This window comes from Gossypium arboreum, chromosome 5 (assembly GCF_025698485.1).
Source record: "Gossypium arboreum isolate Shixiya-1 chromosome 5, ASM2569848v2, whole genome shotgun sequence".
In the NCBI taxonomy this organism is placed as follows: Eukaryota; Viridiplantae; Streptophyta; class Magnoliopsida; order Malvales; family Malvaceae; genus Gossypium; species Gossypium arboreum.
Window position 1 is genome coordinate 8,082,219 of NC_069074.1, and position 144,179 is coordinate 8,226,397.

The window sequence follows — 144,179 nt, forward strand, 5'->3', positions numbered from 1 at the left end:
ATATTGTTTTAGTTTTAAATATCAAATTTTATTTATATAATAACTTTATATTTAGTGTGTTAAACTTTATAGATAATGCATTTATCTCATTCAATATAATATATCATTTTTGAAAGAACCGATATAATATAAGGCTTAAATTTTAAAACTACACATAAACTTTAGTTTAATGTGTCAACCTATACATGAACTTTTATTTTGTGCAATTATAAACATGAAATGTTAATTTAATTCAATTTTTACAAATTACTAACACAATAACGTTATGGCACCATTTCTAAGCATACATATTACAATATAAATAATTATATATATAACTTATATAAAAATATTTGATGTATTTATTTAAATGTGTACAATTGAATCAAAATTAAAGTTTCGTGTATGCATTTGAACCACAATCAAAGTTCCATGTGTATTAATTGCACCAAATCAAGTGTGACTTGGGTTCGAGTTACACTAGTCACGCTTGTTGTTCAGGTTTTGCCCTGTTATTGTAATTCACCAAAAAGAAAGGAAAGAAAAATGAAATTGATGAACAAGAAGTATAAATTTATGATATGTAATAAAATGGTATTGTATAAATTTTTTATACAATACTTAAAACTATCCATAACTCCTCTAAAACCTTTAAATAGGAAGATAAACACACTTTAACGTGCTTGAACTTACATCCTTTTAAAATATAATTGTACTATAGAAATATTTTAATTAACAATTAGGAGTAATTCTGTTACTATAATATTTAAATTATTAAAATAATTGATTTTTTAATTGTGTTTATTAATTATTTTGTAAATAATAATCTTTTGTATTAACTACTAAACTTAAACACATCAAAATGCGTGCGACACTAAAAGCTGGTTGTAACAAAATAAAATTAGTAGCAGCAAAAGACCTGAGTTGAAATCATAATTCTGATTAGTACCAAATTCATGGTTGAAATTTTGGATAATTACTTTTATTCCTCTCGATTTTATTGCTTACACATGATGGGTTTATTAGGATCCAAAAAGTAAATCTAAGTCCATTTATTATCTATAATCCAATTGGGTTTGGGCTGTTTCAGTTCTGCCTAGGTTTGAAAAGTTTCTTGGCCCTACATGAGAAAGAAGTTTGTTCTTATTTTATCCATCATAAATCACCCATTCCCTATTCAGCCTAAATTTTAGCCTGCGATAGAATAGATTAGATAATTTCATCAAAAAGGCCTTGGTCAAAGATTTCGGCTGCCAAACAGTCTTACATTTATCATAAATAATGGCCTAATGCTTGAGCCTTTTAGATGGAATTGAATGAAAATTCAGTCTAAACAAGGCAATTAATGATATAAAATTACGCGGTTTGCGGCAACATCTAGCATCCCAAGTTCACTTCAGAGTGGGGAGACTTGAAGAATTAGGCGTGAGACAACCATTTTAATTTTGTCCAACTTGAATTTTTTTTTTTTCTGTTTCAAAGTAGTTTGTTCAAATCCTTTTATTCCAAACCCTCTATATAACACAAAATTGACCAATTTGTCTTCCATGTAAATCAACAATAAACTATTTAGCTTTCTTAATTTATATGGAAAACATTTTACGTTTAGCCTCTCTTTCTGTTTTTTTTATTATAATTTATTCTCCCTTATTTTCTAATGCTATCTCCGATTGCAATGGTCCATGTCGAGACTTGAACAATTGCTCTGGTCAGCTCATTTGCATCAACGGCAAATGCAATGATGACCCTGATGTGGGGACTCATATCTGTCGAGGAAGTAGCCCCTCACCTTCGACTAGGAACTGCCAGCTATAACACCCCTCGCCCACATCCGACGCCGGGACGGGGTTCTAGGTGCTACTTGACTTTTACTAACACTTTCATACTAAACAGGGCCATGAAATCTCAAATAATTAAAAACTTTTAATTTCACATACAATCTGTCCCATATACGGGCTTACGAGGCCCAAAACATACATCTGGAGTGGTTCGGGACCCAATCGAGAACTCATGAAAAACTTAGAAAATCTCTTGCATCAAGGCTTCATACGCCTGTGTGGGCATAGAGCACACGCCCGTGTGCTAGGGACACGCCCGTGTCCCAAACCCGTGTCCAAAAACTGGACAAATACAAGGCTATTTTCCAAGCCATTTTGTCACACTCACAATAGGTACACGCATACTTATATAATAACATACAACGTGGCAAAATTAGGTACTTAAACATTCCTAACATGTCATGATTATGGCAATTACACATGTAATAGATATCATAGATTTTACTCACATCTTTACCACATTCATACTATAATCATTATAAACTCATCACATAATACCATAGCACATGCATGCATAATTAAATTAGATTTACAATCCCATAATCAAAATAGGCCAACACATATGGTTAAAGCCATATCACATACTCTAATATTTAAACTCCTATACATGCCATAGGCTCAAAGTACTTGAAATCACTACACCAATAGCGTTAGCTTGACAGTGTGATAATATCTCTGACGGCTTCCAACCCGAGCTAACTTGGAAACTCTAGAAAACATAGGAAAGAAGAGGGGGGTAAGCTTTCGCTTAGTAAGTTCATATGAAAACAATAAGCAACTCATTAACTTGTTTTATCAATGTTTACAACATATTCTCAAGTTCACTACAAGCTGTCTTTCTGAGCAATGGTCACTAAATTATTTATATATGGAGCTACGAACTCCGAATTAAGTTCCGTTAATTTTCCCTGAAACTAGACTTATTTTCCTTTCTTCCATAAAATTTCCAGAATTTTTGGTTAAGCCAAATAGTACAGTTTATTCCTCAAATTTACCCCTGATTCACTGTCTGACAGTTCCGACCCTTCTGTACTAAAGTTCAATTATCTCATAGTACAAGACCCGAATAATGTTCTCGTCTATTTCTCTTGAAACTAGACTCATATGTCTACTTAATAATTTTTTTCTAGAATTTTTGGTTGGGCCAATTAGTACAGTTTATTAGTTAAAGTCTCCCTTATTTCAGGGTATGACCACTCTGACCCCTATGCACTACAAACCGAATTTCTCTCTGTAAAAAATTCCAAAGACCATGCCGTTTATTTCCCCTAAAAATAGACTCAATAAGGAATCCATGTATCTAAGGTATGACTCTTAATAATTTTTGTACAATTTTTTGTGAATTTCTAAAGTCAGAATAGGAGATCTCGAATTCATTCAGACCCTGTTTCACAAGAATTCAAATATCACACAATATGAAATTCTTTTTCTTCCCCTGTTTCTTTCATGTGAAAATAGACTCATTAAGCTTTAATCCCATATTTTATTCTGCCTCTAACTCATTTTCCACTATTTTTAGTGTATTTTCAAAGTTACACTACTACAGTAACTCAGATCTGTCAAGGCTAAATTACTCATTCATGATCATTGTTCACAAAATTAATACAACATCGTTTGTATAATCATCACCGAGACATTCATATCACATTTTCATTTACCATCTTACCATATTGTTGTTATGTCGAGTTTTCAACCCGAGGGTTAAGTACATACCTGTTCAAAGTATCCATTTCACAACATTTACCAATACGTCTGTTTCATCTCGAGTATTCCTCCATTTGAGTAGAATTTTACCCGTTGAACACATCGGAATATAATTCGGATACATGGAAAGTTTGCACATAAGTGCCACATATGTAGCCAAGCTACCTTGTAACCCGCCCATAAGTGAACTCAGACTCAACTCAACGAGCTCGGGCGTTCGCATCCATAAGTGAACTCGGACTAAACTCAACGAGCTCGGATGCCTAGTTACATCTCACGAACTCGGACTCAACTCAGCGAGTTCGAACATTCACATCCATAAGTGAACTCGGATTCAACTCAACGAGTTCGGATGCTCAACCATCCTAGTGACATGTCACTTGTATCCTAATCTATTCCTAAGGTTCAAACGGGATTTTCCTCGAACACATATCCTTGCCATCTTCCGTAAAATACCGAAACCAATACTCGGTAGCACTTTATATTTAACAGATAATACACATAACTTGCATTTTATTCGAAAATAACCACAAAGCATATATTTCATGATAAAAATCAGCATATCATATATTTAACATCAATAACTTAAAAATAACAATTATGCTACATTATTTACACATGAACTTACCTCGATACCACAAAGGTGAAAAAAAGACGTAATTATCCCTTAATCGATTTCTTTCCGTTCTAGGTCCAAATCTCGATTTTCATCATCTAAAATATCACATTCAACTTATTAAAACAATATACTGATCAAATTAGTCCATTGACACACTTGGGCAATTTTTACAATTTTGCCCCTATATTTTGCCAAAATTACCAAATTACCCCTAGGCTCGTAAAATAATTTTTATCACATTTCTTTACTCCTTGAGTCTAGATGAACCATTTTCATAACTATAGCAACTTATAATTTTAACTATTTCACACATTTACAACTCATTTTACAACTTAGCAATCTAGCCCTTTTTAAGGTGTTTTCATGCAATTTCTTTCACAAAAGTTGATTATTAGACAACTAGGACTCATAATCTTCCATAAAAACACAGAAAAAAAACACATTTACTCTCATGGAAAAACCCTAGACTCTTCATCATTTTGCAAAATAGACCCATCATATGAAAGCTCATGCTTTAGGGGTTCAAAAAATGTAAAAATCATCAAGAAAAAGCATTAAAATCACTTACTATAGAGGGAGTTTCTTTGCTGAAAGTTTCCAGCTCCTAAACCCTTTCTTTGCTGCCATTTTTTCGGTGGAGAGAAGATGAAGAAAAGATGATATTTTCTTTTCTTTATTTTATTACTTATTTGTCAAATAAGTCACCCAACACTTACCTAACATGTTTGACCATTTCATTCCTTGTCTCATGGCCGGCCATCACTCTTTAAATGGCCTAATTTCACTTTAAAGACCCCCAATTTAAGATACAAGGAAATTTAACACCTTTAGGTATTAAAACTCAACTTTTACCTTTTACGCGATTTAGTTCTTTTTCGAAATTGGACTAGAAATCGCTAAAATTAACTTACCAAAATTTACATGCACTTATAAAATTATATTATAACACAAAATAATACTAAAATAATTTTCTTTGGCCTCAGAATAGTGGTCCCGAAACTACTGTTCCGACTAGGCCCAAAATCGGGCTGTTACACTAGCCCTCTGGTTCTCTTCAATGCCAAGGCCAAATTTATCCTACTTATAAATGCTCACCTCCGGTCACATCCTCCACCAAAGCTAAATTAACAAACAATGATTTTAGTCAAGGTGGTTTTGGAGGGGGTCCTTCTGTATGTGATGAGCAATACCATAGCAACTCTGAGCGTATAGTGGCGCTTTCCACTGGGTGGTATAATGGTGGGTCAAGGTGCGAGAAGATGATAAGGATCAAAGCGAGCAATGGTAAAAGTGTGACAGCTAAGGTGGTTGGCGTGTAACGCCCCTAACCCGAGTAATAAATTCAAGTAAAACATGTCGAGAAAAATAAGTACATTTAAGGGACAATATGTTTGATTTTAATTGGTTTCAAATATGAACGTTAGATGAAATAAAATATCTAATAAATAAATCGGTAACGCCAGCAATGCTCCATAACTCTATTTACATGACGAATGTGACTCCATGGGTAGTTGTGATAAAGAACGTGCATACCAACCTCCTTGTAAGAATAACATTGTTGATGCGTCTGATGCAGTATGAAGTACTTTGGAGCTCAATAAAGATGTGGGAATTGTAGATATTACATGGTCTATGGCCTAAGGTTTAAAAATATGTTCTTGAAGAATTTCGTAAACTTTGAAATACTACTATTATTACGGTAAAAAACTAAGGGGTTAGATTGAGAAAAATAGGGTGGCATATGGTCCTTGGCCATGGCATACGTACGACATGAATCTTGCTCTTTGATCCGATAAAATATATCAATAGACAATGATGATAAAATTTCCAAATATGCTAATCCAATTTATTTGTAAAACATTAAATTTAAAAAAAAAAACTTCATAATTAATAAAAAGTCACGGTCCTGCCTAACCCTATCATAAATCGTTTAGATCCCCAAAAGATGACACAAAAGCTAACGAGTTGATACAAGAAACAAACACAAAATAGCACCACCCTCCCAATCCTGATCAAGTCTGTATAAACCTAAGATTCCTTAATCTTCGTTAAAACCCTAACCTAGATTAACGTAAACAATGGAACTATGTCAACCCATATTAGACATAGTATGATTCATCATATTTGAGATTTTATTTTTCTAAAATTTTTATATAGAAATTTCTATTCTTTAAATGATTTTGATTTTTAAAACTTTTATATAAAAATATAAAAATTGAGGATTAAATTATTGTTATTATACCAAATAAAAAAACTACTTGTTGGTAAGTAACCTTAGACATGACTAAAGATAACTTTATAGAAACAAGTTGATTTGTGAAATGACATTGAATTACCCGCCTCAAAAAAAAGAAAAAACTTATTTGTGCTTAGCAGAAAAAAAGGACTTCGTTTAGTTTAAAAAAAAGGTCTTCATTTAAATCTCCTATAGCATCTTTCTTCGCAACCCTCTATATATACCAATGGCCAATTTGTTTTCTTCATACCATCTCCAACAAGCAGTTCAATTTGGCTTTGCTAATTTGCATGGAAAACATTTTGTTATCAGTCTCTCTTTCCTTTCTCTTCTCTAAAATCTCCTTTACTTTCTAATGCTCTCTCCGGCTGCAATGGTCCATGTCAAAACCTACATGATTGCTCTGGTCAGCTCATTTGCACCAATAGCAAGTGCAATGATGATCCCAATGTGGGGACTCATATCCGCCGAAGAAGTAGCCCTGCACCTCTACGAGGAAACTGCCAGCCCTCATGCCCTCTTCGGTGCGAAGTTAAAACTTATACCACTTACAAATGCTCACCCCCAGAATCCTCAACGAAAGCTAAATTAACAATCAATGATTTCAGCCAAGGTGGCAATGGAGGAGATCGATCTAAATGTGATGAGCAATCCCATGACAACTCTGAGCGTATAGTGGCACTTTCCACTGGGTGGTATGATGGCGGGTAGGTGTGGAAAGATGATAAGAATAATGGCGAGCAATGGGAATAGTGTTACAGCTAAGGTGGTTGACGAGTGTGACTCCATGCATGGTTGTGATGAAGCACATGCATACCAACGACCTTGTAATAATAAAATTATTGATGGATCTAATGCAGTATGGAGCGCTTTGAAGCTCAATAAAGAGAAAGGGATTGAAGATGTTACCTGATCAATGGCATATGATTTAAGAAAACTTGAGCAACTTAAACTTTTAAAATACTACCATTATTATGATAATAAAGTAGGGGGTTAGATTAAGGTCTAAAAATTTGGTAGGCATATGGTCCTTGTTTGTGGCCTTGATTTGTAAACTGTAGGACATTAATCTTGCGGTTTGATCTGATTAATGAAAAATATATCAAGGAATGACGATGATAAAATTTGCATATATGCTTAATGCATCTCTTTTATGTTAATTCTTCATTCATTAAAACGGAAAATATCAGCGCAATGTTTTATTCCACGTACGAAGGGGGCAATGGCAACCCAAGCCATGAAGCCATAAACGAAGTGTAGTTTACAAGTCAACAGATCAACCATTGAGTGATATAGAATACAAAAAGTCTCCCGTGTAGAAAAAAAGAAAAAGTATATAAAATCAATGTAAAAAATACCTTGAAACAAGATTGATTTGTTCAAAAATTGAAATTATCCAAATCCATTAAAAATTTTATCCTGCATGAACTCCGAGGCATTAAGGGTAAAATTAATCAAAGGGATTAAATTTTAAAAAATGAAAATAATAAATGCTTGGAACATGGTGATATTTATTCAAGTAATTAATGGAAAGCTGTCTTCCTGTCTAACTGTTCTACTAAACGAATTAATGACCAATTTAACATTTTTTTTAAGAAGCATTTTCTGAAAGAAAAAAATATAATTTTAAGGAGAAGTTAAAATTTTATGATTATGTTAAAATCACTTTTGGGTTAATTTTTGAGGTTTGAAAACATTTTTTTAAAAATATATCTTATTTAATAATACTTTTATCTTAAAAATATTTTTATCTCAAAATATTTTTAGAAGCAATGTTAAATTCATCCTTCAACATTTGAAAATAAAACAACAGGCAATTCCAAAGACTAGACAAGTCAACAACCTGGTACAAATAATAGAAAAGGACCACCACAGTTTGCATTAATTTCCTAGCTAAGAGTTGTGTGGCCCAGGTCTGTGCCTTAAAATTCCTTAAAACCCAACCCAAACCAAGGTGATCTAGCCTTGTTACGAACATGACGAAAATGGAGAAATATCTCTTCAAATACAATTGTTGAGATTGAGATCGATTTTCGTCCAGGGCGTTGTGGCAATTTACTCTCTTGGGAACCTTATTAATGGTTATATAGTATATAGCTACGGTAAAATGTACTAAAGAGCATTCTTATCTGCCATCTTATCTTGTAAGAACATTGATGCTGATGGGTCTGATGCAGTGCGGACAGTTCTGGGATTAGATAAAAAATGCAAGGATTGCGAATGTTACTCGGGCAATGGTCTCAGGTTTAATTTTAGCCTGGAAAAAGTGACTTGTTTTATGCCAGTGAAAAGTTTTCTGTAACACTTATTCATGTATCTTGTGTAAGTTTTCTTATAATTAAAAGTACAATACAATTATAAATATATATTTGAACAGTCATAATATAAGATCAAATTAATATAAAGCACAAATAAATAAAAAATCAGACAAAATTCACTCATAATAATTACTTATGGTGAGATTAAATACACAAGACAATTATAAATTATAAAACTTGAGCAATAATTGCTTAACAAATGCTGCAGAATCATATTCTCCAAACTCACTTTACTAGATTAGCATAATACAACATGACATGACTTTATAGAAGGGCAGGGACAGGGCAGAAGATTTGCGTTCTATTTTGTGTCTTGCAAAAAAGGAGGTGTGGGAGAATCTCATATTTGTAGTGTAAATATCAAGTATTATTTTAATGGGATAAGAATAAAATGAAAGGTTTAAAAACTATGGAAGATCACATATTAGATTAGCGTATGAGCAGAAACAGAGATGCGTTACTGTTAGAGCCTGCAATGGGTAGGAAAAGCCCACTTAATTGAAAATTCAGGAAGATTGATAATGATTTGGGTTGTGGCATCGAGAGCCTATCTTTTGCAAAATTGTTTTCCAACATTCCAAGGCGAGAGTTTAGCGTCCCCACTCAAGCAAAGAGCATAAAATTGCAGCTACTGCGTGTCGCATGTAACAAAAAACGCGTTTCTCCATTTATTGACCTCCATTTATGAAAGCACTACACGGGAGTTAACTGTCACACTGAAACAAGTTGCAACCCATCTGTCAAAAGGATCATCGGTGGCTACAGTTTCTTCGCATAAATGAATCTAATGCATCCGCCAAGATGAAACTTTTGGTCAAACTTGTCACTTCTAGGCTTCTAGCTCATGCCTCCTGTCTTGCGCATTCAAACCGATTTAGTGAACTGTAGTCTAGTTGGAGATTCTACCTTTTCAGATTGTGATTAGCGCAACAAAAATTGTAATGATGTAAAGTAAGACACTGGTGATTTTACAAGATAAGGTTGGGTCATAAACCTAACCAAATCATTGTCAAGTTGATTCTAAGGTTCAAATAAACATACTGCCTTAAATTTTTTGTTCAGGAAACCCGTCAAATAATCTTTATGCATTCAAACTTTTGTTCTTAACATCCTTATTCCCATTTCCCTCATTTGGAATATATATATATAAATCAACTTTACTTTCTGACCACAAAGTTCTAAATGCTGAAACTAATCTCCTTCTAAACAATATCAGACTTTATTAATATGGTCTTAAAAAGATATTGAAATAGTAATAGCCATTTTCGAAGCTTTTGAATTCGCTTACTAAAAGCCCCAACTGCATTTTCTAACCAACTCGACATTAAATGAGACGATGATTGCTGGTAAAAATATCATAAAAATTTTTGTACTAGATTTTAGATTGTATTTTGCATTCTCTATTAGAAAATTAAGTAAATTAGTCCCTATACATTAGATCATAGAGTAAACTGGTCTTTTTTAAAAATTAATCCATTTCTACTGCTAAGAACTGACAGGACTGACAAAATAACCAAACAATAACATATGAGATGCCCACGTACCTTATGTTGTAGGGACTAATTTTTATTAGTAAAAATAGATTTTTTTAGCAAAAAGACCAATTTATCTTTTAATCTAATGCATAGAGACTAATTTATTCATTTTTTAATAAAATGAGCATGTGGCAATTTAACTTTTAGTATAAGGGCCTCCATGATACTTTTATTGTAAGATGGCATATTTATTGAAATAGAAAAAAAAAAAGGGGGGATCTTCCTTCGTACGGGGAGTAGAATCCAGAGGTGTTTATAGGTCGAGTTCATGTAATATATTTAGATTAATTTTTTAAGTTTGTTTTCAACTCAATTCAATTTAAGAAAAGTAAATTTGGACTGGACCCAACATGCTCACCCCATATTTGATTTTTAGATTAACTTTTATTTAAAAATAATTATTAAAAATATATAATGCAATAAATAAACACTAAAATAAATATTTTCTAACATATTAAAAAAATTATATTAAAAATACTACCATAAATATAATAAATATTTTATTATATTAAAATGCACAAATAACTATAATAAATATTTTATTGTACTAAATATAATATTTAAAATTTTATATTTTTAGTTAAGTTATTTAGTTAGATAATTCTTTTTAAGTTTTAGCAATAATTCAATTATTATCAAGTTAATAATTTGATATAAATATATAATTATTATTTAATATATATAATTAATTTAATTATTTTATAACATAATATATTTAAACCGAGTCAAGTTTAAACAAAAAATTATTGTCTAAGACTTGATTCATATAAAAAGTCCCTTAAATTTTATTCAAACTTATTTTCGAAACTTAATTTTTTTATCTAATCTCTCTGTTTTTTGAATCAGCTATCGGATCAGGTATTCGAATAGAATCTACAAGCTATCATCCGCTTTTTGCACATGCACAGGTTAGCAGCTGGCCGACCTCATTCACGCCTTTTGGTCTGGCTGATATCACAAATAACCACAGTCCATTCTGCTTGCTTTTGACCAAATTCCCATTTATTATTATCCAAAACGAACCCCTTTTTTGCTTTGTTGAAATTTCAATTTCGTCCTCTTCTCTTTAGAAGCAGAACCAAATATGGGAGCCAACACGTCGGAACCTACCTCATTCCGAACTCCACGAACTCGCTCGAATCAGTCCCCTCGAACTCCAGCGAGTCACCTGAGCCCATCTCCCTCCACTTCTGAATCTAATCCCACCACCGCAGCTTACACTAACACTTCATCTTACACGAAAGATACGTCGTGGGGTACCTCGCTGTCATGTCAATCTTCTCTTTCAAGCCTCCGCCAATCCCTCTCCGAAAATCCTCACATCTACGACATAACCGAAATCCGAACTGCCACCAACAACTTCTTAGCCAAGCGCTACTCCTCCACTTCCTCCTCTGCCTTCTCTGCCGCTGCTTGCTGGCGCTGCAACCTCAGGGGCCGTGATACTGTCGTTTTCCAACGCAAGTTTCGCCGTAAAATCCAGACGTCTCAACTGAAAGAACGACTGTCCATCATTTGTAGAAGCAATCACATGAGTATAATCAAACTCCTCGGCGCTTCCATATCCGGCGATCATATTTACCTTGTTTATGAGTTCATACAAGGATCAAATCTCGTTGAGTGCTTGAGAAACCCTAGAAACCCGAGCTATACTGTTCTCTCGACGTGGATTTCGCGAATGCAAATCGCTACGGACCTCGCTCACGGTCTCGACTATGTTCACAATAACACCGGATTAAATCTCAGCATCGTTCACAATCACATTAAGAGCAGTAGCATTATTGTCACAGAGCCTTCTTTCAATGCCAAGATTTGCCATTTCGGAACGGCACAGCTTCGTGGCGAAACGGACGACATCGAAACGCTGGAAACCGGCTCTTCGAAACGAGAAACAGAAATCGAAGGAGGTAACGCGAGTTTTAGGGAATTGAAGAGATACGATAGTGGAGATAGGCATTTCGAAGGGTTGAGAGATTACATGTCGCCAGAATTCAGATCCAGCGGCAGCGTGACACAGAAATCTGATGTTTTCGCCTTCGGAGTAGTGATTTTGGAGCTACTATCCGGGGAGGAACCGTTGAAATACCGATACGACAAAAAAACCGGTGATTTTCTAAGGACATCTGTGATAGATACTGCTATGGCAGCCACGGCGGAGGGCAGGGAAGGGTTGAGGCAGTGGGTTGATAGGAGGATGAATGATTCGTTTCCAGTTAAGGTGGCGGAGAAGTTGATACAACTAGCGTTGGATTGCGTACACGTGGATCCTGATAACCGGCCTGATATGGGACGCGTGGCAGGGAAGATATCCAAACTTTATCTTGAGTCGAGGATTTGGTTGGAAAATGTAAAAGTTCCAACAGGCATTTCGGTCTCCTTGGCACCCAGATGAGTTGGGTATATGGCGGCTCATATTTTTAGTTCATACTCTTTTTCTAATGGCATAAGGATTTTTTTTCCAAATTAAAATGATTTTTTTTTTAAATTTAGAGTGCGAAAAGATTCATTATGACTTTGTTAATGATTCGCCTTAGATATTGACAGAAGTGGGAGAAAACGAAGATACAGATTTTGATTTGCTTGTTGGGTTGAAAATTGAAATCTCAATATTTTAATATTAGGAAAACAGAATAATTGTCCTGTAGGCAGCACGTAACTGCAAATTAGGTCAATCTTAGAAATTGTTACTGCGAATTTGCTTTGTTAAAGAGAAAAATGGATCTACAAGTATGGGAAGATGTAAAGAAATTGATTCACTTTTTTCTTATTATTTAAGCTGTTTGTTCATTTTCTCTTATTTAATTTCATATTTTCTTTCATGACAAACAAAGGAAAATTGGAAAACAATCTTGTTTACATTGCCAACAGATATTGGAATTCGAAGTCATATGGTATTTTCTCCACAGTGATGGATACCTTGCCACTATTGTGGCTCCTGAAGCAGTCCACCATTGATTTCCTTAGTGAACCAGATGTGGGTAACTGCTGACAAACCCACTGGACCAATGAGGTCATATCAACTGAAAAATCAAACATGTTTCGAAGCAGAAGCTCAGGGAGTGCAATCTTTTTTGTGTTGGTCACCGCAATTGAAGCTTGCAAGTATTCTAATTTTGATTTCTCCAGTTCAGCTGCAACTCCATCAGCCGTGTATATTCTCACCTGCCACGGAAATTTATTCAAGAGTTTCTTTGGATCAGGTACATCTGCCATAGAAAGAGTTCCAAAATTAATACCCAAACTTACTGCAGGAGAAGACCGAGTTCCGCAGCTCAGGGCAAATGTGACATTCGGATCCATCAATTGGAGTCCATAAAGTTTGCGGACAATGGCTTCTTGATTATCCTTATCATCCTTCTGATAAGCCTTAGAGAAATCATGGTTTTAGTATAACTTGGACAAACTCTCAAGCAGAAGCAGAACAGTGTTAAAATGTACCTCTTTCATGTTCGAAGATGCTGGTTTCCTCAGAATATAGTGCTCCATTGCTTGCGCACTTATTGTGTTGCCTCCAACGTTGAGAGTTGCCTGAAACTCATTGTCATGTTGCTATTTTGGCGAAAGATTTGATATACATGCAGAAGTACTTAGGAAGCTAACTAGGAATGTACCTTGTTCATCAGTGTCAAAAACTTTTCTGGGGTATTAGGCACACCATATTGGAGATATCCCTGTCACTAGTAATGTCAATCCACAGATACAAAAGGAGGGGGCTTAAATAAAAGGAAAGCATCACAACATTTAATGTAAGGTTAAGCACAAATCAAGCAAAGACCCCCACTCAAGAGAAATAAACAAAAGGAAATTTAAATTCTTTTCCATACTATACATGCATGATGCAGGCATTGTAAATGTTGATCCAGAATGCTAATTTTTGCTGGTAAGTCAACGATCTCAGGTCCACTTTCTGGAGATTGCTCATCAGCACCCTGAAGATGGAAAACAGAGAAATGGATCAGAAATTGCCTTTCTTCATTCTGTTGCTTCTGAAATTTTTATAGTAATTTCTATAAGAACTCTTGTATCCAGATTATGCGGCAGACCTTAGCTTTTTAAGTAAAGGAATAGAACTTGAAATGCATTTGGGGTCCATAGAGTTTGATGCGAATATGACCAGGTTCTTGTAAGGACCAATGTCCCTTGGAATAGACTCTTCCATGTCGAAGATACCATAGGGGTCTTGTTGCCTCGATTCTTTCTGTGACCCAAGGCTTGACTTTGGATTTAGAGTACTTTCCACCCTAAAGCTTCTTGAGCTTAAGGGTGTGCTCATAAACCTGGTAATAGGGCCTGATTTCTCCAGTTCCATTGCTCTTGATGTTCTAAGTAGCCTGACAAAAATAAAGTTCAAACATTTCATGATATTCTCAGATAGCTTGTTGGGATGCCAATTCTGGCTGCTCTCTTCTGAAAGCAGTGTACTCGATAGAGATTTCGGGGGGAGGTCCCAGTTAGACTCTGGAATACGTTCCCTTAGCTGGAAATTGAACAAAAAAAAATCTCAGTATAAACAAAATATAATTCAAAAACCTTCATATCAGGTTCAGCGGAACCTGTGGGAAACAGAATAACTAGGGCTACACCTTGGGCGATGGATGCCGAGGGTCTCGTAAAGGCGAAGCTGCCTTCAACAAACTGCTTTTCCTAGGAACCCTCTCTTGAAATTTAACCTCTCCCTGGAACTGGTTTTCTTTCTGCTCAGAAAGTAATCTTGAGTCCATTCTCTCGTTCAGACTGAAGTCGCTAAGAGTGTAATCCCCTTTAATAGCTTTGCTAATGAAATGCAAAGCTTTTGTCTCAAAAACCACCTTTTCCTGACCACCTTGCTTAATGGGGTTTGGGTTAGATGTAGTGGATGGATGGTCTTGAAGGTAAGACATTAGACTCCCAGGTTGCCATTGTTTTGCCTGGGTAGCTTCCTTTTCCTGTTTTAGATCAAGTTGAAGTTGGCTTATTTGGCTTTCTAAACGAGCTATCTCACCCTCAACCATAGCCAGCTCTGCTAACAGCTCCTTCGTCTGTAAAATTTTAAACGACATGGATAATGGATTTGATCACTCAGCTGTTTACTAAATGCTTCTTTTGTCAAATGTTTCTTCCTACCATACATTAATGATATGAAGAGAACTTAAGAAGTCAAGTCAAATATGCCCTCAAAGCATGCATGCAAGGAAAGGGAAAGAACAGCCTTGCCTTTGGAGGGAGGAAATTGGGGATGGAGATGGAAGAGCCGGCCTCTTGATGATGTACTCGTGTTAGAATCTCATGCATCTTTTCTTCTTGATTTAGCATTTTCTGAAGCATGGAGACCTATAAATATAAAAGAAACAGCATTTACATTAGCATTTCATTCATATTTTAGATGTGCCAACCGAAAGAAAACTTGACACCAACGGTAAGTATTCTATACATCTTTAAATCATAACATGTCATGATTTGCGTTAACAACCATGCACTTCTAATTACTCAACTAGATATATCGAATCATTTGCAGCGCTGTAAAGTAATTGAAAGTACCATTTCTTGGATAGTTAAATAAAAGTTACCTGCAGCCGAAACTGGTCTAAAACCATATCTTCAAAATTTATAGGCCATACGCAAGGGCATAAAAAAGGGTATAGAATAGTTAATCCTCCCTTACAACTGCCCTTTCTCGACAAGAGACAAAGCCACTCTGATCCGGTGCTTGCTAATTGCAATCCAGATGTTGGCAAATGGGTTTTGCCCGTGCATACTCAAATAATGTTGTGTGACTGGTGTCTCACATTTTCCTTTTTAGTGTATACATTTCATACTTTTAACTACATGAAAATACTTGGTGTTAAATATTTCATATTAATTATATCATGTTTATTTTATTATTTTCTGTATTTATTTTTGGCATCATGTGCAAAATTGGTAAGTGTACTCAATATCCACATTCTGGTGTGTAACCTTGTTAATTAAGTGAATGCCTAATTCTGAAAATAAATCCGTAAGCTAATATTGCTTTTTAGGAGAAAGGAATGATAATGCCTGCAATACCTTTGAGTATTTGAGAAGAAACTCATTATAGGGAGTTCCCAGAGAAAACTGGCTGTTTAAAAGTGAAAAATTAATAAACCATGATTCTCTCTCTATCTCTCATATTCATTAATCAAGTAAAGGAAAATGATGAACGTGTTGTGCTATCAATAATGATGTATTTATTGCACACAGTTGAAGTGAAACATTTATGGAAACGGATGTCTGTCTTTTAAACATGGATGATGATGGATCAGAATCATATCGATTCATTTTTATTGTTGAAAATGCATGGTGATCATAGAATATATATATATAAAAGGAAAATGAGAGATGATTTATTCCCATACCTCTCTTTCAAGCGCCTCTTTCTTTTGCTGTCCACTGAGCTTCTTTTTCCTCTGGAGTTCCAAGGTAAAATCAAATGAAGCAGCGGGCAAAATGAACGAACAAATTAAAAAAAAAAAAAAGGCCAAAAATCAAACCCCGTAACATGAAGGAGATCACGAAAACATGTTATATAAAGTGGTTGAATAAAAGTGTATATTTCCACATTCAAGAATCATAGATATAATAGTATTATACCGAACCAACGAATGAGGCGTTAAATTAAGAAGCCAAACTTACAATCTCCAAGGACATGTTATTAACAGACAAGTCTGCTTGACTGGCCATGAATACCTTCAATTTTCAACCCGACCAACCAATGGGTGGATACGAAACATTAATTACAAACAAGAAAGGGGTGAGCAGGTTTTGATGAAGGCAGGGGGGGTTGGGGGGAAGACCAAAGCTTAAACTCAAAGAAAGAGTGGCTGGTTGGTGTTGAGGTATTATTATTTGAAATATAGAATCAAGAGAAGTATGGAAAGAACTGTGGAGGTGAAGATGAACTGGAGCTTTCAGGAATTGGGCTAACCGTCTCACATGTGAGTGGGACATCGTGCAGATTGTAAAGCACACAATGGCGGTAAGTGGTTTTTTTTTTTCACTTGCTTTGACGTAGCTTGCAATCGTGGTCTGTTCGAGGATAACTTCGTTGTCATACCTTCTATTTGTGATTTTCCTTTTTAGGGTCTATGTAGAATATCGAATATAATTTTTTTATAAAACTAAAATATAATATTACTTAAACTTTAAATTATTAAAATAATTTATCAATTTAATATATTTATTTTCTATCAGTCATATGAAATATCAGATGAGGCAATATAATCAATATGCCAAAATAACATATTTTAACAAAAATATTTACGATTTTAATGATTAAATTAAAAATTTTAAATCAAAATAATTTCTAACCTTTTAAATATAAAAATTAAATCTTAAATTTTATCAAAATACAATCACTAACCATACATTTTAATTTCTTTTAATTTAACTGGGGTTATTCTTCTTGTCATTTTCATTTTCTTTTGGTTTCAACTTTAAATAGGAATTACATCTTTTCAAATTAGTGGAACTGCAGCTATCAAAAGCTTAATTAATTCCGTGCTTTGTTTAAATATAGGATTAAATATTACTAAATTTTATTACATTGGGTTTACGAAAATATTTTATATTTAAAATATATTTATAAAACTATTTTAATATATAATTAATAATAGACTGGTAAGAGATTATTAATATATGAATTTATTACTCGTGTTGAATTTTCAAATGTTTTTTTAGATTATATAAAATATGAAAAGATAAAAAATTTATATAATAATATTAATTATCTTTAAAAGTAAAATTTCATAACTAGATTTATCTCAATTTGATTCATTAAGTCAACTTAGTCAATTATTTATAAGTAATTTAAATGTGGTGTTTTAACTATGTACGAAAATTATTTGATATTAAATTATTGTATATTGATTATGTGAGTGAAAAAATTATATAATAATTATATTTATAAAAATATATTATTAAAAACAAGAGTTAATTGTATTCAACATTCCCAAATTATGACTCTTATTCTAAATGTTCTAATTATATTTCAAACTATCAATTTTATATTAATCATGTCATTCTATTACTGAAATCGTTACTTTATCCGTTAATGATGCATAAAATCTTATATGACATAATTTAAAATGAAAATTTTAAAGAAAAATAAAAGATTATTGCATAACTTTTAAAATTAAAAACTAAAGATAAAGTAAGACCGAAAAAAAGAAAAGAGTGAACAATAGTTTTGTATTCAGTAAAACCTCAAAACCATTATTTTTACAACATCATTTCTATAATATTCATTTATTTTAAAAGAATTCATTTAAATTATGTCACATAAGATTTAACGTTTCATTTAATGGTTAAATTAATTATTTTAGTAATGGAAGAACCTTATTGATATAACATTGACAATTTAATGATGTAATTAGAATGTTTTAAAATTTAAAGACCAATTTAAAATGAGTGTCATAACTTGGGATGTTCAGTGTAATGGCCTAAATTCAAAGTTATCGGAACAGTGGTTTTGTAACCACAAATCCGATTTAAAGATAAATTTATTTCAATATTTTTGCTTGAAAATTGATATGATAGGAAAATCGTATGAAAATATTGATAGGAAAATCTTATCGATTTAGTGATTAGTTAGAAAAAGAAATTATTGAAGAAATTGGGTAAAATAAGGTATCGGGGACTCTATCTAGTAAAACCGAGTCGAAAATAATTTTATAAATATTTATGAAATGTTATTAATATGGTATTAAAATTTCGTTAGGAAATTTTAATGTTTGGGTAGTAAATTAAATGAAAAGGACTAAATTGTAATAGGTGTAAAAGTTGCTAGAGTGATTAAATAGCTTAAGAGTCTAATGGGAAAGGATTTAAAATGAAATTAGACCCAAAAGTTATTTGGGCTGGACGGCAAGGGTATGAAATCAGCAGAAAAATTAATAAATTAAGGGTAAAATTGGAATATTGCAAAATTAACTAAAGTAAGCTAGGAGTAAATAGGAAATATCTAGATTTCTCTTCATTTCTCTTCAATTCCAGCAGCTAAAAACGCCATAGGAGGGTTCTCTAAGCTGGTATTTCATAATTTTTGTACCAAGTGAGTTAATCCTTGCCTTTTTTCTTGTAATTTTTGTGTTTCTAAGACTTTTACAACTAGGTCCTACTATTAAATTCATTAGTTTTTGATTTCATGGATGAAATTGAAAGTCACCATGGTTGAGTGCTGTAAGTTTATGATGAAATAGAATGAAATTAAAGCTTTAATTTGTTTATGATATGATTTTATTAGGAAATTTCAATAGAAATTGATTTTTAGGACCTAATTGTGAAAATACTTGGAATTAAAGTCTATTGCTGAAATTCTGATTCCTAAAGGTTTTAAACTAGTTTAAGGTGATAGAATAAAATTTTAATTGAGAAAAATCATCTCAATTGAGAGGCTAATTGAGTAGGGACGAAATTATCATTTATTAAAAGCTTAGGGGAAAAATGGTAATAAACAGCTTGCACAAAAATAGTTTGGACAGTAGCAGTAGACTAACATTGAAAAAATCACCATAAATTGTATAAATCGAATTAGAAGACGAACAAAATATGGAATTAAAGTTTATTGAGTCTAGTTTCTCATAGAAGAAATATTGTAAGCAATGGATTTGTAAATTTTGAGATATAATAAATTTTGTGAGACAAGGTCAGAATGAATTCGGGTTCCCCTGTTCTGACTTTGAAAAATCATAAAAAATTGAATAAAAACAATTATGGGCTTAAATTTATATGTATAGAATTCTTAATGAGTCTATTTTTAATAGAAATAAACGAGAACATCATTTGAATTCTGTATGATGAGATAACTAATTTTTAGTGAAGAAGGGTCAGAACTGTTAGACAACAGAACAGGGGTGAATTTAAAGAATAAACTGTACTGATTGGCTTAACCAAAAATTGTGAAAATTTTATGGTAAGAATATATGTGAGTCTAGTTTCAGGGAAAATTATCGGATCCTAATTTGGAGTTCCGTAGCTCAAGTTATAAATAATTTAGTGACTATGACTCAAGTAGACAGCTTTGAATAAACTATAAATAATAGTTGAATTATAGAGAATGTTGCATATGAACATTAAATGTATTAAATTGATAATTAAATTTATTTATTTAGATCCAGAAGATTCAAATACGAAGCTAGATCGAGGAAAGGAAAAAAATTCGGGATTAGTAGATTTTTTTTACAAACAAGTATCAAGGTAAGTTCGTGTAACTTGAATTATATTCTTAAATTGCTTGAGATTGTATGTTATTGATGTGAATATGTTTTGAATGTTCATTGTATGAAAATTAATGAAACATTGATATATTTGATAAAATGGGAAGAAATCCCATTTGAATGAAAGGAAAATTCGATGGATCTCTGAAAAGGAATTAACGGTAAAAAGGATCTAGCCCGGACGGGTGATCCTATCCTGATATAGCCCTCTGAAGAATATGTGTAAAATGGATTTAGCCCGGACGGGTAATCCGAATTAGGGTCTGAATTTAGCCTGGATGGTAATTCGATCCAAGCTCATTAGAGTAATTGTCGTTGCAGGATTTAGCCTAGACGGCAATCCCGACAATACTCTATGAGTTTATATTGCGTGATTTAGCTCGATGGTAATCCCGCAAGGTTGAGGTTCATGAGTGTGCTCTCTGAAATGGAAATGTGCACATGAATATGAATTGACAGACGAATTGTACACTAAAAGTGTACCTTTGAAAATCCATCGAAAATTCCAAAAATTCAACGGGATAAATATGGAAAATAACAAGGAAATGGAAATCATGGTATTGACGAGCTCATCAATCATAGTATATATTATTGGTACATGAAAATTATTGTACTAACTTGAATGTTGAGTTTGTGCATATTAGGGTAATAATGCATTGAATGGATATATGGATGTTTATTGTATTGTATTGAAAATATTAGGTAAGTATAATTCTTGTTACATGAGCTTACTAAGCACAACGTGCTTACCCCGCTTCCTTTTTCCCTGTTTTGTAGTGTTAAGAGCTCGGAGGTCGGATTTGGTGGGAGACACATCACATCTATCAACCTCGGGATTTCGGTATATAAAGAAACTTTATTTTGGAAATCAATGGCATGTATAAGCTAACAAAGTAAATGTTAACGTGAAATGAATGTAAAGTTAGCCATTAGTATGGTTAACAAACCTGGTTATAGATATGTGATGATGTTATCTTATATAAATGCATGAATCTATCATGAAAATATGTTGAATTGATTTGGTTGATGTGGATTGGTCTCGATTTAATATTACAGGGAAGGTTAGATATTTATAAAAGGGCTATATTGAATATAAAAAAAAATTTTAATTCGTAAACTCCGGTAATGCCTCGTACCCTATTCCGGCAATGAATACGGGTAGGGGTATTACATTTATTGGTATCAGAGTTACGATTTAGTCGGTTCTAGGACCGATGTAGCAAATATGGGATTAGCTATACATGCCATTTAAATTATTATTAATAGTGTGATATCTCCTGGCCATTTAAAATGTGTTTTTCTTATAGTAATGTCATCCGACCGAGTTCAATCTGAGGAAGCTGGGAGTCATGCTCCGGCTTCAGTACAAAGAGAAGAAACTAGCAGTAGAAGGCCCGAGACAGAGGGTCGAGGGGAAGAGGCAAAAACAGTCTTCTTTCAAATGAGGAATGAATGGTTTAATCAATACTTAAGAACTAACCCTATAGTGCAGCAAGTTCAAGCTCCCCCTACTGCTCCTCCACCGGTTCCCGAGATCCCACAAGGTTTAGGTACTGAATTTATCAGAAAAGGGAAAGCTTCAATAGATAAAATTCGAAAATATGAGGCCGAAGAATTTCGAGCAACATTTGATGATGATTCCGAACGGGCTGAATTCTGGTTAAAAAACACTACTCGGGTTCTCGAAGAATTATCTTGTACACCAGAAGAATGTCTGAAATGTGCCGTCTCACTGCTAAAAGATACAGCTTACCATTAGTGGAATACTAAAGCTTCAGTTGTTCCGAAAGAAGAAATTACATGGGAATTCTTTCAGACCGAGTTCAGAAAAAAATATATCAGCCAGAGGTTCCTTGACCAGAAAAGAAAAGAATTTCTTGAGCTGAAACAGGACAATAGATCAGTATCTGAATATGAAAGAGAATTTGTTCGATTGAGTAAATATGCTAGAGAATGGGTACAGTCAGAAGCTGAAATGTGCAAACGATTCGAAGAAGGGTTGAATGAAGACATTAAATTCTTGATCGAATTCTTGAAATTCGAGAGTTTGCTACATTGGCAGAGAGAGCTTATAAAGCAGAAGAATTGAGCAAAGAAAAGAAACAGGCTGAGAGGGAAGCTCGAATTTTTAGTAAAAGACTGATGGGAAAATCCCAGTTTTCTGTTTCAAAGAAATTGAAGAAGTATCAAGATCGTTCTACTTCAGCCATTGGGTATTCGGGTAGAGAGCGAGGTTCTCAACGCCCTAATCCAAGGCCTTCTACTCCATCAGTGACCAGTGTTGGCAGTGTTGGCACTCCTAAACCGAGATGCCAGTACTGTAATAAAGCTCATTTTGGTGAATGCCAATTTAAGAGTGGGGCTTGTTACCGATGTGGTTCTTTTGACCATTTCCTCAGAGATTGTTCTGAAAGGGTTGAAAAAGAAGTTGAACATATATCGAAGCCGAGTAATCTAGTTTCGAGAGGCAGACCACCTCGACCATCATGTAATGTCAGTGATAGTCGAAGAGCTGCAAAAGATACTGCAGGTAGGCCTGAGGCACGAGCACCTGCTAGGACATATGCCATTCGTGCCAGAGAAGATGCCTCAGCACCCGATGTTATTACTGGTACATTTTCTTTACTTAATACTGATATTACTGCATTGATTGATCCTGATTCTACGCATTCATATATATGTGTTAAACTTGCAATTGTTAAAAATTTATCTGTTGAACCTACTGAATTTGTGGTTAAAGTCTCGAACCCCCGGGCCAGTCTGTGTTAGTGGATAAAATTTGTAAAAATTGTCCACTGATGGTAAGAGGTTATTGTTTCCCGGCTGATTTGATGTTACTGCCATTTGATGAATTTGACGTGATATTGGGTATGGATTGGTTAACCCAACATGATGCGGTAGTAAATTGTAGACAAAAATATATTGTACTAAAATGTCAGAATGGTGAGTTGCTCCGGGTTAAATCTAATCGATGGAGGGTTATCGATATGATTTCGATAATGGCGACGAGGTATGTCAATAAGGGGTATGATGCTTACTTGGCTTATGTACTCGACACCAAGGTATTTGAGTAAAAAATACAGGCAGTTCCAGTGGTATGTGAATTTTTAGATGTGTTTCTAGAAGAATTACCAGGATTGCCACCAGAAAGAGAAGTGGAATTTTCTATAGATTTGATTCCGGGAACTACTCCGATCTCCATAGCTCCGTACCGGATGGCTCCTATAGAATTAAAAGAGTTAAAGACACGCTTGCAAGAGCTTGTTGATGGGGTTTTGTTCGACCGAGTCATTCACCTTGGGGTGCTCCGGTTGCTTTGTGAAAAAAAGATGGGTCTTTGAGATTGTATATCGACTACCTGAATTAATAAAGTAACTATAAAGAATAAGTACCGTTACCCCGGATTGATGATTTATTTGATCAGCTGAAAGGTGCTACTGTGTTTTCAAAGATTGATCTTCGATTAGGTTATTATCAGTTACGGGTAAAGGAGTCAGATGTGCCAAAAACAACCTTTAGAACTAGGTACGGGCATTATGAGTTTCTAGTTATGCCATTTGGGCTAACTAATGCACCTGCAGTATTCATGGATTTGATGAACTGGATATTCAGACCGTACTTAAACAGATTTGTAGTAGTATTCATTGATGATATTTTGGTTTATTTTCGGGACGAAGAAGAACATGCAGAACATTTGAGAATTGTGTTGCAAATTCTACGAGAGAAGCAATTGTATGCTAAATTCAGTAAATGTGAATTTTGGCTTCGAGAAGTGGGTTTTCTTGGACACATTATATCTGTCGAAGGCATCAGGATAGATCCAAGTAAAATCTCAGCTATTGTCAATTGGAGTCCACCGAAGAATGTATCTGAAGTTAGAAGTTTCTTGGGTTTAGCTGGTTATTATCGGAGATTTGTACAGGGATTCTCTATGATAGCTTCTCCAATGACTCGATTATTGCAGAAAGATGTAAAGTTCGAGGGGACTGATGAATGTCAACAAAGTTTCAACCGATTGAAAGACCTATTAACAAAAGCACCTGTATTAGTGCAGCCTGAACCAGGTAAGAAATTTGTTATTTACAGTGATGCCTCGTTAAATGGTTTAGATTGTGTTTTGATGCAAGAAGGTAAAGTAATAGCCTATGCTTCAAGACAACTTAAACCACATGAAAGAAATTACCCAGTACATGATCTTGAATTAGTGTTATTGTCTTTCTTACCAAGATGTGGCAAGATTACTTGTACTGTGAGAAATGTCATATTTATACTTGATCATAAAAGCTTGAAATATTTGATGACACGAAAGATTTGAATTTGAGACAATAGCAGGTGGCTTGAACTGATAAAGGACCTGATTTGATTATTGATTACCATCCGGGTAAGGCTAATGTTGTAGCTGATGCTTTGAGTCGAAAATCTCTGTTTGCTTTACGACTTATGAATACCCGGTTATCATTGACTAATGATGGTTCAATCCTAGCTGAATTGAGAGCTAAACCGACATTTTTACAGCAAATATGTGAAGCTCAGAAGAATGATGAGAAGTTATAGGTTAAACGGGCACAGTTTGAGTCAGGTAATGATTCTGAATTTCAGATTGGTTCTAATGATTGTTTATTATTCAGAGGCATGGTATGTGTACCTCAGAATTCAAAGCTCATACAGAAGATTCTATGCGAGGCCCACAGTAGTACTATGTCTGTACATCTGGGGAGTAATAAAATGTATAATGATCTGAAAAAGATGTACTGGTGGTCGGGAATGAAACGTGATATCTCTGAGTTTATATCAAGGTGCTTAATATGTCAACAAGTTAAAGCTGAACATCAGGTACCTTCGGGTTACTTCAGCCAATTACTATATCGGAATGGAAATGAGAAAGAATCACTATGGATTTTGTATCGGGGTTACCTTTGTCTCCGAGGAAAAAAGATGCTATTTGGGTGATTGTTGATCGATTAACAAAGTCAGCTCACTTTATTCCGGTACGTATGGATTATTCTTTAAATAAACTAGCTAAACTGTACATATCTGAGATTGTCAGGTTACATGGAGTGCCTGTCTCCATTATATCAGATAGAGATCCTCGATTTACGTCTCGTTTCTGGGACAAATTGCAATAAGCCTTGGGTACTCAGTTGTATTTCAAGATCGCATTTCATCCTCGAGATGATGGTCAATCTGAGCGTGTAATTCAAGTATTGGAAGATATGCTCTGATGTTGTATACTAGAGTTTGAAGGTAATTGGGAGAGGTATCTACCTTTGATTGAATTTGCTTACAACAACAGTTATCAGTCAAGTATTAAAATGGCTCCGTATGAAGCTTTGTATGGTAGAAAATGTAGAACACCGTTATATTGGACAGAGCTCAGTGAAAGGAGGATGCATGGGGTTGATTTGACCAGGGAAACAGAAGAAAAAGTAAAGGTTATTCGAGATAGTTTACAAGCAGCTTCCGATCGTCAAAAATCATATGCCGACCTTAAACAAAAAGAGATTGAATTTCAAGTCGCTGACAAGGTATTCCTAAAAGTGTCTCCTTGGAAGAAAGTCCTCCGATTTGGTCGAAAGGGTAAACTGAGTCCAAGATTTATCGGGCCCTATGAAATCATAGAAAGAATTGGACCGGTCGCTTATCGATTAGCATTACCACCGGAACTTGATAGAATCCATAATGTTTTTCATGTATCTATGTTACGACAATATCGATCAAATCCTTCACATGTTATTTCTCCGATAGAAGTAGAGATTCAACCGGATATGACTTACAGTAAAGAACCGGTCAAGATATTGGCATGGGAGACAAAAGAGCTTAGAAATAAAAAGATAAATTTGGTGAAAGTATTGTGGCAAAAGCACGGGATTGAGGAAGCAACATGGGAACCGGAGGAGGCAATGAGAAAACAATACCCAAACCTCTTTACTGGTAAGATTTTTGAGGACGAAAATCCTAAAAGGGGAGGAGAGTTGTAATGGCCTAAATTCAAAGTTATCGGAATAGTGGTTTCGTAACCACAAATCCGATTTAAAGAGAAATTTATTTCAATATTTTTGCTTGAAAATTGATATGATAGGAAAATCGTATGAAAATATTGATAGGAAAATTTTATCGATTTAGTGATTAGTTAGAAAAAGAAATTATTGAAGAAATTGGGTAAAATAAGGTATCGGGACCTTTATCTCGTAAAACCGAGTCGAAAATAATTTTATAAATATTTATGAAATGTTATTAATGTGGTATTAAAATTTCGTTAGGAAATTTTAATGTTTGGGTAGTAAATTAAATGAAAAGGACTAAATTGTAATAGGTGTAAAAGTTGCTAGAGTGATTAAATAGCTTAAGAGTCTAATGAGAAAGGATTTAAAAGGAAATTAGATCCAAAAGTTATTTGGGCTGGACAGCAAGGGTATGAAATCAGCAGAAAAATTAATAAATTAAGGGTAAAATTGGAATATTGCAAAATTAACTAAAGAAAGCTAGGACTAAATAGGAAATATCTAGATTTCTCTTCATTTCTCTTCAATTCCAGCAGCTAAAAACGCCATTTGAGGGTTCTCTAAGCTGGTATTTCATATTTTTTGTACCAAGTGAGTTAATCCTTGCCTTTTTTCTTGTAATTTTTGTGTTTCTAAGACTTTTACAACTAGGTCCTACTATTAAATTCATTAGTTTTTGATTTCATGAATGAAATTGAAAGTCACCATGGTTGAGTGCTGTAAGCTTATGATGAAATAGAATGAAATTAAAGCTTTAATTTGTTTATGATATGATTTTATTAGGTAATTTCAATAGAAATTGATTTTTAGGACCTAATTGTGAAAATGCTTGGAATTAAAGTCTATTTCTGAAATTCTGATTCCTAAAGGTTTTAAACTAGTTTAAGGTGATAGAATAAAATGTTAATTGAGAAAAATCATCTCAATTGAGAGGCTAATTGAGTAGGGACGAAATTATCATTTATTAAAAGCTTAGGGGAAAAATGGTAATAAACAGCTTGCACAAAAATAGTTTGGACAGCAGCAGTAGACTAACTTTGAAAAAATCACCATAAATTGTAGAAATCGAATTAGAAGAAGAACAAAATATGGAATTAAAGTTTATTGAGTCTAGTTTCTCATAGAAGAAATATTGTAAGCAATGGATTTGTAAATTTTGAGATATAATGAATTTTGTGAGACAAGGTCAGAATGAATTCGGGTTCCCCTGTTCTGACTTTGAAAAATCATAAAAAATTGAATAAAAACAATTAGGGGCTTAAATTTATATGTATAGAATCCTTAATGAGTCTATTTTTAATAGAAATAAACGATAACATCATTTGAATTCTGTATCAAGAGATAACTAATTTTTAGTGAAGAAGGGTCAGAACTGTTGACAACAGAACAGGGGTGAATTTAAAGAATAAACTGTACTGATTGGCTAAACCAAAAATTGTGAAAATTTTATGGTAAGAATATATGTGAGTCTAGTTTCAGGGAACATTATCAGATCCTAATTTGGAATTCCGTAGCTCAAGTTATAAATAATTTAGTGACTATGACTCAAGTAGACAGCTTTGAATGAACTATAAATAATAGTTGAATTATAGAGAATGTTGCATATGAACATGAAATGTATTAAATTGATAATTAAATTTATTTATTTAGATCCAGAAGATTCAAATACGAAGCTAGATCGAGGAAAGGAAAAAAATTCGGGATTAGTAGATTTTTTTTACAAACAAGTATCAAGGTAAGTTCGTGTAACTTGAATTATATTCTTAAATTGCTTGAGATTGTATGTTATTGATGTGAATATGTTTTGAATGTTCATTGTATGAAAATTAATGAAACATTGATATATTTGATAAAATGGGAAGAAATCCCATTTGAATGAAAGGAAAATTCGATGGATCTCGAAAAGGAATTAACGGTAAAAGGATCTAGCTCGACGGGTGATCCTATCTGATATAGCCCTTCGAAGAATATGTGTAAAATGGATTTAGCCGGACGGTAATCCGAATTAGGTCTCAATTTAGCCTGACTGGTAATTCGATCCAAGCTATTAGAGTAATTGTCGTTGCGAGGATTTAGCTCGGATGGCAATCCGGCAATACTCTATGAGTTTATATTGCGAGATTTAGCTCGACCGGTAATCCCACCGCAAGGTTGAGGTTCATGAGTGTGCTCTCTGAAATGGAAATGTCGCACATGAATATGAATTGACAGACCGAATTGTACACTAAAAGTGTACCTCTGAAAATCCATCGAAAATTCCAAGAAATTCAACGGATAAATATGGAAAAATAACAAGGAAATGGAAATCATGGTATTGACGAGTGATCAATCATAGTATATATTATTGGTACATGAAAATTATTGTACTAACTTGAATGTTGAGTTTGTGCATATTAGGGTAATAATGCATTGAATGGATATATGGATGTTTATTGTATTGCATTGAAAATATTAGGTAAGTATAATTCTTGTTACATGAGCTTACTAAGCACAAAGTGCTTAACCCGCTTCCTTTTCCCTATTTTGTAGTGTTAAGAGCTCGGAGGTCGGATTTGGTGGGAGACACATCACATCATCAACCTCGAGATTTCGTTATATAAAGAAACTTTATTTTGGAAATCAATGGCATGTATAAGCTAACAAAGTAAATGTTAACGTGAAATGAATGTAAAGTTAGCCATTAGTATGGTTAACAAACACAGTTATAGATATGTGATGACGTTATCTTATATAAATGCATGAATCTATCATGAAAATATGTTGAATTGATTTGGTTGATGTGGATTGGTCTCGATTTAATATTACGAGGAAGGTTAGATATTTATAAAAGGGCTATATTGAATATAAAAAAAATTAATTAAGTAAACTCCGGTAATGCCTCGTACCTATTCCGCAATGAATACGGGTAGGGTATTACATTCAGTGCAATTAATTCTAAAATCAAATGAGAGTTTAACTAAATTGGTTAAGTTAAAGCTATAATAATTATGATGGTTTGCTTTCAAATTTCATTATTTTTCATGTTAGTTTAATTTTTTTTAATTTTATATAAAATATAAAATGAGTGTCAAATCAAAATTTAAATTGATTTTATATATTTTATATAAACATAATAATAAATTTACCCCTCAACATTTAAATTTTTTATTAAATCAGCTTTTATTTTTTGAGTTAATTTTGGTAATTAATTTTTAAAAATAGTCAAATAAAATTTTAAATGAAAATGTTAATTAAAACATTAAATTTTTAATAATGTTGGCCTATCAACTCGCATGATAGTTCATAAGAATTTCATATTGACATGACACTATTTGTCTTTTATGTTGTATTAATGATTAATTGAAATTTAAAAAATTTAAAAAATAAAAAAATAAAAAAATTTCAAAAAAGAGAATGAAGTACATGTGGATTCTCATGCATATTGTAATATTTAAAATTTAACATTTTAATTAGTATTTTCATTAAAAATAACAATTTGATACTTTTGAAAGATTGAAGGAAAATTTTAAATTTTTTAAGAGTCAAATTTAATTTAAGAAAAAGTAAATGTAAAATTTAAAAGATGTAAAACTTTATAAATTTTATATAAAAGGAAAAATAATTTAGATGACATCAACTTTTAAAAATATAGAAATCACTATATATGGTAAAAATCCACAGAAGTACATTTAGTGGCCCAGAATAGATTTATCTAATTTAGGGCCTTATAATGAAGTACGTGGGTTTACGCTTTCGACATGTGGCGATTTCTGTCTAATGGCGTGGCGATTCCTTAAACCCAAATAAAACCCTTACAAGTTACTACCGTGTTGTTGCCGCCCCTGGTATTGTCTCCTCTATCATCACACTCACGGCGAAGTGCAGTCAAATTAAACTTCCAATTGAACTCGTATATTTTCCCAGGTTTTTGCGGTACCCATATTCAGCTCTAAGATGTTATCTCGTTGTCTTCGTTCTATTTCACGTATTCCAGGAATCTTGATTCCCGTCACGCTATCTCATTACATACCCAAACCTCAAAACAACATCCCTTGTCATAGAATCACAGCAAGTTTGACTTCTGTTTCAGTTCTAACATGTAAAAGACCAAATACTGTACCTTTCCAAGGTAACCCATCTTCTCATTTATACTACTGTATTTTTTGTTTGCCCAATTGATCATAAGTGATCAGCTTGGTGATTGATTGTAGTGGTTGTTTTCCCTATTGACGAAATGGGAAACGCTTCCAAGTTTCACTGTATTCATAGTTTCAAACATTCTTGGGCAATTAGAAATTTGTTGTGTTACTACTCCAGAGCATAAACAAGGGATCTTTACTGTGATATTTCGAAACGCTTCCAAGTTTCACTGTATTCATAGTTTCAAACATTCTTGGGCAATTAGAAATTTGTTGTGTTACTACTCCAGAGCATAAACAAGGGATCTTTACTGTGATAAATTCTATATATACTTATACCGCTAGCTTGTGTGGACCATTAATGGATATTTCAGTTCAAGCAGGATTCTTTGTTAGTTAAGCTTATTTGGTATTCTTGCAAATCACACTGCAAATTTAACGCAAAATGAAGTTTAAGTAAAATTGCCTTAGAACTAGTATGCTGACATTTGTTTATATGTTGTTGGTTGCAGTGAGATCTGTAGCAACTATCGTTGATCCAGCTGCTAGGTTTGATGAGATGGTCATTGGACCACAGCGTAAGTATTACTTCCTAGGTGGTAAAGGAGGTGTTGGGAAAACAAGCTGTGCTGCTTCCCTTGCTGTAAAATTTGCAGACCATGGGCACCCTACCATTGTCATCTCAACTGATCCTGCTCACTCCTTAAGTGACTCTTTTGCCCTGGTAAATATGCTTCTGTTCTTTTAACTCTAAATAGAAAATGCTCGATAATGGAAGTTTATGGGACCCTTCTTTAACAATCTGCCTTCTTCATTATCTCAAGCATTTGGCAGGAGGGGATCTTGTTCCTATTGAAGGATTGAATTCTCCTTTGTTTGCTCTAGAGGTATATGGTTTTAGGTTGAATTTTTTCACATTAGCTCATTATTTGTTGCATATTTTTAAACCTTAGAATTATGACAGATAAATCCCGAGAAAGCTAAAGAGGATTTCCGAACTGCAAGTCAAAAGAATGGTGGGAGTGCCGTCAAAGATTTTATGAATAACATGGGCCTTGGGATGCTTGCTGATCAGGTGGATACAAGTCTTGCACGTTATTACATTTATAAGCTGTGACTGTCATTATGTTTATCATTATTATAATGGAAGAAGGATATGTTACAACTTAATTTATGTCTTGCATAAGATTTTGATAATTCGAGTAGCTACTGGCTAGCGAACAAAATAATGTTCCAAGTAAATGGACTTGTGTCATAATGGTGATTTAATTAACATTTTTGCTCATAGTTTTCTATTCTAACCAGGATTCTGGGAGTGAAGTTTGTTTTGGCTCCTGAAGTAGATTAAAGAAGAGAAAAAGTAAAGCTCTTTTGATTCCTTTAAACCAATTTTAAGATGATGAACAATAGTGAAACATTTGTTATTCCTCGGGGCAGCATTCTGGCCCATGTATAGCCCCTTGTGCCCAGTTCTGATCCTTTCTCCCTAATTTTTACCTTTAACCTACCACTGGTATCTCAATTTTGTTTGAGATTTGTTCCTTCATTGTTGCACCTGACATTTTTTTGGTTGCTCCTTTGAAGTTTGGGGATCTGAAACTAGGAGAGCTGTTGGATACCCCTCCGCCAGGTTTAGATGAAGCTATAGCAATTTCCAAGGCATGTATATACCTTGATCCATTTCTAATTAGTTTTTTATGTTATTTTCCTTCATTTGGGACTTTTTTTCATCCTAACCCTGCAGCTGCTTTGTAGGTGATGCAATTTGTTGAATCACAACAGTACAGTATGTTTAGCCGGATAGTGTTTGATACTGCACCCACGGTCAGTGGACACTAAATTGCTTTCAACCTTTTAGCATATTCCACTGCTTTTGAAGTTGGTGAATAATTTTATTTTCTATTGAATATTTTACAGGGCCATATGCTTCGGCTTTTGTCCTTGCCTGACTTCTTGGATGCATCCATTGGGAAAATTATGAAGGTATAATAAAATGACACTTATGCTTGAATTGGAAGCTTCAGTACTGTTACTCTCGAGTCATTACTGTATGGATCCCACCGATCAGATCAACTTATCTGTTCACTTTGCTCGAAACCTAGTAGATATAATCAGCTTCTGATCTATTTTGTGAAACTCAGTTCAAGCAGAAGTTAGCTTCAGCAGCTTCAGCCTTGAAATCTGTTCTTGGGAAGGTAGCAGAACAGCAGGATGTGGTAAGCACAAATGTCTCCTTGGAAGGTTTTGGTATGTATTTAAGTCCTAACCATTATCTTTTGGAGTATGTAGCCTGACAAACTACAGCAACTGAGGGAGAGGATGACCAAAGTGCGAGACCTTTTCCGAGATTCCAATTCCACAGAGTTTGTTATAGTAACCATACCATCAGTAAGACCTTGATTTCACTTTCTTGTCGACACGATGCAACTTTTAACGTTGTGACTACCTTTCTCTGTGTACTGATCAATCAAATATTCGTGCCATTTTTAGAATAAAATATCTGCTTAGCTTGTTGACTATGTACTGTACTTGTAGCTGAGTTGGAAGATAGTTAGCAAGACTCTTTGGCAACTATTTTGCCTGTAGAACTACTAACAATGCATTATTATTTTTTGCATAATTCTCCAAAACACTTTAACGACCTCCATGTTGGGCTGGCTTTATCAAACAAAACCAAGTAGAATGAAGTTTAATTTTTAATTATGCAAATGAGGTATGTGAATCTCTAATTGGTTCATTTATGTAGGTAATGGCAATAAATGAGTCATCTAGGCTGCATGCATCATTGAGGAAAGAATGTGTACCTGTTCACAGGCTTATTGTCAACCAGATTTTACCTCCATCCGTATCTGGTTGCAAGTTTTGCACTACCAAAAGGAAGGTAAAATTAATTTCTTCTTCAGCATACTAGTAATCCATGAAAATCATGATCCAAAAATTGCTGCCTTGTTTGCATATTGTACGAGCTGTGCATTTGGCTTAAGTGTGTGAGTGCTATGATACAGGACCAAATGCGTGCCATTGACATGATCCGCAACGACCCTGAACTTGCCAACTTGAGGATAATTGAAGCAGATTTAGTTGATTTAGAGATAAGAGGTGTTCCAGCTCTAAAGTATATGGGTGATATCGTTTGGAGATGATTTTATTTTATTTTATTTTTTGGGTTGTTATTTTAGAATTTTATTTGTAACACTAATTTTATTCTACCTTATGGTATCTAAACAGATTCATATACAACAATTGTATCAGTAAATATAATAAATATAAAAGTATTAAGTATTAAGAAAAACTGCATGGTGATGCTGAAAAACTGTTTTGCCAGTGGTTTTCTTTGTCATGAGATTAGGTTGTAATGTGGTTTGAAATATTTAATCCTACTTGATTTTGATATTTTCTTCTTATAATTAAACAAAAGAAATTAACTTTTCTAAAATAAAATTGCAAACCTTGATTTTGAAAGCAAGAATTTGAATTTTGGTTTTTTCTAATTTGTTGGTAGATTAATGATTTAACCAAAAATTTTAATAATGTTAATTAAATTAAAATACTGAAATTCTTTACTAAATAGACTTAACAAATTTTGAATTGAAGAAAAAAATTCAAAATATGAGTTTGGTCGCTCTACTACGTTGTGGCCCAATCAAAGACGAGAGCGGCAAGAAATGGAAGGAGGTTCTAGAAGCATTTCTTTCTTCATTAAAAAAAAAAAAGGAAGAAAGAAAGGTAAACCCTACCGGAAGAGACTCTACGTACTTGCAACTTATTAATTTCCTACCTGCCTCCCTATTCTCCTTCTCTCAAAACTAGCAAGAAAAAGTAACGCCTTTTTTTTTTTTTTTTGTGATCTTAGTTAGCTTTTTTGGTCTTCGAAAATGGCCTCTGCTAATGCTCTTTCTTCTGCTTCTGTTCTTTGCACCTCAAAACAGGTATTTCCTTTCATTCCTTCATTTCATTTTCCCTACTGTTAACTGCTACAACACTGGTTTCTGAGAGGTGCAGTGTTACCTTATGCCTTTGGAACTTTTCTTCTCCTTTTTTTTTTTTTTGTATCTGGGTATTGGAGAAGTGATGAAACATGTGTGTTCTTTAGAGTTTCTAATGGGGTTGTTGTTTATGATTGCAGGGGAGTCTGGGTAGGAGGGGAAATCAGCGCCAGAACCAAAGAGTAAACTATAGGCAAGGAAATAGCCGATTTGGTGTAAGAGCTTGTGCAAAGGAAATTGCTTTTGACCAGAGCTCGAGGGCTGCTATGCAAGCTGGCATTGATAAGCTTGCTGATGCTGTTGGCCTTACTCTTGGTCCTAGGGGTAACTTTCTTTTTCCCCATCATAGTTCATTATTCATTGTTTCCTTAACTAATCTTGTTATTTATGTTTTAATGTTTTAAAATATTATCCCGAGTCTACTCTATTTCTGGCTAAAGGAATAAAAAGCTGATCCGCTCATTCGAATATGATTGCAAAATCCGAGCTGCTCGATGGATTCCGAACCGATTCGTTCCTGATATTGTTTTTTTATTTATTTGAAAAGTGGATGTGGGATGGGGCTGGGTGGATTTTTTCTTTTACATAGTGGGTATGGAACGTTTATGATAATTGCACGTCCCTCCTTGAATTGTAATAACATAATATAGAAAAAAATCATTTTTTAAAGAATTATGTGTAAATATTTACTTACAGTTTAAATGATTGAAAATTTTGAAAAACTAAAAGATAAATAGAAAAAATTAAATTGAAGCTGAGTGAGGTGGGGCGGGGCAGGGTTGGATGCATCCAAACATCCATGGAAATGATAGTAATTGTCAAGATTATGTATCCATAGTGGAATGGGGCGGGTGGGGAAGTAGAGCATGCCAATTGTGGAGCGGTAGTGGTGCCCCGCCCCCTCCATTGTTATCCCTACATTTGAATAGAATAAAATGTCAGAAATGTTGTGATTTGCGTGTTTTAGAGAGTGCAGCTCAGACTCATAATCGTTTCATGTATATATGTATTGTTAGAGTATCAGTCAAGAAACAGTGACTGTGGTCAAAGCAGTTGAGATCAGTTGTTACCATATTTGCTAGATTCATGACTAACTCAGTTGGTGGATTTTGTGCATGTGTACTTTAGCTCATTGATGTATAAATAGCTCACTTCTTGATTAATGAAGGTATGCTGATTTGATCCTTCTCATCAGATCAAGTCCATTGCTTCCTCAATTCTGTTTCAACTTTCATTTTCTTGTCTTGATAATTCAATTTAGTGGTTTTTTGTCATGTACATGCCTTTAACTAATGCGTTATTCTCCAACTTAGAAGTTAGAAAGTTTGTAGTTGCTTTTGTATTATCTTTGAATGATTGCTAGTATCAATTGTATTAACTGTAATATGTTTGGGTATTCTAAAGGGAGGAATGTTGTCTTGGATGAATATGGAAGTCCAAAGGTAGTCAATGATGGAGTGACTATAGCCAGAGCAATTGAGCTTCCTAATGCCATGGAAAATGCTGGTGCAGCTCTTATTAGAGAGGTCCCATAATCATTTTAGTGTTCTCGTGATTATATTTGTTGGCAAGTCTTGAATCTCACCTTGACAATGGTCATTGGAACTGACATCTTTTGTTGCCCTTTGGCTGTGGGATGAAGGTTGCTAGTAAAACTAATGACTCTGCTGGTGATGGGACAACTACGGCATCCATACTTGCACGGGAAATAATCAAACTAGGACTTCTGAGTGTTACCTCTGGTGCTAATCCAGTCTCAGTAAAGAGGGGTATTGATAAAACTGTACAAAGGTTGGTGGAAGAACTCGAAAAGAAGGCCAGGCCTGTTAAAGGTCGTGATGATATCAAAGGTATTTTGCACAATTATAAATCATATTTTCACACCAAAACAATGTGCCACTAGGCACTAACGAACAAGTTTCTCTTTATTATTTGTTGTATAATGCAATACTTATGCTTTTTGCTTTTCAGCTGTGGCTTCTGTTTCTTCTGGAAATGATGACCTTATTGGAACAATGATTGCTGATGCAATTGACAAAGTTGGACCTGATGGTGTTTTGTCCATTGAGTCATCATCCTCATTTGAGACCACAGTTGATGTTGAGGAAGGAATGGAGGTATGTCTTGTTTTAGATATATAACCCACTGATATTATTTCTTTTTCACTTGCTATAAGTAACCTGGATATTTTGGTGGCAGTTGGAAGTCTGGTTTTATTCGAATTATCTTTGTTTCTTTTTCTTTGGACTTGCAGATTGACAGAGGTTACATCTCCCCACAATTTGTAACAAACCCGGAGAAATTGGTTTGTGAGTTTGAGAATGCAAGAGTGTTGGTAACTGATCAAAAGATTTCAGCTATAAAAGACATCATTCCCCTGTTAGAAAAGACCACTCAATTAAGATCTCCTTTGCTTATAATTGCTGAGGATGTGAGTGGAGAGGCTCTGGCCACACTTGTGGTGAACAAACTGCGTGGCATTCTCAATGTTGCAGCCATTAAAGCTCCTGGTTTTGGTGAAAGGAGAAAAGCTCTCCTTCAAGATATTGCCATTCTGACTGGTATCTTAGTTACAATATCCTTTTTTTCTGATGGAACATTATGCCATGATTTATGGTGTTTATTTCATTATCTAAACTGTAGGTGCTGAGTTCCAAGCTAGTGATTTGGGTTTGCTCGTCGAGAATACCTCAGTTGAGCAGCTTGGTATTGCCAGAAAGGTGATCATTACCAAGGATTCGACTCAACTAATTGCTGAGGCAGCCTCAAAGGATGAGATACAAACTAGGGTGGCACAACTAAAAAAAGAGCTAGCTCAGACAGATTCTGTCTATGATTCAGAAAAATTGGCAGAAAGGATTGCCAAACTATCTGGTGGTGTTGCAGTCATTAAGGTGGGGGCTGCAACAGAGACTGAACTTGAGGATCGTAAGCTACGGATTGAAGATGCAAAGAATGCTACATTTGCTGCCATAGAGGAAGGTATTGTGCCTGGTGGTGGTGCTGCATTAGTTCATCTCTCAAGTTGTGTTCCTGCAATTAAGGAGAAGCTTGAAGACGCAGATGAGCGCTTAGGAGCTGACATTGTGCAGAAGGTAAACTTGCTGAAGCTTTGGTGTCAAAATGAAAATTCTATTTAGTGTGACCCGTTAAGGACCATGTTTGATAAATGCGAACTAGCAGTCAGTGAGACTTGGTACTCGTGATATACCATATGCTTTTAACCTGATGAACATTAATGCTCCAAATATAAAACTATGCCGATTCATTTTCTTGCATGCAGGCTCTGGTTGCACCAGCTTTGTTGATAGCTCAAAATGCAGGAATGGAAGGTGAGGTGGTGGTGGAGAAGGTGAAGAGTAGTGAATGGGAGGTTGGTTACAATGCTATGACAGACAAATTTGAGAACTTGCTGGAGGTTGGAGTTATCGACCCAGCAAAGGTAACAAGATGTGCTCTGCAGAATGCTTCTTCAGTTGCAGGAATGGTCCTTACCACTCAGGCCATTGTTGTTGAGAAGCCTAAGCCAAAGGCTTCCGCAGCTGCTGCTCCATCAGGTCTTGCTGTATAATGAGTAGGATATATGCGCTTATTAGGTTTTCCGAAGATGAAGAGCAGTATTCTTGCCGTGAATCACAAGAAAATGCCAAATGAATAGAGATTGTCCTCGTAAGAAAATTTTCCTTTTATTTTTGTTTTTCTCTTGTATGGACTAATAACGAAACAGCTTTATCTTGGGATTGCGAAAATATGAAGCTTATGATTCATGCTTACAAACATACAACTCAACCACTGATTTTGCTTTAGAAGTTTTCCTAGGAAATGAAAGAGTATGATTAGGTTTGCTTGCCTGCATCATTTTCAAGTTAACAAACGTTGCAACATGAAAGCTACTTGTACTTTGGTGGTAGAACCTAAAGACACGGAGAACTCCGTAAAAGTATTTGGTTAGCAGCAAAGTTATAGGAAGCTACAATCCGTTTCCTATGTTTTTTTTTTTTTTTTTTCAATCCAGTGGTAAGTAGGCTTCTACTTTCACCCCTTATTTCCTAGTGGTGGACCATTGATCAGTTCTACCAGACATGATGAGCAAGTCAACTTAGGGTAGGGCCACTCAATTTTGTTGGACCCTTAAAAGCATTTTAGATGTAGGGTAATTAAAAACGTCTCTGACTCTAGCACAATTCTCAGTAATTTACAAGTGCACGTCAAACTTTTTTTCAGACATTAATTGATGGTACATGATAACCATCAATAATAACATCATATCTCCAACTATTCAAGATTTTAATTTCTTGAGGGGTAAATGTTCATGAAAATCACGCATCGTCTCAATTATGTTTTTCCTTCGTTTTTTTTTCAAAATTTGCTCGATTTATCTATGTAGGCTACTTTCTCCAACGTTGGTCCCACGTGGTGAATATCCTCTAAAGCAAGTCGATATCAAGAGGTCCGAAGATAAGAATCTATTAGACATCACATGATTGGTGTTTTATGAAAGCTATGGTGCGGCTGGCCATGGTCCCCGTCCCTTTCGAGATTCCAATTCAATGCGTTTATAAAACTCTCTGTTTGGGCATTTTCTATCACGACAAGCAGGTCTGGTAGGTAATAACTGCTCCACTATGCTTCACATTGAACATTCAAAACTAGATTGACAATGACCCTTAACCTCTTCTTTTAGATTTGGATACACGTGAAGTTGAGAAACAAATGGGGATGTGTGCAAATGTATGTTTGATAGATGGGATAGGCCTTATTCACACATTATCGACATTGATAGTTCGAGTTCAAGAGCGTGTGGTATTATTCAGTAAGCATGCATTCTAATAGTTCAACAACCACAAGACAGACGGATTCACGTGCCTCAACTTCCTCTCCCTTATAATGGAAAAGAAGGGCCTACATGAATCACAAACCACTTTCTTTCAATTTGTTACTTTATTATTTTTCTCTGGTTTGGTACTTTTCTCTAACGTATGTAACATCTCCATTATTTTGGTAAATTCTTGTAATATTCTTAAGGCTAAAATATATCACATTTTGTCATATGAATTTCTTTTAAATAATTGTATATTTTTTTAAATAAATTCAAAATTTTAAAATATATACAAACTTAAAAGATTATACAAAATTATAAAAGAAAATTAGATTTCAAATATATATATATTTGAAACCAGCGTTTGCTAAGTATGTTCATCCTGTACTCATATCACAAGATTGAGTTACTGGAATTGTATGCTAGTGGTGTGTGCATATGTGATAATTATTTACTCCTATTAGTGGTATGTGAGTTCTAATATTATAATTTTAGTATTCAATTAGTTGTGTATGTATATTTTAGATTTTATATGAAATATAAAAGGAAAAATAATATCTATTACTCTATAAAAGTAATAGGATTTCAATAATTTCACGATTAAATTGGAATTTAGTTGATGAGTGACACTAATTTAAGCAAACTCTTAAATAATAACTAGATTAAATTACAGTATATCCACAACATAGGATAAAGTAAAAGTATATAATAAATATATTTATAAAAGTAGATACCCACTTTCAATAAATTATTTTTGATTCAATCCCAAGACAAAATTATATAACAAAAGTATAATTATAAAAGCTGATAAAAAACAAATATCTATTTTTTTATACAACACACCACTAACAAGTAATACCCAAAGATTTAATACTAAATCGTGAAAGTGTGATAAACAACTTTGACTAATAAATTAAACACTGGAGTCCGAATACCCGCTTCCTTTAATTGTGTAATTAAGTGACAAAATCCAAATTAATAAATATTTATTTTTCAAATATTTCAACAATTTGGACACAAATTATTTTTGAAATTTAAGGTTTTATTGCTTTTGGTTAAAATTAACCTAATCCTATTCGTCTCCTTTTATTAAAAAAATGGAGTTAAATGAAATTAGTTGTGAGATTATATCACATATCGTCCCGGTTCTAAATTTGAAGGTTATTCTTTTAATAAAATACTGTTATTAATAGGAATCATGAGAAAGACATGACACATAATACAAAAGATAAATAAATTATTATGAACATATAGCATGTCAGTAAAGTAATCTAAAAAAGAAAGTAGGCAAATGGAAGTAAATGCAATATTGGATTAATTTAAGAAAAAAACTAACTAAAAATGCATCAACTTGATTAAATTGTGGAAAATTTGCATCTTAGACTCGGCATCATCAAATCGATTTGATGATTGATATCGATCCAATAAGAAAAAATTGTCAAAAGCCCCAAGAAACCCACCACATCAACGATCCATGAAAGATCAAGTTTTAAATGATTTATCATTCTCATCATATTTAAATCTATCACTATCACTATTATCTATCATAATAAAACTCTTCAAAATCGGTTCCCAATATAGTTGATGTCACCCTTTTATTGATAAATCTCACATTTACGTCAGAATATAACTAAAAATAAAAAATTAAAAATTAAAATTACCTCTATTTTTAAAGAAAACAAAAGTGAAGTAAAAAAAAATAGGGACAAAATAAAACCACCGAATTATGGATAAAACAAATGAAATTAAAAATAAAATAAAATTATGAAAAAAATGGTGGAGAAATTGCGACAAGCAAATAACTCGAAGCAAAAATTTAAACTTAAAAAGGGTGAACGGTTAGGAATTTTTTTTGTATGACAAATTGGAAGGTTATTTAAATTAGTGTGTGAAAGAAAAAAAGAAAAGAAAAAGGAAAGTGTGCATATGCGAGCCTCCTAGTAATAAAGTATATATTCCCTTTGGACGTGATTGATTCCCGAGAAAATTTAAATTTTGGTTGCCCAACAGCTCAAAATAACTTTTTGCTTTTTTTGATTCAAAATCGAATAAACACGCCTAATTCCGAACCCTGTTTATATTACCTTTTCGAATTTCATGTTCTAATTCTGGTAGCAATGTAGTAACCAAGTCTCTCACTTATATTTCTTTATGCATCATGTTCATTTTTATTTATGTTTATATTTTTAAATAAATAAAAATATATTTAACTAGCAATTAGAGTATAGATGCTATCCTTGGATAGGTCTCAACTAGCATGTAAATGGATTTTATTTTTTTTTCTTTTTAGAACATATTGTGCAGGTTTTTCATTCAATATTCTTCAAGCTAAAAGCTAAATGTTTTTTGCTAAAATGTTGAAAACGCAGATTAAAGCAACGATTCTCTCCACCACCGATGCTTTCTTTGCAATCCATTTTCAACCAAGGAAAATTATATATATTGTAGATAGTGAACTTTCGTATAATGGAGAATCTAACAGAATATATTCTTTTCATATATTCATTATATTAAATTATAACGTGTTAATTAAAATTTTATATAAAAATTAAATGTGATCAAAGTTGAGAGAAGAAAATGATGATATCATAAATTAGAATTTTATTGTTTTTATTATTGGATATGCAATTTTTTAAAATTTATCAAAACATAAAAATTATTTGTTGCTTTATAAAAGTAAATAAAATTATAAGAAAAATATATAGATACCTTATTTAGAGGGTATTATACATTTTTGACTCACAAATATTCTCTCTTTAAACTTGGTAGAAGAGAAGAAGAAAATCACATAATTGAAAACTTTTTGTTAAACTGATAAAAATATAAAAGCGTGTTTTTAAATAAATAGATTGTATGAAAAAACAAAACCAAATTTCATTTAAATTCAAGATTTAATGTATACCTTGCGTGTATCTTTTCAACTTTCCCATCTTCTTCTTAGCTTTGCTATAATTACAACAATGTTTAGTAGACATTTTAAAGCTTTATTATATATTCCTTTGATTCTATAGAATATGAAAGGCCCCTTGTTCTGGGTATGGAATATATGACTTTTTCTTTGATTGTTGGAAGTCAAGACCTGTCGAATTGACGATGTCCGTATTCTTCAAAACCACATTCAATTTTATTATTATTGGCATCCATCTCCCCTGGGTAAATGGTAATTTGCCACAACAATAACACAATAAATGTGTATCCATTTCAATTTAATTATAATATGAGTTTTTAAACGTATTACTCATTTTTTTTCTCCAAAAATCAGATTACAATTTTAAACATGCGTTCATTAGTATTGGTTGAATGTTATATGTTGATAAGAAATTGTAATGAAAATAAACACATGAAATGCACTGGCGCAGACCCATGGATGGGGGCGCCAACACCGCTGTAATATTTGGAAAATTTTCCCAGTGGAGAAGGGGACAAAAGTTAAGTTCATCCATCACATTGGATTGTGCACCCATACCCATACTGTTTTCCTCCTTTGGTTTATTTGGAGTTTAGTCCTGTTACCTACCTCGTCAAAGGTTTTTGCCAATCGCACTATTCACACTTGGAAATTCTAACCACCTTTCTTATTTCTTTAAAGGGTAGATATATTTATCCATACCTAAATTTAGTTTCAATTTTTAAACAGATATTTAATTTTTTTATTTAAATTTGACTTTCTATGTAGTTGAAATGATGCCAATCAATCACGATTCTACATTACTTTTCAAAAGTACTTCTGACTCTAAAAGCATTTCTGAAAGAAAAGTTGTGCATAATAAGTTATTTTTGGCTGAAATTTTTAACTTTTCAGGAGTGCTTTTGAAAAGTACTTCTGAAAAAGGAGAAGCTAAAATTTTTAGCTTTTCCTCTCCCAAAAGCATTTTTAGTGCTTAATTACTTTTTCACCCCTCTAATAACATAGTACTTTCCTTTTTTTCTTGGTACTTAATTACAAATATGTTAAAATCATTAATTAAAAATAAAAAATATTTTTAAAATACTAATTACAAATATTTAATAGTTATATTTAAATATTTAAAATATAGTTTATATATTCTAATTAAATTTTATAAATAATTAATATTTATTGCTTAAAATATTTAAAATTTATATTTTATATTAAATTATTAACAAGAAGTTATAATAAATTTTTATATTCTTACTAAAATATAATAATATTAACTAATTTAAATATTATTTAAATGTATATTTATTACTTGATAATAATATGTTTAAAATGGACATTTTATTTCTCAAAAGTACTTTTTGACAAGAATGCTAAACACTCAAATTTTAAACCAAAATTTTCAAAAACACTTCTTAAAAGCACTTTTTCATAGCACTTTTCAAAAGCACTTTGCAAAAGCATTGCCAAACTAGCTCTTACTCGCACCATACATTACATATCATCAGTTGAATTTAAATTTTAAAAATTCAAAAATGTAAATATTTATTGAAACTTAAAAAATAAAAATATAAATATAAATATATAAATTTCAAAAATTATAAAAAATTTACTGAATTTTGAAAGGCTTTGACTAACATTCAAACTGTTAAATATTTCTTTTTCATTTTATATTTTTATATCTTTTTAATTTTTCACATTTTAATTATTTCTATATAAAAACAGATTGTATATACTTTTTATTATTATTTAACTTAGCATGTTTGGTATGTATAACAATCTGATTGGTTTAAATCATTTTATTTTAATGGTGTTAGAAAAATAGACTTAAATGTTTGATAAAAGATAAATTTGAGTATTAATTTGGACATTATAACCAAATTGAAGTATAGCAAATTACATTTGTAATCATTAAAATTTCAAATATTTTGAGGTAAAAGTATATGTAAGGTCACTTTATGACTTGTTCAAATCAATCTCTCTACTATTAAATGATTTTATTTAAATTTAAAAAGTTAATATTTATTATTTAAAATTTATATGAAATATATTTTCTATTTGTAATTCAACTCCAAAAAAATATTTATACAATTATAAAATATTAAATATTAATTTTATTTAATAATGAATGATATATTTAAACAATAATGTTAAATTTAACCTTATTTACTTCTTGTTACTTGGACAAATACAAAATTTACCTATTTAATAATATAACTAATCTTTATAATAAAGGAACTTAGCAAATACTTTCATCATAAAGGAACAAAAATCTACTAGTTTTCTATCAATACCTCATTTTAAACCATCATCGTAACAAAGAATTGTCAATGAAAATCGAAGTTAAAATTCTTTCAATTTTGATTATTGTGTATATATATAAAGTACTACGAGGTATCTACGTATTTTTTGAAATGACACAACGTTTCCTTTAAAAATGACAACCTTTTCTATGAATAGTTGTGTCCATTGAAATAAAAACACTTCTATTTAATTTTATATCATATTTTTCTTTCTTTTCCATTGTATATATATATGTGATTGTTCTATATATATTATAAATAACATAAAACTTTAATAATATATATTTTATTTGAAAATATATAATATATAATATAATATCTATATAAATATTATTTACAACACCATTCGCTGTCAATGAAAAAATTCAAAAATTAATTTTAATTTTAATTATGTGGTATTGTCAGTACATTGATAATATATATATATTGGGAAGTTAATAGGAAATCAAAGGATACCAACCATCCACTATCTCGAACAGCTTATAAAGTCTACTACTCAACGTGGGAGCTAGGAATGTTGCATAACTTAAGGCGACAAAATCCATAAACTCCATCGCCCTATCCTATCGAATCATCTGCAGAGTCAGACGTAGAGAACTGCAAATTAATATATATTTTTGTTGAGAGTTAGGGCAGTGTGAATTCCGAAAATTTTTCAGGGGTAAAATGAAAATTTAATTTTAAATAATTTATATTTTATAATTTTAAAGGATTAAATTAAATTTTATAATTTTAAAAGAGGTTAAGGTATAATTTATTTTTATAAAATTAAATTTTTAATTTTTTTAAAAAAATAAAATAATAATTTTATATTTTAAAGGACTGAAGCGTTTACCAACACTTGAATTCCCCGTTAAGAAAAAGAAAATCCAGTTTAACTCTCTCAAGTGGACTTTAATATTAAGACAGGTCATATCGATGGGCGGTTGATAACGTAGCTTGTTTATTTATAAAGTGGGATTAGTTAAAGTCGTTAAGGTAAAGCCAAGAGCAATGAGGTAGCCTTGAAATTCTCCCCTACTGCGTTAGACCGTGGGCGTGTTCAAACCGTGTTTTACACTTTCCAAGTTATGTCGCACCAAAGTTGGCATTATAATATGAAAAAGCACAGATTGACAACTCAAAGCACAACGACAAGGTGCCTGGTCATTGTCCATGACTGATAACAATATCCAATTGTTGTAATTATAACGTTAACGAGTATTTTAAGAGCTTATGCGATATTAATATAGATGAGCATTGGATTATTTTATAAATATTAGATAGTTTTGTTTAAGATAGGTTTTCTTTTGATTATTGTTGAAGATAAGTTGATTAAGCCAAGTGGAGGAACTTGTTGTGGCCATTTTGCTCGAACTTTACAAAACCAACCATGGAACTTCAAATAAATTAAAAAGATAATTATGAGCATATTATTTATCTATGTATTTTCTATTTTGTTTATTATTTTCTGTTTTAATTAATTAAATATATGGTTTTTCATAAAAATATTTTTATTTTCAACTAAATATTTGATTCAATTATTTATTAATATTGAGATGTATTTTTATGTAAAGGAATAAAGAAAAAAGAATGTCTCAAAATTAATATATATAATTAAATTTAAATTTAAATAGTTAACATATATTTTGCATAAAAATATTAAAAATAAACAAAAATAGATTAGAAGGCAAAAATAAAATATAATTATGATTAACAACATTTTTTAAATAAACTTACAACCAATGATTTTTTTTTTTGATAAAAAATTAGATAAGTTAAGTACAATTATCTAGTAAAATTTAATGGATTTTCTGTAAATAGCTATAAGCTTTCATTCTTTTCGAACGCTATCTTGGTGACTGAGTCAGCTTTTGAGTTATCTTCTTTAGGAATATACTCAAGTTCCTATTGACTAACTTCCTACAACAGCTAATGAATACGTCTGATAAGAGCTTAGGTAGATGTCGATGTTAAAGTTTCCTGAATGGCCTGAAGAACCTCTATGCTATTCGTTTTGATCAACACTTTATCATCATGCCTATTTTGTAAAAGAAGCAGACCTTGTAGAATACCCCAAAGGTCAGCATTGAAAACAGAGCATTGACCCAACCTTTTGTTAAATTCAAGAATCTACCTCCCCTGATTGTCTTTGATCACTCCACCGACAGCAACATCTCTTGAGACAACTTTAATTGCACTATATAAATAAAGATAAATCCATCTTTTAATGTTTATTTTGTGTGTGAAATTTAATGACAAGACTAAAACTTTGAAAACTCTATGATCTTAGATTATAGTCCGTCTGTTTGTAAATCATATTTAGGATACTAGTATATATTTATTCTTGTTTATCTCTTACCATAATTGAGTTTGAATGTATTATAGTTATTGGTTTGATCGATTAATTTTAGTTATATAATTATGTGCATGTACTTGTTGTAATTGCAATATGGTTGTATTTGTAACTTGAACAAAAATTTTATATATACTAATTGAAAAATATATTATATTCAACATATGATTAAATTAGAACATGATATGTAGCTTATAAATTAATTTAATAATAATTAAAATATTATATTTTAAATTGAAAATGATTGAATACAAAAATTGAAGAATAATAAGTAATTAATAAAATTCATTAAAAGCAGCTTTAAACAAATTAAATAAATAAACTTTAAAAGTTAATTTATTTTCATTAAACCTTAAAGGGTAAGGAAGTGGGTTTAGATACTTCATCAATTGTTTTGGTTTGACTGGTTTTCCTCTTCATGGCCAGTTTGCCCAGAGCCACGTAACACAATCCAATACTGTTTTGGTAATATTTTCACGATTTTGGTCAATTTCTCAATGGTTGATAATTCTTCAAACACATTAATCATCATGGATTCACCATTGGCTATGTTTCAAAAATTACAATAAAAGGGGATTGTTTTGCTACTCAATCTTGTTTTGAACAATATCATATATATTTTGCATTACACCTATTCTAAACTTCATGCAAATAAAACTCCACTGAAAATATCTTAACATTTTTCACCAAATAAAATACTGGCCTTATAACTTCAATAACAATAAAAGGAGAAAGTGTATTTTCCATGTTCCAACAATTTTATTACTAAAAATCAAATGTCTTGAACTAACATCTTTAATACCCTGCCAATTAATGTTAATATAAGATCGATACGAGAACCGAACCTATTACCATCACTTTTATGACTTGGATATTTGGTTTGTAATTTAGTTAACTATAAATTTTATCATGTAAAAATTATATGTTTAAAATATATGTATGCATTTAAAGATATTATACAATATATTGAAACATAATATTTGAATCTAATAATAATTTATAAGCAATATGTACAATTAAAATAAAATTAATTTAAATTTTAAAAGGGTTAAAACATAAATTTTCCATTTTAAAGTGACAACCCTTACTTGCCTCCTCCTTGATTAATAATATTAAATGCATTTCAATTATTTACCATGTTATTATCATTTCTATTGACTTGGTATTGAGTTAATTTTTGACACTAACTTTATTAACGATTTTATCAATACATAAAGGCGAAGTCAAATTTTTTTCAAGGGACTAAGATTATATTGTAATTTTTACGATAATAAAAATACAATTTCACCATTTTAATAACTTACATCTTTATAAATTTTAAAGGATTAAATAAAAAATTTAACAATTTTAGGAAACAAAAGTATAATTTTAACTTTACTAATTTAAAATTTTTAAAATTTAAAGGAATGAAATGAAAAAAAATCATTTTAGAGGTGATCGAGTCCGTACCAACCTCTAACTATGCCCCTGTCAATACATATACAAATATTGTGAGCAAAACAACTTGTATAATAACATCAAAATGTATAATAAAATATTGATTAAAGTGGCAAACAAATTATAGACGGTAGTGGATGAGTTAAATCTTTAACATTTGTTTTTTGGTTCTTTTTCGAAATAAGAGAACAACAAAATACTTTGTAATATTATAGTTTATTTAAAATATACAAGCCTATTTTATTCCACCACTTTACATTATCAATCTCAATGCTGCCTTGGATTGAACTTAGACTCGATTCTATGAAAAAAAAAAAGAGTAAAGAATCTCACTTGATGTTTTAAACTAATTTAAAAAGAAAAAGCAAAATTAATTCACTTAATTATGGGCCGTTAAAGTGAATCATGTAAATTTAAAAAAGAAAAACAAGTATGTAAATGTAAGTGCATTTTATTAGTATATTTATGGGCTATTTCCTTAGCAGCTGGGTGAATTAGATGAACAGTAGTCAATTCTCTACTTTTAGTATTTTAACTTTTTATCTGATATTTGAATTTAAAATCGGAAAATTTAACATTCATTTTAAAATTTTTTAGATGATTGTGAAATTAAAAAATGGTTGTGAAGCAAAAAATATATTGAAGAATTACTTGAAGTCAGACGAGGAGAGCGAAGATTTTCGTCTTTACGCCCTATACTATTTAGAATTTTCTTCAATTGCCGCTCATCTTACACGTGCCAATAGAGAGGAAGGGCCCGCACTCATACCCGTTTTCAGTTTACATATTATAAATACTCTTCTTCCCGATGCTTGCTTCCCTCAAAACCAAAAGTAATTCCTTCTCCCACAGAAGGTGATATCAATCTTTTTCGTTCCTCCGATCGGGTTTTGCATTGAAAACAAGGAAAGAAGTAAAAGGAAATAAGGGACTCGTGGAAGGCTCGCGTGATTCGTGGCATAGTGATGACTCCATCAATACATTGCTACCCATAATTTCCCTCTGATTTTCTTCGCTTCTACTTCAGATTGGCTTTTCTCGTATTTCATGATTCATAGACAAAATAAACCCTAAAAGTCCCCCTTTTTTTCTTCTCTCTTCCCCATTCGGGAAACTGTTTCTTTTTTTTTTTCAGGTGATTTCGCTGTATATAATTTCAGGTTAGATTTCTCTACTGCTCTTCATCTATTATCCTACATTGCGTTATTTCACAACTTTGACGTTCTGATTTGACTTTTTGTTTTCTTTTTTCATTTTGGTGCGCAGAGATACAAAAGATGGGAGAGTTAGCGAAGGTGTTGTATATAGTGGTGGTTGACGAAGGTGAGAAGAGGGACAAGGAGACGTCGTCGTTCCGATACACGCGTCCTGTTCTTCAAAGCACCCTCCAACTCATGGGCTGCAAAGCTCGTCATGCCTTCAAGGTTTTTTTTTTTTAATTTCAGCGAATTATGGTTTTTTCGTTTGATAAAACTTTTTTTCTTCCTTTTTGATCGATTCTTAAACTATACTTATGAAATTATAAAATTAAAATGTGGATGCTGAGTTGTTAGATCTGTATTTCTGATAACGTGTTCATAAAATTCCTTTCCAATTTTATATGCTTTTTAGTTTTAATGCCGAGTCAAAACTGTCATATTTTAAGAATTTGATAGTAGCAGCGATTTTATTTTATTTTTGCTTCAGTTTGTCAAAGAATCATCTTTCTGTCGTTGTCATAGAATTTCGACTGAATATAACTTCTCATTCTACCTTTAAAAACGAGATGTTCCTATTTATTTCTGGAAAATTTTTTGGGACTTCTGCAAATGAACGAAATCAATTTTGACGGAATTAGTTCTGATCTGTTTCCATTTAGCTGTCGTCGCCGGGTTCTGGATCTTTTTCTACCATGTCATGATGTGGGCCCTAGTGATTTTATTGCCTAATAATATTCATGTTAGCTGTTTAATTTTCTATTTGTAAATTGCTTTCTGCTTCCAATTGAGAGATAGAAATCTTCCGTATCATCGTCAGTGAGAGGTTGAGACTAGAATCAGTTGCTTTATGTATGTATGCATGTTGAGATTGAGGCTTGGTCATTTCCTCAATCAGAATTCTTGTCTGCTTTTACGCTGGAGTTGTTGAGATATGTCGTTTCGCATTTAATTTTCTAGTTTGACATAAGCGTTTTTTTCTCTTGTTCCTTAGTTCTTATGGAGAGTGGATCCTCTTGCTGAATGCATTCTCTGTATTTCTTACCAGATTAGCCGCCGGGTTTTTGAGTTGGTAAGAAGTGAAGCTTCTTACAGTTCACTTCTTCAACAGGGAAGTGAGACATTGAATTCTGATGGTTTGAGATGGAACTCTGAAAAGGAAGATGCCTATTCTAACTTTAATGACTTCCAAAGAGCAGAGGCAGGCAGCCGTTTAGCTTCAAACGAAGATGATAGAAATAAGGGTATACCATTTGAGCTGTACAAAAGACGTACATCTGTAGTTGTTAAAAGAGAAGCTTTCTTAGATGTTGTCTGTGATGCTCTGGCTGAATACAAGTATGTTGGTCCTAACCAGAGGGCTGACTTGGTTCTGGCATGCAGGTATTGTATGACCACTTATACTTGCAATAAGAAATTGCTATAATATGTCATAAATTCATTTCTTGCATGGGGAATATGCCCCAATTCGCTTAAATTTCCTCTTCTCTTGCAAATTTCTAGAGGTGATTGTGTTGTGATAGCATGGAGATTTGTAATTCACACTTTTTTATTGCGTCTTATTTGACATGACAAAACATTCCTAGAATATATTTCAATAGATAGACTATTCAAGCATGATTTTCTTTATTATCACAAGCACCAAGTAAATTTTTAATGTAAGGCGTATTGTCTCCCATTACAATTGTATTTGGTCTTCATTGCAGAATCCGAGAGAAGAAGGAATCTGTTACTGTGCTGTTGTGTGGCACTAGTGGTTGTGGCAAATCTACTTTGTCTGCTTTGCTGGTATCTTTATTTTACATATCTACAATTTGTGTGGTGCTAGTGGCTCTCTAACTATATTCTCTTACATCGCTAATCTTTCTGCTTTTGATAATGACATGCAGGGTAGTAGGTTGGGAATTACAACTGTGATTTCAACAGACTCTATTCGTCACATGATGCGGAGTTTTGTAAATGAGAAGGAAAATCCTTTACTCTGGGCTTCAACCTACCATGCTGGGGAGTGCTTGGATCCTGTGGCTGTTACAGAAGCTAAGGCTAAAAAAAGAGCAAAAAAGTTGGCTGGCATTTCTCAGTCACTGTCAAAGAGTGAGCTGGCTGATCGTACTTCAGCTGGCAAGTCTGATGCCCGGCCAGTGGAGAGTAGTTCTACTGGTACTGAATTGATCGGTCCCAGACAGATGGCAGTCGAAGGATTCAAGGCACAAAGTGAGATGGTTATTGACAGTCTAGACAGACTAATTACTGCATGGGAAGAGAGGAAAGAGTCTGTAGTAGTCGAGGGTGTTCACCTAAGCCTTAATTTTGTTGTAAGTAGACATTTGGTTGTTTCCCTGCCATCGGATCTCATTGCCTGTTTTATTTTTTATATTTATTCTTTATCTTCATGTGCAGATGGGGCTTATGAAGAAACACCCCTCAATCATACCATTCATGATATACATTACAAATGAAGACAAACACTTGGAAAGATTTGCAGTTCGTGCGAAGTACATGACATTGGACCCTGCTAAAAATAAGTATGTGAAGTATATAAGGAATATCAGGACAATACAAGATTATCTATGTAAACGAGCTGACAAGCATTTTGTCCCCAAAATAAACAACACAAATGTTGACAAAAGTGTGGCAGCCATACATGCAACAGTTTTCAGTTGCCTCCGTAGGCGCGAAGCTGGGGAGACACTGTATGATCCTATAACAAATACAGTTGCTGTCATTGATGAGGAATACCGGAATCAGTGTGCTGCCAATTCACTGAGCTCCAAGGGTATGTTTCAATTGATCCATAGGAGTGGTTCTTCTAGGCAACTAATGGCTCTTCTTAACAAAGATGGATCTGTGGCGAAGGCTTGGTCAGTTGAATCCATTGATAGTAATGGGAGGCCCATCTCTGGCCATGGAACTGAGGGTTTGAGTGGCATGCCCTTGTATGGACCTTTAACAATCGGCAAGGCTGAACCTGTTAATCTTCAATTTGGCCACTATGGAATTAGTGCCTGGCCTAGTGATGGAGGCACAAGTCATGCTGGAAGTGTAGATGAGTCGAGATTTGATGGGACTGATAATGGCAGTAGATACCAATCTTCCTGCTGCAGCTCACCAAGAATGTCTGATGGTCCTTCAAAGGAGGTAGTATCTTACAGTTTTTTTCTTTTCCTTTTAGAAATTTCTTTATCAATGCTTGTAGTTATCTTTGATGTGCAAATGTCAAATGAGATGAACAAAAAAAAACTGAATTTACTTTTAATGCTACTAGTCTTAATTAGTATTGCTTTATTATATTAGGCTCAGTCTATTGATTCTATTTGTCTGACAGCTAATGGAGGAAAACTCAGTGTTCGGCAGTGATGAAGAAGTTGACGATCCACCTGAGGTGGACAGTGATGAGGATTTTAGTGATGACGGTGACAAACAAGACCTTGAAGAGGTATGACAATGAACTTGTGTTAGATTGTCCAAGAGATGAAAAATGTATATCATTATGACATTGGTTTTGGAGAGAATTTACAAGCTACGCAATTATACCTAGAGGAGTTATTATTAGTTCGTTATATATGTTGTTTTATGACATACATTTTGTGAAAGTTGAATGATTGAAATGGCATTAAGTTCCTACAGCATTAAGATTGGGAATGAATGCTACTAATAATTTTATTGATTTCTGTTGTATAGGTAGGTTCTGTTGATGAAGGGTCAACAAAGTCGGATGAAGAGTATGATGACCTGGCAATGCAGGATGTGTGGGACCAAGCAATCCACACAAGAGAGGATCAATATAACAACAATTTGAATGCCTACCTTAAAAGCGGAGGAGAGCAGTTGTCTGAGCCACTCTGCTATTACCACCCTTCGGTGTTATGGGGAAGGATGAGAGGGGATTGTCATTAGCTAATGTGCAGACAACAAAACCCTCCCTCGGCAGTCCGCCCTTGGGGAAAAATAATGGATCCATAATCAGTGATCCCATTCTTTCTGGGGCTCCTTAGATTTAGCGGAACAAATTTTGTTCATCGCATTTTAGTTTTCTAACTAATCTGTTCCTGGCTTTGTGTAATTTACCGGGTCATTTAATTTACTCTCATGTTGGGAAAGGGCAATGATGCTTTAATTCTTTGTTGATAAATGCCTTGTGCACAGAAGTTTTTATGTAACTCTAATGCTTTTGTTGGCCTGAGCAATTCAGGGACTTAATAAGCAAGTGTATGCAATCTGGAAAAGATAATTTGTTCTCCCAAGAAAAGTAAAAGGCGAGGATTCCAATAACCATTTTATCGCTCGCCAGCCCCCCCGCCAAAAAAAAAAAAAAATCATTATGTGGAATGCCAACAGGTATAACTATGAAATAGGAAGAAATATTCAAATACGCCATAATCTTATTTAAAAGAAACAAAGATAACATAAATAACATAGTTTGAAAATTTAAAACACATATAAAAAGAAACACAAAGACAAAGCAAAATAAAATAGTTTGAAACAACACAAAAAAGACAAACCAAAATCAAGAAAACCAAACCCAACTAGTTCATCGCACCTAAATCCTCACAACGCAGTGATGACGGAAGATTTCCACATGTATATAAATGGAGCAAATAAAACTATTCTCCATTCATGTTTCAGAGTAGCACCATTGGTGGAGCTTCTTCCGTATTGTTCATTTTAAACCCTCTTTTGTCAATAAATGAGCAACTCTATAACCTAATCTATGAGCATGAATGAGCCTACACTATCTGAAATGTTCGATTAGAACTTTCCATCTTCAATATGGGCATTGATTAAAGATCAATGCCTTTCTTATGTGCTGAGCTTTTTAATTATTGAGAGAGAATCTCTTTCAATTTCGATCTGACGCAAATAGTAAAGCCTAATTACATGCCATTGCATTTACTACAAAAACGTCAAGTACGTTTTTGTTGTTATAAACGCATGCTGCCATTATTTGTTTCTCATGATTTCTGCTAATCACTCCTGCACTTGCTTGGTTCAATGTTCACAGAAACCCCACATTGAAATTGAGTTTGACCAAGGGACAATAAGCGGTGACCAGGTTATTGAAATAAGAACCAGTGATGAAGCTATCATGGAAATCAAATTAAGCTCATAGAAAAAAGAGATAGTGACGGTATGAGTCTCTTTAACACCTTCATGGATATGTGCTCTAACCATTCTGTCATGTTAAAAGCGAACAAAAAAATATAGAGATAAAAAACACTATATATACATTTTTTTTCATTGACGTTCTAGGTAGGAAAAATGTAAAATCTAAGAAAAAAGAAAAATTGTCTGTTCATTACTCAGTAGAGTTGAAAAAAAATGAAAGAAAAATAAATAAAACATACTAAAATTTGCATAAATTTGAACTTACATCTCTCAATTTCTCTCCTCTTATAATTTGTTATTATGTATTAAAATGAAAAATAGTCAACTCTTTTATTTTCTTGAATACCAAACACACTCAAATTTTATTTTCTTTTCACTTTTCCTTCCAGTTTTTCACTCAACCTTGGTGGACAACAAGAAAGAAGAGAGAAAACATGCAGGAAAAAAGGAATAATTCTTTACAAGTGGAAATGCTAATTGTCTAGGAGGAAATTGGAATACAAATCTTATTGCATAAATAATTAGGCAGGAGAACTACATCATCTAGGATGTCAATTCAAGACACGAATCCTACGTTAACATTGTATATATTGGCGTTGGAGCACTTAGATGCATCTGATACAAAAATGCTCAACCAAATCAAATAAGTTCCAAGTCACTGAGTAACATTATGCGTCTCATGACGCAGCATCCCCACTCCTGCAATATTAGCTGATTGCAGATGTGAAGCTTACCATCTTCGGGCATATACCCCTTTTAATCATTATGTTCATAAGCATCTTTGCTTTCTCAGTCTGATAAGTTTCACATAATAATTCCCCCATCTGATTAAATACAGCTATATCAGCTTGAAATCCTTTCCTCTCCATATCGATTCGCAACTCAAAAGCTTCATCAGCCATTCCATTCTGGCAAAATCTATCAATCAACATGTCATACATAACCTTGTCCAACTCAAATCCCATCTTTTGCATCTCCTTCACATACTTCATTGCCACTTCCATTCCTCCAACCTTAGAGTACCAATTTATTATAGGGCAATATGTATCAGCATTTGGCTTTACACCTCTATCCCTCATTCTGCCTAACAACAATAACACACTCTCTATCGCTCGTAATTTACAATACCCATTTATCATCAAATTATACAAAAAAGTATCAACTCTCAAGCCCTTATCATGCATCTCCATAACCAACCTTTCAGCTGCTTCAATTTTCCCATAGCTTGAATACCCATCAATCAAAAATTTATATGTCTCCACATTAAATCCTACTCCCCCTTTTCTCATCAAACCTAACACCAAATCCAACTCCTCAAAGTCCCATCTTTTTACACACGAATCTATCAATATATTAAAAGTTATTACATTAGGTTTAATCCCTCTGCCAGACATCTCCTGCATTATCTCTCTAGCTTTCTTTATATCCCCATCTCTACACATTCCATCAATCACACATGTCAATGAATAAACAGAAATTTCAAGACCTGATTGTACCATTTGACCAAAGAAATCTAAAACCAACCCCAATTCATCCACTTTCTTAAGAGTATTTAAATGAACAGTACAAGTTCTCTCATTGATCTTAATCCCATTATCCTTCATATAATCAAATGTCTTGGATGCCTCACTAAAATTCCCATTATCAGAGTAAACTTTAAGCATGAAATTAAACAACTTTGTGGTAACTTTAGACTCAAAACAGCAATTCTCAACAGCGGAAGCTATAACAAGAAAAGGGTACCTGAGATTTTCATCAACAGACAGAGTTTTCAACATGGCTTCAGCATCGGCAAACAGCCTGGCTTTCAGGAGCCTAGAAATAAGGGTCAAGTGATCCTGAAGATGGGGTTTGAAGGAAAGCAAAGATTGGTTATTGGCAACAAAGTTGAAGAAACGAAAGCACTTGGAGGCTTTGAGATCTGGGTTAGAGAGGATATCACGAAAAGTGGTGGGGGTGAGAGAGGGGAGAGCAGAGGCATCGAGGGGGGTGGAAGGTTTTAGGAAGTGGGAGATAAAGTCGGGAAGGTGTTGAAAGTGTTTGGGGGGAAGGGTTGAAGCCGAGGATTTCTTAACAGTTTTGAGGGTGTTGAGAAAGTTTTGGAGAGTCATTTGGAGTTGGGGACCCAACTGGACTGCCTACACCTCTAAATCAATCCTCCTTTTCTTTTTTCACAAATCACCTCTCAAGAGTCTTACATAAATATTCATCTAAATTATACTTTTAAATATTTATAAATAAATTATTGATTTAGAAGAAAAAAAGCACAATTTCCTTCTCTGAATTTGAGGGATAAATTGTTTATTTAAATTCTTAAAATCCATTAAGGATGAATCATTCTCAACTATTTATATGTTTGTATTCAGCATTTCAATCTCTTCTCTAAAACATATTACTGTAAATTTGAATTCAGGTGTCCTCTCAGCTTGGATTTCGGTTCTGCTTCACCACGTTCCTTTTTCGGGCTGTGACTGAATCTAAAACTGGGCCTAATCTGTTGGTTTCATGTTGAAGGGACTTCCCTTTTTGTTTTGCTTGCTTTTTAATTTTTATTTATTTATAGAATAAAAATTATTATTTTAATTATAATTTATAAATTTTATCTGAATTAGATCTAATCGATAGGTATTAATTCAAGAAAATTTTAGATCAATTGAATAAAAACATAGTATAAACCAACTTCACAGTTAAATTGATTTTAATTTTTTATTAATGTATTTAATTTAATAGTTGAATTCGATTCAACTCATTAATCACTTGGTCCAAAATGTATTGCACTGCACATATAATAAAGTTTATATTAAACTAGAATGTGGTTCTGCACAAAAATTATCTCTTTTTGTAAGATTTAAAAATACTTTCTTTATTAAAATAATCGGTTTTAATATCAATTATTTGGTTTTAAATTTTAGATTTATAGGCTTTTTAAATTAATTTTAATTATTTTAAGTAATCAATTAATATAAGTATTAGTGTTAATATGAAAACGCATTACTCTCTAATTTATGAGTTAATAAAGAAATTTTAATTTTATATTGAGAATGATTTACGGTCTATTTACTTGATTTGAAAATTCAAAACTGAAATCTCATATCCAATAAATTAATTTATCGATTTGAAGGAATTAAATTGTGAGCACAGTGGGCGAGTGGTTGACAGTAAGCACAAGACCATCTGCTCTCAAACATCAAGCAGTAAGTCTACCTTTGGTAGGTCGCTTCTACTGAATTGCCATTCAAAGCCACTAGAAGATGTTTAGGGATATGGGGGACGAACAGATTAGCTTTGCCCCACTCAACCTTATCCTGCTTTATTCTCAATGCATTTTTGCTATCAAATTCAATTGCGCCTGCCACTTCTCTAAGATGCAAAAGTTTAATCCTCCATCTCCACCTAGGAATACTCCATACACATCTGCCCTAATAACAGTTTTGAGTTTTTGACCCACTAGCGTCTTCATAACAACAACGTTGCATGAATTACTGCACCCTTTCAGCTTCATTACATTATTATGGGCACGGCTGCCCTATTTTTTTTTCAGTGGAAGATCTCATTCCATAGACCCATCTGCTGGTCCTTCACTTGCATGCCTGCCACGTGCACGCCCACTGATCAGATGGACCATAATCACAACAATTTAGGGACCATTCTGGCTTTTGGAGCCCATTCAACAAACAATCTATCACCATTTGACAAAATTTTGCAGGGGACCAGCTTGCTCGAAATGGCTAATCCCATTTTTCATACGCACGCACATGCATCACGCATGGCATGAACCAGTCTAAGACGAAAACCTATACGATAATATATCAATATCATTTTTCCTTCATGGGGTGCCGAAGCATATAGACATAATTTCATCAATACTTGTAAACTAAGAAGGAAAAGCCTTTTTTTTTTTTTTAAGTATTACTTCATCAAATTTCTTTTCCCCATACGTGTATTTCCCATGTGTTGTTTAGTTGTATGTGCGCAGCATCGAGATGAGTTGGAAACCAACCATCACCTATCATTCGTTCAAGCAACAGCTAGCATCTCAAATATCTGAATTCTTCTTTTGATATTCACACTGTACCACATGCACTTCAACTTTCGCTATCAGTAACTAATGTGCACTACCTCTAATTTCCAGAAGAAGAATACAAATATCAGAGAGAATTCACAGTTATCTTGTATTTTGCCTAAGACCAAGATCAATTGTCGACATATATATTTGCTCGAAAATTTTATTGATATTATTGAAGGTAAAAAGGTATTACAGCAAACAACATTACCACGCAAGCAGGCCCTACAGTCCTGTGAATAACATCATCAACAACAAAATAGTCCACCGAAGACGAAGACAAGTCAAACAACCCCGAAAGCTGGAACGGCAGCGCAACCAGCAAAGCATCAGCAAAGCAATATCATCCAACCAGCATAAACACAGCAACAAGAACATGAAGATATTGGAGCCATCCACTCCACCTTTTGCTAAAGCATCAGCAAATCAGTTCTATTCTCTATGACCCATCCAGCATTTGAAAAAGTTTGAGAAACAGTGAAGATGTCAAATCCAGTAGCTCCAACCAAGCATTGCCTCTCTTTTAATTGATTTGCCATGGAAAAGATGGAATCATAGAGAAATCATACATAAGTGAGTTTTTGCTTAACCCCGTTCCCAACCTCGGAAAACAATAAAAAACTAACAAAAATAATTTGATGAAAAAACATCTAAATGACAACTTAACTAGATCGCAGCATAACTAACAATACAGCATTAGTTCTGCAAAAGAACTGAAAATCATCATAATCCAAGTGTACCAGCAGACAGCCTATAACACGACATGACATGGAATCTCACCACAAGAATATGTTTTAAAAAGTAGTAGGACCACTTATAGAAATCATTACTGCGAAATATTTTGTTGACAAAATACTAATTTATCTCTGAGTCTCAGCTGGTGAATCCTACAATTAGATGTCTTTCTTCCATCACAGCTGCAGTACTGATGTTTTTATTAGACATGGTTTCCTATAGCTAAGATGCCCTAGGCATATGTAGTGCTTGATTATAACCAGTACTTTAGATTTTCAGATGTGCATTAAAAAAAACTGAAAGAAGAATGAATCATATCGATATATACTCGGTCATGTCTCAAAAAATGACCGATAGATGAGAGATACAAGTATAAGAACGAACAAGTTTATTGATTGAGCACAATCTTAGACTTTAGGATGCCAACTCATTTATATATACACAATTAACACTGCAAGAGATGACAATACAAAGTAAAACTATCATACACGTGTACTAAAACATGTTACAGTAGACAAGGGGAAAATTGGGTTGTAATTTGATTAGATAAATTGTTGTATTTCAGAGTCAACAATGTTTGCTGAAAGGGGAAAATATTAAGTCATTTTGGACTGGAGTATTACTAAGCTTACAGTTTGTGAACCAACATATAAGGCGGTGAGAAATAAGAGAAGATATCAAATAGAGTAACAAGTATGATTTCAAGTGAGTTTGTAGAAGAAATATTCTTTCACAACTAATCAAGTATAATATCCCAAATGTCAAACTGAAAAGATAGCACAAAGTATATTTTATAAGCTAGCTTGTTAATCAACTTCTGAACATGAAATATAAGAACATTTAAGTTGTTGATTTGACTGTCATAAATGAATAAACAGAAGTCGATAAGAAACCGTGTAAGTATATAATGTTCAAATAACTGCCATAAAGATAGGAGAGACTGATATAATCCAAGGTATAATGATGAGTGGATGACTACACACACTCACGGGAGAGAACTAAACGGATCAAAATAAAGATTGGAGAAGAAAACAAAGCTAAAGGCCCAAGTTCCAATGCCCACTCATTACAAATTTCCATATGTAGTACTTGCTAGACGACTATATATACACAGAAAACCCTGAAATATTTTTTCTTCTAAGAAACTCACTCTAAGAACTTGTTTAACATATAATATATATAAATTCTAAATGCTTTTCGAACCAAAGTAAAATTAAGAGCTTCATAAGACCTATTAGCCAAATCTAGAGAAGAACCCCATTTTTAACAGATGGAAACATTGAAATTACAACATGCAAAAGGAAAGTTGATTCCACTACGCATGCTAACGACGTAGTACTGTTACTTTCTTCGCTTAACGCTTTATTTCTCTTTAAAGTAGAACAGACTGTAAAAAAAGGATTTCCCAGAATTAGTAACTTATAATAAGGTTATATGGTATATATTTGTTAGAGTTGATAATTAGTGGGCCAAATTTTTCGTGTCAGTTTTGGCTTAGAATTAATGCAGCAGTAAGGAACTAAGCTGAGAGAAACTATGGGCATATACCTTTAACATATACATATATATGATTACCAAAGCTTGGAAAGTGATAGAGGCACACGGATATCCATAATTTTATACACACTGAATTATCTCTTTCATGACTGAAGAAGCAAATTTAGAGACTTTTATGAAGCAAGTTAGTGTGTTACGTGTTTTATTATAAGGGATGACGTATAGGTGGGGCTGGATAGTCTGAGAGAGAAAGAGAGAACATGTTTCAGGGTCCAAGTTGCAAAGATGCGCCTCTCGTGGATGGTCCACCAACAAAGGGAGATGGCTGATCAATGCAAAAGCCCATCAAACTCAAAACAATGGCAATGGCAATGGCAATGTGACATGTTCCCACCATCATCTCTCCTCCACAAATGAAGTTCCGGACAGCAGTTCCATTTTTCAACGATCTACTGATTCTACAGTTATAATCCATTTGGAAGAATGTCCACAATGTTTTGTTTTTATAAAGTATGTAATCAAATTTCTTTTGAATCTTTTTCCCTAGTGAAGACAAAGGTGGTGGGAAGAACCAAAATTTTTGCAGTAAGCTATTTAGCTGATATCATCAAATCCCATAAACAAACAAATCTAGTATATACCTCATTTCTCTAACCCTTCTTTCCACAGTTTCTGCTTGAACCACTCCTGGAGCCGACCATTCCCTAGTTTGTTTAGCTTTCATCGAAGCTCATTAGGCCAGAAAGATTGTTCCTTTGCCTGTATATCTGCAAATAACTTGAGTATGAGATAATCAAAATCAAAGATCTGCAGAGTATAGGAATGGATCTAATTTCTTTTAATAGAAGATAAAACAAGAGAGGAAAAGAAATGGATCAATGATAAAAGTTCACCTTTTTGACATATTCTCTTAAAGAGCTTCTTATTTCAAGGCTCCCATCTTTTTGAGTTGCAGGGCAAAGTCTGTTCTCCATGAAAAGGTACCCATTTCCACTGTAGCAGTTTATTTGGCTCAGAAGAATAATCATAGATCTACAAGTCAAAGTCCTTTAGAAACACCCTAGTATTCACTATTCGTTAGGCTTAACATACCCCGCAAAGCGAAAAAAATAAAAAGAAAAAGGCCGTGTAATAAAAGCATCAAATCCATTTAATGGAGAAACCCTTCATTAGTACTTAAAGATTAGCCCGTGAAATCAAGACTGGTGTAAAAAGAAAAATACTAAACCCACCTGACAACAACAGAAAACAATAGAAGATGGGGGAAGTTGCAAAGAAAGAATCAACTTCTTTTTGTTGACAAGTGCAAAACTGTACATTTGCAACTGAGATATCTCGAAAGACTCGTATATTTTTTTTTCCTTGTTTTGAATAGTCGTTTATTGCCGATGCAGCATCATCAAGATTCTCACTTTCAAAGATGTTTGGCAATAAAATTTAGGACAGGGAGGGAAGAAAGGAGAAAGAGGAAAAAGAGTTAGTATTATTATCATCGCCACCGTGCAGTTGCATGTGAATCTTGATGATGCTACTCCCGCAAACAACGACTGTTAATCCATCCATCTATCCATCTATCTATCAATCTCTCCCATATCCATGCACAAATATATAGAAAGAGAGACCGCTTTTGCTAAAACTTGATATCTATCTATCTATATATACACATGAGCTTTATATAAAAGGAGACGAGACGGGAGAAAGATCAAGGAGAGTTGAGACGTCGAGTTTGACCCAAAGGACCCAAGAACATCGAAATTTTAGGATGAAAAAAAAAAGAGAAGAAAATTAAAGAAAAAAACTTAATGTCCATTAGTTATTCTTTTATTATATTTTTGTATAGCATCAAAGGAGGAGGGGGCACGAGGGCCAGCTGATGTGGACTGTTACCACTGGTTGAAAAATAAAGTGATTACGTGAGAGCTACCCAAGAAGAATCTAACAAGTTGAAGCCTTGAAGTAAAGTTGGATATCTTCCTATTATTTCAACTCAAATATGTTTGATTTTTCTAAAAAAATGTATTAGTTAATTTTACCACATTTGGATTTGTTCATCTCCACCACTAAAAAAACTAATATCCACTAATTATATGATGAGGTGAATTTTCGATTAAATCTAGTGAAAATTTTTCGAATTAATTGAGTTTGTAGATCCTATTTCATCATCCTAATTTAATTTAAAAAATTTTCGAATCGAGTTATGTCAAGTCGAATTGAATGAAATTGTTCGAGTTAAATTAAAAAAATTAAACATGTCAAATTAAAATCTCATTATAGTTTAACCAATTCCATGTTAATCCACTAATTGTACGTAGGGATGAGCGTTCATTCGAATCAAGTGGAAAATTTTCAAGATAATCGAGTTGAAAAATCCTATTTGATCATCCTAACCCAATTTGAATTTTTTTCGAATCGAGTCGAGTGAAATAAAATTCAAGTTAAGTTAAATTGAATAGAACCGAGTGAAATTGTTCGAGTTTAATGAAAAATTAAAATATTAATTAAAATATTATTACAGTATAATTAATTTCTCGTTAGAGCACATAAATTTGAAATCATATATATTTGAATTTTTTCAAAACAAAATAATAAAAATAAAAACCTTATTGGTATATTCTTTAGATTTTTTAAATTTTAATTTTTTGAAAAAGGATATAAATTTTGGAATTTTTATAAATATTTTGAATTTTTGAAAATTATTTTGAATTTTTTTGTAAATATTTCAAAATTGACACCGACTAAATAAGTATTTACACCAAACTATTATTCAAATTATTTAAATTATTCAAGTTATTTGAATTATTCAAGTTATTTAAATTGTAAAATTCAACTTGAACTCGAAATTTGAACTATATATTCAAGTAAACTCGAATAACTCAATTTAAAAAAAAATCGAATTGAATTGAGTTTTGCTCACCCCAATTACACATAATAAATCATAACCTACAATATGTTAGAAAATATTATAGTTATACTTATTTTTAATGATTTTTAAATTATTTTATTAATGTATTTTAATATGATTATTGAAAAAGATTATCTTAATATAGTTCAGTTATCATATAGAATAATTAATACATTAAATATAAAATCCTTGTTACAAAAAATATATAAAACCATTGGTTTTTTTCATTATTTTAATATATTAATCATTATCATTTATACGTAGAAAATTAGCCCTTTTCTTTTTTTTGTTCACGTAGAAAATCAACTTATTAATATGATAAAGAAAAATAACTTATTAATTGTGAATGTCATGTTCATAATAAAATCTTAAAATAAATAAAAATTGAAAATTAAATATAAAAATTTTTTAAATACAATAGAATCTTAAACTTACATACGTATCTAATTAAATTATCATACGACATAACGTATGGTTCCACAATTTGAAGAATATAATGAACACCCTTAATTAATATGTTAAGTGCGGAAAAACTTAAACAGGAGGCCTGCAAATGTTATTTATAAGACTAAAAGAAAAGAATAGTAATTTATAAGATTGAAGATAATTCATTGAGGTTGTAAATAGTATTTTAATCTAAATATGATATCAAATCAAAACTAATTATAAACATCGAGCTTTTCAAGTAAAATTGTGTTTTTAAACTTGGATATTAACGGTAAAAGTACTATGAAAGTCTTTGTACAAAGAGTCGGATTGTATTTTATCTCATTTATTCGATCAGCCACATCAATTTTTAGCAGTGAAAATGGATGTAAGTTTTATCAGAAAGGAACAGTTTGCTCTTTGATCTATGTAACGCCCCTAACCCAAATCCGTCACCGGAATAGAGTTACGGAGCATTACCGGAGTTACCGATTTATTTATTAGATATTTATTTCATCTAACGTTCATATCTGGAACCAATTAAAAATAATTATATTGTCCTTTAAACATACTTATTTTTCTCAACATGTTTTACTTGAATTTATTACTCGTCTCAATATACTTAATTTCCTTGTATCAACGTATCAAAGATAATTACATATTGAAATATCATGATAAATATCATTCTCTGGCCATTTCTTCATAAACATAAATCAGGTAATTCATTATATCGATATTTCATGCATTTAAAAATAAAATTCTTACAATTTAATCCTTATTTCCAGCCGTTATTCTCATACAAATTGATAACAACCCATGTATTCTATAAAATATCGAAATTTTTCATAATTACAACACTTTTCAATTTAATCATTAAAACATGTTTTTCCTCGATCTTGAACTAAATTAATAATTTTATTCAATTTTAAAATTTTAAATAATAAAATAATCCACTTCATGTAAATTGGTCATTTCTAACTTTTTACAAATTTGCCCATAAAGTTTTACTTTTATTCAATTTAGTCCCTGAGCTTAAAACATGCAAATTAGCTATGCTAGCTGAATATTCATACATATTTTCCTCCTCCTCCTCTCCATTCCACCTCCTTAATTTATATAATATGCTTAGAAGTAACATTATCTATAATTTCACTATTTACTTATATGTATATTCAAAGCTGCCTATTTGAGTCATAGTCACTAAATTATTTATATCTTGAGCTAAAGAACTCCAAATTAAGATCTGTTAATTTTACCTGAAACTATACTCAAATTTATTCTTACCATAAAATTTTCAGAATTTTTGGTTTAGCCAATTAGTACAGTTCATTAAATTCTCCCCTATTTTGCTATTTGACAGTTCTGACCACTCTTAACTAAAGTTTAAGTATATCTTTAAACAGAATTCAAATGATGTTATCATTTCTATCTTATAAAAATAGACTCATTAAGGAATCTAACCATATAAATTGTATCCCAAAATTATTTTTTTATAATTTTTAATGATTTTTCCAAGTCAGAATAGGGGATCTCAAAATTATTCTGAAACAGTCTCACAAAAATATAAATATCTCAGAATACAGAATTCTTTTAATTTCTTAATCTCTTTTATATGAAAATAGACTCAATAAGATTTAATTCCATATCTCACTTAGCTTCTAATTCAATTTCTACCATTTTTGGTGATTTTTCAAAGTTAGCCTATTGCTGCTGTCTAAAACTACTTTAGTGCAACATATTGATTACCGGGTTTATAACACTCTTATTTCCATTCTCTACCATATTTCCCATTGTTTTCTCTCATTTCCCTTCACTAATATATCAAGAACATGGATCCTTATATAAGAAAACTCTACCTTAACATCATTTTCATGCTTTTGATATTACCTTACATGAGAAACTCTACTTAAAATATATTGAAATATTAAAATTCTTACCTTGTCCCATTGATTTTAATCTTTAACTTTATTTTTCTCTCTCCTCCAACTTCTATTTCTTGAATCCAACTTGATATTCCAACTCCCCTCATTCTCCTTAACATTGTTCTCTCTTGATAGCTATGAAAGTTCTTTTGATTTTTAGGTGAAAAGGGTGAATTTTTGGTTGAATGACTAAATTGTAAAGAAAGGAAAGTTTACTCTTCTCTTTTCTTTCTAACGTGGGATGCATGAAAATGATGGTGTTGTTCCCTCCTTCTTTTTCTTTTCATACACACACACACACACACACATATATATATACTAAATAAAATAATAAAATAATAATAAATATCTTATTAAAATATTAAATAAATAATAATTATCTAATTAAATAACTATAAAATATCACCAACATCATCATTACTTTCTAGATTTCTCTCTCTTTAAATTGACCATTTTGCCCTTTGTGATCTTTTAAAATTTCATTCTTGAGTCATCACTTAATTTGGTAAAATTACAATTTAGTCCCTCATAATTCTTCACCTATTCAATTTGGTCCTTATTCATCAATTTTCCTTGGTTTCTAAATCATTCCATCCTTAAAATATTTTCACTATTAGTCCTTAAAATTTTTTATATTTACACTTTAATCCCTCAAATTTTGAGTATTTACTCTTAGGCCATAAAACTTTTCTCACTTTTACAATTTAGTCCTTTCTTGAATCAATATGTCATAATATACTTCCCAGTGACATAACTCAATTTTCCTCTTCTTGTCACTTTATTTCCTTATTTTACTGTATTAAGGATAATATTTTACTGTAGAAATTTTAGGGGTGTTACAATCTAACAGTTAGGGACGAATTTACCATTTTTTTAGGTAAAGGGGGTAAAGTACAATCTAACTTATAATATAGAGGTCATCATGATACTTTTATTGAATTTTAAGTTAAATCAAAAGGCCAATATTTTTAGTTTTTGACTCTTTATTAAAGTGCTTTTATTTGAAATTACTTTCTTATCCTTGTTGAAGAAGTTCAACATATTTTTTACTTTTTTGTTTTCAAAAATATTTTTTGACAGCAATAGCCAACATTATCAAACTTTTCAAAATTACTTTCCCATGAGTATTTTCTAAAATATGTTTTAACTTCAAAAGTGTAGGAGGGACGAGTGATAATGAGGTTTTTTTTATAGATAGAGAAGTAATTATTACTTTGAGTTAATTGCGTAATACATCTCAAATTATAACCTTAATTCTAAATTGACCTCGAACTTTAAAACATTCTAATTATATTATCAAACTATTGAGGTTATATCAATAAGGTCCTTTCATTACTAAAGTCATTAATTTAATCATTAAATCATATGTTAAATCTCATGTGACATAGTTTAAAATGAAAATTGCAAAATGAATGTTTTAAAAGTCTTGATTTCAAGGTTTTTGAAGATTTTACAAAATTTTATCTTCCATTCCCATTTATTCGGTTTTACTTTATTTTTAGTTTTAACTTTTAAAGTTTATGCTATAACATTCTATTTTTCTAAAAATTTCATTTAAATTGGCACATAAAATTTGACATGTTATTTAATGGTTTTAATAATAAGACTTAATTGATATAACATTGAAATTTTAAATATATAATTAAAACATTTTAAAGTTTAAATACTAATTTAAAATAAAGATGATAGTAGAATTAACTTTATTACTTTTACTATATTATATTTCAAATTAAGATATATATATATATATATATATATATATAACATTAAAACTTACTTGAGTGGCCTTTAATGAATTTAGTTATAATTTAATTAGAGTTTTACAGTTGTTGGGTTTTCATTGGTTGATGCTTAGCTGTACAGTACACCAATAAGGTTACCCATCTTCCTCAAGCCCTAGCTTTTATATATACTTATGGGTAAAGGGGTTTGATACTTGTCATTGATATATTTAACAATGACATGTAGGAAACTCACTATTAATGTAACACTTTTAACCCGTATCTAACACTGAATAAGATTACGGAGCATTACCAGAATTCACAGATTAATTAATAGACATTTTATACCATCTAGCATACATATCAGAAACCAATCAAAATCAATTACATTGTCCCTTATGCGAGCCCTCGAAGCTCAAAATACACATTGGAAATAAGTCGGGACTAAATCGGTTACTCAAAGAATTTTTTAGAAAACATCAAAAATTTTCAAAGGTGCAGGTGACACATGCCCGTGTGGCCAGGCCATATGTCTCACACGGTCAAGAGACACTCTCGCTTCTCAGGCCATGTGGGCATTCGAAATTTGGACACACGATTGTGTCCCAACCCATGTCCAAACTTGTGAGCTTTCTGACTTGGGTCACACAGCCAAGCCGCACACCGTGTGCTAGGCCGTGTGAGCATTCTGTTTTGTGCAAATTTAAGTAACAGGGGACACACGGTCGTGTCATTTGGCCGTGTGTCACACATGACTGAGACACAAGCCTGTGTCTCTGCTCTTATGGACAAAAATAGGTCATTTTCCTAGTCATATTTCCCACCCAATTTGTCATCAACCTAAATCAACATTTTTGGACATCAACAAGCCATAACAAGGCATTCAAATCAAGCCAAAATCAATACTTAAACATGTAATACTATCACATACCAACAATATGCCCTTAGGTTCTTTAAATGACAACATAACTCATATCAACAAATAACCAATTTCACCTACATGACCTAATACATATATGCATAATTTACCAAATATACCAATTCAACCCAACCATCAATATACCTATAAGATTTTCATCATTCAACCATTTCAAACACACATCAAACATGATAAGACCACTTATATGCACATTAAAATTTATCCATCACAAACTATTCAAATGGCTAGTTCCATCAAAGCATTTATATGGCATCAATGGCCAAGTTAACTCATACATGCCATTATAACCAAAATTTACTAATCGTACCGAAAAGGCTGATGGATAATGTAAAGTTACTTCGACTAGCTTCCGAATTACTGTGAAACATAGAAAATAACATAGAGTAAACATTTAAACTTAGTAATTTGTATAACAAGGAAATTAACATACCATTTAGGCTCTGTTTGTTTACCAATAAAATATTTTTCGGAAAATGATTTCTGGAAGATGATTTACTTTTCTGGAAATGATTTATTTTTCTGGTTTTTTGATAAATCTGTGTAAAATATTTTCTGTTGTTTGGCAGATTTCCTGAAAATATTTTCCAGAAAAGTGTTTTAAATTAAACAAATATATATTTAAGAATTTATTATCTTTTCATTGTTTAGTTGAGTTTATTATATATATATTAATAAATTTATATTTTAAATTATTTTTACATATATTGCAATGATTTATTTATAAATAAATAAATCAAATTAAATATATAATAATACTCAATTATTAAACTAGAATATTAATGAGTTATAAGTTGAAAACAACCAAAGTCAAATAAATTATTTGTAATTGTGTTATAAAAAATAAAAAAAGGATTAAATAATTATAAATTAGCTTCCAAACCACAATTAATAGTAGAAATTAATAATATTATCCTAATGCATAATTAGTAGTACACCACATGATAACAACAACATTGTCCAAGTGTATAACTATAATATTACACTACATTAAAAGTATCAATATCTTCAACCTTGAGAAAATTTTTGAAGCCAAATTTTTCTATGTTTATTACTTTTAACTAAAAAAGCTTTGCCCTCGGATTCATGACTCACTAGATAATCAAACACAGAACACAAGAAGTCATCATCAAATCCTTCTACCTCCATCGACATCATTTTTTCGCAAAGATGTGATGTCTACAAAGAAGAAACACGTAAACAGATATACATTACGTATTACATGTCATACAGTGTTTAAAGAGTGTGTTTGGGTTTCACTTGTCCACACTACACGGACTCATCAGTTTAGAAGCTCAGCTGCAACTGCTGTTCCTTGTTGTTATTGTTAAAATGGAGAGGGGCGTATCTCTCCGATTACCACCTTTAGTTGGTGAAGGAGAAGATAAGATTCCAGAGCATCCGATGCTAGCTTCATCACCTCGTCTGAGCGGGTGAAGAACAAATAAGTTGTCCCATAAAGCCACTCACATCATTTATGAGTACAACCCGGGTAGTGTATGGGTGAGCCAGTGTACTACTGTACGTATATTGGGGAAAAAATTAAACCATGAGAAGCAAATTATTGGCATGGTGGTGGCGATGATTGAGGAATTCTGGTTATGGGTGTGAGTACTTTTCCTTGGTGAATAACATTTATGCCAAATTTGAAGAGGACTGATGTCTAACTCAGTCGGATGGCCTCATTTGTGCGTCAATTTCTCAACTAAAAAGCTGACAAATGATTCGTGCAAATTGCTTGCTGCCTGCCTATACCACTGAAAATCAGGAAAGGAATTGATGCTTTAAATTGTTTATTAAGTTTGCTTTTGATTTTTGTTTTTCAAGGAAGGGAAGCAATGCACTAATTTCTTCAGCAGCTGAAAATTGTGTAGTGGATGTGGAATCATTGCGTGCTAATTATCAAATTTCTGGGGCACGAGTCTTGACCCAAAATTGACACGCAACAGAAAATCTAGTGTAACGTCCCCCCTACCCGAGACCGTTGCCGGAGTCAAGCAGGAGACATTACAAAACTTATCTTAGCACTTAAATAGTTTTCGTAGTAAACTATCCATCTGCGTCACAGTCGCTAAAAAAATCATATCTCGAGTTACGAAACTCGAAATCCAATTCCGTAAATTTTTCCTGAAACTAGACTCATATATCTACTTACTAATTTTTTTCTAGAATTTTTGGTCAGGCCAATTAGTACAGTTTATTATAAGAAGTCTCCCTTGTTTCAGGGTTCAGCTACTCTGACCCTTGTGCACTTCGAATCAAATTTCTTCCTGTACAGAAATCCAATTACTATGCCATTTGTTTCAGTTAAAAATAGACTCAATAATGAATCCATACATATAAAGTTTGAGTCCTAATTCTTAATACACAATTTATGGTGAATTTCTAAAGTCAGAACAGGGAATCCAGAAATTGTTCTAACCCTGTTTCACCAAAACGTAAATATCTCATAAAATACAACTCTTTTACCAATTTTGTTTCTTCCATATAAAAATAGATTCATTAAGCTTCAATTACATATTTTATTCATCATCTAATTCACTTTATACTATTTTTGGTATATTTTCAAAGTTGGACTACTGTTACTGTCCAAATCTGTTTTAGTATAAAATGTTGATAACTAAGTTTATAACATCTTCATTTCTTCTTTCTACAACATTTACCAACAATTCCTCTTATTACTCTTCACTAACATATCAAAACATACCATTCTTAAGGTTTTGGTAACATTTACAAAACATACCAAAATATCATTTAACAACTTAGATACTTTCAATATAACCAAAAGACATCCTACGTACAATGCCATTTTCCAAAAGATAGAAACTTCACCAATTTGAGTTTGGGGATCGGCTTGTATCTTTGAGTCCTTATACTTTCAGTACCTAGCTCATGCGCACGAAACAAACCGTCGCTGAGAATACTCTCAGTGGTATTTCCATAAACAATAGCTTAATCAACTTTAAAACATGGTAATTCAAACACATTATTGCTATTATTCAATATCAATCAAGACTTTAATAACCTTTACTTTATTTACCCTTATTAACATAACTCGGACACTAACGGATACACGGATCCAACCCACACTCCGGGATAAGCACATAGTGCTTCATCGAACAAATCCGAACTTTAACATTATAGTACACAAAGTACTTCATCGGAACAAATCCGAACTTTAACGATGAGTCGACACATAGTGTCTCATCGACTCAATGTCGGAATATCCCAATACTTCCAATTCCTATGACATGTCAACTATATCCGACTAGCCCGACACTGTTAATAGGGTATTCAAAATCACATTCATTTCAATATGGTAAAAATACTTACCTCATTCACATTTTCATACAATATAAATATCAAATATAGCAATAACGATTAAGCTCGGTTTATAGAAATACAAACCACTATTTATCGAATTTAATCGATATCTTCGTTCACTTTCTCTTTTCCCTTCTTTGATGACGTATCCGGTGCTACGTTTGCTACTAACAATCATACAATTAAAATTCATCAATATACTAATTCATAAAACACATTTTCACTTTCTATCAAACTTTTACAAAAATTCCAATTTCATCCTTTTTCCATTACTAATCTTTTTTCTTTAACTTAAGCTTCATATTCTCTTTTAATCAACTCATTAACAATTTCTAACTCATAAAATTCATTATAAAACATAAATTTTGAGCTCTATTCAACTTAATCCCTATTTAAACCTAACTTAGAATTCTTTTAATAAATCACTCAATTTTCACTTCTAACTTCAATTCCTATCAATTTAACCCATAAAACCTCAATTTATTCAACTAAATCAATATCTAAAAATTTTCTATTTTTCTTCATTTTAACCTCATACATGTAGAACTTTGAATTAGGCATCCATAAACATAAAAATCATAAGAAAATGAGCTAAAACAACTTACCAATTAAACTTTAGGGCCTTAATCCTCAAATTTCCTTTTCTTTTCTTTCTTTCTTTCCTTCTTTCTTTCTCACGTTTGCTCTCTGTAACTCTTTCTATGTTTCTTTACTCATTATTATTTATTCATTATACTATATTATATTATTATTAACCTATAAAAATATAAATTAACATGTGTAATAGCTATAACATAAAATATCTTATAGCTATTACACATATATACCAACTATTACACATGTTATATCATACATTCACACACATGGCACTTAGGGTCTAATTGCTAGATTAGTCCCTTTTACTTCTTTAATCTATAATTAAACTTTTATTCCTTATGCAATTTAATCCTTTAAACTAAATTCAAGCTACTTCACTTAATTAAACACTAAATAACCATTCAACTATAATTCATAAATATTTCTAATAAATATTCATGAATAAATTTCACTGAAACAGATACTCAAGACTCAATTTCCGATACCGTAACTTTCGGTTCATTACAATTCTCCCCCTTAATAAATTTCGTCCTCAAAATTTACGAAAAGAGATGGGGTATTGAGATCTCATCGTTTCTTCGGTTCCCATGTAGCTTCTTCAACACTGTGACTTCGCCATAGCACTTTTACTAAAGGAATACGTTTATTACGTAATTCTTTTACCTCTCGTGCTAGAATCTCAACTGGTTCTTCTTCATACGATAAGTCAGGTCGAATCTCTACATTCTCGGTCGTAATAACATGTGAAGGATCCGATCGATATCTTCTTAGCATAGAAACATGGAAGACATCGTGCATTTTCTGTAGTTCGGGAGGTAAGGCCAATCGATACGCTACTGGTCCAATTCTCTCAATAACTTCGTAAGGCCCAATAAAACGAGGACTTAATTTTCCTTTTTGACCAAATCTTAGAATTTTCTTCCAAGGTGAAACCTTTAAAAATACTTTATCCCCGACTGAGTATTCAATATCCCGTCGTTTCAAATCTGCATATGATTTCTGTCTATCAAAAGCAGTTTTCAATCTTTCCCGAATTTTCTTAACTGTACTTTCCGTTTCTTGAACCAATTCAGGTCCAATCATCTTCTTCTCATTCGATTCATCCAACATACGGGTGATCGGCATCTTCGTCCATACAAAGCCTCATACGGTGCCATCTGTATACTTGATGGAAACTATTATTATACACAAATTCGGCTAATGACAAATAATATTCCCAGTTAGACTCAAAATCAATCATACTGAGCTCAAGCATATCTTCTAAAATTTGTATTACCCGTTCAGATTGACCATCGATCGTGGATGAAAAGTCGTACTAAAATGAAGTCGAGTCTTAGAAAGATTCATGTAATTGCTTCCAAAACCTTGACGTAAACCTTGGATCTCTGTCGAAATTATTGATTTTGGAATACCATGTAATCTAATGATTTCCGAACATAAACCTCAACAAGTTTCTTTAACGACCAATCGGTTCTCACAACTAAGAAATGAGTGACTTCGTAAGTCGATCAACTATTACCCAAATAGCATTCTTTTTACTTGTAGACATCGGTAATCCCGTCACAAAGTCCATCGTTATTCGGTCCCATTTCCATTCAGGAATATTGATGGGTTGAAGTAATCCCGATGGAACTTGATGTTCTGCCTTCACTCGTTGACAAGTCAAACACTTTGCCACATATTCGTTATATCCTTTTCATTCCGACCACCAATACAATTCACGCAAATCACGATACATTTTCATACCTCCAGGATGAAATGCAAATGGACTATTATGAGCTTCTCGAAGAATTAACTCTTTCAACTCAGAATTATTCGGAATGCAAAGTCGATTCTGAAATCTTAAGCGACCATTTCCATCAATGCTAAAATTTTCATTGTACCATTCGAATCATCTCTTTTCTTTAACAACTTATCATCTTCTAACTGTGCTGATCGATTCGATCAAACATTACGGCTTTATTCTTAATTCACCAAAAGGCTTCCATCTTCATGATACTAAGTTGTGCAAACATTGCTCGTAATTCAATCGCACTTTTTCTACTCGGTCGTCGGCTACTACATTAGCCTTCCTGGATGATAGTCTATGACACAATCATAGTCTTTTAGAAGCTCTATCCAACGCCTTTGTCTCAGATTCAAATCTTTTTGTGAAAGTAGATACTTCAAACTTTTATGATCCGTATAAACATAGCACTTTTCACCATAAAGATAGTGCCTCCAAATCTTCAAGGCAAAAATTATAGCTGCTAATTCTAAATCATGAGTTGGATAGTTGCGTTCATGCGGTTTCAGTTGCCGTGAAGCATAAGCAATGACTTTCCCGTTCTGCATCAGTACACATCCCAGTCCACTCAATGAAGCATCACTGTACACTACAAAATCTCTTTCTGATTTTGGTAAAGTCACCACCGGTGCCTCTGTTAACATTCGTTTTAATGCTTCAAAACTTTTCTGACATTGCTCATTCCAAACAAATGGAATATTTTTCTGTAGTAGCTTGGTCATCGGTAAGGCTATCTTTGAAAATCCGTTGACGAATCTTCGATAGTAACCAGCCAATCCGAGAAAACTTCGTACCTCGATACATTCTTAGGAACTTTCCACCGAATAACCGCTTCAATCTTCTTTGGATCCACTCTAATTCCATCCGCCGATACGACATGACCAAGAAACACAACTTCGATAACCGAATTCACACTTGCTCAATTTTTCGTACAATTGCTTTTCTCGTAGTATTTGCAAAACAATCGGAGATGTTGCTCATGATCTTTTTCGACTTGGAATACACCAAAATATCGTCGATAAAAACTACTACTGAACCGATCCAAGTATGGTTGAAAATCCGATTCATAAGATCCATAAAAGCGGCAGGGCATTTGTCAGTCAAATGGCATCACTAAAATTCATAATGCCCATACCTCGTGCACGAATGCCGTCTTCAATATGTCGCACTCTTTTACTTTCAACCGATAGTATCCCGACCTTAGATCAATCTTTGAAAATACGGAAGCTCCTTTCGGTTGATCAAACAAATCATCTATTCGGGGAAGTGGATACTTGTTCTTGACAGTCAATTTGTTGAGTTGTCGATAATCAATGCACAATCGCATCGACCCATCTTTCTTCTTAACAAATAACATTGGAGCTCCCCATGGTGATGTACTAGGTCGTATAAAACCTCTGTCCAATAAGTCTTGCAACTGTACTTTTAATTCCTTTAGCTCAGTAGGTACCATACGGTACGGAGGTATCGATACCGGATCTGTACTTGGGTAGACTTCAATCACAAATTCTACCTCTCGATCAGGGGGTAATCCAGGTAATTCCTCAGGGAATACATCAGAAAATTCACATACAGTCCGAATTTTACTACACTGACTTTCAACTGAATCCGAATTAATCACATATGCTAAGAAAGCATTACAACCTCGATGAAGAAGCTTGCTAGCTTTAATGGCCGAAACAATACGAATTGATCCACTAGTCCGAATACCATTTACTTCAATTCTATCTTCACTTTCATTCTGAACAATAAACTTCTTCTTATAACAGTCTAAAATCACTCCATGTTCTGATAACCAGTCCATTCCCAAAATAACATCAAAGTCGCCAAATGGCATAATCAATGATCAACAGGAATATTCTATCTTGAATCATTAACGAACATCTTCGACATATATGGTTCACTAAAGTAGTTTGTCCCAGTGGACTAGACACTTCTATTATAACTTTAGACAATTCAAACTCTAATTTTTTTGTCTCAACTACTTTCGTATTAACATATGAATGTGATGACCCAGGGTCTATTAAAGCATAAACGGGTGCTGAATTCAATAAGAATATACCTGTCACCACATCGTGAGCATCTTTCTCTTCTCGAGTCCTCACAACATACGCTCGAGCTGGAGCTCTAGCTTCAGATTGTTGTGTAGCACTCTCACTAGTTCTTCTAGTACCACCTCTAGCAAACGAACTACTTCGGCCTGATCCCCGGCCTCTGGAAGCAAATTCAGATCTTTGCACTACTGTCGGTGTTGTTCCAGATATCTTTGGGCAATCTTTAATAAAGTGATCGGTAGCTCCACAACGGAAACAACCTCCAGTCAATTTTCTACACTCCTCTTTGTGTCGGTTTCCACAATGCTCACATATTGGAATTTCAGATTCGAATCGGACTTGGATCTTGCCAGATGAACACGATGATCTGTCTTTTCCGACCTCGATCACTCCTTTCGATCGAGAACTAAATCTCAATTACCTCGTGATTCCTTTGACCGCTTAGGTGCGGACTTGAACTAACCATTCGGGACGTTTTTCATCGAATGAGCAACTTGGACTTTTATCCCTTCCAAGAATTTGTTCAATCATCTTAGCTCTTTCCATTAAATCCATAAACTCGGTGATTCTAAGAGGCATCAACTGTAGTCTAAATTCATCACGTAATCCTCTTAAAAATCTTTTACATCGGTTCGGCTTCAATCGGTACAAACTCGATGGCATATCTGCTCAATCTCGAAATTCTCGTTCATAATCCACTATAAGCATCTCACCTTGTTTCAGTGTTAAGAACTCTTGTCTTTTGTCTTCTATGTACATTTCTCCCAAATACTTATTTTGAAACTCTTTTGAAAGAAGTCCCAACTTATCTGTTCCTCAAGTACATTCGAATCACCGATTCCCACCATACTAAAGCTTCCTCTTGCAGTAATGAGACAACACACACTAAGCTTTCTTGTGGTGTACATTCAAGTTGCTTCGAACTCTCTTTGTAGTCTTTAACCAATTTTCAGCAGAGTCGAATCAATTCCTTGGCACCCAAAAATTCTGTAGCTCCATATTTTCTCAATTCTTTAATTGGAGCTCTTGGTAGTAGGGATAGAGGACGTAGCAAGCATAGTTCCTACCGCTGTTTGAAGGGCATCGGCGATTATTCTAAAGACTTCAGTATTGTCACTTCCAACATTCGGTTGATTTCCTACTGGATTCACACTTGGAGTTGCAGAGTCCGATTCATTCACATTATACGGTTCATCATCTTCACTATACATCTCTTGATCAGTATCCTCAATGCTTTTATCAGACATTCTTAATGCTATAAAACAAAAATATTCAACAAACATATCAGCATCCAATCCCAACTCAAATTTGACTCAGTAATGGCATGTACCTCTAGATTCCCATTGACATTCGATTTAGTCCTAGAACCGACTAAACCTAAATAGCTCTGATACCAATCAATATTGTAACGTCCCCCTTACCCGAGACCGTTGCCGGAGTCAAGCAGGAGACATTACAAAACTTATCTTAGCACTTAAACAGTTTTCGTAGTAAATTATCCATCTGCATCACAGTCGCTAAAAAAATCATATCTCGAGTTACGAAACTCGAAATCCAATTCCGTAAATTTTCCCTAAAACTAGACTCATATATCTACTTACTAATTTTTTTCTAGAATTTTTGGTCAGGCCAATTAGTACAGTTTATTATAAGAAGTCTCCCCTGTTTCAGGGTTCAGCTACTCTGACCCTTGTGCACTTCGAATCAAATTTCTTCCTGTACAGAAATCCAATGACTATGTCATTTGTTTCAATTAAAAATAGACTCAATAATGAATCCATACATATAAAGTTTGAGTCCTAATTCTTAATACACAATTTATGGTGAATTTCTAAAGTCAGAACAGGGAATCCAGAAATTGTTCTAACCCTGTTTCACCGAAACGTAAATATCTCATAAAATACAACTCTTTTACCAATTTTGTTTCTTCCATATAAAAATAGATTCATTAAGCTTCAATTACATATTTTATTCATCATCTAATTCACTTTATACTATTTTTGGTATATTTTTAAAGTTGGACTACTGTTACTGTCCAAATCTGTTTTAGTATAAAATGTTGATAACTAAGTTTATAACATCTTCATTTTTCTTTCTACAACATTTACCAACAATTCCTCTTATTACTCTTCACTAACATATCAAAACATACCATTCTTAAGGTTTTGGTAACATTTACAAAACATACCAAAATATCATTTAACAACTTAGATACTTTCAATATAACCAAAAGACATCCTAGGTACAATGCCATTTTCCAAAAGATAGAAACTTCACCAATTTGAGTTTGGGGATCGGCTTGTATCTTTGAGTCCTTATACTTTCGTACCTAGCTGCGCACGAAACAAACCGTCGCTGAGAATACTCTCAGTGGTATTTCCATAAACAATAGCTTAATCAACTTTAAAACATGGTAATTCAAACACATTATTGCTATTATTCAATATCAATCAGTACTTTAATAACCTTTACTTTATTTACCCTTATTAACATAACTCGGACACTAACGGATACACGGATCCAACCCACACTCCGGGATAAGCACATAGTGCTTCATCGGAACAAATCCGGAACTTTAACATTATAGTACACAAAGTACTTCATCGAACAAATCCGAACTTTAACAAGAGTCGACACATAGTGTCTCATCGACTCAATATCGGAATATCCCAATACTTCTAATTCCTATGACATGTCAACTATATCCGACTAGCCCGACACTGTTAATAGGGTATTCAAAATCACATTCATTTCAATATGGTAAAAATACTTACCTCATTCACATTTTCATACAATATAAATATCAAATATAGCAATAACGATTAAGCTCGGTTTATAGAAATACAAACCACTATTTATCGAATTTAATCGATATCTTCGTTCACTTTCTCTTTTCCCTTCTTTGATGACGTATCCGATTGCTACGTTTGCTACTAACAATCATACAATTAAAATTCATCAATATACTAATTCATAAAACACATTTTCACTTTCTATCAAACTTTTACAAAATTCCAATTTCATCCTTTTTCCATTACTAATCTTTTTCTTTAACTTAAGCTTCATATTCTCTTTTAATCAACTCATTAACAATTTCTAACTCATAAAATTCATTATAAAACATAAATTTTGAGCTCTATTCAACTTAATCCCTATTTAAACCTAACTTAGAATTCTTTTAATAAATCACTCAATTTTCACTTCTAACTTCAATTCCTGTCAATTTAACCCATAAAACCTCAATTTATTCAACTAAATCAATATCTAAAATTTTCTATTTTTCTTCATTTTAACCTCATACATGTAGAACTTTGAATTAGGCATCCATAAACATAAAAATCATAAGAAAATGAGCTAAAACAACTTACCAATTAAACTTTAGGGCCTTAATCCTCAAATTTCCCTTTTCTTTTCTTTCTTTCTTTCCTTCTTTCTTTCTCACGTTTGCTCTCTGTAACTCTTTCTATGTTTCTTTACTCATTATTATTTATTCATTATACTATATTATATTATTATTAACCTATAAAAATATAAATTAACATGTGTAATAGCTATAACATAAAATATCTTATAGCTATTACACATATATACCAACTATTACACATGTTATATCATACATTCACACACATGGCACTTAGGGTCTAATTGCTAGATTAGTCCCTTTTACTTCTTTAATCTATAATTAAACTTTTATTCCTTATGCAATTTAATCCTTTAAACTAAATTCAAGCTACTTCACTTAATTAAACACTAAATAACCATTCAACTATAATTCATAAATATTTCTAATAAATATTCATGAATAAATTTCACGGAAACAGTACTCAAGACTCAATTTCCGATACCGTAACTTTCGGTTCATTACAATTTTTCTATTATATTAATATTCATGCAATAATTTTTAAAATAATTTCTCTTTAAATTGGATTTATGGTTACGAAACCACTGTTCCGATAACCTTGGATTTAGGCCATTACAGTTGGTATTATCAAATCAGACTCAGGCTCCTCCTATAATCCTTGATTAAGTAAATCACTAGGATTAACTCATATAATTATGAATGATACAACAAGCCAAAACTATATCTACTTGAGTTTGAAAATTCCAAAATGGTTCAGCATCTAATACACGAAACTGTTTCTTCAAAATCCCCAAAACACGTTCAATAGTGATTCCCAATGATGAATGTCGAAGATTAAAGAGTTCCTTTGCATTTTCAGGCCTCTGAGCACTAAACTCTTTTAAATGATATCAGACACCACGATATAGGGTAATATATCCATTTCGGATGCCATACCCAGCACCAGCAAGATAATATTTACCTATAATTTTACAAAAAATAGTTAATACTAATAAATTATGAGCTTACTAGAACTATTTGGTATTTAATGATAATTATTACCTTCCGAAATTCTTAATTCTCTTGGGCGTGAAAGTGCATCACTTAAAATACGAGAATCATGTGCACTACCTTCCTAACTAGATAGAACATAAGAAAATTTCAAATCAAATGTAATGCAGCCAATACATTTTGTGTCATCCCCCCTTTACGGCTACGAAATCTTCCTTGAATGCTAAGTGGAACGGATGCACGAACATGAGTTCCATCTAATGCTCCAATACAATCTTTAAAATAAGGATAAAACATTTGATTGTTTCTGATTTCACTAGGAGTTGACTCATCAGGTAACCTAATACCTAGTTTATATAATTTCAAAATTACTCTCAGTACAACCCTAAAGTAACGGTGAATTGTCTCAGTTGATCTATAATATTTAGATCCAATCATTTGAAACCTTACATTATGACCAATTATATGTAAAAATATAACTACTTGCTCCCTAATATTCGCAGATTTAGTTGATTGTAACAAATTATTCCTACTAAGAATATCACACAAACTAAAAAAAGGCAATCGGTCTCATCTTTATCACGCTAATACAATGTTGGTCACCACTATATAAAATACTATTAATGTAATTTTCTCTTTCATATCTCGATTCACACGAGGGTGAGAAGCAATTTCCTTCCTAGTTTTTAACTTTTTAATCCAAAGAGCCCCAAAAGCTAAAACTGAAGCCATGACTCTAACAATTGCATTTTGATATTGACTATGATCCATCTACACAAAATAATGCCACATATATGAATAAAGTTGCCATGACTAAAGTGCATACATACATATATGAAACTGATATCTGATACACTAGTAGCTCATGAAGATATCTGATATTTATTTATAATTTTTAATAAAACAACGATATAAGTATTTGCACTGACCGGGAAAGTTCAACATGTTTTCCATGCACTTCCCCTTTTGTTTCCTTTTATTAGTATTATTTTGTCTCTTTTCAAGATTTATTGATTCATTTATAGCGGTGATATTACATTTAATGTAAGGATTAATGATTTAGATTGAAATATATATTATAAGGCATTGTTTAATAGTAAGTAAAATACTATGGATTTTTAATAAACACCCTATGGAAACATAAACAATCATATTATTAATATAGTGGTCAAGTATTGTATCTAGTATAATTTATTAGTATCATAACGATACGTTAACTAACTTTGAAAGAGTGTGGTAAGTGCAATTTGCTACAAAAACCATTTACTATTACTTAAAGTAATCATCTTTATGTTCAATTAATGCAGTAACATTTTATATAATACATTGCTTTTAGTGGACTTTTTTTTATTAATATTCATTTTTGTCACTCTATATTTTTTCTATATATACACAAATTGAGCATTTCCTTTTGGCTGCCAAAGTTTTAATCATAGAGGGAGATGTTCATGCATCATCTGTTCTTTTCTTTAAAAAAAAAAGAAGAAATCATATACCATCACTTTTTTATGATTGAACAAATAATCATAATATTTTGGATCTTATTATACCTGAACATGCAATTAAAATAAACCCTTCAACATTCTTTATATATTATTTCAAGGAGTTGATTATCTGCATAATCATGACCCTCCAACTAATAAAAGCAATATTTGTAATCCTACCAAAATAAAAATGTTTCTAAAAGTATCTTTTAAACATCATTTAATAATAATTAATAGTTTTTCTTTGAATTTTCATGTAATAAGAATGGAGTATAGCTTTTGTTTTGATAATTTAATAAATTAACATGGTATACTTATATTTGGCATACATACTTACTATTAATAATTTTTGTTTTATTTGGCATACATACAATTTCAATATTCATTCAATTCAATATTCATTTCTACTAAAGAGTTCCATAGAATAGCTTACATATTCAAAAATAAAAATCTATCTGACTAATGTATGCCGCTGTTTCAAAAACAAGCCTTTCAAAGTGGCCTATCAAGGTACTGGCTGCTAATTCCATGTACAGGATAAGCTAATCCCTTTTGTTAGACTACAAAGACAAAAATTACGAGACAAGTGAAAGATTATTCGAAGCAATAAGGGCCATGGTTTCTGATATTGGCAGCTCATGTTCTGAGGAAAATTGAAAAGGTGCATCATTTACAAAAACAACAAGCACAAGAATCAAGCACATTTACAAACAAAACGTCGCACCATATTACATTTTCATGACCAAAAACTAAATTGTAGATGGTAAGAAAACTGACCAGAAATAAAAATATATGAAAACAGTCAAACAAAAGCTTCAAAGCACAAAGCTTGAACCTTTCAAAAAGAACAAAGACCAACAGTTTCCTTATTTTCTTTCAGTTTTTCAGCAACCAAACAGAAAACTACTATGTTAAATCAAAAACCAAGAGAAAAGGGATGTTTAGGCACCTAGAGATGAAAACAAAGAAGTAGAAACAGATGATGAAGAAACAGAGTGTAACACCCCTAACCCGTACCCGTTGCCGGAGGGATTAAGAAGTATTACAAAATAAGCATGAAATCTCATTTAACACTATAGAATAATTCCTAAGTTCAACTCATATCAAAAACATTTAAAACATTAATTGAATATCAACCACACATACACATTAACTATATGAAATATGTATAATAACTTAACAAGCCATTTTCGCATGGCTATACGAATATACAATACCAAAAAGATACTTAATTAACAACAAAAGTCAGTCCTATACATGCCATTAACAAAGTTCAGCTACAAAAGTACCGAATGAGCTTAGATAGTACGGATGACTTCGACTTTGAAACTCCCGAGAACGATAGCTAACGAATAGGATCTATAAAACAAGGAATCAAGGCAACAAAGTGAGCATAATGAAGCTTAGTAAGTCTTAAGTAATTCGAACAGATAAAAACTTAACATGTAAATCAACATTACGAAATAATAAACTCGAAATCAAGTTTATACCCCTTGCCCGAAAATACATATTTATATATATGCCAACACAAAGAAATTTACGACCTAGACCTCGATCATCAACATGGATTATATAATTAATATAATCGTATACTTTCATATAAATAAAGACATCGTCCGAAATGGTTATTCTCATATTCATAGATTCGGTATTCATCCATACATATATCTATACACACATATGTATATTCCATTCCTTGTTAACGGTACTTTAATCTAAAGGTGGTTTCACTTATGTGTACGAATTACGTACCTGATTTTCATACTGTATAGTACATAATTAATAGCAGTCATCCCGTGCATTTAATTCATAACCTTACTCGAATTATCGACGTTAAGCCTGCCAGGCTAAAACCCAAGTCCAGTCACTAGCACAAAGTCTTTGGGACTTTAGGCCCGGATATAATTCCAGCAGATAGCCTGCGGACCTGAAGTCCGGATATAATTTCAGTACATTGCCTGCAAACCTGAAGTCCGGATATAATTCCAGCACATTGCCTGCGGACCTGAAGTCCGGATATAATTCCAGCATATTGCCTACGGACCTGAAGTCCGGATATAATTCTAGTACATTGCCTGCGGACCTGAAGTCCGGATATAATTCCAGCACATTGCCTGCGGACCTGAAGTCCGGATATAATTCCAGCACATTGCCTGCGGACCTGAAGTCCGGATATAATTCCAGCACATAGCTGCGGACCTGAAGTGTGGATATAATTCCAGCACATTTAATTATGATCATACTTTGACACATCTTAGCCATCGTATTACATTCGAATACCAATTCAAATTGCATTTCATCAATCACATTTCAACTCAATGGTTATCTTCTTATATTACTCACTCTATTTTTCATTAAATCTTAAATTCAAAGTGATCATCAGTCTAAAAGACATATACATGCATTATCCATTATACATTTTAGTTCAAGTATAAGTCAAAGATTGAATTTATATAATATACTCTTATAATGGCATCATTAATTATATACTAAAGGAAGATACTTAAAACTTACCTCGGATATTTTGAATAGTTGCGGATAGACTACTCGATTGCTTTTTCTTTTCCTTTATCTGATTTTGACCCTCTTAGCTCTTGAGCTTGATTCAAACAAATAGATCTTATTTAATAACTTATCAAATTAGCTATTCGATTAAATACATGTATATTATACAATTAAGTGCGAATGATTTTATTAACTAGTTATTCAAGCATTATACATATGCTTACTCATTCACCATCGAACATAATACTAGCTTAATACCTTGCATATTCGAATTTCATAGACATCATTTAGTTTCACATAATACACATATTGTCCCAAATCGACACAAGAGTCAAACGCATCACTCAAAATGCCGAAATCCAATTAAGTCTACCATTATAGCATTATCATATTTATGTACTTGGTAAGTTGCGTTTGAACACATTCGGCACTAGGTGTCCAACCAAATATTCCTTGAACACTAAACTCAATTTATAACCTTTCCTAATTAAAACATTTAACACCGACTAGACATGTTTACAAGCCTAAGCTGAATATTATTTTAGACATTCGAGAAATCATTTCTCAACACAACTAAATTTTGAATATCACACTTAAATATTCAAACTAGTTTATTTTAACATTATAGCTGAAACCCTCAATTGGCTAACACAACCTCTTAATTCAATATAAACACGCATACATATATATATACAACCTAAATCCCTTTCTTAACTCGTAATTCACTAACTTGGGAGTTATTTTCTAACAAATTTTAACTTACTCTAATACCGAATGCTACTCAAGCTTTAAGCTCATGTCCTTTCATTATTAAGCAAATGTTATAACATAACTAACATCCCTTTTTCAATTTGAACATCAACATATAAAGAAATTAAACACAAAGATTCATAGCCGAAACCTATACATAACATCATTCAAGGTTTAATCCCCTAAATTCATTCACAAAGCCGAACCTATTGAGAGATGTATATAAAACAATATCTAGTTAGTACATTCAAGCACCCACGGCATTCCCTTCAATTTAATACTAAGACAAACCAAAAGATTTATTCATGTAAATTCAAAAATTTCAAGTTCATCTCTTTCACATATAAATACCAAAAATTAAGTATTTACTAGCTTAAACTCTATTAAACCTTAAAACATCAATCTATCCCCTATCATTTTCCCCCATGGCCGAATGCTCAAGACACCATAAAACTAAAAATTTTGTCATGGGCTATGTAATGAACTTAATATCTAACTTAAAATATGCTAAAAATCCATAAGCTAACATGAATTTCTCACCTTATTTATGGCTTAGAATCACTGAATGGTTGCTCCCTTTTTCCCTCTTAGAATCGGCCAAGAAGAAACAAGAATAAAGACTTGTTTCTTTCACCCATTTCCTTACTTTAACTATTATTATTCTATATTTTAAAGCCATTTAATAATGGAAAATGCTAAAATAAAATTCATATATTTTATACTAACTTACAACATGGCCGGCCACTAACAACAAAATGGTTAATTTGACATGCAAAACCCTTCTTTTTAATACCTTCATTATATACCATCTTAAAAATTTGCCTATCACTTTTCATTTTTCTCACATAAGTCCTATTTAATAATTTCATATACAATTGACAAAATTAAAGTATGAAATTTTCACATATGTATGTTCATGCACAATAAACATAGAAAATAACAGTTAATTATTTTTATGACTCAATTTTGTGGTCCCGAAACCACTTTCCGACTAGGGTCACATTAGGGCTGTCACACAAAGAGTGAACGAGTAAGTAATGAAGAGATTCTACGAGCTACCATGGCTACTCAGAAGAGAAAACAACAAAAGAGTAATGAACAAAAAAAGGATTCTAGTATTCCCAATAGATGGAACAAATTCTGTTTATTTCTTTTAAACTTGGATTAAGAGATTATCATGTCTTATTTATTATAATAGATGGAATAAATTCTATTTTAGAATGTCAATGTGATTATGGGGTAATCAATGGTTTCGAAATAGGTAATCCAACATGGAAGAAACTCCAATTCTAACTGCTAGTTTATCAAATATGTGAGCAAAATATTGAATCTTCTTTATGATTTAGTCTACATTACTGTGAGCAAAATATTTTAGGTTTGATATACGAAGGCAATTACAAAACATATCACAAGTATTCATAAAAAATATGTTCAAATCCCACAGAAACATGAATTAAAATCTTGCTTTTATCCCACATAAAAACAGATCACAAGCACATGATTAACTCCATCCACAAGAATATCCAGTAATTAAAATCTTGCTTTTATCCTTCAATCAAACTAGAGCTTTGGTTTATATACATACATCCATTTAATAAATTGAAAGTACCAGGTTCAAACAACAAAAAAGAGAAGTCCTTTTTTTTTGGTTATCATCTATTAGAAATAGTTTCAATCAATTTCAACTCCATTTTGACTAAAAATTCATCGAATCAATAGCAGAAAAATCTAACACAAATTCAATTCGAAAATAGAGGAATTACCTGAAACAACAACGGAATCTTGAGGAACCGCAACAAGAAGATGAATCTGAAAAGAGATCAACAACGAAAAGAATAAAAATTTGAGATTTTTGAAACCAATCAGTTTCAATTTCAAGCTTGTTTCCGGTATTTCTCTTTTCTAAAAATTTGAGCTTGGCAATCCCAAAATCATTCAAGTTTCTTGCCTAGCTAAAGAAACAAAGAAAGGCATAAAATTTTTAGGCTTAAAATCGGTTAAAATGTGGACAAGTAAAGAACAAGAAGAAAAAAAAACTTTTTGCCATACCTTAAGCCAAAACTCAGCGAAAAGGAATGAGATTTGCCTGAGAAAGAGAGAAAAAGAGAAAGAGAAGAAACAAAATAGTAGCCTGAGATGAGAAGGTATGCGACCGACTAGAAGATGAAGAAAGGAAGAAAGAAAAGGAATGAAGAACGGAAAAGAAGAAAGACTTAACTGGATGAAGGAGGAACCGGAAAATGTCTTACAAAAATGAAGTCCATAAGAATTTTCCCTAAAATGTAAGAGATTTTACCCTTGTCTTAGAAAACTTTTTCCAAATGGAAAATGTTTTCAGTCAACCACTGGAAAAGCAGGAAAACATTTTCTGGAAAATGTTTTCTTGCAAACAAACGGACCCTTAATCACATTTAAGGTAAGCATGCTAATATAACATATCCTCAACATGTTAGCCATGTAACACTTTCCATAACCAATAAACATGAATGCACATAATCACTAGGTAAGATTCATACATGTATCATCCATCTCATATTTTAATATATCATGTAATATCATTTTCGTGTAATTCTAGTATATACCCGTAATTGTTCATTTTGAACTCATATTGTTTCATACCAGAACTTTGTCCGTTAAACCATTTAAAATATCGTTGAATACACGGGTAGTACACATGAAGTATACAAATCTGTAATTTGTTAATTCATGTACTTGTATGCTTATACAAGCATGTAAACGGGAAGCTCTTTCGAGCCATATAACGAGAAGCTCATGTTGTAATGCCCCGTACCCGAGACCGCTGCCGGAGTCGAACACGAGGTGTTAACGGACTTAATTCATTACTTAAACAGCTTATACAATTCATTTTAAAATTTCCAGACAAAAGTCGGCTAACGCATCACAGTCGCTTTAAAAATCATATCTCGAGTTCTGAAACTTGAAATCCAATTCCGTAAATTTTTCCTAAAACTAGACTCATATATCTATCTAGTAATTTTTTTCTAGAATGCAAGTTTTGCAAATTATTCAATTTAGTCCCTAATTTCAATTTAAGCACTTTATGCATAAAATTCCTTCACGAAATTTTCACACAATCATGCAATCATATCATAGACCTTAAAATAATCATAAAATAATTATTTCTATCTCAGATTTTGTGGTCACGAAACCACTATTCCGACTAGGCCCAAAATCAGGATATTACAACTCTCCCCCCCTTCAGGGATTTTTGTCCCCGAAAATCTTACCAGCTAAATGTAACGCCCCGTACTCGAGACCGTTGCCGGAGTCGAACACGAGGTGTTAACGGACTTAATTCATTACTTAAACAACTCATACAATTCATTTTAAAATTTCCAGACAAGCTGGCTAACTGCATCACAGTCGCTTTAAAAATCATATCTCAAGTTCCGAAATTCGAAATCCAATTCCGTAAATTTTTTCTGAAACTAGACTCATATATCTATCTAGTAATTTTTTTCTAGAATGTAAGTTTTGCAAATTATTCGATTTAGTCCCTAATTTCAATTTAAGCACTTTATGCATAAAATTCCTTCACGAAATTTTCACACAATCATGCAATCATATCATAGACCTTAAAATAATCATAAAATAATTATTTATATATCGGATTTTGTGGTCACGAAACCACTATTCCGACTAGGCCCAAAATCAGGATATTACACATGTGAACTAATGATAAACCATAATATATACATATTTTTATCCCATGCTTGGCATATTTTTAGATGATTTGTCATAAGATTTAGTGAATTTGATGCTCCTAATCCTTTAATTTCATGTTTTATACTCAGGAGAGCTTAGACTAACAAAAAGAGCAGGAAACGGGCCAAAAACGGACAAATTAGGCCTAATTCAGTATTTCACACGGCCTAGGCATTTTCACACGGGTAAACCACACGCCTGTGTGTAACACATGGGCAGGACACACACCTGTGTGTCATGGCCGTGTCGACATTAAACCAAGTCAGAATTGCACACGGCCTTAGCACCTTCATACGGGCGTGGCACACGGCCGTGTCCTTGTCGAGCCAAAGTCTAATTCTATTCAGAAAAAACTAATTTTGGGCTATTTTGGGCATTCCAAAGTCTATATAAACACCCTAAAAGAGGATTAGAGGGGACACACAGAGTAGAAGACAGGAAATACTTAAGGACAACCATCGGAATTATCTAAGAAGTAGGATCTACTTCAAGATTGAAGATCTCCACTCAATTTCCTTAGAAGTTCTTTGGGTTTATTTATGTTTTGTTGTTTTCCCAATTTTGAAATGTTTTCCATTATTATGAACTAAACCCCCTAAATACCTAAGGGGGATGAAACCTAGGACTGATTTTATTACTATTTGAATTATATGATAAATACTTGTTCTTATTCTTAATTGTGAGTTCTAATTCTTGCTTTAATATTCCAGGATATTAATTCAGGTTTTTGATGTGCTTATTCAGTGGAGTAAAAGTCCCTGTTTAAGAGTAGATCATTCATAATTAAGCGGAGTTGTATGCAATCCTAGAGATAGGACAACATAAATTTACCGGATTAGAGTCAAATATAATAAGGGGATCCATAGATCGAGTTAATGCGACAATAGGGGTTTTAATTAGAAAGAGATTTCGATTAATCAACCTAAAGTCAGTTGTTCTTAGTCTCGAGAGAGATATTAACATAAATCAGGGATTTCTACGGATTAAGTCAAGTGAATAAATCGTCTCATTCAGAAGTGATAAGTAAAGTCTAAGTGGATTCTTCATTGGGTATTGTCTTCTCCATAGGTTTTTCAAAGAATATTTTCCAACTTTTATCTCTGTCGCGTTCTTAGTTAGTTAGATAATTAAGTTTAGTTTAGAAAACATCCCTTCAATTCTTAGGATAGATAATAAAAAGATAGTAATTACTAGTACTTTTAGTCCTCGTGGATACGGTATTTCTGATCTCACCTCAACTATAATACTGTTCGATAGGTGCGCTTGCCTTAGTTGAATTTTTAGTTAGTTTCAGGACCATCAACTAAGTAACAGGAAACTCATACGAGCTGTAAATCGGGAAGTTCTTGCAAGCCCAATATCAGGAAGCTCAAGAGAGTTGTGGTGTATCCGCAAGTTGAATTTTTAGTTAGTTTCAGGACCATCAACTAAGTAACAGGAAACTCATACGAGCTGTATATCGGGAAGTTCTTGCAAGCCTAATATCAGGAAGCTCAAGAGAGTTGTGGTGTATCCGTAACACATGCAGGATTACAACCATATTGGGAACCCTAATGACATGTCATTTGTATCATTCGAATTTCTAAGGTTCAAACGAGACTCTATAATTATTGGATATGTGATCATAATTACACATGGAAATTTGTACAAATCACACACAACAATATTCAATTTAAAACATTTAAATATACAATTTAATTACACGAACTTACCTCGATAAGTATATATAGATATGAAGGCTACTAATCTGATACTTTTTCTTTGCCTCGATCTAACTCCGTATTAGGTCTATCCGGATCTATACGAATAAATTTTAACACAATTTAATATAATTGATATTCAATTTAATCCAAAATATATCTTTGGAAAAATTACTATTTTGCTCCTAAACTTTTAATTAATTACAATTTAGTCCCTAGGCTCAAAAAATGAAATTCATAAAATTTAATCCTTATCCAAGCCTAGCCGATTTTCATACATATCAATAGCAGCCCATGTTTTTCACAAAATTTAAATTTTTTTCATAAAATTTTCATGTTTTCAATTTCGTCCCTAATTGACAAATTCATCAAAATTCTCTTTATAAAAGTTGTTTATCTAACAATAACCTTTCATTTTTTATCATAAAACTTCAAAATTCAACTATACTCATCCATAGCAAAACCCTATTACTTTAAGGATTTTACAAATTAATCCCTGAGATAGTTAGATTAAGCTATTACGATCTCGAAAATATAAAAATAATTAAAAACGGGACAAGAATACTTACCCAAATGAGCAAAATAAGCTTGCTAAAAACTCAAGTTTTTAGGGTTAGGGTTTCCATATTTTTATGAAAGATGATAATAATAATTATTTAATTTATTTATCATCATTTTGTCATTTACTTTCCAAAATTAACCTTAACATTTTCTTCAATTTCCAATGATGAATAATCATACTTATCCACTAACTCCTCTAAATGGTCTATTTGCTATATAAGGATCTCTAATTTTAAATTCTATAGCTATTTGATACTTTTAGCTACTAGAATTCAATTTTCACATTATATGCAATTTAATCCTTTTATCAAGTTAGGCTCAGAAATAGTAAAATTTCTTAACGAAATTTTTATACGATATTTGTATCATAAACCATAAAATAATATTAAAATAAATTTTTTTCTGAGTTAAGATTTATGGTCCCGAAATCACTGTTCCAGTTTCATTGAAAACGGGCTTTATTACAATTAATGTACTATATAATTATTTTTTATTTTGTAAAATAAATAAGATATTTATTTTACTGAGATATTTTAACTTTATTCCTTTAACCATTTAAAAAAAAGTGTCGATATATAAAATATTATTTATTTAAAAAGAGATTGAAACTTTATTCCTTTAATCATTGAGTTGATATGTTATTATTTAGGATTTGATGAATTATAGGATGAGATTATGGTTATGTTTGATTTGATAAGGATTTCTTTCATGTTTGTTTTGAAATTATATAAGTATGGTGGATATTAATTAAAAATCTAGTGATTGGTTTGAAAGTGAAGACATGGCTGCACACTAGAAGTTAGTCAGTCCATTGTTTTGTATCACGTTCATCCACATGACAAGAAAGTCGACAAACATCCCAATTATATAGGCTTTTATTCCATCCGCGTTTAACTTTGAAATTTAAACAGCCTGCCAATCCCATTGCCTTAAAAAAGGTGGGATCAATTAGCATTTATTTTTGGCCCAATTACCTAATGATATTTACTAAAATCAGATGGCATGATTTTGCTATTGTTAGTCATATAGATAAGGTGCAGGGAAAGGATGATGATATTGAGGAAAGAGAACCCAAAAATCCTTTTCCACCTGTGTGTTGCAGTGTGATGTTTTTGGCACAGGAAAAAGTAGATAAAATAATAATAATAATATAAGTGAATTGATAGATTCTTTCAATCAAGCCTCCACCTGAACCGTGGCCCAGATTCGAACAATCTGATGTGGCTGGTGCTCGTTTTTCTTCTCATTTTGTTCGCCACTTGGCCTCTTTTTCTTTTCAATCACCATGATTGAGAAATATATAATTTTATATTACTTTTTCCTATTTATCATATTTAGATGCTCTCTTCTTCTTCTTCTCCTCCTCCTTCTTCTTCTTCTTCTTCTTCTTCTTCTTCTTTTACAAATTAATATAACTTGGATTCAACTCAATTACTTTTTTTTTTTTGGGGTATTTTAATTTTTACATTTAATATAACAGATGGTCCTGCGAAATATTTTAATGATCACATAAATAAAAAGCCATCCATTAACGAATAAAATGAATGGTTATCATCATAAAATCAAAATCCTGAAGCATAGACGCGTAGTGGTTAACACCGAAATTCACTGTACTTTTGCTAAATAAAATTCCTGTTTCATGTGAAAAATATATTTATAAATAAATCCAAAAACTGTACTCTGTATGTCAGAGATTCACTATATATTATTAAATTAAATTAAAGGAAAAGAAAAACTGTATGTATTGCGTTTGTAAGAGATTCAGTCCGCAGGTCTATATATAATTTAATAATCTTTAATGTCTTTTTTTAATAGAATAAATTGCTTTGATAAAATATGTTCTGATGTGATCAGATACCCAAGCAATGATTCCACAGTAACACTTGGAGAAATGCCAAAACCCTCGATGGAAGATTAGGAGTTTAGTGTCTGCACCAAGGACAATGACAGCTAAGCACAAGTGCTCTTTCTTTCAACAATGGTGAATTTTCTTTGAAATTCAATCTTTAATTAATTAGTACAATGGTATATGTGGAATTTGAGATCAGATCTTGCACACGTTGCATGTTCCAACCAACGTAATCATGATAATGATGTAACATCAAGAACAAAAGGCCATTGCTTCTTTTTGTCAATGTAAGATTTATATTTATTTAGAATATGTTACGTGAATTTAAATGTGGAGGCTTAGATATGGTTAAGCAAATTTAAGTAGTAGTTTGAACCAAACAAGTAATACAATGTTTGATTAAGACGGATGGTGGAGCACATGAGGGATAAGAAAGAGTAAAGAGGAGAGGTAATGAAAAAGGGATTGAAATTGAAGTGACGAGTAAGGAGGGCTTTTTGCAAATGAAAATGAACCGTAGTTGCTAAGTATAGGGTTAGCTATAAATTGATGGTGATTTGGATAGAGATAGAAGGTAGGCGGTTCGCCATAAAATGATGATTGGCCTTTTGAGAGTCAAAAACGTGCCACGCCTTTCACCTTTTAGCCACTTCATCCTTCCACGCTTTTTCCATTTTCTATTTCACACTAAATAAATAAGTCATCTTTTAGTTGTTTACTTTGTGTCACAACTTAATATATATGATCTTTGTATTTTCTATTTCACGCTAAATAAATAAATGATTTTTTAGTTCTTTATTATGGTTTTTCTAATTACAAATTTGGAGATGAGTGACACGACTCCATCTTTAATATATGACAAAATTTATATTTTATGAATTTAGCTAATATATGAGATCAATTTTAATATGTTTATCACATTAAATTTTAAAAATATTATAATTTAATTTAATAAATTTAATAATTATCATTTTATAATGACTAAATTTTTAAATTTTAAAAATATAAAAACTAAAACTAATTAAAATATAAAAATAAATAAATCCACAAGTACTTTTATACAATATAAATATTAATAACATAATTTAACTAACAAAAGAAGTTGGCCAGAAAGAGAAACTAATAAGAGACAAAGAAGATACACACATGTGCGCGTGTTTGTGAAGGGAGATGAAAGAGTTTTAGTTTTTAATGATACTTGTTGTGTAGTTTAATCTAGTAAGTCTTTTATTCGACTTCTTCTCTCTCCATATGATTAATCTCTCAAATGGAACTTAATAAAAACTTCCCATTTGAAGTTGAAAATAGGTTTGAAAGAAGAGGCAGAATCAAAAGCTTCATCTACGTGTTGCATGCATCACGTGTGCATTACGTTTTACTGACTTCAAAAACAATATAATTAATCATTTTATTAGATGTGATCAAATCATAATTATAAACAGTACTGTATGTATGTACACACGTATTTAATTTAGAAAAAGGATGGTAAAAATGGAATTGACAAAACAAGTTGGAGGAAAAGGGGGGCTGATGAGAAAGTTGTGGTTCCAATATTGCTGAGTTGGAGGAAAAATAAATAAAGAGAGGAGTATGGTGATGGGTGGTGGTGGGGAAGGGAGTTTCACGTGGGAAGCACGGTGGTTCCAATGGTGAAAACTGAGAAAGGGGCATGGATATCGTACGGACGGGGCCACTACTCCACGTGACAATGGGGCTGCTCCAAAGGACAATGTGCCGCCGACACCCTCTGTCTTTAGGCTCCTTTTTAATAGCGAGGTGCGACCAGGCACCTATTCGCCCCCTCCGCACTCAGTCCCATCATAAATATATGAATATCTAATATATAACTCATATAAAGAATTTTATAATGAAACCTTTGAAAGAGGATTGTGCACGGATTTTGTTGTCATGAGTATTTGAGGAGTAATCTGTTACAATCCATCATCGCCTTTTTCAAACCCAAGTTTATGTCCAGATGTTCTCCTTCTGTTTAAAGGAGTTTTTTTTTTATTATATATTTTTAATTATAATCTGATTTTTAGGAAAGTACTATTAAAATATTGTGGCTTTTTAGTCATAAAATTAAAAATTCCTAAATTATATTTTTAATTATAATCTGTTTAAAAGTATTATTAAAATATTGTGGCTTATTTATTCAAAACTCAGAATTTTCAGAAAGTAAAACACAACAAAATTTCATGAATCCAATATTTTAATTAGCCTTTTATAACATAACAAAAGCCACCTTTAACCTTTTATGACAAAGATATAAAAATCATAATTAATCATAATGACAGTGTCCCTAAGTAAAAATTACTTATGGCTGAACATAAAAGCATATTTAAAAGTAAAAAAAAAATCATATTCTAAAGTTTATAATAAATAACTTATATCATTGACTTGAAAATACAATTTCAAAATAAAATTACATTATTAAAATTCATATAAAAAACTATCATTATGTAAATTGCAGGCTTAATTAAATGACAGAATATATGTATGTATACACATATAAAATCTATGAAACATCAGTCTCATTTTTAGGGTGTTCACACACCAAAGAACACTTAGTTGAACTTCTTAAACCAAAACCCAAAGAATATAAAATAATAATCATCTTAAAATTCCTTCTAACATAAGTTCTCTTCTCAACAATTATTTTAAATTTTATGATTATTTTTCTCAATAATATTATCTTTTAAAATTTTAACTCCTATTAATTTTCATAAAAATAATTATATTTAACATTTATTTAATTATTTTCCAAAAGAGTATACATCAGTCAGGATAACATCTTTTCGTTAACTCAAACATATAGGCATATATAGGCAATCTAGTTGCCTATATATAATAATAATATCCAAGTTATATCACATCATTTAAAAACTGTAGTTTGAAGTATAATGAATGAAGATGGTACCTTTTCTTTTCAACTTTTGATTTAATAATCTGACTCTTGGTAACTATGATATGAACCCTAAGCGTAGAATGCGGTATTTACTACCCGTTTGTTTTTTTTTGTACTTTATACCAGTGTTGTGGTTGAAAGAAAATAGTTGAAGTTGTTCATCAGGTGGATCTACCGGTGGCTAATTCTGAGCATTTCGTTGTATATCCGGCGGAGGGTAGCTGATTTATGATATGATCTGATCTGATCTGATCCTCCTGCTGTTGCCTCTGACAAATCAGCTGTTTCAAGTTTTGGCAAACAGCTACTTGAAATACACTAGGAATAAAAAGGCCGACCTCACGCTTTTCAGTATAGAAACGTCTACAGGGAAAACACTCAATTATTTGTTAGCGGAGGATATAGAGCTGTTCATTGTAGACTTCCAAGCAAAAGAGTTGAGATGATATAATTATGTTTCTTCTTTCTTTACAATCCATCCGTATTCAAGGCAGAAGACAAACACCATATACAATATATCATTTTTAGATAGGGAAATATCATGAAACTGAAATCATGGGAAATCCATCGATTTACATTTGAGGCTTACAACGCAGTTCAAATAATATCCCTTCTTTACAATTCATCATTTGTATTCAAGGCAGAAGACAACATATATATATATATATATATATATATAACATCGATGATAATAATAAAATCTTAAGCTAATGAGGATGATTCGATTGTCCTAAAACTAGTCTGTGGTGTGAATGGGGGTGGGTTATGACTATATAGTATAAAATCATTAAATTTTTAATTTCCTCCGGAGATGGGGAGGGCATGATCAAAAAATTTATGACATCCATTGAGGTGAAATTATTAGTTTTCAGAAATAGGATAAACCAAAGTAATAAGTTTCAATATAATATTCTTTTTAAATTCAACGTTAATGTATAATAATTTATGGCAGGGAATTAAAATAGTCATTATGGTCGGTGTTCTTTTTTTTTAATTTTTTTACTTTTAAAAATTATGTGGTAATTTTTACTTTTTTTTAATTTTTATTTTGAATTGTGCTATATAAAATTTGACATGTCATTTAATGATTTTAATAATTAAAGGATATAATTGATATAATTAATATTGATAATTTAATTATGTAATTAGAATATTTCAATATTTGTAGAATAATTTAAAATAAGGGTCATAATTTAAAGATATTCTAGATTATTGGTATCCTCTAAATGCGAAATAGAGGGAGGTTAAAATTGATATGTTAGCAACAGGCCTATGTGTCTCAACTCGCAGCTCTGAAGTAATGCAAATACAGCCACAACCATTTCATTCCTTGTTTGCCCACACATTAATTTATATTTGCAATAACGTGTAGATTGAATAATCTTATTTGGATAAAACTTAGATTTGATTTCGATTACTAATAAATATTTGGGTATATAATTTCTACACTGTGCACGAAGTAAATTACTTTTTTTAAAAAAAAAACCGGAAGTAAAAATGCTAAATGTTACATCTCAATTTGTTTTATCATGTCAAAAAATAAATGTATAGGAAAGAAAAAGTGTGAAAAGAGAGAAGCAAAATTACATGAAAGGTGGGAGGGAAATCTCTCACTAGACGGGGATCCTAAGAAAATCTTTAATTCCGCATGCATGCGATGGTGTACTTAATTAATTCATGGCTAATCTTTTGTTTTGGACGGTGACCCACTCTCGTTAACCCAGGGGAAAATCAATTATTTCCAAGGTATAATAATAAATCCCTTAATCAACATGACTGACGGTGACACCCGAGAAAAACAAAAACAATTCATGAGGGCTCCATTATAATAATTAACCTTAATTTGTTTCATTCAACTTTAAGGTTTAGCTTTGGAAGGCCAATCAAAACAGTAGACATTCACCTTTAATTCTTGTGCGTTGGTAATAGTAATAGAGGATGCCTTTATTGTTTCATATATTTTAGAATATGAAGATGCTGCCATCAGGAATTAAATAATTTTATCATTATGTAAATTGAATTACAGAAGTTGCTACATAATCAGAAGAGTGTTGGATTTCTTACATGTGAAACACAGTATTTGTCCTTACACCTATCTTGTTTTGTGTCAATGGGAACGCTGTTTTCCCTTGAATTTCTTTTTTTTTTTTTAATATTCATATTTTTTTTATTATTTCATTATATTTTTTTGACCCCTGCTGTTAATGTTGTTAAAAGAATAGTAATCAATTAGAAACACCGCATGTCTCATTGACCGCTAATGTGGATGATGACGTGGCCATCAACCACGTTAATTGTGTATTGACCATATCAAAATATTGTAAAAATATTAAAAATAGTAAAATTATTTAAAATATACAAAATTGTAAAGAATATTTAAATTACTAAAAATAAAAATTGTAAAAAAATATTGTTAGAAACATTTTAAAATTGTAAAAAAAAGTTATTAAAAATTATAAAATATTATTTAAAATTAAAAAATTAACTTCAACTTTCTCTATAAATTCCAAAATAATACAAGGAGATTTTTTATGTTGTCTTCTACTTTCTTTTCTTACTTTATTATGGCATTACTATTCTCATATTCATAGTCTTCAAACAGTAACAACATATGATTCGATTAAAAATTATAAAATTATTTAAAAATCGTGAGCTAGCCAATTAAATGTTTAAATGCCACTTATTCACAATTTTTAATAATTATTTGCAATTTTTAATAAATTTCACAATTTTTATGATCTTTACAAATTTTAAATAGTGTTTTATAATTTTAATAATTTTTTACAATTTTAAAATATTTTTAACAATATTTTTTTTTTAAAGTTCTAATATTTTTTACAATTTTTATATATTTTAAATATTCTTTTACGATTTTTAATAAATTTTACAATCTTTTGGTTTAATCAACACGACCAATGGTCGCATCATCGTCCACGTTAGTGGTTCATGGGGACACATGATGTGTTTTGATTGGTTTCTTTTTCTTTTTAACACCATTAACGGCAGGGGCCAAAAAGTGTAATAGAATTATAGTTTAAGTACAAAAATAAAACAAAAAAAAGTTTAAGTAACAAAATGAGTAAATGGGTATAGTTCGGGGGCCAAACAGTCAATAAAGCCGAATGGGAATGGGGAGCTGTGTTAAAATACTTCGGCTGAAGGAGGGCGGTGAAGTCCATGGACGTAACAGCCTATCAGTGGTTGAAGCTGGGCTAACCCCAAATTCTTATAGTCTTGGGTTAAGGCTAAAAGCCGAAATAGATAATCTATATGATCTAAAACTTGTAGTAGTTGTTTGGGCCTATTACATCATACCTAAAACCCCAGAAGATTTGGTGAAGTGGTTTTGTTGAGGATGAAGCAACCCTTGGTTTGGACTTGGAGTGCCAAGATCACCTGATTCAAGTTATAGTAATTAATGCGTAGCCTGGGAATGAAAATGACGCCCATTGTCCCTCCACACCTGCATCGTGCCTTGCTTAGCTACCCTCCAAGCATACCATGATTGTTATTCTAAACCATCTTTACATTGATCCAAGACCCAGAGTGAGGCACCAACATTCGTATTGGCATTTGCGTTCGCTCAGGGCATCGATTCCAAGTATGTTACTGCGCTGCTGTACAAATCAGTTCCAAGATTTACGTTGGGTTGCTTGCTTGGTTTGTCCTTGTGATGGTATTAGTTGCAATGGACTCAAACACTACTTAATTAGCATTTAGCACAAACAATATTTATTGGTTGGTCGACCATTTAACCTCGAACTTAATATTAACTAGGGACTGGTTTTATATATTATAGATTTTGACATATCAGTTATGTTGTGAAGTTGCTAATAGATCTGATAGCCATACTGGAAATCACATAGTGTTCTATCACAGGCGAAGACTTTTGTGCTGCTAACACCTCGATCATCCGATTAGAAACAGGTGCTTTGAAATGAGCCAGCTACCATCAAGCTTATCTTCAATCTTCAACCCTTTTTTTAATGAAGAAAAATTATTTTGAGATTAATCACAACATATGAAAAAGATTGGTTTATCATGTGATGATATGCATTTCTGGGTTAGGACGATGCATGAATTCTAAAAAATATTTTGAACAATGTACTTGTGTACGGTGGGAATTTTATCAAGCATTTCAAACAATGTTTTTCCACTTTTATATATATATATATATGTATTAGTTAGCAATGCAGAAGTCAATGCTCCTGATGGTGTATTAATCATAGTTCACGCTTAATGGCCACTCGAGATAATGTTGAGGTGGATTCTTATGGTCAACGTTAATTACTTTAACTGTAGTTGCCTTGGCTAGCTAACTTGATGAAATCTTGTCATCAAACTTAAAACAGTTTTGATTAGTATAACTAAACTTTGGTCCTTTTCCTTTTCTATGGTTGGCTATGATTGATAGATCAATTAAAAGTTATCATATAGTGAATAAGAGCTGGCATTTATCTTAAAATGTCGATTAAATGCTTTACGACATTTCTGAAATTAATCATTCCACGACTCTTATATATTATTCTAGTCAAAGTGTATGAAATGCATCAGTTGACATATAAAGAAAAAGGAATTGTTAATTCAGTGCAGATTTTCGCTTCTAAAAGCTGGTAAGCTTTATCCATTTCCTAGTAAGCAATGTGATGAGGGATGAATTAAACATGTTATAATGGAGTTTTTATTAATATTACACAACAATATCCTCCATCTTTTTTTCCTTTTTTCAACTTCTAGATACCTTAACTATCAGACTCTCGCTCTTGAAAGATGCAAACAAATTCAAGCGGAGTTACTTTCCTCTTCATCTCCATAAAATTCCAACCATAGGGTACACTTCCAAAAGCTCTCGGAGCCTGTGAAAGGGCAAGACTGAGATATATCATATAGTTTCTGTCTGCATCAATAAACTGGTAAGAAAAAGTAGCAAACTATGGGGAAGAAAGAAAAACAAAACTCTAGTTTATGCATTAAGAAATAATGAATCATTTGACTTATGAACAAGTATGAAATTGTGGGCATTATTTTTATGCTTTTTTTTATTAATATTTCAACTTTGGAGACTGAATTAATTTGCATCGAAATTATTTGCTATATGTGAATTTTGCTCAAGTTAACGAGGGATTTGAGTTGCCAAACTAGCCCAAGTAGGGATGGACATGTATATTTTATTAATTTTATCCTGTTTTTGAGAATTTAAGTATAGGTAATTAAGTAAGTTTGTCAAACATTGATCTGTCAAGGCTTCTCCTTTAGTTTAGGTTAACATAATAAACAAGTGTGATTTCAGAAACCTTTAGCAACATGTAGAGGATGAGATCACGAGGTTAGCATGTGTACTTCCACTTGTTCCAGGAGATTGCTATTACCATTTGTCAAGCTGTAAGTATCTGACCTCATCAAATGCAATAATAATAAACTAAAATATAGGAAACAAAATACTAAAAGTAACTAAAGCAATACATACATCCAAATTTATACTGGCTTGGACCTTTTGAAACACATATATCTATATCTATATATATTTCTAGTTTTGCCGACCTATTAAATTATATTTAATATCTATCAACAAAAAAATCGTAAGAGCCTGCTGGACTACTATTTGCATTTTAAAGATGGAAAGCTAGGATTTGCCTTTCTTTTTCCTTGCTTTGATTTAGAGAAACAGAAATTCTTATCAAGCTACACATGAATGTTTTTGGATGGAGGATTATCCTACTTCACTACAACACTAAATTATGATTGATGCCATTAATACTTCACTTCAATAAAATATTTATTTTCAAAAAAGAAAAAAAGAAAAGAAAAAGAAAGTGAGATTGATCACTGGCCATAAAATTGACATATCATTGGAAGAATTACAGCTTCAATGAAACATAGAAAATCACAAAAGCCCTATATTAATCAAGGTCTTATTTATTAGGGTAAGCATTGGTAGCTGGACCACAAACGTCATTAGTTGGTTAAATCTCTGTAATCAACTTAATTAATTACTTGTAGCTACTCGGCCGTCGAGTCCGAAGCAGTCCATCTCTGCCAGGGAAAATGTTAATGCCCTATAGTGCCCTTGTTTCTCAAGTGCCATTGATTATTCATGTTGATAATATGAGGTTAGGTTGGTAGTTTAAGCAGCTGGTGGACCCCTCTACAGAGTACTAATTGATCCCTTGAATATATGATGAGACATTTTCCCTTTAGCTTGATGCGGCGAAGTGGATTAATCTTTTTATATAATAATTTTTAAATTATCTTTCTAACTGTTGGGAATCTCCATTAGCTCTTTAAACAGCTCTTAAATGTCAAAGGCATTCTCATATAAATACCAATCAAGTTTTCTTTAGTCTAAACAACAATAAAGGAACTTCCTTTCTACACTTTTCCTGCTTTGGCATATAGAGAGGGAAAGGACCAATTTAGAAAAGAGAGACAATGAGTGACATTGAGGGATCTCCAGGAAGCTCCATGCATGGAGTCACCGGAAGGGAACCGGCTTTTGCCTTATCAGTAGCTTCACCAATGGTCCCAACTGATACAACAGCTAAGTTTGACTTGCCTGTGGATTCGGAGCACAAAGCCAAAGTCTTCAAGCTTTTTTCTTTTGCTAATCCCCACATGAGAACTTTTCACTTGTCATGGATCTCCTTCTTCACTTGCTTCGTCTCCACCTTTGCTGCCGCACCCCTTGTTCCCATTATTCGTGACAACCTCAATTTAAAGAAGCAAGATATTGGGAACGCTGGGGTTGCTTCTGTTTCCGGAAGTATATTTTCAAGGCTAGTTATGGGTGCTGTTTGTGACCTTTTGGGACCTCGTTATGGTTGCGCATTTTTGGTCATGTTATCAGCTCCAACCGTCTTTTGCATGTCGTTTGTTTCGGACGCTGGAGGGTATATCGCTGTTCGGTTCATGATCGGCTTCTCCCTAGCAACATTTGTGTCTTGCCAGTACTGGATGAGCACGATGTTTAATAGCAAGATCATTGGGCTGGTCAATGGAACTGCAGCCGGATGGGGTAACATGGGAGGAGGTGCGACTCAGTTGTTGATGCCCTTAGTTTATGACATTATTCGTCATGCTGGAGCAACTCCATTCACTGCTTGGAGAATCGCTTTCTTCATTCCTGGATGTCTTCATATCATCATGGGGATCCTGGTCTTAACACTTGGCCAGGACTTGCCCGATGGGAACCTAAGCAGTCTACAAAAGAAGGGTGATGTTGCTAAGGATAAATTCGGCAAGGCAAGTGTTTTTATTTAATTTCCCAGCAAAATTTCCATGATGACAATTGCTTGCGATTGCTAAAAAGGAAATGGTGTTTATCATTTCAGGTGCTATGGTATGCCATCACAAATTACAGGACCTGGATTTTTGTCCTTCTTTATGGCTACTCTATGGGAGTTGAACTGTCAACAGATAATGTCATTGCTGAATATTTCTTTGACAGGTAAGTCTCCCTGCAAAAACTATACATATTTATTTTAGTTCCAAAAAAAAAGTACTAACAAAAAAATCTAATGTAATTAAACCAACAGGTTCGATCTCAAACTCCACACAGCCGGAATTATTGCTGCCACCTTTGGTATGGCAAACATTGTTGCTCGACCCTTCGGTGGTTATGCTTCGGACAAAGCAGCCCAGTTGTTTGGGATGAGAGGCAGGCTGTGGGTCCTATGGATCCTGCAAACATGTGGAGGTGTCTTCTGCATCTGGTTAGGCCGTGCCGATACACTTCCCGTTGCTGTCTTGGCAATGATCCTCTTCTCCATTGGAGCTCAAGCTGCGTGCGGAGCCACTTTTGGGATCATCCCATTCATTTCACGACGATCTTTGGGAATCATTTCAGGTCTAACAGGTGCAGGTGGAAACTTCGGGTCCGGACTGACGCAGCTAATATTCTTCTCAACCTCAAGATTTTCCACAGCGGCAGGTCTTACTTGGATGGGAGTCATGATCGTGGCTTGCACTCTTCCCGTGAGCCTGGTTCATTTCCCCCAGTGGGGTAGCATGTTTCTTCCGCCTTCAAAAGATGAAAACAAATCCACCGAAGAACATTACTACTCCTCAGAGTGGAACGAGGACGAAAAGAAACAGGGCAAGCACTCCGCAAGTCTCAAGTTTGCCGAGAACAGCCGGTCTGAGCGTGGAAAGCGCGTGGACTCAGCACCAACCCCGCCCAATGCAACACCGTCCCAGGTTTAACCTATCCAGGCGTGAAACACTAGATATTACAAATTAATCATTCTTGTTGAATAATGGGAAGGGTTATTGTACCGTGTTGTATTCTGAATCTGAACCTTTGCCTTTTCATCTCTTTTGCTTCTTGGGAAGCCCTTCTTGTTTCATTTTTTAAAAATGAAGCTTAGTTGTTTAGATGCAACATTAATACTATTATAATATCCATAAATTGGATTCCAAGTTAATGAAGAAAAGAATCTAAACGGGAATTGTTTATTGATGTGCGTGGCAGTGGCAATCTTAATTTTTTAATATCAGGGGAAAGTTGACTTGTCTTTCATTGCGAAACACAAATAGAGTTTTGTCTATGCATACGTAAGCACAACATATTAAAAAAGATGTAGGGCTGGGCTAGTTGGGAAAAGGGAAACAAAAGAGTCCTCCTGATTCATACTCAGGACACTGCTCACAACATTAGTGAAATGGGATATTTGGTTTTATATTACAACTTTGCAACCACAATTCTATTTGTAAAATTTTCGCTGTAAGAAAATGGTGAAGTCCAGCATTTACTGCGCCCCAACAAATCAATGTTTTATATATAAATTAACTATTTACCTATTTTTCTTATTCAACTTTTTATATTAAGTAAAAATTCAAATGATTATCAAACACATTTAAAATCTTAAATGTAATGAAAATTTTAATAATTTATCAAACACCCTCAACTTTATAAACTTTTTAAAAATACATATTTTTAGAATTTTAAAAAATTAGAATTTTCTAAAATTTTATCTTTTATTTTATAGAATTTTATATATTTTTTACTTTTTCTTTTGAATTATTTATGTTTTATATAATTTTTGGCCATTTATATTTTGTACAATTTTTCTTTTACAATTATTTCATAGAAATGACGAAACAGCTCAATGTATATGACATGTTGTGTCCATGATATGGATAAAACAATGCCACATGGTGCTTTGTCATAGATAAAAAAATTTCATTTGGTTTTATAATGTATTTTAAATTAAACGTTATGATTAGATTTGTTAATGGGACATGTTATTCACGCAAATTTGATTTAAAATTTAAGAAGGTTTAGATAAAAATAATAGATTCGAAAAATGAGTTTTGAATAAAAAATTAAGTCCGTTTAAAAATATGAGTGAGTTTAAGCTTGATTATTTAAAGCCCAAGCCTAACTTGTTTTTCAAGTTTGTAATGTTTATATTATATAATCTATAACACATAAAAATTAAACCAATAGTAATATATAGTACTATTATAATGTAAACATTAACAAAATTTAAAATCACTATATATAAAACTATAATAGATAAAAATATTAAAATATTAAATATTAAATTAAAATAAATATTTTAAAATTTAAAAAATTGAACAAACTTAAAATGAGATTGGATTAATTATTTACAAATATGAACGTGTTTAAGTAAAATTTTATATTCATATATTGAGCTGAACTAAATTTGAGTAAGCTAACCCGACTCAACCCATAAACACTTCTAATTGTGATAGAATGTAAATTTAGATACTAAAAAAAAAAAAACACTGCAGAAATGAAAAGGAAATATTGTTGAGAGACTAAACCACGGGCTTTTAAAAACATTAAAAAGATAACTTCTAATTTTTACCTAAAAGAAAAAAAGAGGACTTCTAATTTCAACTTTACTCAGTGATTAAGGCACACTATTTTTGGCTGCGAATCTAACTTTCTAAATTAATCTGAGACGATATAAGTGTATGAGTATAAAAATGGTATATTCAGCAAAGGATGTTCCAACTATCACGGCATAGAGCTCCTGCTACAATAATTTTTATATATATGGCCTTTTCATATAAATCAAATGGCAATTAGGTTATTCAAAGTCCACTTTTGATTTAGATATTATGAGGATGGTAGGCAAATATTATAATTAACCTGACCTTCTGTAATATAGTGCACCACAGGTCGATAGTCAAACATGTTTACAACCACCATCCAGCAGCAACAGAATAGTGGGAACCCTGTTTTATTGGGAAAATCATAGAACTATGATTGGTTCTTAGTAGTTCACAAGTTGATGGGATATCATATTGTGAGAAAACAAACTGACCCTTTGGGATATACGATAAGGCCCACCCCTGGGCCCCAAGTTCAAACAATCACAATAACTAGGAATCTCTGCTGCTACCCTCCCAGGGCTTTTACAAAGTTAACGACCAATTCCTTGTTATACAACATCAGCACTTCCTACCACACTTTGTCTACCTCCTTTCCTGTTGCCTACTAATTATCTCTTTGGAGGGGCAGAAATGGCAGAAATTGAAGGTCACCAGAAAGCTCCATGTATGAAGTGAAGCTTCTCAAGTACTTTAGGTACATGCATGAAACAAGGTATCTTATATCATCTCTGAAACACAAAATTAATTTACTTCTATTCCTTAGTTGAAACATGATTCTCGCCTTCCATTGGGCAGCAACATTTTGGGCAAAAACACAACATTGCTGTTCGAGCAAAACTAGCTTAACTTTCCACTCCCTCCACAAGTAGTACAAGATCGTGTAGAAGAACATTTTGTGCAGTAGCTCCATTTCTTGGGAAGTCTGAAATGATTCAGCTCCAATGCTCAACATTTATAGCATCAATTGATACACAGGGGAAGAATGAATGAGGATATATATATAGAGAGAGAGAGAGAGAATACCCAGCTGTGTATCGAGTGGCCATATTCTTTGCAGTCAGTCTTGCCCTTTCTGCACTTTCTTCTGACATTTTTTTCAACACAAATCCTTCACCTCTACATTCTGAACATATCCCAGAACCCTCACAATCTTCACACGTTCTCAAAGGAACCTTCAATCTCAAAGGAAAGAACAAAGGTCAAGGCTTCGGCAACATGCCAAACCAAATGCACTTGAGGAACGCACAAGGAAAATTTTACTTGCTTCAATGTTTATGAAATCAACATTTTTAAAATCAAAGGAGGAAACATGAAGAGTACTAACCTCAGTTGCATCAGAAGCTTTAGTTCTCCTAACAAGAAATGTTGCTGCCGCTCCCACAACTGTTGCAGCAATTGCAACTGAAGCAGCCGTTTCCGGCAGTGCCAAAGATGGCGTGGCTAATTTTCGTCTATGTTCTTTTGGTTTTGCAGTAATCAAGGAAAAGGCTCTATGATCTAGTGCACTCTGGACTTTTGGCCACGAATCTCCTAGTGCTTCACAACATCATAAGGAAATATCAGCAAAAGCAACCTCCAACTTAACAAAACAGTATCATCATCTATAAATTGCTAAAGAATCACAGCTTACTTGACCGACGCCCTTTTACTTTTTTTTATATTATCCAGGGTCAATCAAATTAGCTCGCAAAACTCAAGCAAACTGACAATTTTCCACAATCTATCAATCAAATAACACTCCAACAACGCAGATAAACTGCATTCTGTCAGGTTAAATGAAATGAAAATCCAAATCCAACTTAAAGAACAGAACAGACAAGAAACAAGGGCCCAATTCCCAGGGGAAAGGAATCGAGTTTCTATCTTACTCAAAGCATCTAAGTTATTTGTGGAAAGAAATTAGGGCATATCAAAGGTTTGCCTTTAGTAATCTATTAATTCTTTGATTCAATCACAATTTTTATGGAACTAACACCATCGGTTGAATGGGAGAAAAGACTTGTAAGATGGTCAAATTGAGAGAATCATATGATAGCCCAGAGCAATGAAATCAGATTAACAAACACAAGGATTTGCTCCTCCAAAAATCATTAGCAGTAATGAAACCAATCAAGTACTACACTGACATGGGCCATGACCTTCAGCTTCTATAATCCAGCAGACCTAAAGCCTCTTAATAATGACAATTAATCATAGATATAAAGGTCTAAACCAGAAAGATTAAAACCAAAGCATTTACTTCACCCAGAACTCTCACTGAAACAACAATCTCCAACTACCATTTAAATCTAGTGTCTCCCCCCACAGCGCAACCAACCCTATTCTAATGTTCCGTTCACCCGCCACGACCATCAATAGCTTGAAAATACAAGTTCAAGCAACCATCTTTAGCTTAAATGATTGCAGCGTTAAATCACAAACCTTTCTTGATAAATATTACAATAAAGGAATACAATAAAACAACCACCCATATAGCTTCATATATTCAGATAAAACAACAACCCCGTGGAGACCAAGGCCTAATCTTTAATGGTTAATTGTCGATTTCTCATTACAAGGACTCTCATTGTTTCAAATTTAGGTGCATCTATTACAGCCAACTACTTCCAGTTATTTTCATAAAGCTTGAGTGGTTAAGCTCGTAATAAAGAGAGAGAAAATGAAAATTAACAAAGTCTACCTCAAATTTCTTATGTGTATATATATATATATATATATATCAAAATAAATGAGAGTTATAGTTTGTTGAGACTTACTCCTGCAGTAGGATGTAAAGGTTAAAGTCTGAAGCGAGAGCTCCATGGGTCTTTTATTTTAGCTAACAGAACAACTGGTTTTTTCGAGTCTCAAGTCTCTTATCTACGCTGTCGTGTAAAATAACAAGTTAGCCCTCATTCAGCAATAAAATTACGTAAATACCACCCACATCTACAATTGACAACATATCCAACTATTAATCCTCTGGACATCAACATGTTGACATTTTAGTTTTACAGCATTAACCAACACCAAACCCGAATTTTAACAACAGAACCCCCCCATAGCCATAGGTAACCCTGAAGTGTATCAACTTTGCTTGCTGTTTGATAAAGTTCATACTTCTTTGGTTTCAGTTTCAAGGCAAGCATAGCAATAACTCTATACTAAGCTGTTGCTGAATATTGCTTTTATGTTTCAACCAGTTCAAAACTTAATGTGCATTTAAGTGAAGGGCCACAAATTCTAGACAGCTATTCAATATATATCGGCACAAAGCTTCAAGATGCATAGACAAAACGTGAAACTAGTCCCCGATTTGCACCCTGGAAAAATTGCAGGACTGGTTGAGAATTACTCTACGAAGTTAATGCATCTAAATTTAATAAATGTCAACACCTCTAGATATAAATCGTTTTTAATTTTGACATTAACGGTGCACCTTTCTCTCACCTACTTCTAAACTCCTATAGATTAAAATACTTATTCTGCCAGTAACATTGCCAACCAACCCTTAATTGATTAGAGGCGAGTAATTTTAAGCATAACCCTTATGTGGGTTAGCTTCCATTCACCTACATTGGACAAGTGGCTTATATATTTAATGCATCCATGTTGGCAGAGAAAAAGGAGACTGGGCCTTGATATGAAAATGTCGACCTACATTTGAATAGTAATATCACACATTTGGGAGGAGTTTGTTTTGATGCTTCAGTTCTGAGTTCTATTCTATTGCAAAAATGAGTAGATTGCAGGACAGGATTTATGTTATCCGGTTGAACTGATAAATGCCCTGATGACAAATAATATTACACAGCGATCGATATTATTGGTATTAATGCAAGAGGCAAGCAACAATGAATACCAGAAGTTGGGAAGAAGCTTGAGGCAAACCCTGCCATCTATCACAGACAAAAACCAATAAAATCAGTGGTCTGTTTCTAAATATTTGAAAAATGATTTCCAAAAAATAGATTAATTTAAAAAAAGAAAATTGATATCTTTAAGTATTTAGATGATTCTAGTAAAATATTTTGCATTTTCCGACAAAATTTCTTGAAATCGTTTTTAAAAGTTGATTTTATTAAAACAAACACAAATATTCTAGTACCATTTCTTTTTTACATTCAAATTTGATTTTATAATAATTAATATCATATATATATATATAAACTTAATAACAAATAATATCTAATTAAAACTTAATTTAAATTAAGTATATTATATATACAAGAGTGGATAGTGATATGTTAATTTAAACAAATATTCATATTTTATACTATAAAATATTTGTTATTAAATATTTATAAATAGTAATATATAAATATTATTAAAATATTAATGCTAAATTTTTGATAATATATTAAGAATATTATTTAAATTTCAAATTTATTATATTAAAATAATAAATTATATTAATAATTCAATATGTATGTTTAATAATATTAAACATTATAACCAACAACTTTTGACCCAATAACAAGAGTGTTTTGTTTAATAATAACGAATACTATAATATTTGATATTAATATTTAAATTTTTAAAATTTAAGTAAAAACTTATTATTAATATATAATAATATATTTCATTTAAATTAATTTTATATAAAATTAAAATGATTTATAAACTAGTTATTTTTCAAAAATAATTTAGAATTTTAAAATCATAAATCATTTTTGGTAAAATAAACACATTTATTTATGGCTACTTAATTGGGTTGTAGTAATAATTGATTATTTGCATGCAATGAGCGTATATTGTCTAAGCCAAAGGAAGTACTGACTGAATTAAAATATATTACTGTTCTAAATGAAAAAAATAAAAAAGTTTGAAGTAATGAAACAGTCTACATTTTGGTTTGATCATGTAATAAAAGAATCTCACGGACATCCCAATTTCTAAAGTAAAAAAAAAAAAAAAAAAACTACCCAACCAAACCCACCTCACCAAGTCACCATCACACCTCAATCTTCGAAACTAATGCAACGCCATAGCTGTGATGTCATTACCCTTCTTTATTTTGAGCTGCTCACGAGCCTATTTAATAAGATCACCCTTTGCCACTTTGTTTGCAAACCATCTTTCGAAAGCCTTTTGCTATCATAAAAACACCCTGTCGAAACCTCTCCAACTCACCCAAGGAAACCGAAGCATTACGAGGAGAACACAAAAGAACAGGAGAAACATTACGATCCCTCCTAATTCCAATAATGCCTGCCACTAAATGTTGCATCGTTTTCATCTGTCTCCTCTTGATGTTTTCTTCTTCTTGGGATGTTGCAATGGGTGGTCGGTACATCCCATCGAGTGTTCCGAGCACAATGAGGCCTGCATCCGTGGATTACGTGAAGATGAACCCTCAAGTGCTACTGAATCACAAGCACAAGGTTTCCCATGAGAAGGAAGTAAAGGGTTGCATGCCAAAAGGGTTTCGCCGTTCATCAGCTCCAAGCCGCTATGTTAACTATCAAACTCTTGGTTCTTCTTGTGCTACAAAAGCGCACTGAGCTGATCAGAAGCCTTTATCATGCCATATACTTTTGTCTGATTTTAAGAGAACTACGTATGTATAATAAGAGTTCGATTTGCATCATTATTATTATTAATTTTTGAGGGGAGGCATAATGCGCAAGTGTTTGAGCATATATGTATGTTGCCAACATATATATATTTTTGGCTGTCCTAGTTTTCTGCTTAAAGTAAATATTGGAGTGAGCTTATATGTACAAGGAGGTAGGTGTTTTAGTAATAAGATGGTTAAAGAATTTAAAACATATCAATTATGAGATTAATTAGTTCGGTTTTTTATCTATTTTTAATAATTCACTAAAAACTATTCGATTAATTTGTACACCTGTTAAGATCATACATGTAGCAATCTTTGAGAGAGAGAGCGCTTAACTAATAAAGAATGGTAGTTGGAAATAATTGAAGGGCAGAAGAGGTTTGTTAACTTTGAGTAATCATTAGTAAAAAATAACCAATAACCGCATTCTAGTAATAGGACTATAGTCTCTAAATTGAAGTGCTAAATTACATGCAATAACTAGAAATGAGGAAAGTTGTTAGGTTGTAAACTCCGTTTGGAAATTGGGAGAATTTAAATGAAGGTATGAGGCTTGAAAAAATAAGTTTGGGTAAAACTTAAGTTCCGTTTTTTTATGAGTCAAAGATTGGATAAGAGTTTTTTGTCCGAGCTCGGCTCGACTTAAATTATTATGTTATAAAAATAATTATAATAATTATATATGTTTATATTTATATTAAATCACTAACACAACAACAATTAAATCAATTACTCAAAATTTTAAAAAAGTTATCCAACTAAATAATTCAACCAAAAATATATAATTTTAAAAATTATATTTAATAAAATAAAATATTTATTTGTGTTTTAATATAATAAAACATTTATTATATCTATGGTAGTGTTTTTCAGTGTAAATAGTTTTCAATGTATTTTCAACGTGTTAGAAAACTTTTATTTTAGTCTTTTTAGTGCATTTAATGTATTATATTTTAGAACAAATTAATTTTAAAAAATCAAATATGATAGGGCCAAGTGAAGTTAAGCTTATCCTTTTAAAATGGATCAAACTTGAGCTAAAATAAACTTATATTTAAATTCAGGCCAGACCCAAATTTAAAAAACTAATCTAGATATTTTGTATAGACCTGGCCCAAACCCGATTAGATTTGGACCACGAGTACCTCTAATTTAGTTTACAAAACCCTGGACTGTTGCAAAGTCTGAGAAAATGCTTGGTATTTGCGGATCATGGTCCTAGCTTAGGGGTGACAGCGCTCGGCCCTCTCAATTTTTAAAAATTTTAAATATATATGTATATATATGAAGAAAATAGTAGTGCTTGAGGGTGATGCGTTTGAAGCTGTTAAACGATGATGTTGAGGTTGAGAATGGTAGTAGCTATTAAACGATGATTTATATCACTCTATATAATATTCCCAGCTTCGACTTGCGCAGCACTAACACTTGTTGAACTTCATTAATTGACTCCTCAAAATGTGCAGCCTTAATCTCTGCTACTTCTTCCAAGGTCTTAGCCTTCTCTCTTCTTCTTCCTCTTTTCCGTCTCTATGTCCTGCAAATATTTCCAAATTAATTAAAATTTGTTTATAGTTATAAAAAAAGTTATGGAGAAGCCAAAAATCATATTTACTGGACACTGTGCCGAAAGCCTGCAATGGAAGCACAGTAGCAGCATTTTAAGACACGAGGAAAGGATGCATCAATCATAAATTTTAGAACTTATGCACAACAATAACACAGTTTTATGTGTTAACCTTTTCAATCTTCTCTCTCATCACATCATTTTATTTATTTTCGTTTTCTACTGTGTCCATTATGGTACAATTACTATAATGTAACAAATTAAGCAAACTAAAACCTCAAAATAAACTTTTACCCACACACAAACAACATCAGATGAACATTTCATTTGAAGGCGATTGAATTTTTGCATTTCAATTCTTACTTCTCAACTTCTCTATCTTTTATAAGTTTTCTTTTTCCTTTTGGGCAATGTTTTAAAAATGTAAAACCATTATTTTTCCATATTCTAAATCTGGGATATGGTTAAACTTTGGGCATTTGACAATTGAGAAACCCCTTAACCTCAAGGGCTTGAGTTTTTACCATCAGGAGCCCATTTTGAAGCCCAAACTAGTAAGGGGAATTTGAATTTGAAATGTCTTTTCCTTTTTTTCTTAGAATTATTCGAGGAAGGATTTTTTTTTTTTTGAACAATTTCGTAATAATTTTTTACTTTTTTTGATAAAATACTTACAACTATTTATAATTTTTCTTAACTTATAAATAGTAGGATAATGAGATTCAACGCACTCGAACTCACGTCCTTTTATATTGTTAACAATGTCTATGCCGATCGACATTTGATATCCAAATTTTAAAGAAAACATATTTTTTTTAAATATTTAAATGTAAAAAAGGTATAAATTATTGAATTAATATGGTTAATTTAACCGAATCAATATAATTTTTTAAATATTTGATATTTATTTTATTGATTAAAGTTGATGTTATTAATTAGATGGATTAAGGTTAGGAAGAAAAGGTATCGAAATCATGAGGCATGGTGGTTATCTTTCAATTGCTAAAACTAAAAGAGCAAAACGGGGTATCATTTATCTTTACCATGAGTATTCATTATAGCGCAAGGATATGAATCAAGTTTTGCCATGCCAACGCTCTCACCTCATTATTTCATTGTTACACTGATATGCTTGGCTCAATTCCTATATTTATATTTACTTTTTTGAAAATGGTATTTAAATTTATATGCTGTCTATAAATCACTTAATATTTTTAGCATTGACGTCAAAATTAGATCATTCAAGACAATTTTGTGTTTCTCTAAAGTAGTTTGAATATCAAAATATATTTGAATAAAAATATCAGTTCAATTGTTTGGAAAATAAAACATTCAATTTAATCTATCCAACAAAAAAATCTAAAATATATAGTGGTTTAAAAATCTTGTTAATGTCTATATTTAAAACAGGATAAATGTAGTTAATTGAATCTTAATTTGATTGATACGAGTATTATTGTCAATTGAAAAAATATAGGTTTATGTATATTGAAACGCATTATACTCCTATTTATGACCTACAATGAAATTATTAAAAAAATATATACCAAGTAAATGCATTATTTTTTATTTTTTATCATAAAAGTAAGCCCTCGGCATGTATTTTTTTTTTTTTGATTAAACAGTTTATGTTAACTGAGTTGTTTGGATAAAATTAGAGAAAGTATGTAATTAGAAAAACAATAATTAAGTGGCAATGATTTGTTGTATCAAACAAGTTAAAGGAAATGCATATGGTTCATCATTACTCTTTTATGTTTAAAATCAATTCCCAATGGAATCATGAGGGGACACAACAAGGAATTGCTATTTCCTTGAATCACAAGCCAAATAATATTATTAGTAAGATGCACATTGGTTAAATTTTGCTATTAATCTTTGTATTTTGTAAAAAATATAGATTTAATCTTTGTACTTTTATTTGATTTTAGTCTTTATACTTTTCGAATCGGTCACTTTAGTCTTTTTATTTTCAAAATTTAAAATTTTAGTACTAACCTAAATAGTAGCAATTAAATATGTTTGGTTAAATTTAATTATTAGTTTTGTACTATGTATACAATTATCGATTTATCCCATTTTCTTGAATTGAATCATTCTGAGTCCCTATACTTTTTGAATTTAAAAATTTTAGCCTTGATGCAAATGACAATAGTTAATCCACTAACTGAATTTTTAATGAGTAATATAGGAAAATAATAAATTAACATGGCATAGTAAATTAACTAGTAATATGTTTGGCACATAATATTATTTTATAAACAATATAAATTTACTTAAAAAAATTAATAATTACTGCTTGACGAGGAAAATATATGAACTAAAAACAAAATGCTATTACCACTTATAATTATTAGCAGTGGCAGACCATAAAGCTAAGCTCAAAATTACAACTTTAGTTGAACATTTCTCCAACAAATCGTTTCATTTTGCCACAATCTGAATCAGGGCATGAACCGTGACATAAAAAAGGTTGATCTGGGCCCAAAGTAAATAAATTAATATATGTTTTATATGTGGTGGGATGTAAATTTAAAAAATGGAAAAATAATAAAAATAAACTTAGTGTGGTGATGGCCACTGGAAGTATATGTGACCCACATGATGTGTATACCTCATTTAATATAGGCACTATCTTATCAACCTTATTAGTCAACATAAAGTATTAATGAAGAGTTGACATCCAGTTCATTATCCCGCCAAAAAAATGGAATCCAAAAATCTGATGTTCAGAAAATTTACTCACTAAAATGAAGTGTTTACAGTCTCTACTCTCTTCTCATATTTCATTAATAAAAATATACAACTGTTATATTAGAACATAGATGAGCAATTAAAAGTGGATTCCAATTTAAAAAGAAAAAAAGAGCAAGGGACAATATATGATGCTAAAGTAATGAAAGATGGAAGCGTATTCAAATGGCACAAACAAACATAATTGATTTCTTTTCTTCTTCAGAATAATAATAATAAAAGCGACGCTTGGAGAAAAAGAGTTCAGAGTTGACAGAGAGATGCCATGCAATGATTAACAAAGCAAAACCAGAAAATATTATATATCCATGTATCCTTGTATATAAAGATAACAAACTTGGGTCAAGTAATCTAGCAAACATTTGCCCAGTTTTTAGATTCTTTGTTATTCAGGACCGAGGCCTTTTCCTTTTTATCTCACTCTCATCAGCGTCTTCACTATTTTCACATTCAACTCTCTCTCTCTCTCTCTCATATTTAAGTTCTTTCTCTTACTCAGATCCAGGTTTGTCTCTTTCTTTCACTCCTCTTTAGCTTTTGCCTCCCCCTATTATTAATTTCTAATTTAGTTTGTTTGACATGGGAGCTTAGCTTATTTTGTCTGCTGTTGGGTGTTTAAGTTACTAAGAAGAGACAATAAATTTAAAGCTTTAAGGTTGTTTTTTAGTTGCTTATATGTAGTTCTGCATTAGTTTCATCAACAATCAGTAATTGTACGAAGAAATAAATGATGATTTCTGTTCAAAGTTTTGATTTTTTTTCCTAAAGCAGACAAAGTTATGGGTTTCCTTTAGTAAGTAGAAAGTTTTTTTTTTTTTAAATTTTATTTATGTTGAAGTTTTATTTTTATTTTTGGAGTATTTTCTTGCTTTATTTTGTTTTGTCAATGAAATGGAGCACCGGGTAGTTTGAGTTGCATCAGTGGACTGTATTTTGCTTTGATTTCCTGGCGAATAGATAAGGTTGATGTGGATTGGTGGGTTATCTGTAATTATATGATGTTGGGTATTTTTGGTTTTATTTGTGTGCTTCATTGATTGCGTTTCATTTATTATCTCCATAAAAGTTCATATCCTGATTTTGTTTGAAAGGATATGGACAATCCTTTGTTTTGTTAATCCCGCAATAATGAATACATGGTGTTTTAACTAGGAGTCGTGAAAGCATTCGAAGTGTGGATGGTTAAATATTGCCTGCGGTTTCAGATTGATGTGATCCCTTAATTTCCTTTGTGAGGTTGTAGGAAGTTTCCAGTTCAATTGCAATTGCTTTTTCTACAATCTGAACTTTTGGAAATCACTAGTAGTGTAAATGGATGAAATACAGTCTCAATCAGACCATTATAGGTCTTCATCTTCTTCAGCCAGTAGTCCAGCAAGTAGGGTGCCTGCATTTAATTTTTTCTATTTACGGAAACCTGGTTCTCTCGGACAACCTATCTCATTTGAGGATTCACCTGAGTGGGAGGATACTGATGCTGATGTGAGAGTGGAGGAAGGAGGTGGTGACTCCATCAATGCTGCAACCACATCAGTGTCGCCATCTCTCTCAAAGCTCAATAGTGGGTCCTTGCCTTCACCACACCTGCCTGAGGGTGCAGCTGTTGCAAGAAAAATTGCTGGTGCATCGGTTGCATGGAAAGACTTGACTGTTACTATAGGGGGGAAAAGGAAATATTCTGATAATGTTGTGAAGGGTTCAAATGGTTATGCATTACCTGGTACAATGACTGTAATCATGGGTCCTGCAAAATCTGGGAAGTCCACACTCCTGAGGGCTATTGCAGGTCATGTCTCCTATGTTGGCTACTCATTGAATGATGAGTTTTATCTTTTTATGTTGTTACCCCTGCTCTATTTCAGATGTTTATGACTGAAATTCTATTTTCTATTGAGTTTAGGAAGATTACCTCCTGCAGCTAAAATGTATGGCGAAATATTCGTGAATGGGGCGAAAATGCACATGCCTTATGGTTCATATGTGAGTTTTAGTTGCATTTTCATGAAGGGTGAAACTTTTTCATGTTACTTTCGTTGCTTCCTATGGTCCTTAGGTTGACAGGGGGCAGTCTTTGCTGGTAAAAGTGACTACATAACATCTTTCTTGTCAAAATTGATGTTCATTATTTATTTAGTTTGCCTCTAGTAAAAAATTGCATTTGGCATTTTGGAATTATATTATGCCCAACTGGCCATACAGAAGTTGAAATATATCTGAAATTTCTAGACAAGTCTCAGTCCACTTTTGTATCATAGATTATAGGAAAATCTCATTGTGTAAATGCTCTTAACTCTTAAGTGATTAGTCACTCCTACTCAAGCCTCATGAGTTTGGATTCTATGATTTCCCTTCTTTTGAGCTGTGCTAGTTTTAGTTCTTTTCCTTCTAAAAGTTTATTCAATTTTAGTTGAACAGAAATTGCAAGGAACCATTCTGGGTTACTTCTTCTTCTTCTTTTTTTTTTTTTCATAAATTGAAACATCCAATCTACAGGGATTTGTTGACTTGGAAACCACTCTAATTGGTTCACTCACAGTCCGGGAGTATCTATACTACTCTGCTGTGCTCCAACTTCCCGGATTTTTCAGTCAGAAAAAGAGTGTTGTAGAGGAAGCCATCCATGCCATGTCATTGGGTGACTTTGCGAACAAACTGATTGGTGGTCATTGTTTTATGAAAGGACTTCCTAGTGGTGAAAGAAGGCGTGTTGCTATTGCTCGGGAGCTTGTGATGAGGCCACATATCTTATTTATAGATGAGCCTCTTTATCATCTTGATAGGTAGCTTATTTATTTATTTGTATTCTTAATTCAACTCTTAACAGTGTTTTACTTTTTTTTCCCTGTCTCTTGCATGCCCTACAATGTTTTACTCTCTGATTGGCTTGCCATCTACTTTCCAGAAAATCAACATTATTTATGATGTTATAGATAATATTCTGTTTTATTCAGTGTCTCTGCCCTGTTGATGATGGTAACACTGAAGAAACTTACAAGCACAGGATGTACTCTCATTTTCACGCTTAATCAGAGCAGTACAGAAGTTTTTGGTCTCTTTGATCGTATCTGTCTGCTTTCAAATGGAAACACCTTGTTTTTTGGGGAAACATTAGCTTGCTTGCAGGTAATTAATAATATAATCTGATTATTTTTGCTAATCCTGTCATTGTATTGATGCTTATCAGTTGTGACTTCATCATGTAGGCATCATTTGATGAGGAAGAAAAGAAAGTCCATTTAAAGATAACATATAGCAAGTAAAATAAGATAGAATACGTTTATAAAGATTTGAATATATTATATATATATATTTAAACTTTTCATTTGAGTACCTGCTGTGGCGTCTGTTTATTCTAATTTATCTCCCTTTTCTCAATGAAGCACTTCTCAAATGCTGGATTCCCTTGCCCAATAATGCAAAGTCCTTCTGATCACTTTCTCCGCGCCATAAATACAGATTTTGACAGGATCATTGCGATGTGCAAAAATTGGCAGGTATTTAATGATTCTCATTCTTCATATTGTAGTTCAAAGCCTTACTGCACTTGGAACAAGTAAAGCCCCAAAATAAAAGAGTACGAAAAATGCCTCAAACTTGGATCAGATCTCAAAAGCTGTTGGTCCATGTTGGCTAGATGATAAATTAAGAGGATTTAAGTGCTTGTGAAGTGCATCATATTATTTTGTTTTACAACTATAATATATTTGGTACTACCACGAACTTGACCTTGCCCATTATTTGTGGCTGCACCTTTTATGTCTTCTAAATTAGAAAAATTGCCAATGGTGAGTTTGATTCTACCAAAATGGAGGCCTTATCGATCTTGACTGTTTCTATGGTTTAATATTTTACATTTATAAATGGCTTCTAGTCTTTAATGTTGCTACTTTGGAGTAATTTACTAATAATATGAACTGCTACATTGTGACAGGATGATAATGGAGACTTCTCAGCTGTGAACATGGATACTGCCGTTGCAATATGTACTCTTGAGGCAACATATAAATCATCAGCTGATGCTGCTGCAGTTGAAACTATGATAATGAGACTCACTGAGAAGGTACAATTTGTAGTTTTATATGTGTTAAAGTTGAACTACTTACAATTTCTCGGCCTTGACTAATAGGAAGCTTTAATTACCTGTATGACTACTTCTTGTATGAGGCATTTGTTAGATTTGAAACTAATGATGCTCCCAAATCTTACTGTTTTGGTATACATTAGAAGAAACAGTTTAATATACCTCATGTCCTCAAATTAAAGGTTAGCATGAGCAAAGGTAAGTGGATGACGGAGTGTAGTTGGCTGACATATATATACCTTGTATCTTAGCATTTTTCATGTATGACTTCCTCAAAGTTTTGTGGTGGCTATAGGCTAGCCTTTGCAATTTTCATTCACTTTTGTTGCATTCCACAGGAAGGGCCACTTCTCAAGAGCAAGGGCAATGCTAGCAATGCCACACGAATTGCAGTATTGACTTGGAGATCATTGTTAATCATGTCAAGGGAATTCAAATACTACTGGCTTCGTCTAATTCTTTATATGCTTCTTACATTGTGTATTGGAACTATATTTTCCGGCTTGGGCCATTCTTTGTCCTCAGTTGTGGTGAGTAAATCCATTGTATAAGATTCAAAATATCTTTGCTGTTATGTTTTTGGTAAATTTGACAACCATTTATATGGATATTATGCACATATCTATAGTTGTTATAGTTGCATCTTGTTTATTCTCTTAGGATATTTCTTCTTATTGTTATATGCTTACTTTGTTTATAGTTGGTTTGCCATAGTCATTATGTGCTAATGTCATGCTTTTATGGTAAGTTGCTGATAGTTATGAGCTGCTCAGTTCTTCTACTACTTTCTTCTGCGAACTTGGAATTTTCTCAAGTAATAATTTAAAAACTGTCATTTTTCTGGTACCAAACATTTTTGTCAATTCGCTTTATTCATTGATGTAATGATAGTCATAGCGATGCATTCATGGGCATGCTTGTAGCAAATTAGGGTATGAACTTTTTGTGATAAGAAAGTAGAAAATGTAGATTGATTCACACACGAGAGCTCATCATAATGATTCTTACCTCACCTCTTTGATCCATGGATGAGTGCTTGCTCTATCATGCTTTTTGAATTTTAACAGTTTGGATTTGTATTCTGAACGATAACTAAATCACTTATGAAGTATGAGTGCATTTCTAAATTTTATTTATTTATTCTTATTGCAGACAAGAGTTGCTGCTATTTTTGTATTTGTATCATTTACTTCACTTTTAAGCATTGCTGGAGTACCTGTGCTAATGAAAGAAATCAAGGTGATCCTTATCATTTTTTGTTCGATTATGATGGCTATTTGCAAAGTTGTATGATTGGTCCGTTTTCTTTCATGCTCAAATTGTGCTTTCTTTTATATGAACAAAAAAAAATGTACTTACTTTTTTATTTTGCAGATATATGCAAGTGAGGAATCAAACCAACATTCAGGAGCTTTAGCCTTTCTGTTTGGGCAACTACTCTCAAGCATTCCCTTCCTATTCCTCATCTCAATATCATCAAGTCTTGTCTTCTATTTCTTAATAGGACTACGAGATGAATTCAGCTTGTTGATGTACTTTGTGCTGAATTTCTTCATGTGCCTCTTAGTAAATGAAGGATTGATGCTGGCTGTTGTTTCTTTGTGGAAAAATATTTTCCAGAGTGTCTTAACACTTGTAACCATACATGTAAGTTTTCACTATATAAAAGACAAGTAATCTTTGCGTGCCTTTATAATTATTTCCATTTCCAGCCTTTAGCTTTTACAAAGCCTTGGAACCTTATGATCAAAATGCATGATGTTTCAGGCGGTACTGATGCTCGCAGCGGGCTATTTCAGAATCCGAAGCGAGTTGCCCAGACCTGTGTGGATGCATCCATTATCATACATCGCTTTTCACACTTACTCCATCCAGGTGTGTGCTTGATTTTAACATTAGTTCGTTTATTCATTATTACAAACCACATAGTTCAGCATCATGTATTTTTCACCATATCAAACTGCATTTGCAATACTCTGTCCCTGTAGGCATTGGAGAATCCATTCTAGGCAATCTTATCATTACTGAATGAATCTTTAAAACTTGTGACTTGTGTTTCTGCCATAGGGACTTTTGGAGAACGAGTATCTAGGAGTGAATTTTGCCATTGGGCAAGTGAGGAGCATATCGGGTTTTCAGGCGCTGCATAGTGCTTATGATATTTCTCCTAGAAGTAACGCCAAGTGGGAGAATGTACTGGTATTGTTCCTCATGGCAGTCGGATATAGAATCCTTGTGTTTGTTTTGCTACATTTTTATGCAAGGAAAAATGTATCCCTACATAGACTTTTCCGGGGCAAACACAATTCAACAGCCTGAGATGAATGAAAGTGGTACTATCATATTTGTCAGCCATTCAAATTATATAATCTTCTTTTATATTTGCTTTGTTCAATCCAATGCCATCATTTATAAATTAGACTTTGAATGTGACCCAGGAAAGGAGTGCCAAACTTTGATGCATCATTCATTGGCACATGAAAATTTTGGAATGTTGGGGTTTTGGCTGACACCGGAAGAAGGTAGCTTTGATTAGAGATCATTGATAACAATGCTCAATGGATATGTTGCTCACAGTTGCAGATTGAATCTTAGTTATGTTTTATAAAGTAGGGTCTTAGCCATTTCATAAGCTTTGCTAGACATCTTAGAATTAAATTACCGAAAAGAAAGAACCTTTAGCCTTTTTTTTTTCTTGTTTTTATCTCGTTTTCTCCTTTTCCCTTGTCTTGGCAAAATCCACACGCATACGCATCAAAAAGGAGTATTTGTTGAATCCACTTTCTTGATAGGGTCTACTTCCACTCGCATGGACTGCTTTGCTGCATAAATGTCACATTGAGGCATCATAACGATGGCAAATTCATGTACATGTGCACCAGCCACATCATCATACGAAAAGGATGGGTTCTTATTGTTTGTTTTTATGCTCGAGGAAAATGTTAAACTATACATGAAAATGAATGATGAGTCACTGAAAATGAAGGAAACCATTTTGGAATATGGAAACAATGACTGAAAGAATAGAAACAAATATCAAGGGCAAAAAAGTAGATTCTGTATTCACAGAGGGGTTTTGAACTAATAATTATCCCTTTTTCCCTTGGACAGAGATGGATTAGAATATTACAAGTGACACATAGGATTAAACTCAATTAATTACAGCTTTCAATGATTTGAGTTCTATTTTCATATCTGAAAAAAAGGCAAGTATAATTAAAAGAACAGGATCTATTCCAGAAGACAACAATCATGTTCAGGATATCAAACTTGAGAGAGACAATTCTTCAAAGCAGCATGATAAGAATTTAAAAGAAACCAAGTATTTACCCATCAAGTTATAGAGATGTCACGCTCCAGATTGTTGCTCATTCCCATTCCTGAACTTGTCTCTCTCTCATATTTTGTACCAAAGCTTGCAACAAGGTGATGACAACATCTAAACATTAAGCTTTGGTTTATTATTGCACACTGTCCTTGTGGTTGGTATGTCCCCCCCTTTTTTACTGGGTGTAAAACTTGAGCACAGGGAGAGGACGAGCCTGCCCTGTGTACCTTCCAGGAAATGCTGCATATCGCTCACCCATTTCCAGTCTAGATAAAAGGACAATAACAGAGGCCTATTCGTACTTGTAGACCAGGACAAACAAAGAAATTGATTCTCCCAATCCCAAATAAGGACAAACAAAAAGTAAAGGCGTGAAGTCGCAGGTTTATACACCATTTTTGTCAAATATCTCCCCTTTATGATTCAAACTCTTCTTTATGTATTTTATACAAAAATGACTTCCTTCAGCAAAGATACTTAATTATTCATTTGCCTGTGCTGTGCCATTATTTTCGTTGATTCCACCACCATAGTGAGCAAAGCTTTTGCACGTTCATAAAATCCTGCAGGTAAACAGCATTTATCTCCTCCTCCTTACTTTGAGAGTTTTCCTTTACATTCTTTTTTGGACGGTGGTTGTGCGATCTTGGCGTTTCACATTTCACGGGAACTGAAGATAATGCTTCACTTGTATTGGCAAACATGTATGCTCTTGGGATTTGGGAGAATACAGTTTTTCATATCATATGTATGCTATTGCTTATCAACAAAGTTATAAATCGTGAAGCTGTTATGATATCAAAGAAAAGGAAGACCCTTAAGTAGTTCAACACTTTGGATGGGGTGAAGGGTAGATGAGATATGACCAGATTTTTTAAAAACAAAGAATCCTTCATGTCAAACATTCAGTCAAAAGTATAATTACTAAATCATATTGTGTAAAGCATTTTCTTTCTCCTCTCCTTTTTCCTTTGGGGTTACATAGAAATAAAAAAACTAGTAAATAGTAAATAGCAAATGTCCACATCCTTGGGGCTTCGGGTCATTTTTCTTCATATTTATGGAGTGGCACCAGCCTGTATTCTTTTTTCACTTTAATCGTCACACCAAAAGTAGAAATTTCCAGCTGTGCAAATTAAAACATGACAAGTCCTACAAACCCCACATCAGAAAAGGTATAGTACTAAGTAGTAGAAAGAGTTTAGAGAACAAAATAAAACACATAGGCCACATAGCAAAATACTACTACTAATCACATTAAAAATGTCAATATTCAACCTTTGTAACAACAAAGAAGATCAAAACCCCAACGTATTGGGAACTTAAAGAGGTTTTAAAGCTCCAAGTTTAACACAAAATTTTCGTTTCCAAGTGAGCTCTTCCCATTTGTTTCTGGTGGTGAGTGGATGAACAGTCTATAGATGGGCATAGAGAGTGCTAGTAGATCTTCCCACTTAGCCGATAAACTATATCATAAACCCCATTTATACTCACAAAATGGCACAAGCATTAGGATTCTCATCATTAAACATCTGGTGAGGTGGGTGAACAAACACTGGATAGTTCGGAACATAGGCCGGGTAACAATGCCCATGTCCATGCGGGTGTGGGTGCCCGTATCCGTACCCATAACCCGGATATCCATAACCAGGATAACTTGGCATGTAGCCAGGGTAACCTGGCATGTATCCATATCCATATTCAGGTTGAACCATAAACTCCATCCTGTTGCCTTCCACCTTAGCACCGCCGCCGCCAGAAGGAACAGCATTAACCTCATTTCCACCATCTCCACCAGTATTGCCACCTTTGTTCTTCTTCTTCCCGCCACCACCCACACCACCACCACCACCAGCAGTTCCACTACCAGCACCATTGTCGCCACTCTCCTTGTTGCCATCTTTCTCTTTCTTAGGTAGCACAATCTCAACATTCTTCTTGAGTTTGTCTTTCAAAACCTCGGCCAAGGCCTTAACATCCATAGTCCCCTTAACCGTGACCAGCTCCTTCTGCGTGTCTACTTTCAACTCCTGGACCCCTGTATCGCCGTCACAAATCAAACGTCAGAAACTAAAACAAGATTCCGACGACGTTATAGTAAAGGTATGGTAAATAAAAATCTTGCTATCTACAGTCCAAAACCAGTGATAAGGTCACCACCTTTGGTTTCAGAGACAATTTTGCGAATCTTTAGAATGCATCCCTGGCACTGGCATTTCAGTTGCACCTTCAAATCCGCCGTCGTTAATGGAGCCTAAGCAAAATTAATAAATAACCAACTTAAATTCAAAATATAAAAAGATTATTAATTTGTTTACTTAAACAGCAGGAAGTAATAAATTTTTGACAGGGATGTGGATTTGAATGCACTTCAATTCAAAACCAACATGCAAATGCAGCAATTTGATTGCCGAAAATTAAAATTGAGAATGACAGCAAAAAAAAGATAATACCTCTTTGGGTTTTTTCTCTTGTTTACTATTATCAGAAGGCTGGTTTTTGTCTTTCTCAGGTTTTTTCTCTTTTTTGTCTTCTTTGTTATCATCTTTCTTAGGCTGAGGAGCAATGACGTCAACCTTCTTCTTAGACTTCTTCACGATGTTCTCTTTAATGGCTGTTGGATCCACAGCTCCTGTCACTGTCACTTTGTTTGAGTTGCTCTCCGTTTTCACTGTCTCCACCCCTGCAAAAAGATGAAAAAAAAAAACAGAAGAATTGTTTCAAAAACCTGAGAGAAAAAGAAAAATGTAAAACCCATGAACAAACTGGAAATATTCAAACTTCGTTGTTGTTGTCATCGGAAAAAGAAGGGAATATATTTATACCTTCAAATTCACGAACACATTTGAGGATTTTGGAAGCACAACCCTCACAAAGACAGTCAACTTTGAAAACAACAGTTAAGGAACCCTTTTCCTTCTTATCTCCATCTCCTCCTTTCTTGTTACCACTCTTTTTCTGCAACATAGACAAAGAACAACCCATATAATATTATCAATAATGATAAAAAAAATAAAGGAAAAGCCAAAAAAAAGGAGAAATGGTATTTGCAAACCAACCTCTCCCATCGTGAGTCAAAATCCGTTATGCTAAGTGGTTTTGTTATGAGTGGAAATAGGAGGAAACAAAGGGAGTGAGAGAAGTTGGGAGTATATATATATATATAGATAGTGGAGGAGATGACATGGTGGAGTAAAATGCTGATGATGTATGTATGTATGTATGTATGTATGTATATATGTTGCATAGATGGTTTTAAATGAGAAGGAGGAGAGGGGTGGCTTAGTAAGGTACTAAAGTGGCGGGGTTTAAAAAAGGGTGTGATTTGTGGGATTGGACGTTGTTGGCTGTTTCTTTCTTTCTGTCTGTTTATGCAGCAGTTGCTTCTTATAACAGTGATTTAATACGCCACCTGCCCCCAAGTACTACCCTCTTTAACACCACTGTACCCTTCATTTATTTTCATTTTAATACCACCGTTCCATTAAAATGTCCCTAAACCATAGGTATGCGATTCATCCCTTAACTAGCTAATTTTGTACTCCATATATGCCACTGTCCACTTTTAAAACTATTGATTGCGACTTGATTTTTTACAAGTGAAACTAAAAAAACATGCACCACGTCTCCGTTATTTTCAATTAGTATTTAATTTTAAGAGAAATCAACCATGTTTTTGATTAGTGGATGGGCCTTCCTTGTTGTGGAAACCCACCCATTTGGACTAATGACTCAACCCACTACAATTATCATACAAGCGTTCCCCAACACCTGGGCTCAACATTTTGTTTAAGCCACTTGTGTGAAGACTAATGACTGGCCTCCAGTTTTTACAGGAGTACTATGAAATTAAATTGTTGGCAACTCAAATTTTATTATTAGTCTTTACCTTATTCTTAAATTTTAATTTTAATTTTTATATTCTAAATTAGTTAGTTTTAGTTTATAGGTTTTTTTATAATTTGAACTTTCATTCATGTAGGGTTAAGCATTCGATCAAATCGAGTGAAAAATTTCGAGTTAATCGAGTTGACCAATTTTATTTTATCATTTTAACTTGATTTAAATTTTTTGAACCGAGTCGAGTGAAATGAAATTTTAGTCTAGTCGAATCGAGTGAAATTGTTTGAGTTAAATTAAAAAATTTAAACATGTCAAGTTAAATTTTGTTACGTATAACTAATTTTATGTTATAGTGCATAAATTTGAAACCATATATATTTGAAAACTTTTTGTAAGCAAAATAATAATAATAAATTATTTTAATATGATAAACTTGAATCGTTAATTAACTTATTTAGATTGCCAAAATTATTATTCTAGAAAATTTTAATTTTTAACTTTCTTTATATATTTTTAGAATATTTTTGAAATTTTTATAAATATTTTAAATTTTAAAAATAATTTGAATTTTTAAAATTATTTTATATATTTTTGTTGATAGAGACCAATTTACTCATTTTCAAACTTGATAGGGACCAAAAAATATTTACACCAAATGTTATTTGAATTGTTCGAGTTATTTGAATTGTAAAATTCAACATGATTCGAACTCGAAACTCAAATTACTTATTCGAGTTGACTCGAATAACTCAAATAACTAGATTCGATTGACTCGAAATTCGAATATTTTTACAAATTTTTCAAATTGAATTGAGTGTTGCTCACCCTACATTCATGTCAATTTGTTATTTATATTTACATTAAAACCACTTAGTTAATAATTTAAGGGCTACCATTTTGAATTTAGATTGAAATTTTAAAATATAAAAATATAAAAATAAAAATATCAACTTGAAGAAATGTGATTAAATCCACAAATACAAATAGAACATGAATAATGGCATAATTAGACCTAACGCATTTAATTTACGTTAAAAGTTAGAATTAAAATTTTAAAATTAAAAGGAATACAAATTAAAATGATCAAATTTAATAATAATTAAAATTTATAATTCCCACATAATACGAGATTAGTAACAAATTTTAATTTAACATTGTTCTAAAACTTAATAAAACAAAAATTAAAATGGATGATATTAAAACGCATAAACGAAATCTACCATTTACTCATAATAGCAAACAGTTATCAGAGTTTTACTTATACTAAACCATGGTCCCATAGAAGTGTTTATCTAAACCCTATTTTATTTTATTTTTGCCAAATCTAAATCTAGTTTAATATTCAAAATGCTTCAGAAATTTGTTGTAAAATGATCACTAAAACTACGAGACAATCTTTTACAAGGTTAAAGAATATTAAGTTAATTAGTTTTTTTATCATATGCGATGTGCCGATTAATTTGTAAAAATCAATTTAAATGTTCTATATTTATGTATTAAATAAAAATAAAATAACATAAATGTACTTTTATATAATTTTTAAGTTAAAAGATTAAAAACCATAAAGATGGAACACTTGATTAATAAAATTTATGTACAAAATTTTTACCACTCCAACTATAATTATTGTTAAATAAATTTTAGAAGAAAACAATTTCTTATATGGACATTGTCATATAGTTTATACCCATTATATATAAATATAGTAACACTTTTATTAGTTTATAAGCTAATGCGAGATGAATAATGCTCCTCGCAAGAGTCTTCTTCCTTATCTTGTTTTCGACTGCATAAAACAACTTGTACGTACCCAGGAACAAAACATTGTTCATTATAAATCTTTGTTTTTGGTGCCATAAACGAAGCCCAAATATATTACCTTAACAAGTTTGATGTTTGTCTTTCAAGAAAATAAAGGTTCATTACATTTTTTTTTTTTTTGCCAAGACAGAAATGGGATAAGGGTGAAGAGGTGTTTATGAGTAGAATCTAATAAAGTTATCACTTGATCTAAAAAGAATTGTAAGCTCAAGTATGATTTCATCTAATTTGCCTAAATAGTTCATTTCATTATTTTAAAAATAAATACTAATTTTATAATAATATTATATAAACTTATAATTAAATTTAAATAAAAGAGTTTCAATTTATTTACAAAAACAAAAGAAACTTTGACTAACAATATAAAGTAGTTCAAAAAAAAATTTGGGGCAATAGAAATATATCATTTTTCTAATAATATGCATGACATCAGTGGAGCATTGAGGCTAACAATTGTTGCTGCTAAATTTTTGTGTTTATTATATATATATATATATATATATATATATATATATATGATACACAAAAATTTGATAAATTTTAGGGGGAGCCATGGCCCTGCAAGATCAGTCCCCCTTTATCCACGCCCCAGACCTTCTTTAATGGGTTTGATCGGATCTTATCTTAGGAAGAATAATAATAAGTAAGCAAGTAGGTTGCCAATGGACGACTGGAAAGTAGAACATTAAAAAAAAAACAAACAAGTTTTGTCATTCTCAAATAGGAGGTTCTCAAAACCGATGTAGTGAAGCAAATTAGATCAGAGTATTGCCATTTTAATGACCGGAAAAGCATGGTTAGCCTTGCTATTTGGGTTTGTAACTGTCTTGTTTTGACACATATCTAAGATTGTTTCCACAAATCTGAAATGATCTGGTTCCAGGTTTCAAGCGGGGGCCAATGAATTTTATCACCCATGGAAAATTCGTCTTGGTGTTCAAAGCTGTCAGTGTTGTGGTAGGTTTCCAGGATTTGGGGCTCCTTATCCAGATTTCATGTTGAGCAGTGGCTAGTTAGGATGATGGATGGCAAATCTGCACGTGCAAGGCTTGGGGGAGCTAGCTGGAATTATTTGATAATCCAGGCCCCATATGTGGTAGATGCACTATGCCAAAATTTAACTTTATTCAACAAAAATCTCCACTATCATCAGTATTTTTAACGCGTTTGATTCCATCAATTGGAGTGTGTTGGGGGGCACCACACACCTTGAAATACAAGGTCACGACACCCACCACTCTGCTTTCTCTCTTTATTTCATCTCAACAAACGTAAGGCCACTTCATTTACAATGAAGATTGTTATTATTATTTTCTTTTTCTTGAGTTATTGGTTAATTCTGTTGAAAAATGGTAATCCCCAGCCAATTTGCAGTTATTATTATTTAGATCAACTACATCTAAACTCAAAATCCCCGTTTTGAACTAAAAGCCGATATTCACCAAGCCAAGTTAAATTGAGGTATTTATGAAGAAAACCACTAGCAGTTTCGGAGTTTATAGACCCAAATCAACAATATAAACATCTAAATTCATTATATTTATGCATGATTACTACTTACAAAATAGTAAAGCTGGATGTGTTACCAAACTAGGCGGTATGCGTCTTATCGCACATTCAATCCAAAAAGCAAGTTGTATGGATAAACCAAGCATTTCTATTTTTAGTAAGTAGATACAAAGCAAACCATGCATGCTATCATTTGAAAGCCCGACTCAACGTCTTGCTCAAATTTTCGTTGTTTTTCCGTACGCAAATTTATACTGTATTAATAAATAAGATATAAAGAATGTCATGGAAAACAATATGGAGATAAAAAAGAAAAAAAGCCACATAGAGAATATTGGCAGAAACAAACCTTGGGTTGCCTCCCACAGGTTTAGGATAGTTGAGGGAGAAAAAGGAAGAGAAGGGTTCCCTACCAGACGAAGAAGACAAAAGAAAAAGAGAAAAGGGCCCTACTGACAGCCTATTATTATTTATAGCCAATATATCTGGCATCTTCTACTACTAGTACTAGTCATAGTTCGGATGATCCATTTACACTTGCAAGGGTGACAATACTTGCTGAAGGTCTCCACTTTCCCTCTTACCAAAATGCCTGTTACTATTATTGTTATTATTTTTTTTTTTTTTTGGTGAAACCTGTTACTATTATTTAATCTTATTATTAACTACAATTTTTATCCCAGCTGAGCTGGGTCGCCCACGAGGCAGCGCTTCCCATTCAAGTGAACTGGCAGATATGTAGACACGTGGCATTTCGTGATTAGAAAGTATCCAAAATACCCACGTGCTATCGTGTGTTGGGTCACGTGGCCTTGGAGGAAGGCGGCCCCGACCCCAGTTGGTTCATTGGACAGACATAAATATATAGTTTGCCTTGCATAAAGACATTAAATAATGGAGGCTTGTCTTGTCAAAATCTTTATTTACCACTTCTCTTTTTGGCTTAACAAATAGTAACAGATTGGGTTCTAGAGCCTTGCCTTCTCTCTCTCTCCCCCTCTCCTAAAACTGGACTTTGAAGACACCTCCCAACTTCTCTTTATAAATAAATAGACTTGATAAAAGAAATTTGTGAGAGAGGTGGTAGATGGGCTTAAGCTTTTTCAAGCAACCAAGACTTGCTAAGATGTAGCCTTTATCTGCATTTGCACCTGCACCTTCTTGTTTAATTCTCTGCTTCAGAAGCCAAATGTGTTTGTTTGTGATGTTGATGAAAATAGAATAGGACTAAAACAAAAAATAATAATAAGGTGCAGGTGCAGGCGCAGCTGAATGCCATTTTGGCCTTTTTCTTTTGGACACAGCGTGTACTTATCCATTTCACATTAACCATGGTAAGTAGCTTCACCTTCTGAATTCTGTTATACGTGTTTTCCTGTTTACCTTTCCATCTCTTTGGTTTATTAACAAGGTCCAAGAGGGCTTGCAGTTCCAGGTTTCGTTAAAGATCCCGCGGCCATCGTTATACTGTTGAAGCTTTGAAGACGTTTTGTTACTCATCACTAGGGCTTCTCAAGGTAACAGGTTTAATGTTACTCTCCTTTTATATATATTTCTCTTTCTTTTCTACAACAGCAATAATTTTGATTTAATTTTACCGGCAATGGCTAAAAGCTTGATTTCCTGGCAAGATACATACTGGATTTCCAAAGATCATAAATATCTGAAAGGGGGGACTATTTTTCTTTTTGTTCAAACCTGAAAGGGAAATACTGAATTGTAGTGCATTGGGGGGATATATGGTGTTATTCCTTGGGGAAATTCATCTAATTCCACATCGTGTCGTCAATCATTTCTCCTGCTTGGTGAGTACATCAGACAGATTTTGTTTCTTCTTCTGCGGAGGGTGAAAAGCTGTTGTGCACCTCAAGAACCCTAGAATAGATAAGACGTCCTTCAGCATCGTAACTTAAAAACTTTTTTCAGGATGGATCGAATTTGTGAGTATTTTAGTGAAAAAATAAACTTAATAGAGCAAGGAAACTGAACAATTTTTATTCAACAATTATTCAGAATTTATACAAAATAAAATCAATAATTCATCCTAAACTTAAGCAAAATAAAATCAACAACCCACTAACTTTTTTACAAACTTAAGCAAAATAAAATCAGCAATTAATTCCTAAAATCAGGAACAAACTTTGACACACTCAACTTAACAAAAAAAAAAAAAAATTGACATGTTTCAGCCCTGAAGCATTTTCTTAACACTCATCCTTGCTTTAGGAGCTGCAAATACCAAGTCTTGACCTCAAAAACTCAAACTTGGAAGCAAGCCATGGTTTGGTTAAAATGTCTGCAACGTGATTTTCTGTTTTGCAATAGACAAGAATCACATCTCCATGTTTCTGTACTTCCCCTAGAAAGAATAGCTTGATGTTAAAATGTTTAGCCTTCCCATGAAACACGGGATTATGAGAGATAGCAATAGCAGCTTGGTTGTCAACAAGAATATTTGTGCTTTCCTTCTGCTCCAGATCAAGATCAAGTAAAATTTTCCTCAGCCATAAAGATTGATTAACAGTAGTTGTTGCAGCAATAAACTCTGCTTTGGCAGTGGAAGGGGTTACAGTTTCTTCTTCTTCGAGCTCCATGAGAAAACACCAGAGCCAAGTGATGCGGTCGTTGAGAGCACCAAAAATATCCTATTCCCTGTAAAATAATGAAAAAGAAATAGTAAAGGGGAAGTAGGGTCGAATCCTCAGGGACCGGATTATACGAATGCTTGTCTCTCGAAATCTCAAGCGAATCGTGCCTAAGAAAACTGCGTTCTGGAAAAAAAATAAAAAGCAAATTTAAGAATTGATTTTGGAAGTGAAAATAAAATAAAAACAAATTTAAAGTTTCTTGAAATTATGATTACGAAAATAATAAAAATAATAAAGAGAGTTTTAAGAGAAAAGAAATTCTTATGGGAAAGTTCCACCTCGGTTGTCTCATTCGCCTTGGGCTCAATCCTTGGCTTTTGGATGATCCTTCTCGACTCAAGTAAGCCGATTATAGTGGAAGAGGACGCCTCGACCACCAGCTCCAAAGATTAGATTTACGATTTTAGGAACCGACTCTAGCCATAATCTATGCTAGATCAACGCTTCTTAATGGCGAATCCCACGCCATTTTGTCTCTTTGGCTCGCCAACCTCTGACGCAGTAAGTTAACGAACCGACTATGCAGTCCTTCCAAAACATACAAAGCGGCCGCCTTTGTATATGTTGAAAAGCTTGCTTCTTAAGGGCCATGGACAGAAGCGTCAACCCGTAGTGCGGAGAAACGATGAATACTTGGCGAGAAGGCTAAGTACGGATTCTAAGCCTCAAGAACCCTTTTTGGGGAAATATTGACAACTTTTGGCTAGAAGGGTTTTTTAGTGCCTCATGATAATAGAGGGAAAGCAAATAAATAAAAATATGGAAAAAGAAATTTTATTGAAAAGAAATATGAAAGAACAAAAGACTTTTGGAGGAGAGTGTTTACAGAAAAGGATCCTCCCAAATAGAGTCACTTCACCCCCTATTTATAGTGCTAGGGAGATAGTCTAATTGAACTTAAATTCTAAAAAGATAAATACATTTTATTAAAGATAAACAAATATAATTAAAATAAAATCCTAAATTTGAATAATCCTAATAATTATCTTAATATTAATTATCCTAATAGAATAAAATAAAATAGAGTCTTCCAAAATAAAATCTCTTCTATTTACTTTTAAGTCCTTGTGCCTTCCATGTTCGCACTTTTGGCACCATATTTGTCCCACGTTGCATATTGGCCCATTTAATCTCCGAATTGATGCTTTTTCCCTTGAATTTACTTTTCGCTTCCAATTTAGTCCCTAAAAGATAAAAAGACATAAATAGCTCAAATTAGTAGGCTCAAGCTCAAAATAAACACATGATTAATATATAAAAACACGTCATTTTAGAGTATTATCAAATTCCCCCTACTTAGCCCATGCTTGCCCTCAAGTATGGTTCCTATCGACTGTGAAAGCTAGATTCTGCCATAAAAGAAATACCACTCTAAAGTTTCATAAAAATTAGTTAAAAACGCATATGAAAAATAAAGAGACCTCTAAGCTTACTTTAAGTAAAACAGAAAAAGCATTCCAATTATTTCACACAAAAATTAAGATCGACTTGAGTTATGCCATTTAGGTAAATTACCAAACCTACTAAGGCACCTTAATTATTTCCTCCTTTAGTCCCCGAAGTGCAACTTTATTTTTTTTTATTTTTTGATTTTTTTAAATTTATTATTATTTATTTACTTAGGAATATATTAAACCTTTTGACGCGAAGAGAGATGACAACCCAAGCACCCCACCCTATTACTCATTAACATACTCCTAATATTATTTATTTCGGTTAGCGGAGTTTTGCCCAACACGTCACACAACCTTTTGACGCCAAGTAGAATGACAACCCAAGCACCTACCCGGTTACTCGATCGGTCACAATTTGAGCCATACTCATAACCTCGACTAGCGGAGTTTTACTTGTCACGTCACACAACCTTTTGACGCCAAGTAGAATGACAACCCAAGCACCCTACCTCGGTTACTCGATCGATCCACGATCTAAGTCAGTACTCATAACCATGGAAAACATTTATTAAAAATTAAACGATATTTAAAATTCTTGAGAACTCGGAAAGAAAAAAAATTTAAGTGTCAAAAATAAGTTTCAATAATCACCTAATAGCCATGAACATTAATTAAGCATGCAATCATTTTAAGTGTTCACTTTATATTAAACTTGATCAATTTTACGAAAAGCAAGATAGAATTAACCCTATTAATCACAATTATTTTTAGCCTAATAAAAATAAAACAATGGAGAAGGCATCAATTATGGGAAAAATCATAACTTTCTTAGAAGGTAAGAATCATGCTTGTAGGTCAAACAGTAGGCAATTCCTGGTAAAATCTTGGGCATGAAAAGCGGCAGGATATTCTTAAAATAAATGAGTAGAAACGAGCACAAAACAGCAGCAACAACAATATGACAGCAAAAATAGCAGATAATAACAACGAAGAATGCCTCCCCCCACTTAAAACACATAGTCCTCGATGTGAAAGTAAAAGGAAAACAAATAGGTGGAGAAAAAAAAAGTTTAGAAAAACTCCCCATGTAGTTACCGTCAGTAGGCGCACACGGTGGAGAAAAAGATGGCGAAACGGCAAGAGGTGGAGACGGGATGTGTGACGTGGCAACGGCGGTTTAGCTTCGGGTTCTCACCATGGTGGCTAAGAAATCGGCAGTGGGTGGTGGAGGAGAAAGGAGTCGGCGGTTATGGAGAAATTTGGGGAAAAAAATGTAAGGTTTGAGGGTTTTATTTGCTGAAAAGGGGTGTTTGGCTGCAGGTTTTGGGGATTCTAAGGCTGAAATAGGACTGTTTGGCTGCAGAGATATGACATTCTGAGCTGGAATAGAACTGTTTGGTACCATGGATAGGGTTGTTTTGGTACACACTTTCTGTCTTTTTTTTTCTTCATATTTTCGCTCCATTTCACCTAGATGGAAGAAGAGAAATTTATTAATATTTAACTAAAATAAAATAAAATAAAATAATAAATAATAAATAATAAAAGAAAATAAAGGAAAATAATAAATAAAAATAAAAATAAAGATTGGGTTGCCTCCCAACAAGCGCTTGTTTAACGTCGTTAGCTTGACGCCTCAACTAGTATTGGGGCTATTCCAGCTGAATTCTTTTGTTCTTATGAGCTTGGAAATTCTCATTTTTTAACACGTCCACCATATTTGGGTTTAATCGTCCTTGCGCCTCTTTCTTTGGTTCCGTATTTTCCTCCAAGGGGTTGATCCCTTTTAAGTAAACAATGGTCTCATCATTCTCCAAAAATGTGAATTTGAAACGCTCGAGAAGTGGTTTTAATTTCGGATCTGGTGCCTGCACAATAGAAGGTAGAAGTTTAGTATCCATAGGAGCCAATAATTTATTAACAGATTCAAAATCATCAAATATTATTTTTGGTTTATCTCCATAAGATGACTCAAAAGTTTTTTCTACTGATGAGTCAATTATGTCGACACGGTTTACGTCCAAGACTTCACTTGGGTGACTAATAGTGTCATAAACGTTAAACTTCACAATCTCCCCGTCAAACTCCATCGTGAGGGTTCCGCTTCGTACATCAATCTTAGTATTCGCAGTACTAAGGAAAGGTCACCCCAACAAGATGTCTGAAGACCCAGGAGTGTTATCCTCCTCCATTTTTATCACATAAAAATCTGCAGGGAAGATAAGCCCATTGACTTTGACTAATACGTCCTCGAGGACACCTTCGGGATGCACAATAGACCTGTCTGCCAACTGAATGCTAACACCTGTCTTTGTCAAAAAACCCACATTAAGTGATTCATAAATAGAATAAGGCATTACATTTATGGAGGCCCCTAAATCACACACATAGCCTTCTTAATTCCCAAATGGCCAATTTTGCATGGAATAGCGAACATACCCCTATCTTTGCATTTAACCGGCATTTTTCGCTGTAGAACTGCGGAAACATTCTCACCAACACTTACCTTTTCATTATCTGTTAGTTTTCGTTTGTTGGTGCAAAGTTCTTTGAGGAACTTGGCATACCGTGGAATCTGTCTAATGGCATCTAACAGTGGTAAGTTGATCTTAACATTCCTGAATGTTTCGAGGATCTCATTGTCTTCCTTACTTTTTCGACACTGATTTAATCGTCCTGGGAATAGAGGTTGGATTTTCGGCAGTGAGGGTTTCGTTCGGATCTGTTCGTCATTTCCTGGAGTTTCCTGGGCGATTTCTTGACCAAGATTCTTGCCAGGAACTGGTTCCAGGATCTTTCCGCTTCGTAACGTTACTGCATTCGCATTCTGCCTCGGGTTTGGTTCTATTTGTGATGGCAGTTTCCCTTGAGAGTTTAATTTCTCAATTGATATGGTCAACTCCCTTATGGATGCTTCAGTTTTCTGCTGAAAACCCTTCATTTCTCTTTGGAAATTGAGAGTTTGCTGTTGAAAATCAAGGACATTAGTTGCTAATTTATTGACCAAAGTTTCTAAAGAATTACCTAAATCTTGCGACTGTTGTGGGGCTTGATTTTGGTATGGCTGGTTATATCATGGATTAGCCCCATAACTAAAATTAGGTGGTCCTCCATCACAGGTTGTAGGTATTGGCGTAAGGGTCGATCGTCTTTGTGGTGGCCGGAAAATTTCCCACAGCATCTAAATGGGCCATAGAATCGTCACACAGACTAGGGCACGCATCAGTCGTATGTTCAGGTGTAGCACATATTCCATATACTCGGGCTGGTTTCGATTTTTCTATAACAAGGGAATTCACAATATTAGTAAGTCTATCAAGTCTATCTTCAATTGTAGAATTACTTAGCTGGTGAACCCTTCTAGGGGGTTCAGGATTGGCTCGAAATTGCTGGGAATTCGCAGCCATTGTGGAGATTAAGTCTCTTGCTTGTTGTGGAGTCATGTTGACTAACGCTCCTCCACTCGCGGCATCTACCATATTTATCTCCATGGGTTTCAACTCTTCATAAAAGTACTGGAGCAAAGACTGTTCCGTTATACCGTGTTGTGGGCAACTTGCACACAACTTCTTAAATCGCTCCCAATAGTTGTATAGAGTCTCTGCGTCTTTTTGCCTTATGCCCACGATTTCTCTTCTTAACTCAGCCGCTCGTGATGCAGGGAAAAACCTGTTAAGGAATAAACGAGATAGATTAGCCCAAGTTGTAATGGATCCAGGAGGTAAATAAAATAACCATTCCCTAGCTGAATCTCCTAGGGAAAAAGGGAAAGCGCGTAATTTAATTTGATCCTCAGTTACCCCCTGAGGTTTCATACTCAAACAAACCATATGGAATTCTTTTAAATGCTTATGGGGGTTTTCATTTTGTAACCCACGGAAAGTTGGCAGTAGCTGAATCAAGCCTGACTTTAATTTAAAATCAGTATCCATAGTAGGATATGCAATGCATAGTGGCGGTTGTTTGTCGGCGCTTCGGCCAGTTGCCGAATTGTCTGAGACATAAGTTGAGGTGTTAAATTAGGGTTTTCGTCAACCCTAGTGTTCAGCACTTCTTCAAGGGAATCGACTTCTTCTTCTTTACTTTCTAACGTTTGAGTAGGGTTTTCGTTAACCCTAGACTCTACTTCATCGTCGATTCTAATTTCGGCGGTGGATTGCTTTGAGTTCCAACCATCATCGATCGCTTTTCCTTAGTTTTGTTTCCTTTCGATTAGCTTTCAGCGATCTTTTCGATTTACGAGTCGAACGCAAGAGTACCGGAGCAAATCGGTCATAGAAAACAAAGAAAAACAAGATTAGTATGTTGCCGGTCCCCGGCAACGATGCCAAAATTTGATGCGGTTTATAAGAGCACCAAAAATATCCTATTCCCTATAAAATAATGAAAAAGAAATAGTAAAGGGGAAGTAGGGTCGAATCCTCGGGGACCGGATTATACGAATGCTTGTCTCTCAAATCTCAGGCGAAATCGTGCCCAAGAAAACCTGCGTTCTGGAAAAAAATAAAAAGCAATTTAAGAATTGATTTTGGGCGAAAATAAAATAAAAACAGAATTTAAAGTTTATGAAATTATGATTACGAAAATAATAAAAATAATAAAGAGAGGTTTAAGAGAAAAGAAATTCTTATGGGAAAGTTCCACCTCCGGTTGTCTCATTCCGCCTTGGGCTCAATCCTTGGCTTTTGGATGATCCTTCTCGACTCAAATAAGCCGATTATAGTGGAAGAGGACGCCTCGACCACCAGCTCCAAAGATTAGATTTACGATTTTAGGGAACCCGACTCTAGCCAAGAATCTATGCTAGATCAACGCTTCTCAATGGCGAATCCGCCATTTTGTCTTTTGGCTCGCCAACCTCTAACGCATAAGTTAACGAACCGACTATGCATCCTTCCAAAACATACAAAGCGGCCGCTTTGCATATCTTTGAAAAGCTTACTTCTTAAGGGCCATGGACGGAAGCATCAGCCCGTAGTGCGGAGAAACGATGAATACTTGGCGAGAAGGCTAAGTACGGATTCTAAGCCTCAAGAACCCTTTTTGGGGAAATATTGACAACTTTTGGCTAGAAGGGTTTTTTAGTGCCTCATGATAATAGAGGGAAAGCAAATAAATAAAAATATGAAAAAAGAAATTTTATTGAAAAGAAATATGAAAGAACAAAAGACTTTTGGAGGAGAGTGTTTACAGAAAAGGATCCTCTCAAATAGAGTCACTTCACCCCTTATTTATAGTGCTAGGGAGATAGTCTAATTGAACTTAAATTCTAAAAAGATAAATACATTTAATTAAAGATAAACAAAGATAATTAAAATAAAATCCTAAATTTGAATAATCCTAATAATTATCTTAATATTAATTATCCTAATAGAATAAAATAAAATAGAGTCTTCCAAAATAAAATCTCTTCTATTTGCTTTTAAGTCCTTGTGCCTTCCATGTTCGCACTTTTGGCACCATATTTGTCCCACGTTGCATATTGGCCCATTTAATCTCCGAATTGATGCTTTTTCCCTTGAATTTACTTTTCACCTCCAATTTAGTCCCTAAAAGATAAAAAGACATAAATAGCTCAAATTAGTAGGCTCAAGCTCAAAATAAACACATGATTAATATATAAAAACATGTCATTTTAGAGTATTATCACCAAGAGTAAAACAGTAGCCTAAAGTGTTCCTCATATCATCAATGGAACCTCCCTAGTCATTGTCAAAAAAACCAACCAGCATGAACTCCTTGCTCCTTATGAACTTAACACCAAAATCACTTGTGCCTTTGACATATCAAATCATTATTTTGGTTGCCTTGAGATGTAATTCACTTGCACAATGCATGAATCGAGACAAAATACTTACAGTATTTAAAATATCAGGCCTTGTTGCTATGAGATACATCAAGCAACCAATCAAACTCCTGAAATATCCTTCATCAACTTTGTCAGCACCGTCTTTTTTGCACAGCTTCTCTTTCTGATTCATTGGATGTTTGCTGCCTTGCACTCCTCCATCAGAAACTTCTTTAGTATTTCTTTTGCATACTTTTTCTGGCAGATGAAAACTTCACCTTACCCTTGCTTGATCTCTATGCCAAGGAAGTAGGATATGAACCCGAGATCTATCATTTCAAACACTTTCATCATCTCCTGTTTGAAATTTTGAATATGATCTGTATTGTTTCCTATAACCAGTAGATCTGTATTGTTTCCTATAACCAATAGATCATCAACATACAGTGGAACAATAAGAATGTCAGTATTATTGTGCTTGACATACAAGGTTGTTTCTGATAGACTTTTCACAAATCCCAAGTTTAACAAATGTTCATCAATTTTGCTATAGCAAGCTCTTGGAGCTTGTTTTAGACCATAAAGGGCCTTCTTAAGAAGATAAACTTTATCTCATTCACCTTTCTTCTTAAATCCTTGGGGCTGCTCAACATAAATTTTTTCCTATAAGATACCATTTAAAAAAGCTTATTTGACATCTAACTAGAACACTTTCAAACCTTTTTATGTAGCTATTACAAGCAGTAACCTAATTGTGTCCAATCTAGCAACAGGAGCAAAAGTGTCAGAGTAATCAACACTAAAGATTTGGGCATACCCTTTAACCACAAGCCTGCCTTTGTGCTTGTTGGTTGAGCCATCAGCGTTAAGCTTGGTTCTAAACACCCACTTAACTCCAATTACCTTCATGCCTTGAGGTCTGTTCACAAGTCTTGTTATTCTCTATAATTGGCAGCTCCTCTTCCATTGCAACTATCCACCTTTTATCTTTTTTTACTTTTGCATAGTCGGCAGGTTCGCACACAAAAATATTGCACCTTACATAGACATCTGAGAGCAACCTTGTTCCTCTCACGGAAGCATCATCCATTGTTTCATTCTGCCAGTCATTTTCTTCTTCGATGCTTGAATTAGAAAACTTGAGTTTCAGCTCAGTCATGGTTTGACCCTTCTTCTCTGCATCATCCCAGCTCCACTTTTTATCCTCCATGAAGTGAACATCCCTACTAATAACAAATTTCCAGTTTGTGGCTGAAAAATTTTATAGGCCTTGCTAACAGTACTATAGCCTATAAATATACCTGATGAGGCTCTCCTATCAAGCTTGCCACTCTTGCTTTATGGAACATGAGTGAAACACAAGCAACCAAATACTTTAAAGAATTTCAGAGATGGTTTGTAACAACACCATGCCTCAAATGGTGTTTGTTTCTTCACCGCCTTTGTTGGAGGCTTATTTTGAAAAAATACTACTGTATTTGCTGCCTCTGCCCAAAACTTCTTTGGCAAATTCTTCTCATGCAGTATGCATCTCGACATCTCCATGATGTATCTATTTCTCCTTTCACTAAATGTAATACCCCATACCCGTACTTGAGATCGAGATAGGATACGAGGCATTACCGAGATTTTTAGAAAAATTTCAAATAATTTATATTATTTAGTATTCACTTTCATGTTTCATATAACATCCTTTTCATATATTCAATTCAAAATATCATATAAAATACGATACAATACTTAAATTGTCATATTTACATGCTCATTTAGGATATATGAACCTACCTGACTAAATTGAAGGGAATGAATTGTTTTATTATCTAAATTAATAAATTGAATGAAATTATCAATTTAAGATTGGGTGAAATTTGGGAAAATGGTAAGTTATCAATATGCCCCTAAATCTTGGTATTTTTGCAATTTAGTCAGGTAGGTTCGTATATCCTGAATGAGCATGTAAATATGACAATTTAAGTATTGTATCGTATTTTATATGACATTTTGAATTGAATATATGAAAAGGATGTTACATGAAACATGAAAATGAATATTAAATAATATAAATTAATTGAAATTTTTCTGAAAATCTCGGTAATGCCTCGTATCCTATCTCGATCTCAAGTACGGGTATGGGGTATTACATTTAATGGTATCAGAGCTATGGTTTAGTCGATTCTCGGACCAAACGTAGTATATGTGAAATCTAAAAACACATGTCATTAAACTATGTGATAGTGTGATATCTCTCGACTCTAATGAAATTTGTCTTACTTATAGAAAGAGATGTTTTTCAACCAAGCTAACTCTGATAATGCTAAAAGCGATACTCAAGTATACGAGTAGAAAGTTGATTATGATGAATCGGTGCAAAAAAAAAAAGCATGAATAAATGTTTTATAATACATGTCGATGATGAATATTATGTTATATGTATTATTAAAAGCAAATTATATTACTACATGAAATATTGTGCTGATGACTAAATTACAAAATATATAAATGTAATATATGAACTACATGATAAGGATTATTAGAGAATTATGAATAAATAGTAAATTTTGAAATATATTACATGTATTGAAGATACAGAAGATATAAGTATATGAATTATTGGTACAAGGATTAAATTGTAGAGCATGTAAAAATATTATGCGAAAGGTGTAAAAGTGATATACATGTATGAAATAATTTGCCCAAGTAGACAAGATTAGAACTACTAGGATGTTAAGGGACTTCAGCATGCTCTCTGATTATTAGCACGCCAGTCCTCTCTGATTATTAACACGCCAGTGCTCTCTGAATATTAGCACGCCAGTGCTCTCTGATTAGCATATTTGTGCTCTCTGATATTTAGCACGCCAGTGCTCTCTGATTAGCACATTTGTGCTCTCTGTATAGCACTTCAGTGCTCTCTGTTCATTAGTGCATAATAATGCACCTCTGTATAAGTCCTGTATATCCGAAGTGTTCTATCTAGTCTACTGGGCTTCTGTTAAATAAAAAGTAAACAATTTTCGTTACAAGATAAAGGATTATCCCTGAGTAAAAATGTTAGTTATGATGAAGCAGAACTCGTAAAAGTACGAATAAATGTTTTATAATACTTGAGAATAATAAATGTTATATGAATAAATACGTGAAAATTAAATTGTGAGGCTTTACGATCTATACCCATTTACTAATACAGTTATATGCAATGAAATTCATGAGATTTATATTGATTAAATTCAGAAGCGGAAAGTGAAAAGCTCAATGGTTGAACAATTGATAATGCAGTCGGAACTAAGAATGAGTTATTAAGTAAAGATGGGTTCTGAATAGAGGTATCAGATTTTTCTTAAACTAGTTGAGATATACAGTATTACTGTTAAAGAAAGAAGTTATTTATGGGAAAATCTATTTATTTAAATTTGGTATTTACAGAATAGTTAACTGAAAATTTCTTCCGAATTAGTTTTTTTGAGTGAAGTAAATGATGTGAAATTATTGATGACTATATTAGTCAATAGATTGGTGAATAAATTGCAAAAATATTTGAATATAGCCGTTATAACTGGGTATATTATAGTGAATTTTTGGGATTTTATATGGGTATAGTGTACAGATG

General features: G+C 32.9%; 10 protein-coding genes, 4 long non-coding RNA genes and 2 pseudogenes across 20 annotated transcripts; 10 read left to right on the plus strand and 6 right to left on the minus strand.

The window, feature by feature from the left end:
- Positions 1–1,566: 1,566 nt before the first annotated feature.
- Positions 1,567–5,781, plus strand: LOC108485131 (kiwellin-like; annotated as a pseudogene).
- Positions 2,270–4,841, minus strand: LOC128293168 (uncharacterized). The gene is made up of 3 exons (XR_008283265.1): positions 4,709–4,841; positions 4,150–4,235; positions 2,270–2,526 (listed from the first exon to the last, which is right to left on the minus strand). It is a non-coding gene; the product is annotated as an uncharacterized LOC128293168 (long non-coding RNA).
- Positions 5,782–6,218: 437 nt separating the features above from the next.
- Positions 6,219–7,373, plus strand: LOC108485132 (kiwellin-like; annotated as a pseudogene).
- Positions 7,374–11,313: 3,940 nt separating this feature from the next.
- LOC108484347 (protein LYK5-like) lies at positions 11,314–12,999 on the plus strand. Its single transcript, XM_017788102.2, has one exon. It carries the CDS (start codon positions 11,314–11,316, stop codon positions 12,619–12,621), a length of 1,308 nt encoding a protein of 435 aa, XP_017643591.1. The 3' UTR covers positions 12,622–12,999.
- On the minus strand, positions 12,507–17,247 carry LOC108484346 (uncharacterized). 3 transcript variants are annotated; one of them, XM_017788099.2, is made up of 10 exons: positions 16,860–17,245; positions 16,583–16,633; positions 15,423–15,539; positions 14,813–15,247; positions 14,273–14,706; positions 14,059–14,158; positions 13,841–13,900; positions 13,668–13,757; positions 13,476–13,595; positions 12,507–13,391 (listed from the first exon to the last, which is right to left on the minus strand). In XM_017788099.2, the coding sequence occupies exons 1-10, from the start codon at positions 16,905–16,907 to the stop codon at positions 13,083–13,085; spliced, it is 1,764 nt and encodes a 587-aa protein (XP_017643588.1). In that variant the 5' UTR covers positions 16,908–17,245; the 3' UTR covers positions 12,507–13,082. The 3 variants fall into 3 exon arrangements, with proteins under 3 accessions (XP_017643588.1, XP_052884684.1, XP_052884685.1); XM_053028724.1 differs by having other exon boundaries at positions 12,507–13,595; positions 16,860–17,247; XM_053028725.1 differs by lacking the exons at positions 16,583–16,633; positions 16,860–17,245 and adding an exon at positions 15,640–15,721 and having other exon boundaries at positions 12,507–13,595.
- Positions 17,248–30,193: 12,946 nt separating this feature from the next.
- Positions 30,194–33,852, plus strand: LOC108485424 (ATPase GET3B-like). The gene is made up of 11 exons (XM_017789261.2): positions 30,194–30,550; positions 31,073–31,284; positions 31,385–31,447; positions 31,525–31,635; positions 32,145–32,219; positions 32,316–32,384; positions 32,478–32,543; positions 32,702–32,776; positions 32,850–32,948; positions 33,307–33,441; positions 33,566–33,852. The coding sequence occupies exons 1-11, from the start codon at positions 30,376–30,378 to the stop codon at positions 33,701–33,703; spliced, it is 1,218 nt and encodes a 405-aa protein (XP_017644750.1). The 5' UTR covers positions 30,194–30,375; the 3' UTR covers positions 33,704–33,852.
- Positions 33,853–34,199: 347 nt separating this feature from the next.
- LOC108486322 (ruBisCO large subunit-binding protein subunit alpha) lies at positions 34,200–38,330 on the plus strand. 3 transcript variants are annotated; one of them, XM_053028424.1, is made up of 9 exons: positions 34,200–34,379; positions 34,490–34,556; positions 34,687–34,870; positions 35,951–36,072; positions 36,189–36,396; positions 36,518–36,663; positions 36,801–37,107; positions 37,190–37,641; positions 37,830–38,330. In XM_053028424.1, the coding sequence occupies exons 3-9, from the start codon at positions 34,813–34,815 to the stop codon at positions 38,115–38,117; spliced, it is 1,581 nt and encodes a 526-aa protein (XP_052884384.1). In that variant the 5' UTR covers positions 34,200–34,379; positions 34,490–34,556; positions 34,687–34,812; the 3' UTR covers positions 38,118–38,330. The 3 variants fall into 3 exon arrangements, with proteins under 3 accessions (XP_052884384.1, XP_052884383.1, XP_017645805.1); XM_053028423.1 differs by lacking the exon at positions 34,490–34,556; XM_017790316.2 differs by lacking the exon at positions 34,490–34,556 and having other exon boundaries at positions 34,206–34,489.
- A 230-nt stretch (positions 38,331–38,560) lies between these two features.
- LOC128293088 (uncharacterized) lies at positions 38,561–39,615 on the plus strand. Of its 2 annotated transcripts, none has more exons than XR_008283132.1 (2): positions 38,561–39,154; positions 39,231–39,615. It is a non-coding gene; the product is annotated as an uncharacterized LOC128293088 (long non-coding RNA). The 2 variants fall into 2 exon arrangements; XR_008283133.1 differs by having other exon boundaries at positions 38,561–39,150.
- Positions 39,616–49,004: 9,389 nt separating this feature from the next.
- LOC108486293 (P-loop NTPase domain-containing protein LPA1 homolog 1) lies at positions 49,005–53,763 on the plus strand. The gene is made up of 8 exons (XM_017790265.2): positions 49,005–49,496; positions 49,603–49,760; positions 50,581–50,915; positions 51,239–51,320; positions 51,422–51,847; positions 51,933–52,670; positions 52,858–52,968; positions 53,214–53,763. Exons 2-8 carry the CDS (start codon positions 49,614–49,616, stop codon positions 53,427–53,429), a joined length of 2,055 nt encoding a protein of 684 aa, XP_017645754.1. The 5' UTR covers positions 49,005–49,496; positions 49,603–49,613; the 3' UTR covers positions 53,430–53,763.
- Positions 53,764–55,345: 1,582 nt separating this feature from the next.
- Positions 55,346–56,749, minus strand: LOC108485133 (pentatricopeptide repeat-containing protein At2g28050). The gene has a single exon (XM_017788980.1). It carries the CDS (start codon positions 56,747–56,749, stop codon positions 55,346–55,348), a length of 1,404 nt encoding a protein of 467 aa, XP_017644469.1.
- Positions 56,750–58,850: 2,101 nt separating this feature from the next.
- Positions 58,851–62,731, minus strand: LOC108486077 (uncharacterized). Of its 2 annotated transcripts, XR_008282745.1 has the most exons (4): positions 62,166–62,731; positions 61,827–61,926; positions 61,575–61,700; positions 58,851–59,221 (listed from the first exon to the last, which is right to left on the minus strand). It is a non-coding gene; the product is annotated as an uncharacterized LOC108486077 (long non-coding RNA). The 2 variants fall into 2 exon arrangements; XR_001871418.2 differs by having other exon boundaries at positions 61,827–62,721.
- A 40,032-nt stretch (positions 62,732–102,763) lies between these two features.
- LOC108485687 (high-affinity nitrate transporter 2.1-like) lies at positions 102,764–104,880 on the plus strand. The gene is made up of 3 exons (XM_017789540.2): positions 102,764–103,675; positions 103,765–103,880; positions 103,969–104,880. Exons 1-3 carry the CDS (start codon positions 102,866–102,868, stop codon positions 104,633–104,635), a joined length of 1,593 nt encoding a protein of 530 aa, XP_017645029.1. The 5' UTR covers positions 102,764–102,865; the 3' UTR covers positions 104,636–104,880.
- A 1,719-nt stretch (positions 104,881–106,599) lies between these two features.
- On the minus strand, positions 106,600–109,208 carry LOC108484461 (uncharacterized). The gene is made up of 4 exons (XM_017788253.2): positions 109,054–109,208; positions 107,622–107,833; positions 107,321–107,469; positions 106,600–107,219 (listed from the first exon to the last, which is right to left on the minus strand). Exons 1-4 carry the CDS (start codon positions 109,097–109,099, stop codon positions 107,135–107,137), a joined length of 492 nt encoding a protein of 163 aa, XP_017643742.1. The 5' UTR covers positions 109,100–109,208; the 3' UTR covers positions 106,600–107,134.
- Positions 109,209–116,113: 6,905 nt separating this feature from the next.
- Positions 116,114–123,142, plus strand: LOC108484061 (ABC transporter G family member 3). The gene is made up of 13 exons (XM_017787688.2): positions 116,114–116,665; positions 117,313–117,946; positions 118,061–118,140; positions 118,654–118,940; positions 119,112–119,283; positions 119,541–119,654; positions 120,092–120,220; positions 120,580–120,771; positions 121,394–121,480; positions 121,616–121,888; positions 122,009–122,116; positions 122,309–122,574; positions 122,680–123,142. Exons 2-12 carry the CDS (start codon positions 117,472–117,474, stop codon positions 122,558–122,560), a joined length of 2,169 nt encoding a protein of 722 aa, XP_017643177.1. The 5' UTR covers positions 116,114–116,665; positions 117,313–117,471; the 3' UTR covers positions 122,561–122,574; positions 122,680–123,142.
- A 1,659-nt stretch (positions 123,143–124,801) lies between these two features.
- Positions 124,802–126,921, minus strand: LOC108484744 (heavy metal-associated isoprenylated plant protein 3). Its single transcript, XM_017788646.2, has 5 exons — positions 126,629–126,921; positions 126,395–126,527; positions 126,023–126,252; positions 125,730–125,823; positions 124,802–125,607 (listed from the first exon to the last, which is right to left on the minus strand). The coding sequence occupies exons 1-5, from the start codon at positions 126,635–126,637 to the stop codon at positions 125,060–125,062; spliced, it is 1,014 nt and encodes a 337-aa protein (XP_017644135.1). The 5' UTR covers positions 126,638–126,921; the 3' UTR covers positions 124,802–125,059.
- Positions 126,922–131,700: 4,779 nt separating this feature from the next.
- Positions 131,701–132,747, plus strand: LOC128293220 (uncharacterized). The gene is made up of 2 exons (XR_008283345.1): positions 131,701–132,076; positions 132,172–132,747. It is a non-coding gene; the product is annotated as an uncharacterized LOC128293220 (long non-coding RNA).
- Positions 132,748–144,179: the final 11,432 nt, after the last annotated feature.

Coding starts and splice junctions, on each gene's coding strand:
- LOC108484347 (XM_017788102.2), top strand. CDS start 11,314: ATGGGAGCCAACACGTCGGAACCTACCTCATTCCGAACTCCACGAACT.
- LOC108484346 (XM_053028724.1), bottom strand. CDS start 16,907: ATGGCCAGTCAAGCAGACTTGTCTGTTAATAACATGTCCTTGGAGATT. Junction 16,634..16,859: donor ATAACATGTCCTTGGAGATT/GTAAGTTTGGCT, acceptor TTGGAACTCCAG/AGGAAAAAGAAGCTCAGTGG. Junction 14,159..14,272: donor CCTTTACTTAAAAAGCTAAG/GTCTGCCGCATA, acceptor TTCCATCTTCAG/GGTGCTGATGAGCAATCTCC.
- LOC108485424 (XM_017789261.2), top strand. CDS start 30,376: ATGTTATCTCGTTGTCTTCGTTCTATTTCACGTATTCCAGGAATCTTG. Junction 31,636..32,144: donor TTGGGATGCTTGCTGATCAG/GTGGATACAAGT, acceptor GCTCCTTTGAAG/TTTGGGGATCTGAAACTAGG. Junction 32,385..32,477: donor TGTTTGATACTGCACCCACG/GTCAGTGGACAC, acceptor AATATTTTACAG/GGCCATATGCTTCGGCTTTT.
- LOC108486322 (XM_017790316.2), top strand. CDS start 34,436: ATGGCCTCTGCTAATGCTCTTTCTTCTGCTTCTGTTCTTTGCACCTCA. Junction 34,871..35,950: donor CCTTACTCTTGGTCCTAGGG/GTAACTTTCTTT, acceptor GGTATTCTAAAG/GGAGGAATGTTGTCTTGGAT. Junction 37,108..37,189: donor AGATATTGCCATTCTGACTG/GTATCTTAGTTA, acceptor TCTAAACTGTAG/GTGCTGAGTTCCAAGCTAGT.
- LOC108486293 (XM_017790265.2), top strand. CDS start 49,614: ATGGGAGAGTTAGCGAAGGTGTTGTATATAGTGGTGGTTGACGAAGGT. Junction 52,671..52,857: donor CTGATGGTCCTTCAAAGGAG/GTAGTATCTTAC, acceptor TTTGTCTGACAG/CTAATGGAGGAAAACTCAGT. Junction 52,969..53,213: donor ACAAACAAGACCTTGAAGAG/GTATGACAATGA, acceptor TCTGTTGTATAG/GTAGGTTCTGTTGATGAAGG.
- LOC108485133 (XM_017788980.1), bottom strand. CDS start 56,749: ATGACTCTCCAAAACTTTCTCAACACCCTCAAAACTGTTAAGAAATCC.
- LOC108485687 (XM_017789540.2), top strand. CDS start 102,866: ATGAGTGACATTGAGGGATCTCCAGGAAGCTCCATGCATGGAGTCACC. Junction 103,676..103,764: donor CTAAGGATAAATTCGGCAAG/GCAAGTGTTTTT, acceptor TTATCATTTCAG/GTGCTATGGTATGCCATCAC. Junction 103,881..103,968: donor GCTGAATATTTCTTTGACAG/GTAAGTCTCCCT, acceptor TTAAACCAACAG/GTTCGATCTCAAACTCCACA.
- LOC108484461 (XM_017788253.2), bottom strand. CDS start 109,099: ATGGAGCTCTCGCTTCAGACTTTAACCTTTACATCCTACTGCAGGA. Junction 107,834..109,053: donor CTTTACATCCTACTGCAGGA/GTAAGTCTCAAC, acceptor GATGTTGTGAAG/CACTAGGAGATTCGTGGCCA. Junction 107,220..107,320: donor GCCACTCGATACACAGCTGG/GTATTCTCTCTC, acceptor GAATCATTTCAG/ACTTCCCAAGAAATGGAGCT.
- LOC108484061 (XM_017787688.2), top strand. CDS start 117,472: ATGGATGAAATACAGTCTCAATCAGACCATTATAGGTCTTCATCTTCT. Junction 117,947..118,060: donor ACTCCTGAGGGCTATTGCAG/GTCATGTCTCCT, acceptor TATTGAGTTTAG/GAAGATTACCTCCTGCAGCT. Junction 119,284..119,540: donor AAACATTAGCTTGCTTGCAG/GTAATTAATAAT, acceptor TTCTCAATGAAG/CACTTCTCAAATGCTGGATT.
- LOC108484744 (XM_017788646.2), bottom strand. Junction 126,253..126,394: donor ATGTGTTCGTGAATTTGAAG/GTATAAATATAT, acceptor ATCTTTTTGCAG/GGGTGGAGACAGTGAAAACG. Junction 125,608..125,729: donor AATTGTCTCTGAAACCAAAG/GTGGTGACCTTA, acceptor ACGGCGATACAG/GGGTCCAGGAGTTGAAAGTA.